General features: G+C 42.7%; 7 protein-coding genes and 1 long non-coding RNA gene across 18 annotated transcripts; 5 read left to right on the top strand and 3 right to left on the bottom strand.

Moving 5' to 3' along the window:
- The first annotated feature begins 2,767 nt into the window (after positions 1-2,767).
- Positions 2,768-16,774, top strand: LOC110507597 (coiled-coil domain-containing protein 9). Of its 5 annotated transcripts, none has more exons than XM_021587688.3 (16): positions 2,768-3,182; positions 3,487-3,547; positions 3,677-3,771; positions 4,138-4,242; positions 4,635-4,796; positions 5,954-6,343; positions 7,131-7,214; positions 7,336-7,503; positions 7,727-7,911; positions 8,906-8,964; positions 9,836-9,941; positions 10,033-10,144; positions 10,424-10,928; positions 11,111-11,266; positions 11,860-11,955; positions 15,129-16,774. In XM_021587688.3, exons 3-16 carry the CDS (start codon positions 3,769-3,771, stop codon positions 15,131-15,133), a joined length of 2,136 nt encoding a protein of 711 aa, XP_021443363.2. In that variant the 5' UTR covers positions 2,768-3,182; positions 3,487-3,547; positions 3,677-3,768; the 3' UTR covers positions 15,134-16,774. The 5 variants fall into 5 exon arrangements, with proteins under 5 accessions (XP_021443363.2, XP_021443364.2, XP_036820910.1 ...); XM_036965016.2 differs by having other exon boundaries at positions 3,076-3,182; positions 3,475-3,547; XM_021587689.3 differs by lacking the exon at positions 11,860-11,955.
- A 506-nt stretch (positions 16,775-17,280) lies between these two features.
- Positions 17,281-17,773, top strand: LOC149971237 (putative transmembrane protein INAFM2). Its single transcript, XM_090224516.1, has one exon. It carries the CDS (start codon positions 17,391-17,393, stop codon positions 17,673-17,675), a length of 285 nt encoding a protein of 94 aa, XP_090080642.1. The 5' UTR covers positions 17,281-17,390; the 3' UTR covers positions 17,676-17,773.
- A 10,692-nt stretch (positions 17,774-28,465) lies between these two features.
- LOC110507596 (serine/threonine-protein kinase PAK 4) lies at positions 28,466-64,871 on the top strand. 6 transcript variants are annotated; one of them, XM_090224513.1, is made up of 11 exons: positions 46,753-47,083; positions 47,827-47,923; positions 54,547-54,768; positions 55,226-55,446; positions 55,569-56,001; positions 56,144-56,587; positions 56,921-57,054; positions 57,679-57,805; positions 60,465-60,590; positions 60,680-60,814; positions 60,943-64,871. In XM_090224513.1, exons 3-11 carry the CDS (start codon positions 54,568-54,570, stop codon positions 61,096-61,098), a joined length of 1,977 nt encoding a protein of 658 aa, XP_090080639.1. In that variant the 5' UTR covers positions 46,753-47,083; positions 47,827-47,923; positions 54,547-54,567; the 3' UTR covers positions 61,099-64,871. The 6 variants fall into 6 exon arrangements, 4 of the variants coding, with proteins under 4 accessions (XP_021443357.2, XP_021443358.2, XP_090080639.1 ...); XM_090224514.1 differs by having other exon boundaries at positions 47,827-49,554; XM_021587682.3 differs by lacking the exons at positions 46,753-47,083; positions 47,827-47,923 and adding an exon at positions 28,466-28,627.
- Positions 64,872-67,170: 2,299 nt separating this feature from the next.
- Positions 67,171-74,475, top strand: LOC110507595 (sushi domain-containing protein 6). Of its 2 annotated transcripts, none has more exons than XM_021587681.3 (5): positions 67,171-67,888; positions 69,735-69,841; positions 70,454-70,660; positions 72,200-72,341; positions 72,827-74,475. In XM_021587681.3, the coding sequence occupies exons 2-5, from the start codon at positions 69,748-69,750 to the stop codon at positions 73,146-73,148; spliced, it is 765 nt and encodes a 254-aa protein (XP_021443356.2). In that variant the 5' UTR covers positions 67,171-67,888; positions 69,735-69,747; the 3' UTR covers positions 73,149-74,475. The 2 variants fall into 2 exon arrangements, with proteins under 2 accessions (XP_021443356.2, XP_021443355.2); XM_021587680.3 differs by having other exon boundaries at positions 72,824-74,475.
- A 2,053-nt stretch (positions 74,476-76,528) lies between these two features.
- On the bottom strand, positions 76,529-105,319 carry LOC110507593 (hypoxia-inducible factor 1-alpha). The gene is made up of 15 exons (XM_036964854.2): positions 105,143-105,319; positions 98,899-99,086; positions 97,362-97,516; positions 93,781-93,865; positions 93,520-93,635; positions 91,237-91,424; positions 84,823-84,929; positions 81,425-81,572; positions 81,089-81,294; positions 80,658-80,794; positions 80,465-80,557; positions 80,140-80,270; positions 78,258-78,369; positions 78,004-78,127; positions 76,529-77,821 (listed from the first exon to the last, which is right to left on the bottom strand). The coding sequence occupies exons 1-15, from the start codon at positions 105,172-105,174 to the stop codon at positions 77,760-77,762; spliced, it is 1,884 nt and encodes a 627-aa protein (XP_036820749.2). The 5' UTR covers positions 105,175-105,319; the 3' UTR covers positions 76,529-77,759.
- On the top strand, positions 104,589-111,049 carry LOC110507594 (uncharacterized). Its single transcript, XR_002471149.3, has 3 exons — positions 104,589-104,729; positions 109,601-109,640; positions 109,853-111,049. It is a non-coding gene; the product is annotated as an uncharacterized LOC110507594 (long non-coding RNA).
- Positions 111,050-116,565: 5,516 nt separating this feature from the next.
- LOC110507592 (WD repeat-containing protein 20) lies at positions 116,566-122,158 on the bottom strand. The gene is made up of 4 exons (XM_021587677.3): positions 121,498-122,158; positions 120,772-120,954; positions 118,284-119,660; positions 116,566-118,059 (listed from the first exon to the last, which is right to left on the bottom strand). The coding sequence occupies exons 1-4, from the start codon at positions 121,966-121,968 to the stop codon at positions 118,012-118,014; spliced, it is 2,079 nt and encodes a 692-aa protein (XP_021443352.1). The 5' UTR covers positions 121,969-122,158; the 3' UTR covers positions 116,566-118,011.
- Positions 122,159-122,521: 363 nt separating this feature from the next.
- Positions 122,522-141,549, bottom strand: LOC110507591 (mitogen-activated protein kinase kinase kinase kinase 5). Its single transcript, XM_021587673.3, has 31 exons — positions 141,163-141,549; positions 134,721-134,778; positions 133,342-133,432; positions 133,050-133,114; positions 132,202-132,257; positions 132,029-132,076; positions 131,689-131,731; positions 131,501-131,573; positions 131,263-131,394; positions 130,888-130,950; positions 130,665-130,746; positions 129,474-129,590; positions 129,208-129,289; positions 129,053-129,105; positions 128,846-128,907; positions 128,650-128,694; positions 128,515-128,535; positions 127,092-127,137; positions 126,791-126,950; positions 126,493-126,593; positions 126,303-126,344; positions 125,837-125,992; positions 125,489-125,549; positions 125,284-125,386; positions 124,966-125,024; positions 124,704-124,807; positions 124,280-124,457; positions 124,075-124,143; positions 123,840-123,932; positions 123,541-123,664; positions 122,522-123,450 (listed from the first exon to the last, which is right to left on the bottom strand). Exons 1-31 carry the CDS (start codon positions 141,301-141,303, stop codon positions 123,354-123,356), a joined length of 2,625 nt encoding a protein of 874 aa, XP_021443348.3. The 5' UTR covers positions 141,304-141,549; the 3' UTR covers positions 122,522-123,353.
- Between the last annotated feature and the right edge of the window lie 2,630 nt (positions 141,550-144,179).

Raw genomic sequence — 144,179 nt, 5'->3', positions numbered from 1 at the left:
TGGAAGCTGTCTGCAATTTAACATCAACCGACATCAAGGTTTCCATTTGTCTGCCCGCATATTCAGGGGATAGTGACACATGCACCTATTTTTTAATTGTTAAGGACCAAGTGTTTCAATTGTTCAAATTGTTTCCGTTCTTATAGACCTACACATTATTGTTATTTAAAAATCGTATATTCCCGTTTCACCACAATTACACATTTTGTTTCCATAATTAATATTTGGCAACATGTGGCCAGAAGATGATCTCATATGTTCATAGGATCTATTTGAAGGAATTGACATGTTAAGGGGGTGTTATGTTGCCCTGTCCCTGACCCAGTTAAGTAGCTTAATTATAATGCCACTGACTCTAATAAGCGAACATGTATAATAACCATAATAAACTGATGTAGACTACCAGACAACCCAGGAATAATTTATGTATTTTTTTATTTGGTAGACATTGTCGCCTCCTTGTGGATTTGGCAGATGTAGGCAAACTATCTGCATTTTCACTAATGTAAATCATTATCAAACATAAACTGCTATCCGTTCATTTATTTCCAAGATATATAGGCAATTTTTATCCGATAATATAGCCTACATTTCAGGTGTATAGATAAGTTATTTTCAAGATTATGGAGACAGATTTTAAACATTATGATATGCTTACTGTCTCTTTAAAAACTGTGAAAGTTTCACATTTTGCAGGAAGTTTATTCATTTATTGTTTTACATTTAACCTTTATTTAATTAGGCAAGTCAGTTAAGAACAAATTCTTATTCACAATGTTGGCCTATACCAGCCAAACCCGGACAATTGTGCGCCGCCCTATGAGACTCCCAATCACGTCCGGTTGTGATACAGCCTGGATTCAAACCAGGGTGTCTGTACTGATGCCTCTCGCTCTGAGACGCAGTGCCTTAGACTGCTGCGCCACTCAGGAGCCCTATTATTACAAGAAATGAATATACAACAGAGTGGGGGAGGAGGCAGTAGTTGTACAAATCCGGAAACCAGGGAAGGACCCAACGAGGCCAACATGCTATCGGCCAATAGCTTTAACATCACATGTATGTGAGATTATGGAACGCATGATTACGGAGAGGCTAATTTACTTCCTGGAGAGCAGGGGGCTAGTATCACCACATCAGAGTGGGTTCAGAACGGGTAGGGGAACTACAGACCCAGTGCTCTGCTTGGAAGCAGTGTTCAGGAAGGCTCAGGTGAACAAGGAGTTTGTTGTAGCTGTCTTTTTTGATGTGGAGAAGGCATATGATATGATGTGGAAGGAGGGGTTGATATTGATATATATCAGCATGATATTAGGGGGGTATACTTTGACTCTAGACTGATCTGGGCAGAACACATTGAGAGAGTGGTGGGACCGTGTATGTTGCATTGGTCCGATTTGCAATATACTATGGCAGTATAGCGTATGGTTCGGGAGCCCGCACCTCATTGGAAAGGCTAGTTGTCATACAGGGGCAAGGACTCAGAATACGTAGTGGGGCGTTTCGGACCTCCCCAGTTACTGCACTACAGGTGGAGATGGGGATTGGCCATTGCAGATTAGGAGACCGCCGCTGGCAATGAATTATTGGGTCAACCTACAGGGACATGGGGAGTCTTATCCTGGGAAAGGGATTTTACAGGCATGCTGGGAACATGAGCAAAGGCAGAACACAAGCTTTGGGTGGGTGGGTAATATCCAGGCGAAGGAGATGGGACCGTATGAAAGGGAGTTTAGTCCAACAGTAGCTATTCCTGTAAATCCACCATGGCTACTCCCGCCTCCAGTAGTTTATCTGGAAGTGTTGGATTGACTACAGGAAGATTAGGGAGGGTGTTGATCCATCTGGAGAGACTACAGGAAGATAGGGAGGGTGTTGATCCATCTGATTGGAGAGACTACAGAAAGATAGGGAGGGTGTTGATCCATCTGATTGGAGAGACTACAGGAAGATAGGTAGGGTGTTGATCCATCTGGAGAGACTACAGGAAGATAGGGGGGTGTTGATCCATCTGATAGGAGAGACTACAGAAAGATAGGGAGGGTGTTGATCCATCTGATTGGAGAGACTACAGAAAGATAGGGAGGGTGTTGATCCATCTGATTGGTTTAAGAGATGTCTAGATACAGTCTATCAGGATTTTGTGGCCGTTTACACAGATGGTTAAAAAGATCCAAGGACAGCACGTTAGCATTTGTAGTGATGGAATGGGGGTTGGCAGTCAGGAAATGTATTACAGATCATCTGGCTGTATACAGTATATAGCAGAGCTGATGGCTATACTGTTGGCCTTGCAGTGGGTGGAGGAAGTCAAGCCAGACAGAGTAGTTATTTGCTCTGATTCATGTGCAGTGTTGATGAGTCTCCAGTCCTTTAGCTCACGTAGCAGACAAGACCTGCTTTATGATGTACTACAAACCCATGGCAGGATTAGACAAATATCCAGATCAGATTTACTTGGTTCCCAGCCCATGTGGGGGTGAAGGGAAACTGACTAAACAAGCACTTAGTAGTGGGATGTTGATGTTGTAGTTATAATTAGCAAGGCAGAGGTAAACTCTGATATGGACAGTTATGGTGCAGAAATGGCAGGAGCAGTGGAATAGAGATACCAAGGGCAGGCATTTATTTTAAGTACAGAGGAAAGTCGGGAGGGGAGGACAAAAGGAAGGGACTGAAGAAAGGAAGACATTTTTTACAAGATTAAGGGTGGGACACAGCTGGTTGAATAAGACCTTAAATGTGATAGGAAAGCATCCAACAAGAAAGTGTGATTATTGCCAAGAAACAGAAACAGTGGAGCATGTACTGCTCCAGTGAGGGTGGCCAGTATCCGAGGGAAAGAGAGAGGCTGAGATCTAGTTTGAGGGAGAAGGGGATACAATAAATTAGTTTGAAGAGTATATTGAGTAGAACGTCATTAGATATATTCTGAAATATTTTGTTATTTTTTTAAGATCAACGGGGCTGCCAGGTAGGATTTAGTTTCCCCCTGTCACTAGCCCACACTCCAGTACAGTAGCCAGCGGTAATGCACCATAACGTTGGATGCCAACCGCTGATAAACCCCACCGAAGAAGAAGAAGACGAAGGAAATGAATATCGGGACACATTGTCGCGGAGCTGGAATTGATACATTGTATTGAGCACACTGTCTGTAACCACAACGCATTTTGATAAAGGTAATCTAGTTCGAATATATTGTGATACTTTGTAACTTTACCCCAACCTCGTAAACAATGTTGCATATTTTAATGCAGTTACTTCCAACAGGGGGCTACGACTCCTTACGGATAGCGTAGACATGGTCCGGTGTGGTGCGCTTCAAGTGTCTAAAGATAACTTTTAAAACCAATGTTATTTACTTATTTAATTTGTAAAGGTAGGCTAATGTGTAAGTCATTTGCTATAACGTGATTTGCGTGTCATACTAAACTACTTTCTAGGTTATGTGCTTACACTAATACCCTTAAGGCTTTCTCACAGAACGCAGCTGGACTCGTGAAGGAAGTTTGAATTAACTTAGGCTACAACACCTTCGCTTTAGGTAGGCTAATTAATTATCCATAGCCTGGCCAATTCCATGCTGGTACTCCGTTCATGCTGCAAATACGGCTTCACATTTGTGGATCTCTTTCTCCAGTGGTTATTGTGTAATGTGTGTACAACCTTCCAGGCTGAATTTCTCAAGACTATTTAAAAACCAACATCACCTGGAAGAAGCCGGATTTCAGTCCACCACCTGCGCATAAGGACAGGCTAGAGGCCATGGTGAGCTTCGGAAATGCAATTAAATATTATGTGTTGTAATTTTGCAGATCGACTGTAGTTTAGGCTGATATATTACTTTAGTCTTACTTCAGACATTGCCAAAAGCATACATACTAGCTTCTCTGAGAGTGTGATTATGCAAACCAAACCATAATGGGAATCAAGCGTGCTGATAGTTGGTTAACCGTGACATGCAATACTAAAGCAATTGTACACAAGAGGGTGTGTTAAATTACTTTTTTTACTTTTTTTTGCACGCTGTGCTGCAGTCATTGGTATGAGACGGAGCCGAGTACCGTAGATCAGTTTTGAACAACCCCGTTGTAGAATCTTATTCTAAATGCATGTACACCTTAAATTTCTCAGTCTACAGTGGTGGATCTCAAGACAAAGGAGGAGAAGGATGCAGAGCTTGACAGACGGATCGAGGCTCTGCGCAAGAAGAATGAAGCTCTGGTCCGGAGGTACCAGGTGAGCTCCCAAAGGACCCAATTTATAGTTCTGGTGTAGCAGCATCTGGGTGGCTCAGTTGGTAGAGCATGGCACTTGCAATGTCAGGACCGTGGGCCTGATTCCCCGTTGGGGCCACCCATACGAGTGTGTATGCATGTCCTATAAGTTGCTTTGGATAAAAGTGTCTGCTAAATAGTATAACCTATTGTATTATATTATTAGCTTATATCACACAGCTAAATTGCGTAGCCACGTTTTCAAATAGCTTCCTGACTGTCTGGATATTCAAATGATGGTCATCGGTCACTTTTCTGTTGACTCTCCCATAATGAATGCATGATTTATCAGGTTAGGGTGAGACACTGATGAGACTATCATCAGCCAACCTTTATTTTGTTATCTTTCTACAGGAAATAGAAGAGGACAAAAAGAAGGCGGAGCAGGAGGGTATTGCCGTGAAGACGCACCCACCCAGGAAGGGCCGCCCTCACGATGGCCCGCCAGAGGGAGACCAATGGAGGACAGAGAAAGAGAGCTTCACTGTCACCGTAGACCTCTCCAAACCTGCAGGGGTGAGATCAGGATGAGAGCTCTGTCTCAGCACATACTGTAGTACCAGGCTATATCAGACCAAGCTGACTAATGACCAAATCAGTCATGTTCATTAGGCACAAAAGTTAGATATGGACTAGTTACTACCTGAACTTGTCCAATAAGAACACACAATTTCCATTTGAAAACTATTTATTAAGTTTATGCCAACTGAACAAACATGATGTAAGAAGACCAAAAACATGAGTGTCCACACTTAAACACTTGGCCTCGAGATAACCTCCTGAGCTCTGAAACATGGCCTCTACCAGAACAAGTCTTATAGATGGGTGCCTGCAAAAGTCTATTTGCCCGCTCACATCCAATTTCCTGTCAGTCAAATCATACATTTCCCCCTGCTCTGGCAGCTTGATGAGATTAGGGATGCCTAATGGAGGACATTGACATGAGGTGGACCTGAGAGGGCCATATATCTTACCGCAGCTGGGTGAAGTTATGCTAGCTGAGTCTGGTACACCTGACACAGAACAGGGAAGTGATGACGTACACCATGAACAGAGATGTTTTGTAAATGCGTCATGTGTCTGCCCATATTCGGAAACCACTCATGGAAATCGTGTATCTGGTTCCAACTTTATAACCCTGCTTTGGCTTGATGATTATAAATCTATGTTCAGGTGGGTAAAAGTTATATAATTAAATTCTGCATAGGTGGAGGTGAATGCAAATCCCTGGCTATGGTTTTGTCCCAAATGGCACCCTATTCCCTTCATAGGCTCTGGTCAAAAGTAGTGCACTATGGGGGAATAGGGTGCCGTTTGGGTAGCGCCCTGTATTACTACCTTAAGAGGATGCTCTCAAGCCATTCCTGCTCTTGAAGGTAATTCCAGTACGTGCCACCTCCTATCAGACAGCATGTATTTTTAATCAGCCCCCGTGGAGAGACGGGCTGGAGTGCATTTTAATCAAAGCCTGTTGAGATCATGTCCGGTCCCAGATGGCCCCTACATCTGTGATCCACCCCACTCTTCACACAGTAAAGGTTACTCATTCAGACAAGAAGGGACTTGTTTAGGGTGCTGTGGTATTGCCCTAAATGTACGTATATATGCCATGGTTTTTCCGGTCTCTCAGTGGGATAAAGCGTACCTAATCAAAACGTATGTTCTCCCTGCAGGAGAAACGGGTGATCAATGACTGGAAACAAGGGCCACCGCGGGACTCTGAGGAGGGAGACGACCCCAGACCCCAAGGTGAAAGCCCCCCGCGGAGGGCTTTGCCCGGGCGGCTCAGCAGGGGTGGACAAAGACAGGGAGGATCACGGCAGGAGAGGAGAGAGCAACGCCCTGACAGATCCCTAGAAGACTCACGCCAGTCCCATGACAGACCACCAAGAGAGGGGAGACCACCAAGAGAGCAGAGACCACCAAGAGAGGACAGGGGTCCAAGCATGGAGGGGCCAGGAGAGGGCCCCGGCCGCAATGAACGTGCCCCACGTGGAGGAAGAAGAGGAAGAGGAGAAAGAGAAGGAGGAGGACCACCACACGGTAGTGACAGGAAGTCTAAGGTCTGAGCAAAACCATGTCAGCACTAACAAGCGAGGCAATGTTGCTGTAGATGTGCCAGGTTGAATAGTTTCAATAGCCTCCGAGGTTTTACCAGTGGTATAGTCTCCATAATGAAGGTTCAACCTTTTGGTTGTACAGCATATCTTTGTGATGATGATGTAGGTTACTTTGCAATGACATGAGTAACGGGGAAGATGAGTACATACTATAGTAATGGGAGAAAAATACCAGATTTAGCTAAAACATATGGGTGTGAAATGAAGAGAATTGGGATGGCGTATCACTTCTAGCTTTAAGCACCAACTGTCAGAGCAGCTCACAGATTACTGCACCTGTACATAGCCCACCTATAATTTAGCCCAAACAACTACCTCTTTCCCAACTGTATTTAATTTATTTATTTTGCTCCTTTGCACCCCATTATTTTTATTTCTACTTTGCACATTCTTCCATTGCAAAACTACCATTCCAGTGTCTTACTTGCTATATTGTATTTACCTTGCCACCATGGCCTTTTTTGCCTTTACCTCCCTTCTCACCTCATTTGCTCACATTGTATATAGACTTGTTTATACTGTATTATTGACTGTATGTTTGTTTTACTCCATGTGTAACTCTGTGTCGTTGTATCTGTTGAACTGCTTTGCTTTATCTTGGCCAGGTCGCAATTGTAAATGAGAACTTGTTCTCAACTTGCCTACCTGGTTAAATAAAGGTAAAATAAATAAATAAACTTCTCTCTTTATTCTTTCTAAAATAGTGTGCCTCTGTTGTGCCTCTCTGTAGGAGTGGGAGGAGAAAAGGAGGCAGAACATTGAGATGATGAACGAGGAGATGGAGAAGATTGCAGAGTATGAAAGAGGACAAAGGGTATGTACAGGATGCCATTTTGTAAAAATCCGATTACAATCGGATTAGTTGGTGACAGTTCAGCGTTGAAGACGTGAAATAGATGGAGTGTAAGGTTGCTGTCTTTGGAATCCTTCTGCAGCCTGCCGAGGGAGACAAGCACATCCGTAACTTCCTGGATGACCCGCGGCGCTCCGGCCCAGTCCCGGACATGGACCGCAAGGAGGGCAGCCGCCGACACGTTCGAAACTGGGGCGGCGTAGACTTTGACAACGTGAAGACGGGATCTGAGCTGGAGAAGGAGTGGACAGTGAGTGCTCTGTTCTGTTTTGTGGAAGGCATGATCGGTCAAATGTTCTGTATGGTTTGTCTTTTGGTTGAAACAATTCCTTTATTGAAAATTAGAACAAGGTTTGATTTATCGGTTTATCATGTCTTTCCTTTCTCTCGTCTGCATCGTTATTAATTCCCTTATCTCTTAAATCATGTTATCAATCGTGTTACTTTCCTTTCCCTTTCTCTCTCTCCAACAGAGTCGGAGACCAGGAGGCCCTAAGGGCTCCATGGATATGACCATGTCTATGACTGGCCGGGAGCGTGCCGAGTACCTCCGCTGGAAGAAGGAGCGTGAGGAGATTGACGAGGAGCGTCTGGCCAGGCACAGGAACGCCACGGGCCAGTGGAGACGGGAATGGGACTCCCAGAAGACTGACGGCTTGTGAGTGACTGACTGGAGGAGGACCACTGACACACTGATCACACCTCGCTCACAAATATCCTCGGAGACCGCCATGGCTTTATTCACAAAAATACCACAACAGCAGGCATTCAGTGAACCAAACCAGGCAGTGCCTACTGAATCCCCAAGATAACAAAACCGTTCCAAAATATGAATTTACCAGATGCCACACTTTATGTTTTAGATGTTGTGTTCAATTTACTAGAAGAAAAAGAAACGCACACCTATTTAGGCGAGGTGCTGGCTAGCGGAGTAGAAAACTTGAAAATAAAAGTGCCGCACACTCTAGGAGCTCAGATGCAAAAATGTAATTGCCAACGTTTCGACAGCCAAGCTGTCTTCATCAGGGTATTTACTGAACATCCTGAGAGGCGGCCAAGAAAGAGAACCACAAGAGAACATATCTAAATAATAGTGGATTAACATGAACCACATTCAACATCCTCTCTTTCGTTCGTTCTTTCGCTGGAAGAGCTTGGAGGCAGTGTGAGATTAGGAGGTTTATACAGGTGCATGTTGGGGAGGCTTGGCTGTGGGCAGGGTTTTGAGTTTATTTGTATTTTGACAGGGACCGTGCACATTTTAATCAACGTTTCAGTGCCGGGTTTTAGCCAGCTGGCTAATTTTCAAACTCAGTCCCTGGGCAGGTTATTAAAAACGATTTCAATAATAATAACAGATCAACAATGAGCTGTGAGCACATGTAGAGCAACACGTAGCAGACAGCGCAAATGTACAAAAAGCATAAAAGCAACAAACTGTTTCCACATCTCACAAGCTACAAACGGATAACATGGAAAGCGGCGATACACAGCTAGGGATTATGTTCACAAGTCGGATTGTCCTATAGCCATGTCTTTGTTTCTTGTGACTGTGCAATAGTCGTGGGGGTGGTGGCAGGGAGGGGTTGACAGGTCCTGTGGTGATGCAGTGTGACAGGGTGAGGAGGTCTGACCCTGTGGTGCTTTCACAGGTTCAAGGAGGACCCAGCTGTGGCTGTGGAGGGCATGCTGCCAGCCCAGGGATGCAGAGGCAAGTCACCCCCCCCCCCCCCAGACTCTGATGACAAGGCGTTGTTGGTTACCACTGTTACAGACAAGGACGGCAGACTTTACTCAACTCTTTCTCCCTCTCTATCCCAAACAATCGCATTCACCCATTTACAGCAGTGCTTACACTCAAACAGATCTTCTGCTAAGTATCATAGTCACTACAAACCTTTCCATTAGACACAGCACACTCTCATTGATGCTTTGGGAAGGGGATACCTAGTCAGCTGCATTTAACCCCTCAGGTGGCTGACTTAATCGACACCACATTATCGGCGCCCGGGAAACAGTAGGTTAACTACCTTGCTCAGGGACAGAACGCCAGATTTTTACCATGTCACCTCTGGGATTCGGTCCAGCAACCTTCTGGTTTTTGGTCCAACTCTCCTACCCGCCAGGCTACCTGCCGTCCCTGGAGCAACACTCTAATTTTAATTGTGAATGGTGATGTTGTGGTTGCCCTGTGTATAGTGATGTGAGTGACATCACTCTGTGTGTGTCCTCCCCACAGCCAGGAGGCGTGGCTCCCGCCCACAGCCTCACGGCGGGGCCTCAGGTTAGCCAATGGCATGGGACTGAATTTGTGTGTGTTCAGTGTGTCTCACCAGAGCCCTATGGGTCCTGGTCAAAAGCCCTATGGGTCCTGGTCAAAAGCCCTATGGGTCCTGGTCAAAAGCCCTATGGGTCCTGGTCAAAAGTAGTTAACTATAAAGGGATTAAGATGCCTTAAGAGCAGCACTGCTGTGTCAGTACTGGGGCTGACATTCATTCGTTTTCAAGGTCTTTAATCCTGTTCTTCCACCCCAACCCCTCTAATTTGAACTGTCCTCCTCCCTCATCCTTCACTTCCACAGACGATGTGAAGGGGCCTCCCAAGGCGCCCACGTTCGGAGACTTCCTGGGGCAGGGTAGAGGACCCAGGGAGGGGGGGAAGGGACGAGGACCGAGACAGAGCTACAGGTACAGCTCCTCTTCTAAGGCTTTAGAACAACATCTGTGTTGTTTTCTGCTTTCGTTCCTCACCCTTCCAATGACCGGATCTCTTTGACAGCATGCACGATAACCGCTGGGAAAAGGAGGAGAAAGAGAAGGAAGACAAACCCAAGAAGGAGGAGAAGACTCAGAAGGAGGAACGGAAGCCCAAATCTCCCTCATCACAAAAGGTATGTCGTCTCCCACCACCATGCACTGGGATCTGTGTTTTGGCACATTATATATAATCTAATAAATGCCATTTAGCAGACACTTATCCAAACCGGTTTAGTCATGCTTGTATACATTTTACGTATGGTTGGCCCCGGGCAATGAATCCATCACCTTGGCGGTACAAGAACCATGCTCTACCAGCCAGACAGGACAATGTATACCAGTGTTGTTTTTGAACATGATCTCTTTCCATGAACCACGTTAACAGGTGACTTGCCTGCTTCTTTCCCTCTTAGATGGAGAAGAGTGGTGATGCAGATGAGGATGAGTGGGAGGATGCCAGCGACGAAGAGGACGAAGATGACGACTCCGAGGGAGACGATGAGGGGGAGGAGGAAGGGAAAGACGGGCAGTCCACAAAGGCACCTCGCCCAGAAACCACTGCATTGAAACCCGCCGCCACCTCACCCCTTCCCTCCACTCCCCCCTCCGCAACCAGTCCCAAAGAGAAGCGCACCCCAAGGCCCAAAGTCTACATCCCCTCCCCACAGGAGGCTCAGAACTCCCCCGATGGCCTCAAGCCCCTCAGTCCCTTTTCTCCCCTGGACGGCCACCAGCCGGTCAGAGACTGGGGGGAGGAGATGGAGATGCAGTCACCCCGGAGCAGTATGGGGGAAAGCCCCCCAAAACCCCCCAGCACTGATGAGGGCCCTGCCCAGGTTAAGGTCCAAGAAGACAGCCGCAACTCCAGCCCCAGCTCAACCCCCAGTCCCAACGAGAAGGAGAGGGACAAACGAACAGGTACAGATATTTATATACTGGTTTGACCGTTGTATTATATTGCAAGATCATACCATACATTTGGCATACTGTTGAATGTGCTTCTATTTTATATCAGGATAAACCAGCAAAGTTGATCATAGGTTTCTTCATCCACACTCATATCTCCCCCCTCCCTCTATCGTTCTTTATATAATTCTCAGTTGTGGTCACTGCTGCACCACCAGAGGAGACTCTGATCCAGGAAAAAACTCCTGTATCATCATTAGATCCTGTCTCTACCCCCACTGACCCCACAGAGAAAGAGGAGACCACAGCCATTCCACCAGCCCAGGAGACACCTTCTACCCCCACACAGGGTAACTATCACACTGCAAAGCAGCCGTTTTTTAAAATCTCAATATCAAATCATTTCTAGGTAACAATTAAGTACCTTACTGTGATTGTTTTCAATTAAAATGGCCAGCTTCTTAGCAAAGAGCAATTTCTCAAACAAGAATTTAGCTAGGACTGTCTGGCAGTGGTCTGAGTGGGGAGGGGAAAACTAGCTGTTATTAGTAGAAAGGTTTGGAACTTTCTTGTTGGTCTACTAACAAATTTAGCGCCTGGTGAAAAATCCTTCCTACCAAACCAGGCTGAAATTTCAGGCGACCTTTTCAAACAGCTCTTGCACGAAAAGGGCAGTATCGGCATTTTCAACATTTCACAGCATTATTCCAACCTTATAGTGTGGAAATGTGTATATATAACACAAGAATTTCATGTTTTTGACTGCACTGTGCCTTTAATACTAGAAGATCCTGTGAGGCTGAATTACACACAGAATAAAAATTCAGGCAAAGCAGTATTGTTGCTTATGGTCATCTGACGTTTTATTTTTATGACTACCTGAAGGTTGTGGTAAAAATAGAATGTCTGACTCATTCTTCCTTCCCTGAACCATCTGACCCAGATGAGGAGGCCCCTGCCGCCGCTCCTATCCTGGAGGCTGACCAGGGCCTGTCTGAGCCGGCCACAGCCCCAGACACCTCAGAGCAGCCATCTTCAGGTGTGGTTCACATCAATGACTTTGAGACTGGGTTTCTCTATGAAGTCTCTGACTCCCACCAAGCACTAACCACAAACCAACCTACTTCCCTCTCTTAGCCTCCTTTTTTATATATGTTTCTTAATTCGCCGCTCACTGCTCTCCTGTGTGTCCTCTCCAGCTGTCTGTCTAAAGTTGGCTGGCATGACCCCACAACCAACGTCTATTGGGCACGGTCAAGGCTTGTCTGTCGCTCACTGCATCACTCTGCATTTTCTGGCCAATGGGATCCCTCTCTTTCCTCAATCGTCTGAAACTCCTCCGCCTTGCCATTTCCTCCTGGGGAACTGAATGTACTAACCTCCGCCCTCTTCACGATGGCTACAACACCTCCCTGTGTGAACCCCTGCCGTTTTACCCCTTGAACACTTTCCTTTGGGTTCTCCTTCTCATTTCCTTGTTTTACGGGTTAATGCATTTACTATACATGCTGCCCACCCTGTCCCCAACCTCAAATTAGCAAAATCGCATATATTTTCTGTTTTTCATGGGTTTGTTAATCGCATGACTGACATATGGATGATTAGTGGCTTGAGAAGATTAAGAATCAAATTAGCTCTTCCATTAATTTCTCCTCGTCATGCTGTCTGCTTCTTAAATTGATGCCTGTTTGGCTAAGACTTATCACTAGGCCTGAAATGGAATGATGCAAATTGTGCTAACCAGAACCAGACACTCATTGGATGATAACAGAACATGTTTAAACGGCGCATTACTCATTTGAAACCACCAAACAAACATGTGTGTTTTATTGCCCTGTGTTTATGTATTTTGTCTCAATGTCATCAAAATGCATAATTTAGCCTTTCCCGTAGTCTCCACTTTGACAGGAAGGTTGAATAGCACCTCTCTGTAAAGCTCTTCAACGACAAACACAAACGATTCCCATGTTTCTCACTTATTTGCTACATCCATTTTTTGGATGTCTAAATTAATGATGTACAGTATACTCATTTGATTCTCGAAGAATATAACTCAAATGCCTCATGAACTTAGTTAAACTGTCGTACTGAACCCCAAATATAAGCTTGTTAAAACTATCCTCTTGATATCATGGCTGGTCAGTCTTTGCATCCATAGCTCTGTGTATGAATTTGAGTGGTTCCATTTCTCCAGGCCCCTCCCTTAGCTTTATTCCCAAACAGAAGCGGGGTGACCACTTTGTTATTGTTTCAATTAAGGATTCTAGCTTTAATGTCTTCAGAAACCATTTTATTGCTTTCTCATGAGCTTAGTTTTAAAAATATATATATATGGAATAGTACATTATAAAATGTGGCTAATTAGCACAGTGTAAAATGCACTCTAAATACTTTTTTTACGATGTGTAGGATAATGTGCATTCATTGCACTCCCTTTGTCTCTGAGGGCAGAGTGCTAAGAATTAGCACTGACATGCCTTTTTAGAAGGGGATCATTTATTTATGACTCAAGCTTTTTACATCAGTCGAGTTTGTCTGTAACAGCCCAGATGGTATATTTTTGGGATGCACAGAACAAATTATTGAACATTTCTGTGGTTGCAGTACAATGCACTGCACTTTGACAAGGCAGCTTAAATGCCCATTAAATTAACATTATGAAGGTGGGATTGTATGACTAGATTTTTGTAGATGTTTAGTCGTATACCACTAAATGTAGAATCCTTCCCCCAACCCTTATGAGTGTTCTGTTGTAGACTGATTGCTTCAACGTGGATTTATGTTTTTTTTTTTGTGTGTGAATTTGACCCCTTTTTCTCACCAATTTCGTGGTATCCAATTGATTTGTCTCATCGCTACAACTCCCGTATGGGCTCGGGAGAGACGAAGGTTGAAAGTCATGCGTCCTCCGATACACAACCCAACCAAGCCGCACTGCTTCTTAACACAGCGCGCATCCAACCCGGAAGCCAGCCGTTTCAATGTGTCGGAGGAAACACTGTGCACCTGGCAACCTTGGTTAGCGCGCACTGCGCCCTGCCCGCCACAGGAGTCGCTGGTGCGCGATGAGACAAGGACATCCCTACCGGCCAAGCCCTCCCTAACCCAGACGACGCTAGGCCAATTGTGCGTCTACCCACGGACCTCCCGGTCGCGGCCGGTTACGACAGAGCCTGGGCGCGAACCCACAGTCTCTGATGGCACAGCTGGCGCTGCAGTACAGCGCCCTTCACCACTGTGCCACCCAGGAGGCCCGGATTTATGTTTTTGTAGGTTATTGCACCTTTCTGACGCCATGACTTCACAAATGACGTGATTGACAGCTGTATCTCGGTATCATAACATGATACCGTTACGACTGTTTTTCTTATTGAAGCCCTGGCAGTGAAAACTTCCATAGTCTGTAGAAGGCTCTTTTGAGTAGATAAATGTTTCCTTGTTGTCTGGTCCTTGTCATCATTATTAGGCGTCTCCTTACTACCTGGTAAGTGTGTTTCTCTGGTGGTAATTACCACAGCTAATGGCTGGGGTGCATCCCAAACGGCGTCCTTTTCCCTTGATGGTGCAATACTCTTTATAGGGCTCTGGTCACAAGTAGCGCACTATAAAGGGAATAGGGTGCCATTTGGGACTCGACCGGTGTGTCTATGCTTTGGCTGAATGAAGACGCTCACTACACCAAATCCGATTAGTCTAGTGAGAGTGGAGATCGGTGAAGTACGGGAAGAAGAGGCACAATTAATGTTGAAAGGCTTTTATGAGGAAATTAGCTGCGGTCTGACCGACATGATGGTGTGGATGTAATGGAAACCCTTTTGAACTCTGAGCCTGATTGAATAAAACCGCCTCTCTTCAAGTTCTTTGATGTTTATGAGACTAATATTTGTCCATGAGAGGACTGTTACCCAATCCCACATTGAATAGGCAATCAAATTATAATTTCAAAAAAGGCCTATTTGGCTGAGGACACATACTGTCAATGGTGAGTAGCTTGGGTTACGTTCATTTAAGCATATTCCATATATCGTAGTACTATAATATCATGTATGAGCATAATATAAATGTTTGGACAACCATTGGTACTTATTTTTCTTGCTGAGAGCTAACAACAGTCTGAGGCCATACCATGCTGTCCCATGCATGTGGTGCTGTGTTGGAGACAGAGGGCAGATTAATCCAGTTTAACCCCCCCTCTCTGTTCTCTATCAACAGGCTGAGATCTGCTCTAGAAAACTGACTTTTCAGTACTAGCGGTTCACAGATGAGGGGAGAAAAGAATGACAAGAGGAAAGATAACTGGGCCTCGCGCACCATGACTGGAGCAGCCATCACAGACAACCTGGAGGGATGTGGTCGGGCAGCAGGCCTCCAAACCGCTCCCTCTCCTTAACAATCAGACCACGTAAGTTCTGTTCTGTGTGACTAGAAGCAGCACCTTGCATAGAACAGTGATACACACTGCCGTTCATTTGAGCCACGATGGTAAATGGCTTGGGTTTTATAGCAGCCAATCAGGATGTAACTGTGACGTCAAGTCAACAAAGCCCTGACTTGTTTTTACCTTTTTTTTAATTTTTAATTTTTGTGTTATTGGTTTGTGTATGATTAACAAATCAAACTATTACATTTCGCAAAGACTGAAAAATATTAAATTCTCTTACCTCAATTTTTCAACCTTTAGCATTTTTTTAAACCACCTCTTTTGGAAGGTCAAAGAGACTTGGCCCCTTCAACATAGCTAAACTGGTAGTGTCCCAAATGTCATGATCTCTATATAGTGCACTTCTTTTGAGTCCTATGGGCCATGGTCAAAAGTAGTGCACTATAAAGGCGATAGGGTGCCATTTGCAACGCAAACCCTCTTTGTGAAGTGTGCATGGATAAGGATTGGCTTAAAATGTAATACTTTTCAGTTGTATTTTGTCATGAAACTGATAATGTGAACAAATATAAGCCATGGCATTGAAAAATGTACATTCGGTCTCCTGATAATGTAACAAAGTTGGTTTACATTTCGGACCCCAAGAGGAGAATAGTTAAATGTTATTTGTTTATTTTTAAGTGGGGTACACTGTACTTAAATACAGGCATCATGTGATCCTGGCAATTATGTTTGTTGATAACCATGACAATCCAAAGCTTTCCTTTAAGTTCTTATTTGCAATAGATCGCTAGTGGTGTTTCTAGTTTTAATCAAGGGGCATCAGAACATGTAGCTCAACAGACCAAGATTTTGGTTAGATTTGTAATATTGTTGGCTTTTTTAGCCTACGCTTAGTCATGAACTCAAACTCTGGCTCACCTATAATGAACAGGAGCACAGATATTGAGCTATGCTTTAATTTTATTTCTCAAAGTAATGAGGTGAGATGAGAAGTCAAGAACCCAAGAAAATGCAGTATGTAGCCTATAGTATTTTGAGAGCAACAAAACATTCCAATGTTTTGTGTGGGGGGAAAAGGCATCTATTTTTGTCATTTGCATTAGTATATCCTCATTTTCCGTTTCTGATGACTTAGTGATTGTATTATAAGCATCGAATTTACCTGCAATTTCTTCGTTTGAATATAAAACTGTGTTATTTGGGTTTGTTTTTGGAATGTAACTGGCCTATCTAAACTAGCTTGAACCGAAATCGAATTTATTTTTTTCTGTTCATCAGTTGATAAACATGATTTTTTTTTTTATTCCAAGATATTGACACTTCAATCAAGAAGGAGATTACAATTGATAGATTTTTGATTTGTCAGGAAACTCATTGTTTCATATGCAACTGTCAAATTTTCAACATGAAATGTATTGTTTAATTTTGCGTCTTAGTTTTCATATCAAATAAATGTATGGTGTTCCGGTCTCAATTATGTTTCTCGTGATTTACAATAAGTGCAACCTCAAACAGCAGACTGATATGTTTTACGTCTCTTGTGCCTATTTGTAGGGATTATGGTGTTTTTGCCAGTCGCACAAAGTGAATGGAGTGTCCAAGCTTTAGTTTGATTTTGCTCGAGAGAATATTTTTTGGTGATGCTTTTATAGCTATTTCACCTCACCATCCACGAGACCAGAATTATTAAATAAATATAACTAGATTTTTAAAATTCATTTTTTAGATCAACCCTCATGGACGTAATTTTGATAGACGTCTGTGCGTTAATCATAGGGACATGCACCGACCATATTTCTGGGACGTAGGCTAACTGTTAAACTATAATCCAATCTATGTGCTTTTACAGTATTTGACCCGCCCTATTTCATCCCATTAAATTGTAAACTGTTCTGTATAGCTGGTGCGCTCTAGACGCCCCGTCCTGTTCATAGAGAGGGTTAATTAAAGCATCGTCCCATCAGGAGCAGTGACAGCGTTTCCACAATGCCCACCTGACTTGAAGGGGAAAGATAGAATTTGAAGGCTTTGGACACTGACAAAGAAACAGACTACATTCGACGCCAGAAAAAGGATATAACAATTGCAGGATGAAAGCCAACAAACAAGTTACCACCGTGAAGCAGAACGGGAACATGAACAGAAGGCCGAGCTATCCGGGCGACCAGCGGGTGAAGCATGCCAACTTAACCACAAAGATTTGGGTTAAAGTGGCGATGGCAATTGCTTATTTTCTATGCGTGTCAATAGCTGCCTTTATTCTGGCAATCTACTATGTGTTCTTTTGGAGTCCAGATCCTGTCAATAGCCCGGCATCTGACAATGTCACCATCCCGTCAGTAACCAACAACACAACGTGCCAGCCGAGGTTATGACTGCGTGAGATCGATAGGCTATCCTCCGCGGTGATAGCCCGCGCAATGGTTGAGACTTTTTGGATCCGCTGTAGGACAGACACCTGGAGAAAACACCGGCACACGCAGCAATGGTGTACCGCGACAGAGGGGATAGCATGACATTATTTGAAGACGGATATTGGGATTTTTGCAGCAGTCCGCTGAACTATTCAGGTTAGCCTATCGAGGAATCAAATGATAGAGTTTGACAACCGAAACACTTGTGATTGCCTGTAGCTTTTCGGATGCAGAGGGAGGGACATTTAATCAGTTAACCCATCCACTCAGATTTTCTCTGTTACGATAGACCTGTAAAGACAGTTTAGCACGTAACTCCAGACAAATAGTTAATCTACAGTGAAACTGTTGTCACCTGAAACAAACCCCTATAGATTATCTGTTTTCTATTATGTGGCACTGTACACCCCCCCCCCCCCCCCCTCCCCCCCCGTGTACTATTTAAATAGGTGGAATAACAACGTGACAGTTTAGACTTTTTTATATTACAAACATTTAGTATGTAAGTACATAATAAACATTCACAATGAATGTTTGAATTTCATGATTCTCTGTGTGTAATATGATATTCTCAAACGACAGTCATTTAGAATCGGGCAGATCTCTAGTGGAACTGACTATCTTACCGATCCTCGACTTCGGCGATATCATCTACAAAATAGCTTCCAATTTATCTACTCACATCTACAAGTCCATGCTAGGTAAAGCTCCGCCTTATCTCAGTTCACTGGTCACGATGGCAACACCCACCCGTAGCACGCGCTCCAGCAGGTGTATCTCACTGATCAACCCTAAAGACAACACCTCATTTGGCCGCCTTTCCTTCCTGTTCTCTGCTGCCTGTGACTGGAACGAATTGCAAAACTCGCTGAAGTTGGAGACTTTTATCTCCCTCACCAACTTCAAACATCTGCTATCTGAGCAGCTAACCGATCGCTGCAGCTGTACATAGTCTATCGGTAAATAGCCCACCCAATTTACCTACCTCATCCCATACTGTTTTTATTTATTTACTTTTCTGCTCTTTTGCACACCAGTATCTCTACCTGCACATGACCATCTGATCATGTAGTGTTAATCTGCTAAATTGTAATTATTCGCCTACCTGCTCATGCCTTTTGCACACAATGTATATAGACTCTTTTTTTCCCTACTGTGTTATTGACTTATTGTTTACTCCATGTGTAACTCTGTCTGTTCACACTGCTATGCTTTATCTCGGCCAGGTCGCAGTTGTAAATGAGAACTTGTTCTCAACTAGCCTACCTGGTCAAATAAAGGTGGAGGGAAAAAGAAGATGCTTCCTTTTGTTACTGTTCCATGGAGAACAGGCACAGGAATTGGCACACTACATCTGCCCCTGTATTTTAATGAGGCAAGTGTCTCCTACGATCCTACATGTTTCATTGTTCACAATATTGATGAAAGAGTGAAATTTGTCCTCTAAGTGCCCCCGGTGTTTGTAAACTCATCTTGATGTCCAATTTTCCTCAATGTGTGTATATCTTTCTTTGTTTAATCAAACCTCAGTTGGTATATTGCCAAGAGAAGTAAACAATTAGCATACTACTATCCCACTGCTATCAAACATCACAACAGTAGCTATGATTGACAATTATTGTTACAATTGAACAGTCGCTGTACCGCGCTATACTCTCTCCCTATGTCTCAGGGGCATATGGGTGAAGCGGGAGAGAGCTGCAACACTCCATTCAATAATTAAATTGCAGAGGAAGTTGTCAGGACCCGTTCCTTCTCCCAAGCTGCCTTTGCTTCCATCTCCTCTCTCCGAGGCGAGACCCATGTATGACTCAGCATGTCACGCTTTTTCAGCAGCTGTGATGTGATTGCTCCTATAAAAACCTTTAAATTGACAACTTTATTTTACCAAACTTTTGAATAAGCAAGGTGGGAACTGGGAAGGTGCGGACAATCCTGAAAGAAGATGACAGAGGTAAGAAGGGAACTGAGGCACCTATCTGAGCTGGATCAGACTGGATCTGACTCCTACAAGGCTGTCTCCAGACAGCTCTATTGGAGTTCTGCCTTCTGGGTAGGGATATCAATATTAACCACACTGCTGTACTTGATATTAAACAGTACACTACAGTGCTGATTTGAAAATGACATTGGTGCTCTACAATGCCATGGTACCACTGTGCCCTAATGTTCTCTCATTACATCCACTGCAAACAAGATTGGACATGTTCCCTGTCTCCATAGCTGCTATTGTTTAATTTCCACAATAAATGGTATCATTTCCTTAAAGTTCTTAGTTTGGTTTTGGGGAATTCTCTTGATAACAATATCCACTCTGGATTCAAGACTGTTGGACCAATGGAAATTCAGTAAATTCAAGTCATTAGGAAGGTAGAATTGTCTTTATCTATCATTTTGTTATCAATTAATAGAAGAACGGCATCAAAATAATAATACACATAATTGCATTTGTTGTGCTCTAATAGAACACTGTAAATGATTAATATTTCATTACAGTTTAGAAAATGTGTAAAATGTGTGAAGTCATAATTTGCAACCATTTCCTGTTCAAAACAATATAAATGAGGGCGAAGATACCCATTTCACCACTAGGGGTCATTGTTATATAAAAAGTACGTGAACTATCATATGCCAGTCTTCTGTTCCTATCTATAACCACAGTATCTGTTGTCCTTGGTGACCTTCCCAAAATAATTATATACTAATACATCCAGTTGCAATTGGACATTAATATTGTATTTTGACGTAATGGAAGCACACAAGTAACATTGTATACAGTTGAATTCGGAAGTTTACATACCACAACAAATTTCTTGTTAACAAACTATAGTTTTAGCAAGTTGGTTAGGACATCTATGTTGTGCATGACAGAAGTAATTTTTCCAACAATTGTTTACAGACAGATTATTTCACTTATCATTCACTATTCCACAATTCCAAGCTTCTGATAGGCTAAATGACATCATTTGAGTCAATTGGAGGTGTACCTGTGGATGTATTTCAAGGCCTACCTTCAAACTCGGTGCCTCTCATGGGAAAATCAAAATAAATCAGCCAAGACTTCAGAAAAGAAATTGCAGACCTCCACAAGTCTGGTTCATAATTGGGAGCAATTTCTAAACGCCTGAAGGTACCACGTTCATCTGTACAAACAATAGTACGTAAGTATAAACACCATGGGACCACGCAGCCGTCATACCGCTCAGGAAGGAGGCGCATTCTGTCTCCTAGAGATTAAAGTACCTTGATGTGAAAAGTGTAAATCAATCCCAGAACAACAGCAAAGGACATTGTGAAGGTGCTGGAGGAAACAGGTACAAAAGTATCTATATCCACAGTAAAATGAGTCCTATATCAACATAACCTTAAAGGCCGCTCAGCAAGGAAGAAGCCACTGCTCCAAAACCGCTATAAAAAAGCCAGACTATGGTTTGCAACTGCACATGGGGACAAAGAACTTACTTTTTGGAGAAATGTCCTCTGGTCTGATGTAACAAAAATATAACTATTTGGCAATCGTTATGTTTGGAGGAAAAAGGGGGAGGCTTGCAAGCCGAAGTACACCATCCCAACCGTGAAGCATCATGTTTACATACACTTTGGTTGCGGCAGGAAACCTAGTGGTTAGAGCGTTGGACTAGTAACTGAAAGGTTGCAAGATCGAATCCCCGAGCTGACAAGGTAAAATCTGTCATTCTGCCCACAAACAAGGAAGTTAGCCCACTGTTCCTAGGCCGTCATTGAGAATAAGAATTTGTTTTTAACTGACTTGCCTAGTTAAAGGTTAAAAAAAGAAATATAATAATAATAATGTTGTGGGGGTGTTTTGCTGCAGGAGGGACTGGTGCACTTCTTGAAATAGATGGCATCATGAGGTGGGAAAATTGTGTGGATATATTGAAGACAACAGTCAGGAAGTTAATGCTTGGTTGCAAATGTGTCTTCCAAATGGACAATGACCCCAAGCCTACTTCCAAAGTTGTGGCAAAATGGCTTAAGGACAACAAAGTCAAGGTACTGGAGTGGCCATCACAAAGCCCTGACCTCAATCTTATGGAACATTTGTGGGCAGAACTGAAAAAGCATGTGCGAGCAAGGAGGCCAACAAACCTGACTCAGTAACACCAGCTCTGTCAGGAGGAATGGGCCAAAATTCACCCAACTTATTGTGGGAAGCTTGTGGAAGGCTACATGAAACGTTTACCCCAAGTTAAACCATTTAAAGGCAATGCTACCAAAAACGAATTGAGTGTATGTAAACTTCTGACCCACTGGGAATGTGATGAAAGAATTAAAAGCCTAAATAAATCATTATCTCTACTATTATTCTGACATTTCACATTCTTAAAATAAAGTGTTGATCCTAACTGACCTAAGACAGGGAATTTGTACTTGGATTAAATGTCAGGAATTGTGAAAAACTGAGTTTAAATGTATTTGGCTAAGGTGTATGTAAACTTCCGACCAACTGTATTTGCTCATTTTCAGCAATCAATATTTGCTTGCTAGTTTTAATAATTCTAACATTCTGTATAGTACAAAACTAGATATTATAGTAACACAACTCAAAAATTCAACATGGACAACTCACATTATTTTGTTGGCATTCCAAAATCTCTTAGAGTGAATTGTTGTCAGCCAGTCTGAAACTAAGTGTATTCCTCAGAAACCGTCTCTTCCAGATCAGTGTCAGACCCTTCCCTTTGGTAGTTCAACTCCGGGATATGTGGTATCGGAGTCCTCGGAACACATTACACCCAGACCTAGATCCTGAGTGATAGTAGCGGTGACGCTTTGCCTGCTGAGGGGGTCTGCTGTTTCTATCTCATTAGGCAGCCTGCATCGTTTGACCCTGTTAGGTCTCCCATATCCTGTTTGTAGAGAACCATCTGTCATCCTACTCCCAACATATCCCTCCTCTAGAAAGCACCAGTTTTGGAGCGCGGTGGCTGCAGATGTTTAAAAAATATATATTATTTCACCTTTATTTAACCAGGTAGGCTAGTTGAGAACAAGTTCTCATTTACAACTGAGACCTGGCCAAGATAAAGCAAAGCAGTGTGACACAAACAACAACACAGAGTTACACATGGAATAAACAAGCGTACAGTCAATAACACAATAGAAAAAAAGAACGTCTATATACAGTGTGTGCAAATGGCGCGAGGAGGTAAGGCAATAAATAGGCCATAGTAGTGAAGTAATTACAATTTAGCAAATTAACACTTGAGTGATAGATAAGCAGATGATGATGTGCAAGTAGAAATACTGATGTGCAAGTAGAAATACTGGTGTGCAAAAGAGCAGAAAAGTAAATCAAAACAATATGGGGATGAGGTAGGTAGATTGGATGGGCTATTTACAGATGGGTTATGTACAGCTGCAGTGATTGGTTAGCTGCTCTGATAGCTGATGTTTAAAATTAGTGAGGTAAATGTAAGTCTCCAGCTACAGCGATTTTTGCAATTCGGTCCAGTCACAGGCAGCAGAGAACTGGAAGGAAAGGCGGCAAAATAGATGTTGGCTTTGGGGATGACCAGTGAGATATACCTGCTGGAGTGCGTGCTAAGGGTGGGTGTTGTTATCGTGACCAGTGAGCTGAGATAAGGTGGAGATTAACCTAGCATAGACTTATAGATGACCTGGAGCCAGTTGGTCTGGCGACTAATATGTAGCGAGGGCCAGCCGACTAGAGCATACAGGTTGCAGTGGTGGGTGGTATATGGGGCTTTGGTGACAAAACGGATGGCACTGTGATAGACTGCATCCAGTTTGCTGAGTATAGTATTGGAAGCTATTTTGTAAATGACATCGCCGAAGTCGAGGATCGGTAGGATAGTCAGTTTTACTAGGGTAAGTTTGGCGGCGTGAGTGAAGGAGGCTTTGTTGCGTAATAGGAAGCCGATTCTAGATTTAATTTTGGATTGGAGATGTTTAATATGAGTCTGGAAGGAGAGTTTACAGTCTATCCAGACACCTAGGTATTTGGAGTTTTCCACATATTCTAGGTTAGAACCGTCCAGAGTAGTGATGCTGGTCGGGCGGGTGCGGGCAGCGATTGGTTGAAAAGCATGCATTTGGTTTTACTAGCATTTAAAAGCAGTTGGAGGCCACGGAAGGAGTGTTGTATGGCATTGAAGCTTGTTTGGAGATTAGTTAACACAGTGTCCAAAGAAGGGCCAGATGTATACAGAATGGTGTCTTCTGCGTAGAGGAGGATCAGGGAATCACCCGCAGCAAGAGCGACATCATGGACATATACAGAGAAAAGAGTCGGCCCGCGAATTGAACCGTGTGGTACCCCCATAGAGTATGCCAGAGGTCCGGACAACAGGCCCTCCGATTTGACACACTAAACTCTATCTGAGAAGTAGTTGGTGAACCAGGCGAGACAGTCATTTGAGAAACCAAGGCTGTTGAGTCTGCCGATTAGAATGAGGTGATTGACAGTCGAAAGCCTTGGCCAGGTTGATGAAGACAGCTGCACAGTACTGTCTTTTATCGATGGCAGTTATGATATCGTTTAGTACCTTGAGCGTGGCTGAGGTGCACCCGTGACCAGCTCAGAAACCGGATTGCACAGCTGAGAAGGTACGGTGGGATTCAAAATGGTCAGTGATCTGTTTATTAACTTGGCTTTCCAAGACTTTAGAAAGGCAGGGCAGGATGGATATAGGTCTATAACAGTTTGGGTCTAGAGTGTCCCACTCTTTGAAGAGGGGGATGACCGCGGCAGTTTTCCAATCTTTAGGGATCTCGGATGATTTGAAAGAGAGGTTGAACAGACTGGTAATAGGGGTTGCAACAATGGCAGTGGATCATTTTAGAAAGAGAGGGTCCAGATTGTCTAGCCCATCTGATTTGTACGGGTCCAGGTTTTGCAGCTCTTTCAGAACATCTGCTGTATGGATTTGGGTGAAGCTGAGGAGGCTTGGGCAAGTAGCTGTGGGGGGTGAGGAGCTGTTGGCCGGCGTTGGGGTAGCCAGGAGGAAAGCATGGCCAGTTGTAGAGAAATGCTTATTGGAATTCTCGATTATCGTGGATTTATTGGTCGTGACAGTGTTAGCATCAGTGCAGTGGGCAGCTGGGAGGAGGAGCTATTATTCTCCATAGACTTTACAGTGTCCCAAAACTTTTTGGAGTGAGAGCTACAGGATGCACATTTCTGTCTGAAAAAGCTAGCCTTTGCTTTCCTGACTGACTGCGTGTATTGGTTCCAGACTTCCCTGAAAAGTTACATATCGTGGGGACTATTCGATGCTAGTGCAGTCCGCCACAGGATTTCTTTGTGCTGGTCGAGGGCAGTCGGGTCTGGAGTGAACCAAGGGCTATATCTGTTCTTAGTTCTGCATTTTTTGAAAGGGGCATGCTTATTTAAGATGGTGAGGAAATTACTTTGAAAGAATGACCAGGCATCCTCGACTGATGGGATGAGGTCAATATCCTTCCAGGATACCTGGGCCAAGTCGATTAGAAAGGCATGCTCGCAGAAGTGTTTTAGGGAGCGTTTGACAGTGATGAGGGGTGGTTGTTTGACCACGGACCCATAGCGGATGCAGGCAATGAGGCAGTGATCGCTGAGATCCCGAAAACAACAGAGGTGTATTTGGACGGCAAGTTGGTCAGGATAATATCTATGAGGGTGCCCATGTTTATGGATTTAGGGTTGTACAAAAGTGGGTTCCTTGATAATTTGTGTGAGATTGAGGGCAACTATCTTAGATTTTAGGACTGCCAGGGTGTTAAGCATATCCCAGTTTAGGTCACCTAACAGAACGAACTCGGAAGATAGATGGGGGGGTCAGAGGGGGGTCTATAACAGGCCGCAACAGAGAGAGACTTATTTCTGGAGAGATTAATTTTTTTAATTAGAAGCTCGAACTGTTTGGGCATAGACCTGGAATTTATGGCAGAACTTTGCAGGCTATCTCCGGAGTAGATTGCAACTCCTCCCGCTTTGGCAGTTCTATCTTGACGGAAAATGTTGTAGTTGGTTATGGAAATCTCAGAATTTTTGGTGGCCTTCCCAAACCAGGATTCAGACATGGCAAGGACATCAGGGTTGGCGGAGTGTGCTAACAAACTTAGGTAGGAGGCTTCTGATGATAACATGCATGAAACCAAGGTTTTTCCGGTTACAGAAGTCATCAAATGAGAGTGCCTGGGGACACGCAGGGCCTGGGTTAACCTCCGAATCACCCGAGGAACAGAGGAGGAGTAGGATGAGGGTACGACTAAAGGCTATCAAAACTGGTCGTCTGGTGCGTTGGGGACAGAGAATAAAAGGAGCAGATTTCTGGGAGTGGTAGAATAGATTCAGGGCATAATGTACAGATGAGAGTGGCAGACATACTCCTCTCTGGCTCCTGACTGGCAGAGCATAGAGTTCTGGATGACCTGGTCAGTCAGTGGCTGGAGGAGGAGTGGGGACATAGCTGAACAAGTGGAGCAGTGGCCACGGCTCATTCCACTAACACACCTATCCCCAGGCTCCTCGCCCAGGGAATAGGGGTTGCAAATCACATTGTCAACCAGGAGCAGGTGACCCACAGTGTTCTGACAGAGAAGGTAACCCATGTCTTTTGGTGGAGCGCTCAGTCTGGACTAGAAAGAGCCACTACCTGACCCTTCAACATCTGCAGTCTCCATAAGGGGGCGGAGGTGGAACGGAGGTGGAACGTAGAGACAACAAACTTTCTCTGCCCACCCTGTGCTCCAACTGCTGAGGGTCCATCCTCTGAGGGTTCTCTTGGCTCTTCTGGACCCCTCTACCCCTCCATGGAGATCCTTCAGTGAGGGACCATCATATTCCTCTTCCTCTCCCAGCAGCCATGTCTCTTCCCCCATAGCCTTCTCCCCCATCCCCTCCTCCCCCTGCTCTTCAGATCTTTCACTAGGAACTTGACCACGGCACTGTGGCAACAGCGGGCAGCATAGGCAAGAGGCGTCCTCATCTGGTTGTCTGAGCTGCCTGGGTGTGCCCCATGCAGGACCAGGAGGCGGACAGCATCCAAATGACCGCATTCGCTGGCCAGGCTGAGGGCGGTGCGACCTTTGTTGTCTCTACGTTCCACCTCCGCCCCCTAGCAAGGAGCAGGCTCAGGAAATGGGTGTTATCTGCGGTCCGTGGGAGTTTTGCGGCACACATCATTGGGGCCTGTCGCCAACCCCTGCTGTTCCTCTATGGTGGCATTTACCGCAGCCTCACCCAGTGCAGCTAGGATGAAGTGGGCCATCTGGATCTTCCCTTCTTCCATGGCCTGGAGGAAGATTCCCACACCAGATCGCTGTTTGATCAGACCACCTGGTGCATCCATGGGCATCATGTCAGCAGGTGTGTGAAGGTGTGAAGGTGTGAAGAAGAGCTCAACACATTCACTCTCTTTCCATCAACACTCACTATAACATCCCATAATGTGGATTGAGTGTGCATGGTCAGTCTGTATTGCAATGTGCCCAATAACTGTAATTTTTATGAATAATGACCAAACAACATCTACATTTTAAATAGAACTATAACTAATGAAACTTATACTCTGTTTTATTATATCTGATTAATAATATTAATTCATAAGGGAGGGATTGTGGAGCATGAAACAGGGGGTAATTAAATAAAATAAATACCATTCTAGCCAGGTTAGAGAGGACTGGAATTGTGGGTTTTTAAGTAAGCAAAAAGGGTCGTTAACCTATGGTTGAAGCGACTCAACTTAGCTCTTGGATGTTTAGATAAGGCAGAGAGTGTTTTCCTGGGTTTTCCATGATCTGGAACTGTCTTCTAAATAGTGATGGATGAAGGTGAAGATTCCAGAAGTTAATCTAGATAAGTGTGTGTCTGGAGTGAGCGAGCTAGTGGGTTGGAATAAACTTTTGAACTGTTCTGTCCTGGTCGATAAGGGGAAGGACATTTTATAACCTATGACGTCATATTTTGTATATAAACTGTTGTTCGTGGTTTCATGGCAGCGCGCTCCGAGAATAAATACTATTATCTAATTTTGATAAGACTGGTCTCTGTCTATTTTATGCAAATAGGAATCTTGCAAATTCTTATAAAATAGACTGAGTGATTAAAATAATGTACAATTATAGGAACTATGAAATTCCAATGACAATATCACATTGATTAGATGGAAAGACCCCCCAGCTGTCAACACTCTCCATTACTGTTCCTCCCTCCCTCTCTCTCTCCGTCTCTCTCTTTGTTCTCTCAAATATTTGATGCCAATGAGCCTTTAACCTTTTTTTTAACCCATGTAGATATATTTTAATACCATCATCCTTTTGTGGTGCTGATGCTCTTTCAGTTTATTGGAGGTGGTATGTTGCTATGGTGACACTAAAAGCACATGACAGGTAGGCTCTTTGTATTTTGGTAAGGGGACCTTGAGGGGGAGTTAAAGGGCTCACCTTCCATTATGTTGAGATGTAACATACCCAGGGCATTATATTGAGGTTTGTATACCCTGGACAAAAAAGCATGTTCAGTGGTAATTCTCGATTGATCATGGTTTGCCCATAGAGTTGCATTTATGGGGTTACCCAGAGCAGTATATTTAGATACATAAATGGCTCTGGGGCAACCATGCTGAACTCCCTAGTCATTACCCTCCTTTTAGTGTTAAACCAACTGTGATTTTGGCAAAGTGAACGGTTAGTGAACGGTTCCTGATGTCATATCAGTCAAATCAAATATATCAATAAGTCAATCAATCAGCATGATTGTATTGGTTGCTACGGAGCTCGAGCTTGTAGTCGTAGCAGTTCCCCGGATGTAGTGTTACCACCAGCAGCCTCAACATGGCGACAAGAAAGTGAGACTTCGTCTAATGCTACTGAATTTTGGACAGCTTCTTTTATTAAGCGAATCAATAAACTATCGCAATTTAAGCGGTGCACGAAGGAAATTTAAGGTAATTATGACACTAATCATTTATTTCATTCATTCAGCTGCGCCTACTGTTAGCTAGCTATCCATCTTAGCCAGCCCAAACTAAGTTAAGCTAGCTAGCTGGTTGCTACCATTACTACTAGCTAACAAGTGGCTAGCTAAAGTGAAATTGTTTGGATAGTTTGGCTAGTGAACAAAAAACGGACTTTTCTAGAATAAGAGTACCTTTATGTAATAAAGTAATTGATGATGGATCGGGAAACCCAGCTAACCCAGTGAAATGAGTCACAAGAGCTAACGTTAGGCTACTCTTATTGTAAAAATATACAGCTACCATAACTAACGTTAGGCTACTCTTTTTATTGTAAAAATATAGCAGCTACTATAACGTTAGGTTACTCTTATTGTAAACATGTACAGCTACTATAACTAGCTAGCAGCCAATAACAACCTCTAAGCTAGTTTAGTGAGCTGACATATCCAACTGGTAAACTAACATTACCTTGGTTAAAGTTAGTTAGTAATCCACTGCTATAGCTAGAAACCTTGCACCTCAAAGTACTATAGCTGTAATGCTGAGAAACAATGATTTTGTTAGCTACCTCTAACGATTCAAACACGCCCTAAAGTCTAGGGGAGCTAAGGGATGTGCGTTGTCTCTGCTGTAACGTTAGTGTAGTAGGACTAGGAGGAGCAATTACTTTGTTTGGAAAGTCGAGATTTGAGGTTCTAACCTTTGTTAGATGCAGTCTATTCTAGCTATTTGCTCTACTGAAGAATTCAGGCCTTCTATTATGGCCTAATTTAATGTATTGTAAGAAGAACAGGTCTGCAGGTAGCCTAGGGGTTCAGAGCGTACGTAGGTCGCTGGTTCGAGTTCCCGAGCCGACTAGGTGAACAATCTGTCTGTGCCCTTGAGCAAGGCACTTAACCTTCATTGCTCCAGGGTCGCCATCAATAATGGCTGTTCCCTGGCCGTGACCCCATACCCAGACGGTGTCTCAGTGGGATATGCAAAACAAATGTCTAATTCACACACAATACACATTTGTACATGTGACATAGGACAAATGTAAGCACTCACCTAATTATTATTTATCTGATCTATGAAATCCTGAACTCTAGCCCTGTACCGATCCTGTGCAGGGGTTGTTATGTGGTCTGCCACTGCGAGGACGATCAGCTGTCCATCCTGTCTCCCTGTAGCGCTGTCTTAGGCGTTTCACAGTACGGACATTGCAATTTATTACCCTGGCCACATCTGCAGTCCTCATGCCTCCGTGCAGCATGCCTAAGGCATGTTCACACAGATGAGCAGGGAACCTGGGCATCTTTCTTTTGCTGTTTTTGAGTATGTAGAAAGGCCTCTTTAGTGTCCTAAGTTTTCATAACTGACCTTAATTGCCTACCGTCTGTAAGCTGTTAGTGTCATAACGACTGTTCCACAGGTGCATGTTCATTAATTGTTTATGGTTCATTGAACAAGCATGGGAAACAGTGTTTAAACCCTTTACAATGAAGATCTATCTAAGTTATTTGGATTTTTCTGAATTATCTTTGAAAGACAGGGTCCTGAAAAGGGGACTTTTCTTTTTTTGCTGAGTTTATATTCAAATGGCAGTATACATTCTACAAATGGTGGAATAGGCTAAATATGATAACATAACAACTGATGGCATTAGCTAACCTTTGTAGCTAGCTAGCAAGCAACGCTAAAGGGATTGCAAACCGGTTAGCATAACTCTTGCCAAACACCTTTTTTTCCCTTCTAAATAATAGCTTCCTGGGTAGCATTTATGATGCCAGCAGACACATTCCTCACATATTACAATGAAAAGGTGCCTCTCAGTCCCAAAACACGGGTTTTCTGGAGACTTGTGGGAGGAGTGCTGATGATGTTGCCCACAGTATGCGCTTTCGAGAAGCCTGATTTGCGTCTAGACTAAGGAGAAATCTGCACACAATGCATCCCTGACTACCTCCTGAAATGGTCAGCCGGATCTGAACACAATCAGACCACTTAGCGCCTTTTTGAGTCTATACCAGTCTTTTCAATGGGATCTTCGTATTCTGATAGCAGAAGTTGCATGTAAGTGCCAAGTGGAGACCCCCCCCCCCCCCCCTCTTTTTTTTCCATCCTTACTTTGAGACTTAGCAGCTGATAAGTGTATAGTGCTGATGTGACAGGGTGCAAGTAAGCAGGGTTGTGCAATCAGTGCTGGGCACTCCACACATTCCTGGCATGTCTGAGTACTGCTGAGGGTCACACAGACGGAACCCCTGCACTCTACCCACTCAAAGACCTACACTACATCCAGTCACCCCCAAGAACTCAATCTGTAGCACCAAGCCATCTCTGTTTGTTAGGGATGGGTGCTCGAGATCAACAGACAGTGAGTGATAAGCTGTAAGGGGTTTTGGAATAGTCATGACTAGTGTGCTCCACCACCTAGGCTATGTGTCAAATGATTAAGCTCTTCGGTTTTGTGCTGTTAGGACATTGACAGGGTATCTACACACTGCCCAGAAACAGACTGGCTGTTTTAGTTTGTTCACCGACAACCGCTGTGATAGGTGGCTATTTATCAGAACCAACACGTTTCTGATAAGCATTTTTGTGTGGCATAGGCTAATTTTGCCCCATAAATTCTGAGAGTTTGGCAAGGAAGCGAATAAAATAAGAAGCTAATTCTAGGACGCCTGGCCTATGCTTTCGCTGGTGGTCAGTAGAAAAGCTGTTTTATTACTGCTCTGTGCTCTCAGATGTATTTTTTTGGTGGTGGTTATTCAGAGAACTCCATGTCCAGACCATTCAGGTCACTGATAGTTAGGCTTATAATTGTAACTCTTAACAGGAGGCTTCAATTAGCCCCGTCTCTCATTTCCCTTTTTTCTGCCTGCATAAATCCCCTTTTAGTAGAGAGCGGAGTGGTGCAGCAGCGTGGGGTTGTAGTGGAGACACCCTAGATCAGAGGCTGCAGCCACACTGGTTTCACATGATCACGGGTGGCATGTTGTCGTTCTTTTGATCTGAGCCCTACGATTGCCTCTATAGGGGAGAAAAACACAGCTGAATAAATCAGACAGAGAAATAGGAGGCATGAGTTGCCTCTAGTGCTGATTTATAGAGGATGACTTATATGCTTTCATTGGTCACGTTTGTATACCACTTACGAACGTGTGGATAAGTTAAACCTGAACATGTAGGGCATAGACTAGGCCCAAAACCAGACTTCCAGTGTATGTTCAGATGTTAATGGCCATTGTGTGACATCTTCTCATCATTTTAGCTACCAAAGTAATGTAGGCTAGCTGATAATGTGGTGTTTTTTTTCTCCCCCTACTCGCTAATCCAGACCCTGTAGGCCTACTTACAGTGCATTCGAAAAGTATTCAGACCCCTTGACTTTTTTCATTTTCTTACGTTAGCCTTATTCTAAAAGTATTTTTTCCTCATCAATCTACACACAGTACCCCATAATGCCAAAGCAAAAACAGATTTTTTTACATTTTTTAAAATGTAACTGAAATATCATCATATTTACATAAGTATTCAGACCCTTTACTCAATATTTTGAAGCACCTTTGGCAGTGATTACAGCCTCTACTCTTCTTGGGTATGACTCTACAAGCTTGGCACACCTGTACTTGGGGAGTTACTCCCATTCTTCTCTGCAGATCCTCTCAAGCTCTGTAAGGCTGGCTGGGTAGTGTCGCTACACAGCTCTTTTGAGGTCTCTCCAGATATGTTCAATCAGGTTCAAGTCCAGGCTCTGGCTGGGCAACTCAAGGACATTGAGATTTGTCCTGAAGCCACTTTTGCATTGTCTTGGCTGTGTGCTTAGGGTCGTTGTCCTGTTGGAAGGGCAACCTTTGCCCCAGTCTGAGGACCTGAGCACTCTGGAGCAGGTTTTCATTAAGGATCTCTCTCTACATTGCTCTGTTCAACTTTCCCTCAAGCCTGATTAGTCTCCCAGTCACTGCTGCTGAAAAACATCCCCACAGCATGATGCTGCAACCCATGCTTCACTGTATGGATGGCGCAAGGGTTTCCTCCAGACGTGATGCTTGGCATTTAGGCCAAAGAGATCAATCTTGGTTTCATCAGACCAGAGAATCTTGTTTCTCATGGTCTGAGGGTCCTTTAGGTGCCTTTTGGCAAACTCAAAGCGGGCTGTCATTTGCTTTTTACTGAGGAGTAGCTTCCGCCTGGCCACTCTACCATAAAGGCCTGATTGGTGGAGTGCTGCAGAGATGGTTGTCCTTCTGGAAGGTTCTTCCATCTCCACAGTGGACCTCAAGAGCACTGTCAGGGACCACTCTGTTCTTGGTCACCTCCCTGACCAAGGCCCTTCTCCCCCGATTGCTCAGTTTGTCCGGGTGACCAGCTCTAGGAAGAGTCTTGGTGGTTCCAAACTTCTTCCATTTAAAAATAATTGACACTTTGTTCTTGATTCCAACAATACTGCAGAAATGTTTTGTTATCCTTCCCCAGATCTGTGCCTCGACCCAATCCTGTCTCGGAACTCTATGGACAATTCCTTCGAGCCCATGGCTTGGTTTTTGCTCTGACATGCACTGTCAACTGTGGGACCTTACATTGACATGATTTTGGAAGGCACACACCTGTCTATCAATTGAATTTACCACAGGTGGATTCCAATCAAGTTGTAGGAGGATCAATGGAAACAGGATGCATGTGAGCTCAATATCAAGTCTTGTAGCAAAGGGTCTGAATATTTATGTAAATAAGGTTTTTCAGGTTTTTGGGGAAAAAAGTTTTTTGCTTTGTCATTATGGGGTGTTGTGTGTAGATTGAGTGGGAAAATGTATTTAATAAATTTTAGAATAAGGCTTTAATGTAACAAAATGTGTAAATAGTCAAGGAGTCTGAATACCTTCTGAATGCACTATTTCATGTTTTTTTAGGGGCCCTCTCTCTCTGCCCCTGGTGAAAGGTGGAGTCAGCTTTTCATTTGAAGGGCTTTAGCACAGCTACTGCTATTTTCACAGCATGCCTCACTATTTGGCTATGAAAATGCTTTCATCTGCCCTTGACCCAGGGAGGTGCCTCACTTTCCAACTTTCAACTAGATGGAGTCTATCCCTCGTTCAGTCTTTAACTCACTTTCTCTCTCTGATTTATAATTTTATAAACACAGAATCTAATGGACTTTCTCATCAGTAGCGCTTCTCTCTCTCCCTCGCTTGCACATTCCTGTCTCGCTTTCTCTTTCACTGAGTCCTACCTCACTGTCTTCGGAGCAACTTAGTCTCACTGAGTGGAGAGTGACCAGAGGATATTATGCTGTAGTCCTGAATATGTGAAGTAGACTGGTCATCTCTTCAGCCCTGGCTTCACATTCTCATTCTCCTGCATTTCAGTTTTACATTGCCTTTAACCAGTGATTGCAGCTGGCTAGTGTTGTTTTCAGACAAGGCTGATGTCACTCTGTGGGTAACCGTGATGGCATCGTGAATCTCTTGTCATCTATGTCTCTTAAACAAAGCCCTCTCTGTGTAGGTCAGCCTGACTGTAATATAGGCTCAGTGTAGTAGACTTTAGGCTATACACAGTGCAGTGAATTGTTTGCAATGTGTAATCGTTTCAATCGGAGAGGTTCACAATCAAGCCAGGACCTGCTTCCCTGGCAATAGAAAGGTCTTGTGTACACAGCTTGGCAGGGGATTGTGGGTAATGGGCTGGCTGCATTTCACCTCTGCTTTAACTGTTGCACAATGAAAGAATAGAATAATGAATTGTGGGTGCAAAACCAGAAGAAAAGGTGTTGTTGCATTATGCAGGCAGAACCCTGGAATATTCTAAGTGAATGAGGCAGTGTTTTTGTTCCTGCCGGTGAATAGGCCCTGCCACTGTATGCATGAAAAGAAGAGCACTGAATGTGCAGACTGAGCAAAGACTTAGCTTTGACTGCCATTTTTATATTAATATCATACATTTATTTTTGTATTTCACACCAACATTTCCAAGCTGCTCTGCACAAGCTAGATATTAGCCCAGGGGGCCAACTTTGACTTTGTTTACATGTGGTCATACAAGTGCTTGACAGTATGACTTCATTTTTGTTTTGATGATGGTAACATATCATAGGCTAATTACAGGGCTATGCACTGGGACATTAACTTGCCAATTACAGTGTGTAAGCTGTAGCTATGTGATTCGTACATCCATGTTCTCCCCCAAACGGAGCTTCTTTGAAATTGGAGACTGTGGGTTGACGAGTACAGTTTATTTTTTCATCTGTACTGTTTGCTGTGATTTCTCCCAGGTCTTTTGTGATGTGTGGCCCTACTATGTTGAGGTGCAGCCCTCCATGGGCTGCTAGGCTTTGTGTGGTTTGCTGTTTGCACTGGAGAGATGGAGAGAGCTCTAGAGCAGGGATGGGTCTCTCCAGTCCTCAGGGGCCGGAGTGGCGTCACACTTTCCCCCCATCCCTAGCAAACACAGCTGATTACGCTAATTGCATTCTAAACTGAAGGTCCTGATTAGTTGATTATTGTAGTCAGGTGTGTTAGCTGGGGCTGGTGCGAAAGTGACATAAATCAGGCCCCCAAGGACTGAATTTTCCCATCCCTGCTCTAGAGGCTGACCAAGACCACGAGTTCTTGGGCCCAGCAGCACAATAGCATACTGTGACATAAGCTGTGTTTGAATACCCATACTGTATACTACATACTTAATGAGTATATACTATTAGGTCATTTTAGTATACTGTAAACGAATGGTATCGTTTCAGTTGAGGGTACTAGCGCTTTGCCTGTCTCCCGGAAGTTGATGCTGTTGCTATGCAACTTTTTGCTAGCTTGTTAGCATAACAAATTACTAGCTAAACATGTTACGATTTCGGGTGTGTTCGTAAATTCAATCTGGAGTGCCAGAGTTCTCCTTGGGCGTTCGTCAATTCAGAGTGTTTTCGCTCTCGGGAGTGGTCAGAGAGCACACTGCATGCTCTGGCAGAGAAGTAGGGTTTTTCCAAGTGTTCAACGGCAGTCAAGCACCCAAGCTAACTGGCTAACGTTGGCTAGCTACTTCCAGATTCAAATGAGAAAACAACCCAATCTGACCATTTTACTCACCCTAGCAGAGCTGTATAGGCTGTTTTTATGTTATCCAGAGAGTTGGTGACTAACTGTGCTGCTACCAACAATTTAATAATTTTTTTTGCCAACGTTTACTGACACCGGCCATATTCAACGGGTGTTGAGCGTTCGTAAATTCATGAGTTATTCTACGCGAGACTGCTCTGAAATCGGAGGAGAGATCCATTGAATCGCACGACTATACTACTTAGCTCAGAGTTATGTAAATAATCATGTCAATAAATGTTGGGTAGTTAGTATATTAACTATCTGCTGTCTGGCAAGTTTGATGTATTAGTAGCCAACTAACGTTAGGTAACTAGCTAACATACCGATACATACTGCTGTAATGCTATGCAGTTTGTAAGGATAGCGTAGCTTACAAATTGTCAGCCAATGTGTAACAACTTATTTGAAAAGGCATTACTTTATTACTTATCATTTGTCATAATTAGTTCAATTAAATCAATGAATTTGTATCCAATCTCGTCCGACTTCGGCTGCATGTTTTCCACCATTTTTCTTCAAATCTGAAAGGTTAAAAAGCCACGCCCATTTTCGGAAGAATTGCATTATGGAAATAGTGTCCACTGCATGTATACTTCGTATTTTGGTGAATTTAGTACGTCATCTGGGAACTTTTGGCATACAACTATATCCATACTATGACCAATAAGCATACTATGTACTCAAGTCACAAATAGTGCAGTTAGTAAGAGTATTCGAACACAGCTATGGATTACCTGCGTATGGGTATGCATCACTAAGCTACAACGTGATAGCAGCCAGACAAAAACAGCAGAGAAGTTTAGCCTCACTGCCTAGTTACATAAAAAAATATATACAAATCTTGTTGCTCTTAGTTGTTGCAGAGGTCAGCCTGATATGGCTGTTTACTTCGTGAATTGCTGACTCTACCTTTTTAACTGAATCGGTCAATCAAGTTTACATGAACTCTCCTAATTTGAAATGTAATTGTTTTGTTTCTCAACTGAAACAGCATTTGATATCTCTAACATGCTTGTTAGCTTAGTTTGACAAGATGTTGGAATAGCCCCAGAGTCGTTATGCAATTTCCTGGCTTGTAAACCCCTGCAGGCTCAACTAAGGAGAACCATTATTACGACTATTGAGTTGCAAGCTGGAAGTTAATCTCATGGGGGGCAGGTAGCCTAGTGGTAGGAGCGTTGGACTAGTGACCGGAAGGTTGCAAGATCGAATCCCCAAGCTGACAAGGTAAAAATCTGTCATTCTGCCTCTGAACAAGGCAGTTAGCCCACTGTTCCTAGGCCATCATTGAAAATAAGAATTTGTGACATTATATATAGTTCTCTCTTTTTCTTGGCCTATGTAACGGCTTGTATTTTTGACAACAATTTTAGGGAGGCCCTTCTCGTTGACTGTAATGAAGTCCAGACAGATTATTTCAGATGTAGTGTTGGCTATCAAAGCACTGACTCCTGTATCCCAGTTAAAGCTCACATTCCATCCTTTATCATTGACCTTTCCACATTCCTCGGCCAGACCTGGAAGTCTGCATGGATTGGCCAAGGCAGCAAGGGCTTTGTTTGAACCCAGCTTCTGGATTGGTTAGTATCTGACATGTCAAGCCCCATTCACATTCACACTGTATTGTTAGGGTGTTTTCACATATAGAAAACTGTTCTTTGTATCTATGCTACCCTTGCCTTTGAATGAGGACTCAACTCTTTTGACAGTTCACTTAAAATATTTTGTGGTCTGAGTCATCTTTGCTTTCACATTGCACAAGACATTCCATCAGAATGTGTTATTGGACAGTTAGATATCTACTTACATTTTGGAATCTAATAGATTGCATTTAGTTAAATTATGAGACATATTTGTAATCAGAAGATACTATTAATATATAAATGTTATTGGTAACAGAATAAATGTCAGAAGAATAACTGCAGATTAAATAATGTTGTAATTGAAAATGTAGGCTCCTTCCCCTTTCATAGTGTTAGGGGTCAAAATCAAACGTTGTTTCTGGTATTATCTTGTATTCCATGGTATAGATTAGCGTATCAGGACACAGAACACTTTAGTTTGAGGTTAGGATTTACCATTGCTGATATTATTTTCACATGAACAGAAAAGGTCAAAAAGGTAATGGACAGGTCAATGATAATCCCTGAAAAAAGGCAGCAAATCATCTTGTCTGAATTCTTAATTTCAACACGTTTAAGTCCAATGTTTTATATAGTGGTCAAAATATTATGACATTTTCAGGGTTGATGTAGAACATAGGGATGATTCATATAAGAGAATGCTGTTCATTGACTACAGCTCGGCATTCAACACCATAGTACCCTCCAAGCTCGTCATCAAGCTCGAGACCCTGGGTCTCGACCCCGCCCTGTGCAACTGGGTACTGGACTTCCTGACGGGCCGCCCCCAGGTGGTGAGGGTAGGCAACAACATCTCCTCCCCGCTGATCCTCAACACTGGGGCCCCACAAGGGTGCGTTCTGAGCCCTCTCCTGTACTCCCTGTTCACCCACGACTGCGTGGCCACGCACGCCTCCAACTCAATCATCAAGTTTGCGGACGACACAACAGTGGTAGGCTTGATTACCAACAACGACGAGACGGCCTACAGGGAGGAGGTGAGGGCCCTCGGAGTGTGGTGTCAGGAAAATAACCTCACACTCAACGTCAACAAAACTAAGGAGATGATTGTGGACTTCAGGAAACAGCAGAGGGAACACCCCCCTATCCACATCGATGGAACAGTAGTGGAGAGGGTAGTAAGTTTTAAGTTCCTCGGCATACACATCACAGACAAACTGAATTGGTCCACTCACACAGACAGCATCGTGAAGAAGGCGCAGCAGCGCCTCTTCAACCTCAGGAGGCTGAAGAAATTTGGCTTGTCACCAAAAGCACTCACAAACTTCTACAGATGCACAATCGAGAGCATCCTGTCGGGCTGTATCACCGTCTGGTACGGCAACAGCTCTGCCCACAACCGTAAGGCTCTCCAGAGGGTAGTGAGGTCTGCACAACGCATCACCGGGGGCAAACTACCTGCCCTCCAGGACACCTACACCACCCGATGTCACAGGAAGGCCATAAAGATCATCAAGGACAACAACCACCCGAGCCACTGCCTGTTCACCCCGCTATCATCCAGAAGGCGAGGTCAGTACAGGTGCATCAAAGCTGGGACCGAGAGACTGAAAAACAGCTTCTATCTCAAGGCCATGAGACTGTTAAACAGCCACCACTAACATTGAGTGGCTGCTGCCAACACACTGACTCAACTCCAGCCACTTTAATAATGGGAATTGATGGGAAATGATGTAAAATATATCACTAGCCACTTTAAACAATGCTACCTAATATAATGTTTACATACCCTACATTATTAATCTCATATGTATACGTATATACACTGTACTCTATATCATCTACTGCATCTTTATGTAATACATGTATCACTAGCCACTTTAACTATGCCACTTTGTTTACATACTCATCTCATATGTATATACTGTACTCGATACCATCTACTGTATCTTGCCTATGCTGCTCTGTACCATCACTCATTCATATATCCTTATGTACATATTCTTTATCCCCTTACACTGTGTACAAGACAGTAGTTTTGGAATTGTTAGTTAGATTACTTGTTGGTTATTACTGCATTGTCGGAACTAGAAGCACAAGCATTTCGCTACACTCGCATTAACATCTGCTAACCATGTGTATGTGACAAATAAAATTTGATTTGATATAAAATCTTTATGAAATTATGTAAATTAGCCACTTAATATGCATGAACTTAAGCCCGATCATTTAAGGTAGGGTGGTCATATTAACACATTGTCATGCTTTATGCAAAACAACAGAGTTTGTAACAATTTGAAACAAGTTATGAAATTAGAAAACGTTTAATACTACTTTATGCAAATGAGATGTGTAATAATATGATAATTGCTTCATTGGAATTATAAAATACAGCATGTTAACCACCTGAATTTAAATGGGTTTATGTTAACATATATTGCTGTTTTATGCAGAACTGGGAGTCTACACTGAGGGGCAAAGTGCACACACCAGGTGTGGTAACAGAGTAACTGGGATTACAAGTTCATGAACAAAAAGCAGGGTTACTACACTGCTCAAAAAAATAAAGGGAACACTTAAACAACACAATGTAACTCCAAGTCAATCACACTTCTGTGAAATCAAACTGTCCAGTTAGGAAGCAACACTGATTGACAATACATTTCACATGCTGTTGTGCAAATGGAATAGACAACAGGTGGAAATTATAGGCAATTAGCAAGACACCCCCAATAAAGGAGTGGTTCTGCAGGTGGTGACCACAGACCACTTCTCAGTTCCTATGCTTCCTGGCTGATGTTTTGGTCACTTTTGAATGCTGGCGGTGCTTTCACTCTAGTGGTAGCATGAGACGGAGTCTACAACCCACACAAGTGGCTCAGGTAGTGCAGCTCATCCAGGATGGCACATCAATGCGAGCTGTGGCAAGAAGGTTTGCTGTGTCTGTCAGCGTAGTGTCCAGAGCATGGAGGCGCTACCAGGAGACAGGCCAGTCACATCAGGAGACGTGGAGGGGGCCGTAGGAGGGCAACAACCCAGCAGCAGGATCGCTACCTCCGCCTTTGTGCAAGGGGGAGCAGGCGGAGCACCGCCAGAGTCCTGCAAAATGACCTCAAGCAGGCCACAAATGTGCATGTGTCTGCTCAATCGGTCAGAAACAGACTCCATGAGGGTGGTATGAGGGCCCAATGTCCATAGGTGGGGGTTGTGCTTACAGCCCAACACCGTGCAGGACGTTTGGCATTTGCCAGAGAACACCAAGATTGGCAAATTTGCCACTGGCGCCCTGTGCTCTTCACAGATGAAAGCAGGTTCACACTGAGCACGTGACAGAGTCTGGAGACGCCGTGGATAACGTTCTGCTGCCTGCAACATCCTCCAGCATGACCGGTTTGGTGGTGGGTCAGTCATGGTGTGGGGTGGCATTTCTTTGGGGGGCCGCACAGCCCTCGTGCTCGCCAGAGGTAGCCTGACTGCCATTAGGTACCGAGATGAGATCCTCAGACCCCTTGTGAGACCATATGCTGGTGCGGTTGGCCCTGGGTTCCTCCTAATGCAAGACAATGCTAGACCTCATGTAGGTGACGCTATGGACTGGCCCGCCCGTTCCCCAGACCTGAATCCAATTGAGCACATCCGGGATATCATGTCTCGCTCCATCCACCAATGCCACGTTGCACCACAGACTGTCCAGGAGTTGGTCTCCGCCTGATGAGGTGGCAGAGACCATCCGCCACCTCTTCCACATTTTGTTTCAGCCTGAATTAAAAATGGATTACATTTTTTTCTCTCATCCGTCTACACACAATACCAAAAAAATGACAAAGTGAAAACCATGTTTTTTTTAAAAATGTTTGCAAATGTATTAAATGAAATAACTAATATTCATAAGTATTCACACCCCTGAGTCAATGCATGTCAGAATCACCTTCGGCAGCGATTACAGCTTTGAGCCTTTATGAGTCTGAGATTTGCACACCTGGATTGAACAATATTTGCACATTAATATTTTTTTAATTCTTCAAGCTGATTGATCATTGCTAGACACCCATTTGCAAGTGTTGCAATAGATTGTAAAGCTGATTTTTAAGACAAAATTAACTAGGCCACTCAGGAACATTGAATGTTGTCTTGGTAAGCAACTTGTGTATATTTGGCCAGTGTCTGTTGGAAAGCAGACTAACCCAGGTTTTCCTGTAGGATTTTGCTTGTGCTTAGACCTATTCAGTTTCTTTATCAAAAACTCCCTTGCCCATAACAAGCATACCCATAACATGATGCAGCCACCACCATGCTTGAAAATATGAAATGGTACTCAGTGATCTGTTAAATTGGATTCGGACCAAATGCAATTATTTGTTTTCAGTACTTAGTTAATTTCTTTCCCCAATTTTTTGCAGTTTTACTTTGGTGCCTTTTTGCAAACAGGATGCGTGTTTTGGAATATTTGTATTCGGTACAGGCTTCCTTCTTTTCACTCTGTCATTTAGGTTAGTATTGTGGAGTAACTGCAATGTTGTTGATCCATCCTCAGTTTTCTCCTATCACAGCCATTAAACTCTGTTTTAAAGTCTCCATTGGACGCATGGCACAATCCCTGAGCGGATTCCTTCCTCTCCGGCAACTGAGTTAGGAAGGACGCCTGTATCTTTGCAGTGACTGGGTGTATTGATAACACCATCCAAAGTGTAAACTTCACCATGCTCAAAGGTGTATTAAATGTCTACTCTTTTTTTTCAAATTTGTACCCATCTACCAATAGGTGCCCTTCTTTGCGAGGCATTTGAAAATCTTCCTGATCTTTGGTTGAATCTACGTTTGAAATTCACTGCTCGACTGAGGGACTTTACAGATAATTGTGTGTGTGGGGTACAGAGATGAGGTAGTCATTCAAAAATCATGTTAAACACTGTTATTGAATAGAGTGAGTCCATGCAACTTGTGACTTCTTAAGCATATTTTTACTCCTGAACTTATTTAGGCTTGCCATAACAAAGCTGTTGAATACATATTGACTCAAGACATTTCAGCTTTTCATTTGTGAAAACATAATTCTACTTTGACATTTTGGGGTATTGTGTTTAATTCATTTTAATTTCAGACTGTAACCCAACAAAATGTGGAAAAAGTAAATGGCTGTGAATACTTTCTCAAGGCAATGTACTTAGGTAGGCCTACACCTGAGTTTGGTTACATTATAATGTTGTTTTTGGTGTTGAGTTACTCTAGTGTTGGGAAACAATTAGCCTAGGCTCAGATGAGACGGTCAGTGAGCTGCCAGCTGCACAGCAAGATGGGAAACATTTTCAATTAGCTGGTATTTAGCTATGTTTTTGTCATTTTTAAGGGGCTGTAGCCACATAATTCTGGTAGTTTTCAATTAAAGGATAAAACCATTAATCACAAAATTCTCCACTGGCACAATACAGCCAATTCCGCTCAGCGCTGCCTCGCACCACTGTTGCCTCAGCGAACAGCGTCAACCACTCCTACACAGCTAGCAAGCTAGCACTCATTATCAATGGGGTTGGCGGAATGTGAATTTGGCCCAGTCCCTGACAACCCATACATCAAAACATAGCTGCAAAGCTCTACTTTGTAACTTTTTTTTCTTTTTTTGTCTCTGAATTTTTTTACATTTAAATGAGCCCCCCAAAAAGTTTTACCTCGCATTTCAGTCCAAGGACCTCTAATGACTGTGAAACACCCTCAGGACTTTGCTATACAATGTCACATCGATCTTACTCTAGTAGGTTGAGGAATACCTTCTGCCAAGAGAATATATATACACACCGATTTCAGTTTTCACAAATTTGGCTGTCGCAGTGTTGAAAGTTCTTAGCATGGCAGTTGCGTTACATTTGGGCTCATGTCGTGTAAATTTTAATAACTTACAGTATTGGGATTTTTAGACATTGGTTACAACTGCCATATTCATGTTTTCAAATTATTTATTATATAATTTCAGTGGTGGGAATAGTACTCAATTGTCATACTTGAGTAAAATATACCTTAATAGAAAATGACTCAAGTGAAAGTCACCCAGTAAAATACTACTTGAGTCAGTCTAAAAGTATTTGGTTTTAAATATACTTAAGTCAAAGGTAAATGTAATTGGTAAAATATACTTAAGTATCAAAAGTAAAAGTATAGATTGTTTCTTATTCCTTATATAACCAGACGGCACAATTCTCTTGTATCTATTTATGGATAGCCAGGGGCACACTCCAACACTCAGACATAATTTACAAATTAAGCATTTGTGTTTTGTGAGTCCACAAGGTTAGAGGCAATATGACCAGGGACGTTCTCTTGATAAGGGTGTGAATTGGACCATTTCCCTGTGCTGCTAGGCATTCAAAATGTAATGAGTACTTTTGGGGATCAGAGAAAATGTAAAAGTACATTGTTTCTTTAGGAATGTAGTGATGTAAAATGTGTCAAATATAAATAGTAATGTGCAGATAAGTAAAAATACTTTGAAGTACTAGTTTGATTTACACCACTGCATATTTTGACGACCACATTGACATTTAGTGAAAATGGATTTGTTTCCTGCTGCTTTTTGTAGAATTATCGCAGAGCGTCCATCATTTGTTGCGTCAACTAACACCCTACCTTTAGGATAGAAAATCTATTCTAGCTCTTATGTTGTGATTCTAACCAAGTATGTTGTCTTCTCACACTTCAAACCCCACAGTTGAATAAACAGATTATGAAGTTTTCTTAGCATATTTTGAACTAAAAACTCAATTTTGGAATTTCTGTGCATCCTTGGAAATCGCTATTTAATATCCCAAAAACAACATGTTTTTTCTGCAAACCATATTCTCTCTTCTGTGGTACTAATATGAGGGTTTATGGCAGGGGAAACGGTGTTGCACTAGTAGTCTAGTGGGTGGTGCATGTTGGCCTTAAAAAAGGAACCGGATCACAAAATTCAAGCAAACCTAACTCAAATCTCTCAATGGTCTCAGTTCGGTTTGCTATTTTCAGTTCGGTTGGTCATTTTTGAGGGATCTGAGTTTGAGTGTTCACCCAACAAAAAAATTGTCTGAAAGGGACCAAGTGAGAACATCCTTACACTCCTGGTGTTACTATGTTATAGTCAGGGGTTGGACCCAGTACGGGGAACAGAACAGAAAACGGTAAAAAAAAATTTTTAGAGGAACAGAATCGGAGCTAAGAAAGAAAAGTGATCAATACTGTTCCAGAACATAACCTTTATTTTTAACGGATAGAAGTCGGTTAATAAAGTTTTTTTTTTTACATTACGGAGAGAAAAAAATTCAGTCCCACAACGCAATAATATGCAAAGCCCTCACTCTGTCACTAGAAACGTATTCCAGTGTCTGTCTGCCGGCTAAAAATCTTTGTGTGTAAACTACCTGCTCCTCCCCCTCCGAAGCATACTGTAACCTACTGACATTTCAGCGGGATTTCAGAAATTAATACAGATTTTTAATGTAGAAGAATGGATTACATTTTTCAATGCTAGTTACGGATACAATAGTTATGTTTCACATTGGATTTGTTAACTACAAAAAGGTATTCTGTTTTGAATTCTGGTGGCTTTTGCCCACACACGCTTGTTAGCTAGGTAGCATTGGTCCAACGTTAAGCCAACTCTTGGAAGTTCAGAGATAATCAAAGTTCCTCCATAGAAGCTGCTCCTCCATAGGTATAATTATGTGGGCCTAATTCAGATAGCTAATGCATGCAATAAAATGCCAGCGCTTCAAGCCTAGCCGCCTCCACCTTCTCTCAACCTGCAAAATTTGTCACATCTTGCGCCCTATACTTTTTTGTTTTTGTTTTGAATTTTACCCCTTTTTCTCCCCAATTTCGTGGTATCCAATTGTTTAGTAGCTACTATCTTGTCTCATCGCTACAACTCCCGTACGGGCTCGGGAGAGACGAAGGTTGAAAGTCATGCGTCCTCCGATACCCAACCAAGCCGCACTGCTTCTTAACACAGCGCGCATCCAACCCGGAAGCCAGCCGCACCAGTGTGTCGGAGGAAACATTGTGCACCTGGCAACCTTGGTTAGCGTGCACTGCGCCCAGCCCGCCACAGGAGTCGCTGGTGCGCGATGAGATAAGGATATCCCTACAGGCCAAGCCCTCCCTAACCCGGACGACACTAGGCCAATTGTGCGTTGCGCCACGGACCTCCTGGTCGCGGCCGGTTGCGACAGAGCCTGGGCGCGAACCCAAAGTCTCTGGTGGCACAGCGCCCTTGACCACTGCACCACCCGGGAGGCCACCGCCCTATACTTTTCTAACCATCGCGCATGTAAACAATAGTGCTGAGCTATTAACCAACATTTAATATTTTCATTATTTAAACAACTAATTGATTAACTTTGGTCAATTTATTTGGGATTACATTTTTTTTCCTTCTGTGAGTGTTGTGTGTAGTGTATGTAGAGATAAATTAGATGAAGCCTGAACTGTGCGATGTAGTAGGGAGTTGTAGTTTCCAACAGGCCAATATTCTACATAGTGTAGTGCAGAATACTTGGTAATTAATTACAATGACCATAATCCATTGGGCACCCGCTTAAACTTGTCCGGTCTGTGTGGAGCAGACACCGAGACAGAGAGAAGAGAGAACGCACAAGATGGAGAGGAATCGAAGCAGTTGCTTCGCGAGCCTGAAAATACATGATATAAGTGATTGATGGTCGGTATTCAGCAGTCATAAAAGTAAATAAGGCATTATTTTAAGAACTACTGACAGTGATTTTGTCAGAGAGCATAGGCAGCAGCTCTATATTGATAATTTGACTTGGAATTAAATAATAGTAATCAAGTAAAACCAATATTTTATCAAAGTACAGTGGAACGGAACAAAATAAATAGGGGTTCTGTTCAGAACGAAACGATTGGAAAACTACTTCTGTTCCAACCCTTATTTATAGCATACTGTATTCCCTTGCACATTAGCAGCAACTCATTATGATGGATGTCAAAGGGGATCATTACAAATCTCCTTGGTGACATTTGCTTCATCAGCATTATTTGTTTACGTTTGCTTACACTATGAACAGTTTTGATTGAGGAAGCTACTATGCATGTTTTTGTTCCCTGAGAGGCATTTCTCTTTACTGTTTGCTTGTGTTCATCCGTTTACAATCCTGTTCAAATTAGCAGTCGCTGGGTATTTCACAAGACGCCATTTAAAGCCTTCATAAAACAGTGCTATAATAAATAAGCGAGTACATTAGTATTTACCAGTAGTTGAACATTCCAGTTTCCCACTACTGTGGCAAAGTGAGTCAAGTTTTCAGTTTGGTCGTGTCATATAATAGATAATAATATCGAGAATGATTTGTCTTGCTTTTCAACCACAATGAATAGTTCGAAGTTATGATCATTGAACAGACACACCACAGCTAAAGGCAGTAGGCGTTCCTGGATTTGAAAGAGTCTGACGTGACTCTTTTTACCCCCTTTTCCCGGTGACGTCATGATACTGGCCAGCATTTGTGAAACCATCGGAATGCGACAAAATTGATCTTCTAAGAGATTTACAGTTCTGTTTCGGATTAAGTTATTTATAACTCGTTCTGTCATAAATGTGCCTTTGGCTAAATACGGCGTGTGCACTAACCGCAGCTCTTTATCGATTTGAAACGCTGCGGAAATGAACTTCTTTATCTCACTCCTGGGGAGTCTTCTCACAGAGCGAGGCTGCCAGGATAATTTTTTTCCACGTTTGTTCTCATGCGTGACCGTGAAATGATATCAATTGGATTGTATCGCGTTGGATAGACATTCTGGTGAGTAGATCGTAACCAACATGTTGCTTTACTGTAGTTATTCATTGTTTTCATACTTATTCTTACGTCAAAATAGCGAATAGAAGCTAACCTAAAATGCTTCTCCACCGTGAGAAATGTAATCTCCGTTGAAAAATGCATCTTTACTTCTGAGGTCTAAACACATAAGATTAGCCAGCACGTTATTCAAACAAGTTATTGTAGCGGTCAAATCCAACAAATTCGCTATTTACAGCCATTACATTAGTAATAAACGCAGTGATTTCTCGCTACACAATCTTTACCACCAGCATGTGGTATTCCATGCGTAACATCTGGTATCTATCTATTCACTCCTCCCACCAGACGTTTGCTTCGTAAACCTGCTGACGTCTGTTATTTTTCAATTAATGTAGTTGTATTTTGCCAAACAATCATGAAACACTGCTTCTCCAGTGTTTCTTCACATGTAAACAACTGTCAAAGTCATCAGAAACAACGGGATTGCACTCAGGAAATTGAGGGAGGTAGGCTACACCCTGAAGTAACAATATTTTTCAGGCTAGCTTTCATCTCTTTGGTAGTGTGTTTGCAAGCTATAGCCTAACGCATATGTTTGATGTTTGCTTTTTTTTCTCGAAAGCAATGGTGTAGTAGTAGTAATTTAGTTGGATCTGACACACAGTATGGGAAGCTGGTATTCTTATCTTAATTCCTACATTTACTGTAATTGCTCACAGACCTACTCCTCGTTTGTTTTACAGCAAATTGCAGCCCAACACCAGGCTTGGTAAACAACAGCTAGGCAAGACTGATGCCTAGCTAGAAGCAATCTGGCTGGAATTGGGGGCCGGTTCCAAGGTCACACTGTTTGCATTGCACTTTGTAAATCTGCGAATCTCAGAGGAAGAATTCAGTTAGTTTGCACTTCTGACTCAACACTGGGCAGTAACCTCAAATGAAAGAGGGTAACAGTAGAGCACACCCACAAACATCTAGACTAGGCTACATCCTGATAAGTTGACAGAATTATTGATGCTACAGGCAGAGTAACGCGGGGCAAGGTGAGACAATTCCCTGAAGATGTGTGACCTCATCACCTCTGAACCCAGGTGCAACTCGGCTGCATAGTGTCCGAGATGACCCAGCCTACTGCTTTTGCATTCAGGAGAGAGCGCAACACACTGAACATTGCAGAGAGAAATGCAATGAATATAGTTGGCATGACATGATTCATGTCAAAGGCATGTGTGTGTTGTACTATACAATATAGGCATATTCCTGTATGATCACAAGGTTTTGCAATGTTGAACAATAGTGAGACCATTAAGCCAGGTGTGTACTCTTAGACTCTGACATAAACATGTGCTTTTGTGATTAGCTATGTCTGTCTCAAACAGTTTCATACAATCTCTTAAGTCTCCCTGGAAATGAGTCATCACCTGAATCTATCTTTGTTTTTGAAATGTGTTTACATGTCCTTTACCCTCCCAAGTGTTGTAGTTCAAAAATTGTATGTGAGGTATGCCTACATGGGAAAGAGGAAAACCATTTTGAGTTGGCAGAATAAGGCAGTTGACGAGTAGACGTGCCGTTGTCCGGGTCTGTGTGGTGACAGTGGAGTCTGAATGATGAGGCGTTTTCCTGTTAATGGCTGCAGCGTCACTCATGCCTGACTGTTTATCATCCAGAGTGGGTCTGCCCTAAGCACAATTGTTTTGATGTTAACTGGTTTGACCGAGAGCCCATCTTTAACCGATCAAAGAGCTCAAATTGGGTGTTTTTGCTTTGCTACATTACATACTTGACACACGTGGCTGTGCCTAGAGTCTGGTGGAACACCCCTTGTGCTTGGACAGACAGTAGCTCTCTGGCCATGACCCATCTGGGTCTCCACTGCCACAGAAGTGTCTTTCTTGCTGCTCACCAGTGCATAATAGAATGCTAATGTATTGTGAGGGACTCCATAACCGGGGAGAGCATGTTTTGAACTTTTAAGTTTTTTGTTCACTTTGTGGGAGGTTGCAGCTCTACTCTCTACATACACAGAGGGAAATTATTCATGAATGATAGTGATATATAAGCTAGGCTTTATGACTGCTTTACTGACCGACAGGAAGAAGAAAATGGAGTTAATACATTTGAAAATGTGACCATCCTTTGTTTTCTCTGGGCCTCTTATTTTCTGTCCTGTATCTGTCTAGTCTGAGTGCGTGGACACCTGTCTCTCGCTCCCCCTGCTACCTTCTCCGTAGGGGGAAGTGTAGAACACGGAAGAGAGAGGTCTGTGTCCTAGGGCCTTCTGGGGGAGGTGCTACTACACCTGCTGCGACTCTCAGCTGAGCCTCACCTGTTCAAACCTGTCTCACCGGTGCACTGCCTGCAGACTGCTGCCTGAGCTCCATCATGCGATCTGTGCTGCTCTCCACTTTCATTCAGTCACTTATCCTGGGGGAAGGCACTGTTTTGTTGCTGTTTTCGTCATCTCTAAAGTAATTTCTGATGGTATTTGTCCTTCTGGCATTGAATAATCATTTTTCCTTGGCTGTGTTGAACTATTTCCCCCATTGTTGCTTGGCTCCATTAAGACAGGGCTTCAGAGGAGCAATTGAATACTTCAGCAAACCACTTTACACTTTTTGTGGTTGCTGCTCAGTATGTTTCCCATTCAATCTGTTTTTGTAGACCGATAACTCATCTCGCAGTTTTTGTAAACAACTAAATGATCTAGCAGTACTGTCAGTAGCCGCTGCCTTATTTGATATAGTCATCATGCTGACTTGTGCGTTCAACTCTGACCAGCAGTAGTGGCTTTTAAATAGTTAATGGAAGGCCCATGTTGACCTCTCATCTGTGGCCCTTTTTGTACAGTTTAGTGCAGATGGGTGGATGATCCCATTACACTTCAAACATGTGTTGAGTCAGTTCTGCTTTCTGGGCCAGTCAGGCAGTATTCCTCAGCCCCTCGCCAAGCACCCCTTCCCTGCAGCTTGGGTGGATCTAGGACCGTGGTCAGGAACAGGCAGTATATCGCAGGCAGGCAGCCCAGCATTTGGTTTCAGGGATAGAGAAGGAGGAAGAGAAGGAATCCGGAATGTAAAAGGTGTGTGTGTGTGTGTGTTTGAGTATAGAGAAATACGCTAGAGGAAAAATGTGCTAGTGAAGGAAAGGTGGAAGTCATTTTTCTCTGCAGCTTGGGGCCTGTGTCCCGGGGCCTCAGACAGAGTATTACCTGACTAATACAATTCTTGTCTCTGAAGAAAATTGCTGCGACTTGTATAAGCTATTTGTCTTTAAGGGAGGTCTCCCTACAAATTATATTGTCATTTTCTAATGTCAACTTGTGTAGGTTGTGTACTCTGATTGTTTCTCTCTCTGTGCATTTGCCAAAGGACATTCACTCAGTGTGATTGTGTCAGTCTACATTAAATGGTTTTCAGAGATGCTCTCTAGTAGACGTCGACCGATTTTATGATTTTTCAACACCGATACCAATTATTGGAGGACCAAAAAAGGCTGATGCCGATAAAAAAAATATATATATGTATATATATGTGTATGTATGTATATATTATTTAAAAAATTGTTTTATTTTTTTTAACTTTAAAATATATAAATGTGTAATAATGACAAATACAACAATACTGAATGAACACTTAACTTAATATAATACATAAATGAAATCAATTTAGTCTCAAATAAATAATGAAACATGTTCAATTTGGTTTAAATAATGCAAAAACAAAGTGTTGGAGAAGAAAAAGTAAAAGTATAATATGTGCCATGTAAGAAAGCTAACATTTAAGTTCTTTGCTCAGAACATGAGAACATATGAAAGCTGGTGGTTCCTTTTAACATGAGTCTTCAATACTCCCAGGTAAGAAGTTTTAGATTGAGGTTATTATAGGAATTATAGGACTATTTCTCTCTATACCATTTGTATTTCATTAACCTATTGGATGTTCTAACAAGTACTTTAGTATTGCCAGCCTAATCACTGGAGTTGATAGGCTTGAAGTCATAAACGGCGCAATGCTTGAAGCACAGCGAAGAGCTGCTGGCAAATGCAGGAAAGTGTTGTTTGAATGAGTGCTTACGAGCCTGCTGCTGCCTACCACCGCTCAGTCAGACTGCTCTATCAAATCATAGACTTAATTATAATATAATAACACACAGAAATACGAGCCTTAGGTCATTAATATGGTAAAATCCGGAAACTATCATTTTGAAAACAAAACGTCTATTCTTTCAGTGAAATACGGAACCATTCCGTATTTTATCTAACGGGTGGCATCCATAAGTCTAAATATTGCTGTTACATTTGTCGTTTTGTTATCTATGCCAGATTAAGTGATATGACCTGCTATTCTAAAAAATAATTTCTCTGTAAATTAATAATACCTGATTTAAGCTAATCAGTTAGATAATTAACTAGAAAGTGGAGGCACCATAAAATAATGTTTATAGAGCAGTTATCTTCCGAATAAACTCTTAAAGACCTGGTAACCTTATTCAGTCTCATCTGAAAGTGGTACATTCTTGGTTATCTTCACAAACCCTAGCTAACACGTTAAATCAGCAATACAAATTGGGTTGAATTATTTATTTACTAAATACCTAACTAATCACACAGAATTACATAAATCGACTAGATAATACATTGATTACAAATTGTCATAAAGAAAAAGTCCCCGGCGGACGGAGCCGACATGGCAGCTCGCTACACAAAGAAAGGGGTTTGAGTTTGATTGAAAGAGCGAGAAGACTGAGGAACAAAGGGAGAAGCTATGCTATCGTAAATACAGGATCCCTTGCATTCTAAATTACCGCCTATTTGGAAAATGCAATGAATATTTAGTCTGAGCTGCGCTTCAATAGGTTGGTGGTAGATGGAAGGCCGAGTTGCCCATCTTTTGAATAGCGTCTCTGATGGTAAACTGTACCCGTTTTAGTAACGTCGTTGTGTGGTAGACGGTATACTCTGTCATTTCCCAGTCCACGCTTGGCGGCTGGAGTGAATCAGAGTTCAAAGTTCATACCCCGTTGCCATGCTTATATGCTCATGCTATATTCTGGCTGGTATTGTCAAAATTCGACGTGTCGATCGTCCTCTTCACGTGGGAATTCAATGCTAATTTCGTTAGGTAGCTGAGATTGGCTTTGCTCTGTAGGTGTCACCTGTCCTTCTAACGTCAAGGCCGTCGCCTTAATGTCCCCGGAACAGGAAGTTATATTGTCGTCAGGGCTTTATATAGGAAGGGAGAGGAGGGCGTGTTTCATAGTTTATAACCAATGTCTCTTCACGTGGGCAGGCCACTGAGTCGTTCCATAATTCACTCATGAAAACCCAAATCTCACATTTTAGAAGAGAAAATCACATTTCATCCCATCACAAATAATTTCATATTCAAACATTTAAATTGCACAACAATTCCATGTGAATCGGATAACTAGACTTTCCACTGTACAGTTTGTCATCCTATCATTGATGAGAATGTCTCAGATGACGACCGAACTGACATCATATTCATTAAGTACCAACGCATATGTTCAACTGGTTGGATTACCAAAATATGGTTCATTTCCCTCCACCTTCTGATATTCCCAGAATCTCTTATGTTAACCAAGGGATTTTCAATAGTCACATCAGTAGGGTAGAGAGAAGAAAAAAGGGGGTAGAGGTATTTATGACTGTTATAAACCTACCCCCAGGCCAGTGTCATGACACATTGCAAAACCTTCGATGTTATGTAATAATTCTGTAAAATTCAGGCGGCCCAAACTGTTGCATATACCCTGACTCTGCGTGCAATGAACGCAAAAGAAGTGACACAATTTCCCTAGTTAATATTGCCTGCTAACATGAATTTCTTTTAACTAAATATGCAGCTTTCAAAAAATATACTTATTTATGGTTAGGTACATTCGTGCAACGATTGTGCTTTTTTCGCAAATGCGTTTTTGTTAAATCATCCCCCATTTGGAGAAGTTGGCTGTCTTTGTTAGGAAGAAATGGTCTACACACAGTTCGCAACGAGCTAGGCGGCCCAAACTGCTGCATATACCCTGACTCTGTTGTAGAGGTCGACCGATTAATCGGAATGGTCGATTTTAATAGGACCGATTTTCAAGTTTTCTTAACAATCGGAAATCTGTATTTTTGGACACCGATTTGGCCGATTTATAAAAATAATTTAAAATAATTTAAAAAATCTTACCTGGGAATATTGAAGACTCATGTTAAAAGGAACCACCAGCTTTCAGATGTCCTCATGTTCTGAGCAAGGAACTTAAACGTTAGCTTTCTTACATGGCACATATTGCACTTTTACTTTATTTTCCAACACTTTGTTTTTTGCATTATTTAAACCAAATTGAACATGTTTCATAATTTATTTGCGGCTAAATTGATTTTATTGATGTATTATATTAAGTTAAAATAAGTGTTCATTCAGTATTGTTGTAATTGTCATTATTACAAATACATTTAAAAAAATGGCCGATCAATCGGTATCGGCTTTTTTTTGGTCCTCCAATAATCGGTATCGGCAATAATCGGTATCGGCGTCAAAATCATAATCGGTCAACCTCTACTCTGTTGCACAGAGCGCAACAGAAGTGACACAATATTCATAATTAAAATAAATTCATGTTAGCAGGCAATATTAACTAAATATGCAGGTTTAAAAATATATACTTGTGTATTGATTTTAAGAAAGGTGTTGATGTTTATGGATAAGTAGACATTGGTGCAACGACAGTGATTTTTTTCAAATGCGCTTGTTAAATCACCCGTTTGGCGAAGTAGGCTGTGATTCAATGAGAAATTAACAGGCACCGCATCGATTATATGCAACGTAAGACAAGCTAGATAAACTAGTAATATCATCAACCATGTGTAATTAACTAGTGATTATGTTAAGATTGATTGTTTTTTATAAGATAAGTTTAATGCTAGCTAGCATCTTACCGTGGCTCCTTGCTGCACTCGCATAGCAGGTAGTCAGTCTGCAACGCAGCCTCCTCGTGGAGTGCAATGTAATCGGCCATAATCGGTGTCCAAAAATGCCAATTACCGATTGTTATGAAAACATGAAATCGGCCTTAATTAATCGTCCATTCTGATTAATCGGTCGACCTCTACTCTCTAGTCTGAGGTGTGTCAATGGCCGATTGGCAGATCAAGTTTTCATGTGTTAGCCTCTCAGCGCTATTGAAAAGAAGCAGGACATCCTTGATGTTATCACTTATCATCATGGACTGCTGATGTGTTTAACACTGTTCCACTGCAACCCCCAAAGTCATTCCTGGGGTGTATTCAAAAACGGAAGCAAACAGACCGAAACGGGTAGGGAGCAACCTGAAATTGTGAAATAAGATTTTTCTTTTTTGTTGCAAACTGTTTTTCCTTCCAAAATGTTTTGCTACGGTTTACTACGGTGTGCACTAATGAATACACCCCTGTTCTCCTCTCTGTGTTCCAGGTCTGATGCCCGGCTGCTGCCATGTTCACCAAGAAGAAGAAGCCCCGCGTCCAGATTTCGGCACCTTCCAACTTCGAGCACCGCGTGCACACAGACTTTGACGAGCAAGAACAGAAGTTTGTGGGGCTGCCGCGGCAATGGCAGTCTCTGATCGAGGACACAGCCAAGAGGCCCAAGCCCTTCATCGACGTCACCGTCATCACCACTGTGGAGCCCCGCAAGGTCAGGGTTCGTCACAAAGGGACATGGGAGGAAAGGCGTGTGTCATAAACAGGAAGTGATGTTTTCACTGTAGGGTCATTCTCTGTTGACAAATTTGGATACGTTTTTATTTGTATTATTCTCTTCACTGCATCAGGGATAGCGTACACAGACGTTTTGCCTTTACAGCCTTCTTCAGTGTGTAGGTCATGGGGAAAGGGCACCAAACTATTACTGTCTCAGATTACTGTACGTCAGATTCGGATCACAGTCTGAATGCACAGAACCTAAACAGTAAACATGATTGTCTTCTTTCCGAAACAATAAACACAGCAAATGCAAAATACATCACTGAAAATAGAATCTACCTGTCATCATATCTATTTTTAGAATGAAGCTGTGACAGTCCAGGAAGTCTCTCTTGTCCTGACTGGTCTGATCTCAACCCCTCCTTACTTGGTGTCTCTCCCTCCTGTAGACCATAGTGCGGGGTAGTAAGATCGCTGTGGACGGCTCGCTGACATGGCTGCTGGATGAGTTTGACACCATGTCGGTGACCCGCTCCAACTCCCTGAGGCGAGGCAGCCCCCCGATCCAGCCCCGCAGAGACTCCAGATCCTCGGGGGGAGGAGGCCATGAGAACGGGGACCTGGCCCATCGGACACACCACCACCCAGATCACTATGGAGACAGAGATAGGTACAGTGTCGGTAGAAAGCGGGCCAGGAGGTTTTCAGAACTGTTGTAAAATGGCTCTTGTCGGAAAAGTTTCCACCACTCCAGAGAAATGTAACCTATTTACCGTGTCTCTGATGCACTAGGGAGCGGCCCAGGCCGGACCAGTTAGCTGGTGGAGACCCACGGCAGCCCCAGCGGGTATCCCGCTCTCAGAGAGAGGATGGCCGGCCACAGCAGCAGCCCCGGGGCCAGGAGCCAGGCAGCAGGCACCGTGAGAGGGAGCGGCCCTGCCCACCCCCTCCCCCGCCAAAGCCCAGAGACATGGACCCACGGGACCACCACGACCAGGTAGTCCGCAGGGACGGGCCCAGCGACAAGAGGCCCAAGTCCAGCTACACAGGCAGGGACGGCAGCCCCCAATCGCCCCGGGATAAGAGGCCTCTCTCGGGGCCCAACATCCGTATGCCTAACCTCCCTGTCACAGAGGGGGTGATAAAGACAGCACAGCAGAGCAGTAGGCCGTTCAACACCTACCCCCGCGCTGACAGTGAAGGAGGAAGAAGCCCCACCAGCCAGGTACTGACATGCTGTTAGGAGAACACCAGAACGTTGGGTGATATGGAGAAAATGGAAACCATTGTAGCTAATGTTTTATCGACAGACTTCTCAGACATAAAGATGTTGTTCTTACAGTGTCATCATTTTATCTCCGTTCTAGGAGCTGAAGCCAGCCCGACCACACGAAACACCGCACCACAACGGTCCCTCTAGTGGCCGCAGCGGGGGCAAAGCCCCACAGCAGGGCCAGCTACGAGGGGACCCCCACCACTCCTCCCACCCTGTCTTGGGCCCTGAGCCCCCCCACGGCTACCAGCAGCTGAAGGCTCCTGTTCCCCGCCCTCCGGCCCCTGCCCTACCACCACAGCAGGCCCTCTCACCCCAGAGGGAGCCCCAGCGGGTGTCCCATGAGCAGTTCCGCGCCGCACTACAGATGGTGGTGGACCCGGGTGACCCGCGCACCTACCTGGACCACTACATCAAGATCGGAGAGGGCTCCACCGGCATTGTGTGCATTGCCACCGTCAAGAGCACCGGAAAACTGGTCGCTGTCAAGAAGATGGACCTGCGTAAGCAGCAGCGCCGGGAGCTGCTATTCAATGAGGTGGGGACACTGGTCACTGTAATGGACTTGGATGGGGGTCTTGTTTTTGACCCTGTCATTGACTTACACAGAATGCGATTGAGATGATACAGGTTTTAAGATTGTAGATATTTAGGGAACACAGGCCATGAATTTATAAGCTATTAGTTGTGTGATCCAAAACCTTTTATAGTGGAATTGGCTATTACAGAGCTGATTTGCTGACATTTGTAAAAAGTGTCCTTCATGGAGGGTGAAGTTGATGCATATCTTTGCAGGGGTGTAATGAGTGATGTCATATGCCGTGTAATTTCCCACGGTCTCCTCAGTAACTCTGGTTGCTGTGATCTCCAGGTGGTGATAATGCGGGACTATCACCATGACAACGTGGTGGAGATGTACAACAGCTACCTGGTGGGAGATGAACTCTGGGTCGTCATGGAATTCCTGGAGGGAGGGGCTTTGACTGACATCGTCACACACACCAGGTGCGTGTCTGTTGATCGGTGGTTTGTGCTATCCGGAATCCTTGGGATGTCCCTACCCTAAACTCTAACCTTTTTTATATTTCGACTTCAATGGGGTGATGTCGGAGTTGGACGTACCAAGAATACCGGATAGCAATGACCGTTGATCTGCTTCTCTGACAAACGACCAGCAGGACAGAAGACTATGGTAGGGCTGTCCAACCCTCTTTCTGGAGATATACCATCCTGTAGGTTTTCAGGCCAACCCTAACATACCTGATTCAGCTAGTAAAAGGTATTGGTGAGTGGTTAATAAGTAGAATCAGGTGTTTTCAATAGATTTGGAGTGAGCCTACTGGACGGTAGATCTCCAGGAAGAGGCATGGGCCACCCTGGGCTGTGGTGATTTAAGATTGTCTGTGTTTCATACTAGTCATATAATATTCAACTGCTCAAATCATAGTTGTTTTTACAATACAAGAAATGATAACCACTCAAAATGTTTTTTGTTTAGTTATGTTTCACCACTAGGTGGTAGTGTCGCATAGCTACACCATCACGTCACTGCAATGCGACCTGTACTGTGTGTGTGATGTTATTTTTCTGTCAACTCGGGGGGCTAATGACCGGTGTGTGTGTGTCCAGGATGAATGAGGAGCAGATAGCCACAGTGTGCCTGTCTGTGCTGAAGGCTCTGTCAGTGCTGCACACCCAGGGCGTCATCCACAGGGACATCAAGAGTGACTCCATCCTTCTCACCCACGATGGCAGAGTAAGTACTCTGAACTCCAGGGGTTAAAGTTCTCCATCAATGCGACGGATTTCTGTCACGTTGGGGAGTTTGGAAATGACACAGCCTAATACAGACAGAAGCATGTCTCTCCTACAAAATATATTCCAAAATAAATCTATTCCCAATTATTTTATTTTCCTCTGTTACACTATGTGCACTGAACTGACATGTACTGTATGATTGTTGATGACACGCCAATGTTCAGATGAAGGGAATGAAATGGTCTTTAATGCGAACCACAGCAGCGCTCAGCTCAGACGGCGCTGTCTAGCCTTCTGTAGCTACTGGCAGTCATTCAAAGCCTCTACTTTATCATTCAGGATGGAGCTTTCCAGTGACACAATTTTTGCCATGTAATGTTATTAAAACATAATCAGACAACCTGATTATTAGGATAGTTTACCTAGTTGGCTTGTTGCGTGTTCTATGTGAGATAAACATTCCTCTCGAGGCACATTCAAGTTGCTAGAGCCATAGGAGGGGAAACGTATTCTGACAAGCAGTCAATGCACAACTATTCTTCATGCAATCACGGGAAAACACTTTTGAAAGCTGGGGGATCGCAGTTTTACGTTGCTACCACGTTTATTTCTGTACTCTTTCAAATTCGCGTGGCATCGTTTTACAAATGCAGTTGTACAATTGGAGTTTCAAGCATGGTTTGCACAACAGACCAATTTAAAGGAGCGTTGTCGTCTTAAAAGGGCAATGATATACTTTGTAATAAAAACAAAAAAATGTCATTTTTTTAGAGTTAATAATTTATATATTAATATTTATAATAAAATTATTAATAATGACGGTCAGGATGTTGTGTCCAGTGGGGTAAATGGAGGTGGACAAGCCCCATGCTTAAGCCTATTTAAATTGTATAGCCTCTATGCTCATCAGTTGGGCTACAGGTGATAATGCTAATTAGTAATAGCACATCTGATAATATAGACCATGCAGGTTATATGCACATGCTCCAATATGTTAAAATAATTTATACCAATATGTTATTGGGCCCATTTCTGGAGGTAGAAATGAAATTTTAGATGGCATCATGTGATTTCCATTCATTTTGGAATAGAATGTCCTTCCAAAATATTTACCGAAACTGACCACTTCAGTCCTTGATGATCCCGGGGTCCTAAGCAAGGGGACTGGAATTGGTCAAACATGACTTTCTTACTTGAAAGGGAGATGAACTTGATCCGAGATCGACTTCAAGTGTCAATCATTTGAATTATTTTGTTGCTTTAACCCCTGCCTAACTCTGACCCCAGCTCTGCATCACTACCTATCCATCAGACAATTATAAGACACCAAACTCTGACCCCAACTCTACATCACTACTTCCTTCATAGACACAAATATTATAATTTTCCATGGCAAAAAAAGAAAACACGAGACAGACTAAACTCTATGGACCTTGAAAAACCTGCTGTTTGATATGAAATATTTTGTGATATAGGCCTAGCTTTGGGAAATAACTGAATCTGAGTGAATAATAAGGCTGTGTGTGAAATGTCTGATTCATGTTTTGTTTATTTGATATGATATTCTTCAGAGTATTGTGACAACCCTCCCCATACCACCCAGTCATAACAGGCTTTCATTTTCATATTGAAACGAAAGTCTGCTTTAAAACCATCTGTCAAAATGAAGATATGGGAAAAGAGGAACTTGTTTGAGTCATGTTTGTTCCCAAAGTATTGTAATGCAGTACCAGTCAAAAGTTTGGACACACCTACTGATTCAAGGATTTTTCTTTATTTTTACTAATCTGTCATCAAGGCAAAGTGTGGCTACTTTGAAGAATTTCAAATATATAATTTATTTTGATTTGATTAACACTTTTTTGGTTACTACATGGTTCCATATGTGTTATTTCATAGTTTTGATGTCTTCTATTCTACAATGTAGAAAAATAGGACAAATATAGAACTTTGGACTGGTACTGTATATGAGAGGTAATGGAGGGCTTGAAGCTCAAGCTGTTAATTTAGTTTTTAATTTACCCGACAACAGTTTGCAGATGATACAACAGTTTCATTGAGCCCAGGTGTCAACCTCAAGCCCCACTTGTCACTTGTAGCTGTCATGATTAGCATGCTACGGGCTGCGCTTAGCTCTTATTGTGGTTGACCCAAGGGGAAGTGTAGTCAGTCACCCTCAGCTGTTTCTCGGCAGATGAGTGTGGGTGGGTGTGTGCGCGAGCTTGTTCACTTGCGTGTTTCATTTCCCCTTACCAATTCAAAGCATGCTTTAGTCAGTGAGCCCTGTTCTTCAGAGGTCACAATTGGCAGACAGGATATTTATCCACCCAGGCATTGCAAAGGTTTTCTCAGAAAACTGTGGGAGTTGTTCTGCTGTGATGTGTAGTACTGTAACGCAGCATATTGCTAGATAGAGGATTGTTCTTTGTACACAAAGGGTTGAGCCTGTCAATCTATAACACAACTTCCATGTCAGCTGAAAAAGTCTGTCATTTTCAAAGATACATTCTAAAAAATACTGCTATGATTTTAGGTAGATTTTAAAAGCATTTGATCAACAGTTACTCAGGTTTCTTAATCTCAGCGGTGACATTATTTTGAAAATGTCCTGTGTGTGAATTGTAGTGTGGCTCTGACCCTCTCCTCTGCCCCCTCAGGTGAAGCTGTCAGACTTTGGCTTCTGCGCCCAGGTGTCTAAAGAGGTCCAGCGGCGCAAGTCCCTGGTAGGCACACCCTACTGGATGGCCCCAGAGCTCATCTCACGACTACCCTATGGGCCTGAGGTAAGGTACCGTTAGTTTTGTTTTTTTGTGCATTATAATTCTAAACTATCGTTGATCACTGTGTGTATATACAATATTCTAACCTGTAGGTGGACATCTGGTCCTTGGGGGTGATGGTGATCGAGATGGTGGACGGAGAACCCCCCTATTTCAATGAGCCCCCCCTCAAAGCTATGAAGATGATCCGTGACAACCTACCACCCAAACTCAAGAACTTACACAAGGTACTAGGCACACCAGAAAGAGCCCATCTCTTACAAGGCCCCAACATGGTTAACTATGTCCCTGCTATTCAACATTTTGAAGTCGATACTCATTCTTTGATGTTGTTTTTCCTTCTCTCCATTCCCAGGTTTCTCCTCTCCTCAAGGGCTTCCTGGACAAATTGCTGGTGCGAGACCCTACCCAGAGGGCCTCAGCCAATGAGCTGCTCAAGCACCCCTTCCTGAGCAAGGCTGGCCCGCCCTCCTGCATCGTGCCTCTCATGAGGCAGAACCGCATGAGATGAGAGTGAGCAGAGGCCTCTTCCCCACTAAGTGGTAGTAGTCACATGGACCCTGAAACCCAAGCTCACACCTCGGACTCACACTGATCTGGAGCGGGGGGGGGAACAGCGGAGAAGCACTGCCCAGTTTGTATTAGCATTTTTGTTGGTCAAGCATTGTTTTAATGCACCTTTTGAAATTAAAAGGGACTCTGTCTGTCCCTTTCCTGTGGGGGAAAAACATTTGGACACTACAAGGATTTATAGCTTGAGCGGTTTGGTGCAGAATGAGACTTGGAAAGTGTTGTGGGATCATTAGAACCTAAGCTACCTGCTGGGGAGACTGTTAGCATCCTAGCTGAATGGTCTGAAAAGCATGCTTCCACACTAAAGGACTTCCTCACTACATGGCCCAGTCTCAACTCTATTGCAATAGACAGGACATCATAAACTACTACTGAAGGAGGACCATGCTTTTCTCTTACCACACGATGAGTACAAGTCTGAAAAACACTTGGTCCCTGTTACAAACACTAAGAAAAGGTCAACACTGGAGTTGTGTTTTTTTAGATATTTCTTTCTTTATATTTCTTGTGTAAGTATGATGAACATAGAGATATATCTGCTTTGTTTTCTCTATTTTATGATTTTTGTTTAGGTTACAGTGAGATGATTTTAATGCACTCTTCTCCGATAGAAGCTGCACTCCTGGTTGATTCCAATATAGCGTCTAGTTCTTTAAATCGTTTAGTTTTTTAATTTACCTGTGTTTAATAGAATATCATGGTGAAGTGAACATCAAGGCAGTTTTAGCTGTTATTTTTACTTTAGGGATTTAGCCGTGTAGATTGTGCTCTCTGTAACCTCTCGATCCGCTGCTGTAGACCTCAACTGTTAGTCTATAGTAGTGACTACTAGGTCAATGCAAGGACAGCCCTTATGAAGCACCCCTTCCACCATACACGTGTTTGTGTGTATATACAGGAATTCTCCAGATCGGTTAAATATTTCTTTTTTTCCCCCTAAAGATGCATTTCTTTATTGCCTGACCTGGACAATGGGTCTGGACTATATGAATGTAGTGCTGAGTCACAAACAAGCTCTGCATTTAAAGATGGAATCTGCAGTAGGGTGAAACGGCGCCACCGACCGCCCCCACCACTGTTGTCATTTGTTTGTCTTGCCGAGCTAAGGAGCGTCGCGCAGCATAAAAAAAAAAAAATATATATATATATACACACACACACACAAAAAAAAAATAGCAGTACATATTGTGCTCTTCTGTCGCGCGTGAAAAGATGTCCGAGTGGCGAAAAACTGTTTGCAGTTACTTTGTTGAAGGTAATATCGCAAACGGACGTGGCTGTTTCACCATTAAGGATTCCAGATTTAAGGGCTTATTACAACAAGAAATTGACACACAAGGTGAAAATCCGTGTTTAGCTTAATGAAGTGTGCAACAGCTGCTAGAACTGAACTATTGTGTCCACAATGTAGCAACGACAGGAACTGTATGGCAGAAAACACAGATGCAAACAGGGGCGGCAGGGTAACCTAGTGGTTAGAGCGTTGGACTAGTAACCGGAAGGTTGCAAGTTCAAATTCCCGAGCTGACAAGGTACAAATCTGTCGTTCTGCCCCTGAACGGGCAGTTAACCCACTGCCATTTTCAATGGCCGTCATTGAAAATAAGAATTTGTTCTTAACTGACTTGCCTAGTTAAATAAAGGTAAAAAAAAACACAAGTAGTAAACTCACCGCAATTACCCACACACACTTCATGCAGGGCCCAACAAAAGTCTGCGATGCGGGTGGAATCACGAATTCAGCCCTTAAAACGGAATTCAAAAATAGGAAATCAACTAAATGTATTACAAAATGTATTTTGCCAAGATTATCATAAGACATAAAATTGCATTAGTGATTTATATTTTCCTTTAACTCCCTGAATCAAAGGCATGGGAATTCCCCTATCCGTGTGCAAGGTTGTTTGCCGCTTTGTGTAGCTTTTAGCAATGATGCTAATGATAACCGTCTTCTGGTAGATGGAGATACTTAAAATAAAAATGTTTTAAGTTAGGCAAACTGCATTCACATGTGCGCCACAGACACACAGATAACCAAACAAGTCTCTTGGCTGGTGCACGCTTGAATTAAAGGGTATCTACACCCAGAAATGTCTTAGATTTTCCCAAGACCTCAAAAGTGCTCACCTGGTATGTTTTAACCATTGTTGTGAAACAAGATTTAATGTTCTATTTAAAAAGTGTGATCCTGGAAAAACAAAACCGATATTATAGGGCCCTATTCATTGTTACTCCCCATTTTTTTTTCTCTGAGCTTCCCCCCCCAATTCTAGAGTAGCAAGACCAAGTCGCACATGTACCATAGAGAGCATCCAAAGACCACGAGGCCTTAGTGCACAGCAAAGAGTAGCCAATGTGTCTGTTCTGAATTTCAGTGGGGAAATCGGAACAGACTGTCCATAAGTAGACACTAACACTACATTGTGAAGTATTGTATTTAGATACAGAATTGAAGTGTCATAGCAGAGGTTAGTGTACTGTTTTAACATTCTGTCTCAAATGTACTTGCTTGTAGCAAATTGGAGTATTTAATCTAGATTTAACCAATTGTTTTACAATAATATTTTATTCACCGCTCACTTAATCCATTTCAGTACTTTTTACGGATGCTCAAAAGGTAGTCTGGTTGAATTTAAATGTGAGACAATGTTCCATATTTACAAAAGACAAGTGGAAGTCTGTTTAAAGTGACACGATGGTTGGCATGCCTGAATAAGATGTGATCTGTCTGTTCCCTGTGTAAAAAAAAGAATGTTCTTCCAGTTTAGTAAAACTGAGTGAAAAGATGGGCTGAAAGAATGACAATCAAAGTTAGTAGGAGTAAATAACTGCTTTTGCAACAATATTCTAAACTGATCACTTTTCATTGCTCACAAAGTTTTGTAACTATAATTGTGTAGCATTTTGACAACACAAACACATTTTCTAAACAAATCCTATTTTGATACTCAGTAAATCCATCTTTACGTATGTATATTTTTAAATCACTTAATTAATAAGGTCCATGAAGTGATGGCACACACTTGGTATTTTGTGTTTTTTATTAAATACTGTATAATGATGAATGCAAAAAAAATCTATAGACTTATCATTCCTCAAACTACAGAATTGAAGCATCTCATTAACCCCCACATGTTACATAGGAGTTCAATCGCCATTGGTTTCAGTCACTTCTACCACAGTTTTCAGTGGCTGGTATGAAACCAATCACGTACATTTCTCAGTTGGTATTTGACATTCCTGTAGCTTCTACTTAAATGAATGGCTGTCAAGGTTAGAATGGCTTAACATAGTTTTATCGTTTTTTGTGTGTATTAATGCCTTAACGTTCAGAAGAGTAACATGATTTAATATGATTCCCTTTCTTTACAATTACTGTTAGTTGCAAATGTACATTATTATATTACTCATCTCAAGGAGTCTAGTGCCTCTGTGTAAACTTATTGTTGTTCTCGCTGGTTTGTGTTGAGGATGCTCAAATTCCAATTAGGAGCTGTGACGACTACTGACTGGCCTACTTGGTAATATATTTATGTGTGAATTTCTCCAACTTGTCTGTATGATCATTTTTCACACTTGTACGCTAAATCATTTATGCATCAGTATTGTCAAGTTTGTCATAGTTGACCATTTTTCTGAAGAGTCCAAACCCCCCTGGATTTTTGAATTTCCACTGGTTATTAAAAAAATAAACGTTGCAGATTTTCGATATTTTTTGCAAATACAGTTTTTCTAAAATGTAAGTTTTTTTTTTTGTTGTCATGCCCTGTCATTGTGTATTGTGACCATTGATGTCAACCATTTCAAACGTTGTTACAGCAATAGCCTTTGTCTCCTCAGATGGTACTAATTTGCTCATTGCTAAAACACTAAAGAGCCAGTGTCAGCCAGTCTGCTATATCCAGAAACATCCTGCAATACTGTATTAGTAAATAGAGGGGTGTGGCTTTATCAGTGACTGCAAATAGGAAAATAAGGAAGGGAAAGGGGATACCTAGTTAGTTGCACAACTGAATGCATTCAACCCAAATGTGTCTTCTGCATTTAACCCAACCCCCTATGAGGTCTGCACTCAGTATTCACACTGAAAAAATAACATATTCCATCTTTAATGAGGGATGTTTTGCCCAACAGGGCTTCAACCTACAGATCGGGTTACAACATAATACAGGCGTAGCCCTAACAGGTGGTGAGAAAGGATAAAATGAGGAACATAGTCACTGATATTTTATACTGTGTAGAGTTTGGACTATGGCTTGTACATGCCACTCCCAGTGAGGTACCAGGAATGAACTTGTTTTGAAGTTGTGCTGACAGGTTAACTTGATGACGTTACAGTTAGTTAATAATGGTCTTAGTGACATTAATAGTTGCATCCCAGTTATTTTCAGTGTAGCACATATGATGAATGCTGTTAGACTTGACCTTTGGCTATGTGAGGAATTTTTAAATATTTTTTTTATTTCACCTTCATTTAACCAGGTAGGCTAGTTGAGAACAAGTTCTCATTTGCAACTGCGACCTGGCCAAGATAAAGCATAGCAGTGTGAACAGACAACACAGAGTTACACATGGAGTAAACAATTAACAAGTCATTAACACAGTAGAAAAAAAAGAGTCTATATACATTGTGTGCAAAAGGCATGAGGAGGTAGGCGAATAATTACAATTTTGCAAATTAACACGAGTGATAAATGATCAGATGGTCATGTACAGGTAGAGAAATTGGTGTGCAAAAGAGCAGAAAAGTAAATAAATATAAACAGTGGGGATGAGGTAGGTAAAATTGGGTGGGCTATTTACCGATAGACTATGTACAGCTGCAGCGATCGGTTAGCTGCTCAGATAGCAGATGTTTGAAGTTGGTGAGGGAGATAAATGTCTCCCAACTTCAGCGATTTTTGCAATTCGTTCCAGTCACAGGCAGTAGAGAACTGGAACGAAAGGCGGCCAAATGAGGTGTTAGCTTTAGGGATGATCAGTGAGATACACCTGCTGGAGCACGTGCTACGGGTGGGTGTTGCCATCGTGACCAGTGAACTGAGATAAGGCGGAGCTTTACCTAGCATGGACTTGTAGATGACCTGGAGCCAGTGGGTCTGGCGACGAATATGTAGCGAGGGCCAGCCGACTAGAGCATACAGGTCGCAGTGGTGGGTGGTATAAGGTGCTTTAGTAACAAAACGGATGGCACTGTGATAAACTGCATCCAGTTTGCTGAGTAGAGTATTGGAAGCTATTTTGTAGATGACATCGCCGAAGTCGAGGATCGGTAGGATAGTCAGTTTTACTAGGGTAAGTTTGGCGGCGTGAGTGAAGGAGGCTTTGTTGCGGAATAGAAAGTCGACTCTAGATTTGATTTTAGATTGGAGATGTTTGATATGAGTCTGGAAGGAGAGTTTACAGTTTAGCCAGACACCTAGGTACTTATAGATGTCCACATATTCTAGGTCGGAACCATCCAGGGTGGTGATGCTAGTCGGGCGTGCGGGTGCAGGCAGCGAACGGTTGAAAAGCATGCATTTGGTTTTACTAGCGTTTAAGAGCAGTTGGAGGCCACGGAAGGAGTGTTGTGTGGCATTGAAGCTCGTTTGGAGGTTAGATAGCACAGTGTCCAAGGACGGGCCGGAAGCATACAGAATGGTGTCGTCTGCGTAGAGGTGGATCAGGGAATCGCCCGAAGCAAGAGCAACGTCATTGATATATACAGAGAAAAGAGTCGGCCCGAGAATTGAACCCTGTGGCACTCCCATAGAGACTGCTGATGGTGTTGATGAATGATAACATTTGGCTGTGATTATGGTTTTAAATCGTCATCTATTTGAAAGTATGGGCTGGAGCCCATGTACTATATAGGTGGTTGACTGCTAAGAAGTCAGTTATATTGTGTCTTAGGTAGAACCAAACGTTTGTCTTTTCATATTTATCAACCTGATACATTGGGGAAATATGATGAGATCAAATATGACATCATACAATAATGTATCTCCGGGAGGAACTAAATTCTGTTGCATTAGCACACTCGGCACTATTTTTAGCACTTCCGTCTAGTCATTCTATCAGATATGATTCTGTATCGGGCCTGGCACTGTATACTTTTGTTTGTTCACTTCACTAATTTTAGCAGGCGACCATGGTGGGGACAGTTTTGTTTTTAACAGGATTTGTAAAAAGTGTGGTCGAAAACACTGACCGCTCATTACACTGCGGTGAACTGAAAGTTACATTTTCACAGCTCTGCGAAATTGAGCTTGAATTTCCAGAATGTGAAGGTCCAGCGGACGTTTGCTCCAGGGCGGGGTTTTTGTGTGAAGACTCAATGGTTACTGTGGTGGAGTTCGTGTAGCATGGCCCGGTACCCCGGGGGATGACGAATATTTTAAGGACCCATGGAATTGTCTAAAATAAGGCAGCTCCGCCCACCCGTGGCACCAGGCCATGTAAAACGAATCAACAAATGTCAGCAGCGCGCGTAGTCGGGACGGCAGCCTATGATAAGTCTCTCAGTTCCTGTCAGAAACACAGCTGAGCAATGATTAAATTGTCAGCGGCTGTGAAATAGATCCACTTGTTGCTATATGCCACATTCATCTGGAGGAGATTTGTCGAATAAAAAAAATGAAATATTAATCTCGAGCGGATCGTACATCAAACAGACGGAGAAGTATTGCTTTATTCCATTTTGGACTAAACCTTAGACAGAATATTCCTATATCTAGATTCTACAGGTGAGTAGCTTTATCGGTGAGATGTTATTTTTAGGCAACTCATTTTTTTTCAAAATGTAATCAGTTTAACCCCAATAATATAACGTATGTAAGATATGGCTAGCTTGTAGGCTGTAGGAATCATTTTTGAATTATTGGGAGTTGAGTTTATTCGGCTAGAGAAATTGTGATTTTCAATTAGTGGTTTGATATAATAGCATTCTGGATATGGTATAAATGCGTCAGCTTTGGCATTTGTTATTTATTTTGGGGTATCTGGTGATTTCTGGGTTTGCACCTGTGCATTCAGCTCCCTTGCGCATTTATGTTCAGCGAGCGCTGATAGGCTATTTAGTTGGTTTCTCATGAACGTTCCACAAACACTAGCCTTATTTCTATGAGCCTACCTGCTTTTGACGAACACAATAGCTTTAGCTTACCATATTCTGCCGTAGTCTACAAGGTCCTTATCATTTGTGTCTTGATAGGACACACTAAAAACACTATTGATTGCATGTCCTAATTTCCATGACAACACAAAGACATAAGTAGCGTGAGTCATATTATAATGGTTCACTTATATGGGATGTGGGTGTAGTCACAGAAGGCGCACCTATTCCTCTTGGATCAGTGGGATGGCAGGAAAAGTGTCACTGTGTGTCAGTCCTCCATGTATTACACTAACAGGAACATCTCGAAGGGATGCAGCTGAGTAGTTTGAAAGTCAGAGCAGAAAGTGCAAAGTACTGCATAGCAAAAGTCATGAAACCAATAGGTTAGTTAGTCAGTAATAACCCATCAAACATGGGAATCCTTGTTGGCACGCAGAAGATGAAACATTTACCAAATCCACACAGGAGAAATACATCAATGTTTTACTGGACATGTCCAAATGAGTGCGTTTTATTGATACATACTTATTACATTTCATTTTATGGTGTCGCATTTTAAAGTAATGCTTTATAATGGAGCTGGAGAAATGTATAATGGCATACTTCACAGCTTGTGCAGAACAGAAGTTTTAATATGATGGTGAGTAATATGCCACCCCCCCTACATTGTGGTCACAGCTCACTGCCTGATAGATACAGGTGTAGGATCTTCATTTGATCACCCTGTTGCAGGAGAACCTTCCAGCAATGCAGGAAAGGTAACATTCGTAGTGTATTTGAGGTTTAATAGATGGGCTTTCATAGATAGGCTTCGGAAGTTTGTAATTTCCATTTAAAAATGTCAGACTTGGTTTTCCCTTACGAAAATGTTATCAACACCTACAAAAATGTCCATTCATTAAAATCCACATAATTCACATTCCCTATTGCTGCAGGATTATTTTCCTGCTGTAGCAAACTGCCTCAAATGAAGATCCTACACCTGTAGGTTGTGTGAGAACAGCACACATGGTGTTGGCAGGGACCTCCCCCGCTGCTCCAGAGATGACTGGCACTCCAAAACCCACCACACCATGGCATTTGTGTTTGTGCCGTACCTATGTGCCAAGTCGATTGCTAACACAGGAAATATGGACCCGGTGAAAAAAAACACTACCAGTCATATAAGTAATGTTGGTAAATGTCAGGTGTTAAACAATAACCCAAGTTTAGTTTTCAGTTTTGGGAAATGAAAGGGCATTGATTCGCTCATTCAGGGTCAGGCTGTCTGTGTTCATGGTAGCTGCAGTTGTGAACTGCTGTCCCCTGCCTTTGTCACAGCAAAAGGGTATGATTTCCATGTGCATGATTAGATATTTGTTGGTATTTAACAACTGTGTGTGTGTGTGTGTGTGTACATGCATGCTTGTGTGTGTGCATAAGTGTGTGCATGACTATCTGCAGGGCACTGAGTCCTCTGTTTGTTGTGTCTGCAGGTAGACTGTTTTGATGTCTGCGCGGTGGGGGTCTTTATGGCTGCGTGGACATGTCATTCTGGGCTACGGGCTCTTTCTCCTGGTCGCCCTTCCAGACCTCACCACAGGTATCCATCTCCCTCCCCGACCACCCACGCTAACCACCCACAACTGCCCACCCACAGTGATTACCTCTGCTAGGGATCCATGTTGCACCACCATGCACTAGTTGAAATAGTCACCACTGCACCCGAAAGCTGTAATCCATGGAATTAGTGAACTATCTGGACATACACCCGACATCACAGTGCATTGACTCTCAGCCCTCTCCCCTGACCTGCAAGACTCTTCCTCCCAGACACCCCCCTGTCTTACTCCATCCAAACTACTGTCTCTAATAATAAACTCTCTTAACGAAAGCTTTTTCCCCTCTTCAAAGCAACACCTCACGACACAGCGCCTCTCCCCTATTTGACCTAGATAGTTTGTATGTATTCTACGTGTGCCATTTTTAAATTGATGCAGTTCTGTCCACAAGCTGATCTTGTATATTAATGTTCTGTATTATATCATGTTTTGTGTGGACCCCAAGATGAGTAGCTGCTGCTTTCACAACAGCTAATGGGGATCCTAATAAAATAGCAAATATCAAACCTGAATCACAGAGCTTTGAGATGCAATAACTGCAGGTTAGATTCAACAGTAAAGTCAAACAACTGAACTGTATGCCTCATCTGCAGGCAGGCAAGGGAACTGCACCTACCCGCTGGTGCCAGAACACGGAGGCTTCCGGTGCGAGCCCTCCCCCTGCCGAGGCTTCCCCCAGAAGAGCTTGATCTACTTCTTCTGTGAGCCCGGCTATGCCATCCCAAAAGAGATGGTGCGCAGCTTGCGCTGCCTCCAAGGCAAATGGATCCCCAGCGTGCCCACCTGTCTCGCCATGCGAGGTGAGTGTCGTGTACTGAGTCACCACGGCCAAGGGGGAGGAGCGGGAAACCTTTGCCCATAGTGTAATGGACTAGAGCAGGGATGGGCAACTTTGATGGGGGTGGGGGTGGGGGCCATAGAATCGGAACTCATCATTGGGGGCTGCAGTGGCTTGTGGATCTGCATACCCACATCCTTACCCACATCCATACCCATGAATGCAGTCAGAGCCAGACGTAGCCCATCTTGTGAGCAAAATATTTTAGTGGCCACCCTCTTGACAGCAAAATTGAAGTTTTAGAGTTAATTTCCTGCAATTCTACATGTTTTGCCATGGGGCGTAGAGAATATTTTGATATCTGAGTGAGAGTGACTAACAAAATCAATGGGGGCCCCCCAGTCAGAAATTCTACCATGATTATAAGTTTAGATAGCTGGCTGTTAGACTAATTTACCAATCTAAAACATTTTAGGTGACATGGGGTAATTGAGTGACTATCAGTGACTGAAATAACAAGAGAAAAACTGCTGATGCACACAAACAAATTTCGAAATTGGACCTTGTGTTTATTGTTATTTTTGGAAATGGATCCGCGGGCCTACAAAAGCATGTCTGTGTGGAGTATGTCCATGAGTGACTGATATGAGGTGAGTGTTAGGTAAACTACAGTCAGGTCAAAGGTTGCAGTGTGATTTAAGGTAGGCCCTGTACTCAGACTCACTGACTTGGTAAATGCATGAACTCGGACACCTAACACTTATTACTTTGCCTGGTTCCTGGTTGTCTTTATGCACAGAGGTTATGGGTGGATGATGTAAATGTTACATAGTCATCTCATAAGCTGAGGAATAGCAATGCTATGAACACCCCCCTTCATTCGTCCTCTTATTGGATGTGGAAGAGGCAGGTGGAAGCATGCACTCTATCCACTCTGTACCAGTAGATTTAAAAGCTATAATCCTTATGTAAGCATGACTCTTTTTTTTTCAATGGCCGTGAGTATAGCCTACATAGACATTGCATGACACTAGAGAGGAGCTGAGCAGTGTTTTAGGGTGCTTAACAGTATGGTGTGTGTCCTGCTAAGTGCTGACATTAGACTGTTGGGACTTCCACACAACATACACCAAGTAGATCACTGACCTATGTTAGATGCAAAAGCCGACAGAGCAGATTCTAAACATCTTACTCTCAAGTCATAGAGCCGAGCCTCGTGCTTCCTCTTTCAGGCCTGTGCTGCATCGAGGCAGGAAACCAGCATCAAGAAACAGGAAGTGAGCAAAGTCACCAAACTAACCAGTCTCTTTCCTCTGCCCTATTAAACCTCACGGAAATGTACTGCATCATGGATATAAGAAACCACACCTACAGATGCATGACTCCCTTTGAAAGACCCTGTATCATACTGTCCATATGAGTGTCAGTAGTGTGTTTCATCAAAATTATGTGTTTGTCGAGTGTGTTGTAGCTCTGGTCCAGGGCGTTCGTAACGCCTTGGACCAGAGCTAAGTGTGTTGTAGGTGTGTGTGTTGATTGTTTGTGTTGTGTTTTCTCTCAGACAGACATGTTAACTATGAGGACAAGGTGGCCCACTCACTCCCCAGCGTTGCCACGACGGCGGTGGGCGTGTCCATATTCCTCCTCACCACCACGGCCTGCTTGGTGATCAAGTCTCGCCTTTTCCCCTGTCACTCACACAGGTAGGCAGATATGATTGGCTCTTATCCCTGCCACTCACACAACTATATTCATATGACTGGAGCCTCTATAGCAGTGTGGTCACTACTAACCCTGGTCCTGGTGCGTTATAGTGTATGTAGATTTTGTTCCAGCCCAGGACTAACACACCTGATTCAGCTAATCAAGGTCTTGATGTTAGGTTGAATCAGGTGTGTTGTTCTGTAGGGATGGTTACAGCACTGTAGTGGCTTTGAAAAGTAGAGGCTTGGAAAGGCATCACATCCTGTAATGAAAGCCCCTTTAATAATCTGATGAGTGAAAGCTGAAAGACCTTTTAAGAGACGGAAGAATTTAATTCAGTTGTTTGATAGTCATCTTGTTATCATCAATGGTGGGTGTTTCAAAGCTGTAGTGTCTATTAGATTGTAGATAACTCCATCCACTGTGTGAGTGCTGTGTCCTGTCTCTGAAGTCATCTGATCATCTCTCAACTGTTGTTCAGCAGGCGCTCCTCTGACCAGATGGATCTGATGGTGCATGGCCTGCCTGTGTCTCTGCCCAGCTATGAGGAGGCTGTCTATGGGAGCTGGGGGCAACGCCTGCCACCCTGCAGAGGGCCCACCCAACTCTTACTTTCCCAGGCGGCTCCAGGTCCATCATTAGCGCACAACCTATCAGATTCCAGTCACCGTATCCATCCATCCAGTCAAAGCCCCGATATCCTTCCGCCCCCTTACGAAGAGATGGAATCCCATCCCAGAGAGGGTCAGAGTGAGGGTGATGTGCAGGCCATACAAGTTGCACTTTCCGATGACAAGAACATTTGAGCGACTGGTGTATTTGTATTACCCACCAATGATGTACTGATTTTTTAAAATGTGCTCAGGCACTTATATAGATTCAAGCCTACCAGCTTTATCGGGTTTCAACCTTATACATAGAACACCAGTTCTGATTGGCTGTTTGTGATGTTATGAGGTGTATCCTGCCATGGAGACATGGTTTATATCCCATCAGTGATGGGACCTGAGCCTCGTTTGTTGAGGTGACTTTGATAATGCCATTACTGTTCCATCACAGGGACCTGTGTGTCTCTATTGTGCACTGTGGGTCAACCCAGCTGGTGAGAGTAGAAATGGAGGTTACTCACTCTCCTTTCCTTGTTGAATTATGATTTGCGATGATGGCTGAGTTGTAGCGTCGATTATGGAAACCAGCAGGTGACTGGACAGTGTACACAGAGATCAGGTGATGTCAGTTTAGGAGTCAAATCTGTGTTCTCCCTCCCCTGAAACATTTTGAGCTCTAGCTACAACCCCAGTCCAATTTTGACTGCTGTTTTTGGGAGTGGTGACTGACTGACCACATGGAAGTGTTTTCACCACAGTGGTGGGAAAAGTACACAATTGTCATACTTGAGTAAAAGTAAAGATACCTTTTAATAGAAAATGACTCAAGTAAAAGTGAAAGTCACCCAGTAAAATACTACTTGAGTCAAAGTCTAAAAATATTTGGTTTTAAATATACTTAAGTATCAAAAGTACAAGTAAAAGTATAGATTGTTTCTTATATAATAGGACGGCACAATTCTCTTGTTTTTACCTATTTATGGATAGCCAGGGGCACACTCAACACTCAAATGCTCAATTTGTAAATTGTGTTTAGTGAGTCCACAATAGGGAGGACCAGTGATGTTTTCTTGATAAGGGTGTGAATTTTCCTGTGCTGCTAGGCATTGAAAGTGTAAAGATTACTGTTGGGTGTCAGAGAAAATGTAAAAAGTACATTTTCTTTAGGAATGTAGTGAAGTAAAAGTTGTCAAATATAAATAGTACAGATACTCAAGACAAGTAGCACTTCAAATTATTTTTACTTAAATACTTTACACCACTGCACTTTCTACACCCACCAGGCACGCACATGAAACCCTCCACCATGCCAAGTGTACCCCACGCTGAGTATGCACCAACCACCTCTCCTATCTGCTTCAAATGATTGACCAGAGTATGGGGAGGGTCGGGGGCAGAAACCCCCAGGATGTACTTATTGAATGTAGTTTTTCTTTTCAATAGAAAAAAATGAAATGATGTAATGTAACATTTTATATTGTATTGCACAGAAGATTAAAAGTCAACATTGTTTCTAATTGTTAAACCTCTTGACCTTACTCGGTTATGGTGCTCTCTGGGACGAATTAGTCAAAGGAAAATGGATCACATGGTTGGGGTGCAGACTCTGTCTTATATACACTGCAATTACACATCCTAGATCTGAATGAATTAAATATTCTTATTAAATACTTTTTTCTTTACATAGTTGAATGTGCTGACAAATCACACACAAATTATCAATGGAAATCCAATTTATCAACCCATGGAGGTCTGGATTTGGAGTCACACTCAAAATTAAAGTGGAAAACCACACTACAGGCTGATCCAACTTTGATGTAATGTCCTTAAAACAAGTCAAAATGAGGCTCAGTAGTGTGTGGCCTCCACGTGCCTGTATGACCTCCCTACAACGCCCGGGCATGCTCCTGATGAGGTGGCGGATGGTCTCCTGAGGGATCTCCTCGCAGACCTGGACTACAGCATCCGCCAACTCCTGGACAGTCTGTGGTGCAACGTGGCATTGGTAGATGGAGCGAGACATGATGTCCCAGATGTGCTCAATTGGATTCAGGTCTGGGGAACGGGCAGGTCTGTCCATAGCATCAATGCCTTCCTCTATCAGGAACTGCTGACACACTCCAGCCACATGAGGTCTAGCATAGTCTTGCATTAGGAGGAACCCAGAGCCAACCGCACGAGCATATGGTCTCACAAGGGGTCTGAGTATCTCATCTCGGTACCTAATGGCAGTCAGGCTACCTCTGGCGAGCACATGAGGGCTGTGCGGCCCCCCAAAGAAATGCCACCCCACACCATGACTGACCCACCGCCAAACCGGTCATGCTGGAGGATGTTGCAGGCAGCAGAACATTCTCCACTGTGTTTCCAGACTCTTGTCACGTCTGTCACATGTGCTCAGTGTGAACCTGCTTTCATCTGTGAAGAGCACCGGGCGCCAGTGGCGAATTTGCCAATCTTGGTGTTCTCTGGCAAATGCCAAACATCCTGCACGGTGTTGGGCTGTAAGCACAACCCCCACCTGTGGATGTCGGGCCCTCATACCACCCTCATGGAGTCTTTTTCTGACCGTTTGAGCAGACACATGCACATTTGTGGCCTGCTGGAGGTCATTTTGCAGGGCTCTGGTAGTGCTCCTCCTTGCACAAAAGAGGTAGCGGTTCTGCTGCTGGGTTGTTGCCCTCCTACGGCCTCCTCCACGTCTCCTGGTAGCGCCTCCATGCTCTGGACACTACGCTGACAGACACAGCAAACCTTCTTGCCACAGCTCGCATTGATGTGTCATCCTGGATGAGCTGCACTACCTGAGCCACTTGTGTGGGTTGTAGACTCCGTCTCATGCTACCACTAGAGTGAAAGCACCGCCAGCATTCAAAAGTGACCAAAACATCAGCCAGGAAGCATAGGAACTGAGAAGTGGTCTGTGGTCACCACCTGCAGAATCACTCCTTTATTGGGGGTGTCTTGCTAATTGCCTATAATTTCCACCTGTTGTCTATTCCATTTGCACAACAGCATGTGAAATTTATTGTCAATCAGTGTTGCTTCCTAAGTGGACAGTTTGATTTCACAGAAGTGTGAGTGATTGAGTTACATTGTGTTGTTTAAGTGTTCCCTTTATTTTTTTGAGCAGTGTATATACACAAACACATATGTACGTGTGTGTGATATATATATATACATACATACACACACACACACACACACACACACACATATATACATACACACACACGGCTGGATTGGACCCCTCGGGCAGGACAATCCTGCTCTAAAGTGCCAGTTACTTTGTAGCTATGGTGAAGTATTATGGGTGTTATGGTCATGGCACACACTTGGAAAATGTTCAACTTCCCCTGAATAAAACAAGGTCAGAAGTGCCCTAATCTCTAGACAGACAAATGTAACATAACAGATTTTACTTCTGGGTTTCCGATATCAGTTTGCCCTGATAAAGGAGCATTATTGAATATCAAGTAAAGCAACAAGATGCAATCCGAAGTCAGGCAGCAAACTAAATATAAATCTACCATTAACACCACAAGATGGCAGTATTTCTTAACATAATAAAACGTGAATTTGTCTTATCAGTTTATTCAGTCAATAACACTAGTCTGAAAATGAAAGTTATGATAAAAGGCAAATGTCTAAATGGAACTAAAACATTAAGATGAATCTAAATGCAATAATCTTATAAACAAGCAACTAAAATAAATCCTGGGTGTGCTTCAAACCAATGATCTTTTCTCCTAAACGATAGATTCATAATAAAAGACAACAACGGGGGAGTAATTGACAAGGTGTTAAGTAGTCATTTCTACTTGGTGTGAAATGAATACGCAAAAGGCGTATATCAGATATTTATCCACTGGATTTGCAAAATAGCAACCATATTTCGAAAAGAAATAATGACTCATTAAATGACAAGGTGATCATCTGGCGCCACCTAGAAAAATACATGATAAAAACAACGAAAACATTGCGGTTCATACAATAGTAGTCTTATAAGCGAGCATACAAAACATTTTAATACATCAAATTGTTCTAAAGTCTAGCATGTAAAGTATATAAAAAAAGCTGAGGTAAAAAGATGCCTCAAATAATTTGTCAGTTTGGTTGGAAAGAGATTGCAGTCAAAGAGCCCTTTTATGACAGTCGAGTTTGATCTACAGATTATTTGTTGAGGTAACAACTGCCCGAGTACTGCATCCAACTGGTCAATAGCAATGGCTTGTGTTGGTAGTAATTCATTTGATCTTTTCTTATAAAAATGACCCATATATGCCACTGACGATCGTTCTGAGGTATTATTGGGAGATATAACCGTTGTGTGTTTGTTACAAAATAATAATATAATAATTAACCTAAAATGTCCTGTACAGACTGTCAGGTCCACATACCGTACTAAACAACAATAGACCAACTGAAGGGTCATCACTGTGTCCTAAAACACCACTTTGTCAGACTTACTGTACGTATGGGTTCTTCTTCTGTTCTGAACTCGGAAGCACCATGGGGTCAAGTGTAGTGTTTAGACTAAAGTCTACAAGTGTTCACAAGAATAGAGGAGAACACTTATCAACCCTGAATGAGAAGGGGGTGGGGTGAACCTAGTACTGCCACCTACTCTGAGACATGAAAGAGTATTTCAGAGAGAAAAGAAGGAAAACCATAACAGGCTGTTGTTGTGAACAGTGAGGAAGTCTGAGTAGGAGGTGCTGGTGTCTGGTTGGGGAGTGTGTGAATCCTGTTGAGGCTCTGTGATCTCTGCACTCCCCAGCTGGCAGGGGAAGATTGGCAGCTGCTTCCTCAAGTCAGAGAGGAGGTCAGGGGGTCAGGTGGGCGGGACAAGAAGAGGTCCCTCATCAAGGCTGGGGGAGAACATGAGAGAGAAGGGGAAGAGGTGGAGAACTGAGGTGGATTGGTCATCACCTATTTCAGTAGATATTAGCTAAGTTGAATTTGGTAGGTACAGTATGACAGGCTTCATGTCTGGCATTTGTGTACTAAATATTTGCCCAAGATACAGTAGTACCATGACGTTTGTTTGTACCTGCAGTGTCACATAGTCCCTGGGCTTCACCGAGGATGGGGTCTCTGTCCGTCAGCAGTTGGCTCCGCCTGTGGGGGATTGACCCCAGCTCCAACTCTGGGTTGTCTACATCCTCCAGGCAGTCCTGAAACAAACAAACCATTTCAACTTAAATAACACATCATTGTGCATGAAGTCATTTTAATGATACCTTGAACAAATGTTATCCACTGTTCCCAACCCCCTCCTCCCACAACCTTAAAGGCCCTCCTCACCAGCAGGGCGTAGCTGAGAAGCAGTTTGTGCTGGATGGGGGACACCAAGTGTCTCGGTCTCTTGTCCTGACTCATCAGCTGGGAGGGCATGTCTTCATCCTGCTCATGACTTCTGTGGAAGTTACAGTTTGGAACGTTCAGCAACACTGTCCCTCCAAAAACATCCAAACACCACCGTCTGCCACTCCAAAACACCCACCGTCTGCCACTCCAAAACACCCACCGTCTGCCACTCCAAAACACCCACCGTCTGCCACTCCAAAACACCCACCGTCTGCCACTCCAAAACACCCACCGTCTGCCACTCCAAAACACCCACCGTCTGCCACTCCAAAACACCCACCGTCTGTCACTCCAAAACATCCAAACACCCACCGTCTGTCACTCCAAAACATCCAAACACCCACCGTCTGCCACTCCAAAACAACCAAACACCACCGTCTGCCACTCCAAAACAACCAAACACCACCGTCTGCCACTCCAAAACAACCAAACACCACCGTCTGCCACTCCAAAACACCCACCGTCTGCCACTCCAAAACACCCACCGTCTGCCACTCCAAAACACCCACCGTCTGCCACTCCAAAACACCCACCGTCTGCCACTCCAAAACACCCACCGTCTGCCACTCCAAAACACCCACCGTCTGCCACTCCAAAACACCCACCGTCTGCCACTCCAAAACACCCACCGTCTGCCACTCCAAAACACCCACCGTCTGCCACTCCAAAACACCCACCGTCTGCCACTCCAAAACACCCACCGTCTGCCACTCCAAAACATCCAAACACCCACCGTCTGTCACTCCAAAACATCCAAACACCCACCGTCTGCCACTCCAAAACATCCAAACACCACCGTCTGCCACTCCAAAACAACCGCCGTCTGCCACTCCAAAACAACCGCCGTCTGCCACTCCAAAACACCCGCCGTCTGCCACTCCAAAACACCCGCCGTCAGCCACTCCAAAACACCCGCCGTCAGCCACTCCAAAACACCCGCCGTCAGCCACTCCAAAACACCCGCCGTCAGCCACTCCAAAACACCCGCCGTCAGCCACTCCAAAACACCCGCCGTCAGCCACTCCAAAACACCCGCCGTCAGCCACTCCAAAACACCCGCCGTCAGCCACTCCAAAACACCCGCCGTCAGCCACTCCAAAACACCCGCCGTCAGCCACTCCAAAACACCCGCCGTCAGCCACTCCAAAACACCCGCCGTCAGCCACTCCAAAACACCCGCCGTCAGCCACTCCAAAACACCCGCCGTCAGCCACTCCAAAACACCCGCCGTCAGCCACTCCAAAACACCCGCCGTCAGCCACGCCAAAACACCCGCCGTCTGCCACTCCAAAACACCCGCCGTCTGCCACTCCAAAACACCCGCCGTCTGCCACTCCAAAACACCCGCCGTCTGCCACTCCAAAACATCCAAACACCACCGTCTGCCACTCCAAAACACCCAAACACCACCGTCTGTCACTCCAAAACATCCAAACACCACCGTCTGTCACTCCAAAACACCACCGTCTGTCACTCCAAAACATCCAAACACCACCGTCTGTCACTCCAAAACATCCAAACACCACTGTCACTCCAAAACATCCAAACACCACTGTCACTCCAAAACAGCCAACACCACTGTCACTCCAAAACAGCCAACACCACTGTCACTCCAAAACAGCCAACACCACTGTCACTCCAAAACAGCCAACACCACTGTCACTCCAAAACAGCCAACACCACTAACACCACTGTCACTTCAAAACATCACTGTCACTCCAAAACATCCAAACACCACTGTCACTAAATCCAACCGGTCGGCTTGTCTCTCTCACTGGTGTGACCCAGACAGCAGTGGGTCAGTAGAGTAGATGGTTACCGTTTCCTGGTAGCAGTGGGGGGCTCTGGGGAGGGGCTGTCAGGGGTCTCAGGGAGCTGGACGCTGAGCAGGAAATCATCATCCATGGAGATATACGGAGCCAGCATGTCCAGATCAACCACTTCCATGTCCTACCAGCACAGGAGACAGACTGCTCAATCCCAGGTATAGGCTCCCTCTTACTAATGTCCCTCTCTCAAAATAGTTTGAGGTATTGAAGAAATAGGAAAGCACTAGAAATCCAGCTCTGTTGTGTGTGGTCTAGCTAGGTAATTGTGTGGCGACCATGCACATCATTATGTGTTCAGCTGTATACTGCATGTACCTCAGGCTGGTTTCTCTTCTGCACGCTCTCATCTGGACAGACCGCAAACAACTTCGCCACCTCGTCCTCTATTGGCAGCTCCTCAATGGGGATCTGAAGAGGACAGATATATAGTGGACTCCTCATCAGTGAGAACACTAGACTCTAGATACTGTATCTTTACTGACATTTAAGAATCAACTAAAGTTCTTACCAGCGCTGGTGCTGATGAGGTGAGCTTGCTGAATATGGGTGAGAGGAGCTTCCACAGCTCAGGGGTGCACAGTTCCTGAGGGAAATCTGGGGCGGAGTCAGAGCTTGATGGAAGACTGAACGACGGCTCCGCAAAGTCTGCAGAAACACATGTCAAGGCACAAACATAAAAAGCCCTGTGAGCACTAATGACAGTGAATTAATTTGTAGTAAGTAAGCCTCGTCTGAGCCAGAATGGCCCATAGGGCAGGAGGCTGCTTCTGTAGCATGAGGCAGCTTGATCTACTAGTACACGAGTCTGTCGTAGGACCTCAGGCCACAGAATCTTTTGGTATTCCACCGGGGAACAAACTCCCAAACTTTCAATCTCAGGGGAGACACTAACCACACGTTAGTATAGTACTAAGGTGTGAATTCAAGTTTGAGGATGACCTGTGAGGGGTACGATGGGGTCTCCTGAGACAGGGGCCAGTTGGAGGAGGTCCTCTTGGTTCTCCTTCAGCTGGAGGGAGAGCTCTGCACTGCTGCTGTTGTCACGGTCACACACGGTCTCCTCGGAGGCCTCAGAGACAGGATCACTCTTCAGCCCACAGCCAGTCTGCTCTACTGAGAACACCACATCCGCCTGCTCCACCACACTGAGAGAAAGACACAAAGACAGACAGACAGTGACAGATGATAAGTATGGAGAAGATGTACAGTAGGGAGAATGGAAAGGGATTAACATGTGTGTCATGAAAAAGGAGATGAGAGGAGGTGGGGCATTACCTGAGGATAAAGTTAAGACAGACCACAGCCTCTGGTTGAGAGGTCTTGTTGTTGTAGATGACTGTAGCCTGGGTCTCTGCCCACACGAAGCCCCCACTCTTAGCCAGGAAACGGTATAGACTGGTGCACACCTGGCCTTTGGACAGAACTGGGATGGGGGAGGGGCAGTGGGTAGGACAGGTCAGTGGATGACAATTAGAAATGTACACATATAAATGTACACAGATAAAACATGTGTATACACCCACCGGCACACACGCACACTTCAAGTTGACCACTTCACTGTAGCACTCCTAAAAGCTAGTAAAGCGCATGCCCCGCCCACCTCAGGATTCCCCTTTCCAGCCATTACTTCCCTGTTTTTTTGTGTGGTGTAAAATGAATGTCAAATAATTGTTGTTGGGTCGATTTGTTTAAAAAGAAAATCAATGCCCATTCCTTGCTTGTACAATGCAAATTTTCCTGTAGATTTTATGTTTGCGCTAATGTCTGTCATAACCGCTCAAACACATGCTGGTTCCCTTCAAAATGTCAACAGCGATATGAAGATTTTGATCGGCATCTTTTACAACGCCGACACGTGGATGGGGATTAAAATGCACAAAGACGATATTTATACCACAAGACAGAGGAGAAAGCGATCTTTGTACAGGTGAGTGTTCCTTTATGGGCCATTAAAAAAAGTCATGATTAAATAATTTGAAATGTTCACAAAGTAACTCACCAAATCTCCTAAATACGGGTTTCGATCTTCCACACAATGTAAACTATTTGAGCGTTGGTCAATTATAGAGCACAGCATTTGTATTATAAAACTGGGGGTTATAATTTTCTTAAAAAGATCGTCACCACTTAATATTGAATATACAAGAGGATTTGACAAAAAAAACAACCATGAATATGAGTGGAATCTACGGTGAAAGCTTTAGGTTGTCACAAAAGAACATTATATGTCAAAGATGAAACCTGAATTCCCACCAAAACTGATGGATTACATACGTGTCTGTTATTATACAATTGTTTCTGATATAATTTCAGTCAATATTTGATGGATATATTTTTTTTTTAAATAGAAAAGCGTTGAGTATCTCGCTCCATTACGCAGCTGTTACATTTATCAGAACTCTGATGATTGTTGCTACTCAAAGCCTCAGTGGTCTGATGATAGACTATGGATGTTTCTCTAAATGCATACTACCATGCCGGTCTAAATCAAAGTATGCGAAACGGAGTACAGAGGGCACTTCTCGAATGCGTACTCCAGTTTGAATGTATTTTGAAGCATACGTCGATACAAGCTTCAACGGAAAGTATGCACAGATATATGAAGCAACCACGTAAAAGAAATACGCACATTTCTTGAAAATCAATGGCAGCCATTCTTTGAGCTGAAGCGAGAGAAAAATAAACTCAGACTTTGGAATTAAATGTTGCCCATTCACATCTCATATGTTGTCAGAATACAATATTCTATCTTGATGCATTAATAAATACATGCTGTGTTAATTTTGAGATGTTACCCTGCCTACAATACCCACAGTATTGTGCGTAGATTGCGAGCCCAGAGTAACAACAGCGTTATTGCATTTTGGTACACCAGAAGTTCAATTAATTTCCAATGGAATGCTACGTTTGCCTTGCAGCGTTGCGTTGCAGAGGAAGTTGCAGTGCGTTCTGTGTGGTGCATCCATTGTATTTATCGAACGTAAGCGTCAAACTGTCTGGTAGACGGCTTGGCAGAAATGGTAGCAGAAGGCGAATGTTGAACTTTTGTTGGACACATATCCAGATGATGCTGCTTACTATTTCGCGTAATAAAACTATCGGTTTGATCAAAGCGTAAGTCAGTAGGTCTAACTGGCTAGCTAACAATTATTTGTGGCCAACTACCCACGAAGAATTGACCTTGCAAAACAGTTTTAGGTCATTTTCGCCTGTTTAACTAGCTGGCTAGTTAGATTATAATGATTCACATTTATTAAACCTTTATTTACTAGGCAAGTCAGTATAGCTAGCTGATAATTATGAAGTACAATGTTTGCTTTGTGTATATATCTTGTTTGGTCTCCATTGTTGCCATTACCCTGGCTGGAAGAAGGTTCAGGGAATGGGGAGGTATAGTGTGAGGTAATACAGTAAGGGGGAGTGCGAGTGCTTCTTAAATGTAATGTTTGTGTTCTCCACACTCTCATCCTCACAAGAACATGCTCAAGAGAACGTCCTGAGAGAATGCACTCAGAGCATGAGATTGTGGAGCATGGTAGTATGCATATTGAGAAACACCCCTATGCATTCGAGCAGAGCCTAGCAGTAGCTCTGATGTCTTTGTCCATGGCTCTGTTCACACTGACCAGTCTGCTTCCCACATGCACCCAGGAGGAAAGGCTGAACAGTAGCATATCAAGTCTGCCCGACAACAGCTGTCACAACAACACTTCGTCCCCAGTACTCACAGTGTCAAGTTACTTACGCATCACTCACAGGCATAACACGTTACAGTGTTACAGATACTCTCATAGTACTGTCATTTGTCACATGATAAAGTTACAAAGGAGACTAGGGCTGCAGTCCAAACACGTTATTTTGACCCCCCTCAGCCCTCGTGCTAGTCACTTTCCCTTGGAGGAAATCCCAGTCTAAACTGGATGCAGTTTGATTGACAGCGTCATGGCATTTTGGTACACCAGAAGTATATTCATTTCCTTGCAGCACTGCGTTGCAGAGACAGTTGCATTACGTTCTGTGTGGTGCAGATGTTGGATTTATTGAACGTAAGCGTCAAACTGTCTGGTAGACGGCTTGGCAGAAATGGTAGCAGAAGGTGAATGTTGAACATTTGTTGCACACATATCCAGATGATGCTGCTTACTATTTCGCACAATAACACTATCGGTGTGATCAAGATGTAACATTGCCCCCTCAGCACTTGATTTTGCTCAAGGGAGCGAGTGAAGAACTAATCACTTGTGGTGTTTGATATGAACCACAATTCAATGCAAACTGTAGTCACGTCATACTTCGGTGGCCGTAAAGTGTCACATTTAATCAAAACTGCTGCATTTTTCGGCATGTCAGACAAAATTATGAAGCTAGCTTGCATTAAAAAATATTATATATGTATATATACAGATTACAATGATTTTATCATTGGCAAATTGCTTAGTGTCATAATGAGGACCCTATAAAAAGTAGCTAGCTTCATAAACATGTTTGGGAATTCTGAAATGTATTGGAATAAATGACCAAACTATAAAACTAGCTAGCCATGTAAATGTGACACTTTACGTTTAGGGCCGAGGGCTGTCTACTTTGAATTTGGACTGCGGTCTAGTTCAGTGAAACCAATGTTTTAGCATGGGCCCTTCCATCTACAATCCACACTGCTCTCAGAGACTCACGGATGTGCAGGCTCTTGGTCACATGATCTGAGTCCAGGGCATGATGGAATTTGTAGGCAGATTTGCCAATCAGATCTTCTGGCTCGTATCCTACTAGCTCTGACACCCTGGCAAGACAGTGGAGACAGAAGGAGGTGTCAGGAGTGAGAGGTCAGCTTGGAGTCAACAACCAGAGATGATGTAGTATGGTAGTATTGCAAGAGGGAATGGTATAACATGGTATCTTAATCTGCTGGGGTAAATTAGTTATGAGTTATTGTAATTCTATGAGCCCCGCTGAGAGCGGGCAACAATGGTTATAAACTTTCCCGCGGTATGGGGATGACCATCTCCAGCTGTCTGTGTGTAGTGGGAAATTATTTTATTAAATGATTTCCTGTATTTTATTTGTTAATGATATGTTATAAATATAATTGTATATGTGGAGAGACCCCGAGGGATACATTCCCCTAGGAGGTGAAACTGGAATTAGCCATGCTAATATAATGTTTATTTTATTTTAAATTTCACCTTTATTTATTAACCAGGTAGGCTAGTTGAGAACAAGTTCTCATTTGCAACTGCGACCTGGCCAAGATAAAGCATAGCAATTTGACACATACAACAACACAGCGTTACCCATGGAATAAACAGTCAATAATGCAGTAGAACAAAAGAAAACAAAAAGTCTATATACAGTGAGTGCAAATAAGGTAAGATAAGGGAGTTAAGGCAATACATAGGCCATGGTGGTGAAGTAATTACAATATAGCAATTACACACTGGAATGGTAGATGTGCAGAAGATGAATGTGCAAGTAGAGATACTGGGATGCAAAGGAGCAAGATAAATAAATAAATAAATAAATAAATAAATAAATAAATAAATAAATACTGTATGCGGATGAGGTAGGTAGATAGATGGGCTGTTTACAGATGGGCTATGTAACAGGTGCAGTGATCCGTGAGCTGCTCTGACAGCTGGTGCTTAAAGCTAGTGAGGGAGATACGAGTCTCCAGCTTCAGAGATTTTTGCAGTTCGTTCCAGTCATTGGCAGCAGAGAACTGGAAGGAAAGATGACCAAAGGAGGAATTGGCTTTGGGGTGACCAGTGAGATATACCTGCTGGAGCACGTGCTACGAGTGGGTGCTGCTATGTTAATGACATGTTTGGTTAAGTAGTTTTCTGTTAGTCTATAATTATCCGTTTTAACTGACTACTGATATCTTTTAACTTCTTAAAAACAGACCTTTGACCTGTTTAAGTGCCGATGGTATACTTTCTGGTAATCTGTGCCGACGGTGGCTAAGGCCACTGATTTAGCTGCAGTCTGAGAATATTTAATGACCTTGTTGACAGAACAGTTGTCTGCTGATAGTGGATGAAGGGCCTTATCCGAGGAGTCCAGGCAGACTTTTTCTATGTTGGAGGTTGTCTCCCTGTTGCAACATATGAAATATAATTGATTTATGATTGATATATCGGCAACTGCTCCTCTTTTATTCAGGGGTTGGGAACCAAAATCATTTCCCAATCATTCTGTTCTGAACTCCTATAATATAATAAAGTTCTGAACCGGGTCAAATCCACCCAAAAGTAATGGTTTATTTAGTTCCTTTTCGTAATTTTTTTAACTTGTGAAATCAACATTATTTTACATTCAGCTCATTCATTTACTCCACCAATTAGCGTAGATAGAGAAGCTTGCTACGGAACAGGTGAGCAAGTAGTTTACATGTGGTTTGATTGGGCATACAAGTGCAGGTGCGACTGAAATTTCATGAGTGGTGAGAGAGCGAGAAAAAGGGGTGAACTTTTAGGGGGCTTGAAGTTCTGAACATCATGGCATGACTTGGAATGTGTTTAGGCTATTACTAGCATCAGCACTTCACTGAATTACATCATTATATACTAGATATTATGCATATATTTTAAACAAAAAATATTATTAAACGGTTCTCAAGATTTGAAAATAACGGTTCTGTTCCGGAACACTGGAGATTGAACACTTTCGTTGCCGGTTCTGTTTCCGTTCCTCTTTTACGTTTTTTGGTGCGGTTCCCTGAACCGGTTCCAACCCCAGCTTTTATTCACTTGACAATCCCCTTTACATTGCGTGTGTGTGTGTGTGTGTATCAGGGTTTCTGTTCGGAAAATGTGACAGAGGACATTTGACCGGCAACATTTTAATTGACCAGATATTTGAGAAATGTACCGGACCAATATGCACTAAGTGCGTAACCTGATTAGGGAGTCTACCCACGGTGCTCAGAGTGACAGAAACCACTTTTAGAATATGGTAACTCGTATTAACAGAACATGCAAGTCGAGGATGCAACGACGTGCGGTCCTTCTTACTGAATTCTGAATGCAATTAACGGGAAAACTTTTGTTGTGAAATTTGTTTTGAACAGTCATCCAACTCGGAATTCCAACACGGGCCTCTTGCTATAGCTCCGACTTTCAAACCTGAAGATCACAGATGTCATGATTTGACCTCGTATTTTCAGAGTTCCCAGGTGCAGCAGCACCTCTTGTGAGGTCTGACAGATTTTCCACTCAAAGGCTCTGTATCTGTATGCGGGTGATAAATAAGATACAACGAATATACTGTACCCCTACATAACAAATATACTGTACCCCTACATAACAAATATACTGTACACCTACATAAATACTGTACACCTACATAACGAATATACTGTACACCTACATAAATACTGTACACCTACATAACGAATATACTGTACACCTACATAAATACTGTACACCTACATAACAAATATACTGTACACCTACATAAATACTGTACACCTACATAACAAATATACTGTACCCCTAAATAACAAATATACTGTACACCTACATAACAAATATACTGTACCCCTAAATAACAAATATACTGTACACCTACATAACAAATATACTGTACACCTACATAAATACTGTACACCTACATAAATACTGTACACCTACATAAATACTGTACACCTACATAAATACTGTACACCTACATAAATACTGTACACCTACATAAATACTGTACACCTACATAAATACTGTACACCTACATAACAAATATACTGTACACCTACATAACAAATATACTGTACACCTACATAACAAATATACTGTACACCTACATAAATACTGTACACCTACATAACAAATATACTGTACCCCTAAATAACAAATATACTGTACACCTACATAACAAATATACTGTACACCTACATAAATACTGTACACCTACATAACAAATATACTGTACCCCTAAATAACAAATATACTGTACACCTACATAACAAATATACTGTACACCTACATAAATACTGTACACCTACATAACAAATATACTGTACCCCTAAATAACAAATATACTGTACACCTACATAACAAATATACTGTACACCTACATAAATACTGTACACCTACATAACAAATATACTGTACCCCTAAATAACAAATATACTGTACACCTACATAACAAATATACTGTACCCCTACATAACAAATATACTGTACCCCTACATAACAAATATACTGTACCCCTACATAACAAATATACTGTACCCCTACATAACAAATATACTGTACCCCTACATAACAAATATACTGTACACCTACATAAATACTGTACACCTACATAACAAATATACTGTACCCCTAAATAACAAATATACTGTACACCTACATAACAAATATACTGTACACCTACATAAATACTGTACACCTACATAACAAATATACTGTACCCCTAAATAACAAATATACTGTACACCTACATAACAAATATACTGTACACCTACATAAATACTGTACACCTACATAACAAATATACTGTACCCCTAAATAACAAATATACTGTACACCTACATAACAAATATACTGTACACCTACATAAATACTGTACACCTACATAACAAATATACTGTACCCCTAAATAACAAATATACTGTACACCTACATAACAAATATACTGTACACCTACATAAATACTGTACACCTACATAAATACTGTACACCTACATAAATACTGTACACCTACATAAATACTGTACACCTACATAAATACTGTACACCTACATAACAAATATACTGTACACCTACATAACAAATATACTGTACACCTACATAAATACTGTACACCTACATAACAAATATACTGTACACCTACATAACAAATATACTGTACACCTACATAAATACTGTACACCTACATAACAAATATACTGTACACCTACATAAATACTGTACCCCTACATAACAAATATACTGTACCCCTACATAACAAATATACTGTACCCCTACATAACAAATATACTGTACACCTACATAACAAATATACTGTACCCCTACATAAATACTGTACCCCTACATAACAAATATACTGTACCCCTACATAACAAATATACTGTACCCCTACATAACAAATATACTGTACCCCTACATAACAAATATACTGTACCCCTACATAACAAATATACTGTACCCCTACATAACAAATATACTGTACCCCTACATAACAAATATACTGTACCCCTACATAACAAATATACTGTACCCCTACATAACAAATATACTGTACCCCTACATAACAAATATACTGTACCCCTACATAACAAATATACTGTACACCTACATAACAAATATACTGTACACCTACATTACAAATATACTGTACACCTACATAAATACTGTACACCTACATAACAAATATACTGTACCCCTAAATAACAAATATACTGTACACCTAAATAACAAATATACTGTACACCTACATAACAAATATACTGTACACCTACATAAATACTGTACACCTACATAAATACTGTACACCTACATAAATACTGTACACCTACATAAATACTGTACACCTACATAAATACTGTACACCTACATAAATACTGTACACCTACATAACAAATATACTGTACACCTACATAACAAATATACTGTACACCTACATAAATACTGTACACCTACATAACAAATATACTGTACCCCTAAATAACAAATATACTGTACACCTACATAACAAATATACTGTACACCTACATAAATACTGTACACCTACATAAATACTGTACACCTACATAAATACTGTACACCTACATAAATACTGTACACCTACATAAATACTGTACACCTACATAACAAATATACTGTACACCTACATAACAAATATACTGTACACCTACATAAATACTGTACACCTACATAACAAATATACTGTACCCCTAAATAACAAATATACTGTACACCTACATAACAAATATACTGTACACCTACATAACAAATATACTGTACACCTACATAAATACTGTACACCTACATAACAAATATACTGTACACCTACATAACAAATATACTGTACACCTACATAAATACTGTGCACCTACATAACAAATATACTGTACACCTACATAAATACTGTACCCCTACATAACAAATATACTGTACCCCTACATAACAAATATACTGTACCCCTACATAACAAATATACTGTACACCTACATAACAAATATACTGTACCCCTACATAAATACTGTACCCCTACATAACAAATATACTGTACCCCTACATAACAAATATACTGTACCCCTACATAACAAATATACTGTACCCCTACATAACAAATATACTGTACCCCTACATAACAAATATACTGTACCCCTACATAACAAATATACTGTACCCCTACATAACAAATATACTGTACCCCTACATAACAAATATACTGTACACCTACATAACAAATATACTGTACACCTACATAACAAATATACTGTACACCTACATAACAAATATACTGTACACCTACATAACAAATATACTGTACACACGCACCAATTAAATTTCACTAGATTATGCAAATTAACCTATAGACTGATATGCCCAGTCAAACGTATTTCCATCTGCAAAAAAATAAAATTAACTTGTTCGAACAAAAGCCTGCTATTACCGGCTAACGGGAACCCTAGGGTGTATGTGTGTGAGGTTTCTGTTGCCGTGGGTGGGTGTGTGTGTGTGTGTGTGTGTGTGTGTGTGTACTAGCCTAAAAGTGAGCGTTCGGTCTGGTTTAATCATGGGTGTATTCTGTGATTCTGTTGCAAAAACGTTTTGCAAACGGAAATTGCAGTTCAGTCGTGTCGCTCTTAAAAAAGAAAAATTGCGTCTGGAAGAAGTTGGAAGCGACCCCAGGACTTCCCTCCACTATCAAGCAGGGTTTCCCAAACTCGGTCCTGCCCCCCCATTCATTTGTAGAAGGGCAGCTGGAGCCAAACACTTTTCGGATTGGAATGGCAACGCGTGGAAATCATAACATTTAAATCAACTACAACTTCCGTTTAAGAACCCAACATATTTTACATCACGTTGAAGAAATGTTTTGCAACAGAACCGGCACAAAAGTGTGTGTTCGCTCAGCCTCACCTGCCATCGCAGTGTGTGAAGCACAGGTCCATGCTGTGTCGAGTGAGGAACGTGCTCCGGTCCAAGGGGAACTCCACACTAGACGGATGGGGGATGGGCTCACACAGCACTGTCATGAAGCTGCCTGCAGGAGGTGATGAATCCTCGCCACTGCAGCACACACGCATGTGGCCTGTACAGTGCAGCACCTGGGGGCCACAGACTGCAGTAAGATAACAATGGCTATCCATATATACTTACAGGGCACATGAATGGGCATCAGGACCCATGTGAATGTTGTAGAGCAGGGATGGGGGACACAAACAAATCTGAACTCATCATAAGGGGCTGCAGTTGCTCGTTTTATTTTGTGTGGGAATTGATACTTTAAACTAAAAAGGGGGCCACGTGTAGCCCATCTCTGTTGTAGCGTCAACTCAGGGCAGACGGACTATGTTAAGCAACATTCACAGTGGGACTTGAAGCTAGACATGCCCTGTTAGAAGAAAGTGAAAACATTTAAAGGATTCTTCAATAGAAGAGTAAGGCTCCCATCCCGAATGGCACCCTATTCCCTATAAAGTGCACTACTTTAGACCAGAGCTCTGGCGCAGACCAACTAACTGAAAGATGGAGAGGTACTGGATTGACAGTGTTAAATTGGGATGTGGCACCCTTGTAACATGGCCAAGAGTGAGAACACAGACTCACCCCAATAACACACCTCTACTGGAGTCCAGAGCGTAACTGGGTCAAGGCTTTTTGACCGTCATGGTCTCTGATGGACCCCTGCCCTGTGTGTCGGTGCACGTGTGTGTGTGTGTGTGTGTGTGTGTGTGTACACTTGTTTTCCTATCTTATCAGTACCCCAACGTCCTAACAACTCACCCATATGTCCTGACAAGGTAGGAAAACAACTTTTTTGAAAAGTCAGGACTTCTTTCATGTCCTGAATTTGTTCACATGCGATTTTAAGCTTAAGGGTTAGGTTTAGAGTTTGGGGGTTAAGGTTAGGTTTAGGGGTTAATGTTGGAAGCCAGAAATGTTAAGAAAATAAAGCTGTGTGTTATCCCCTGGATCAACCTCTCAGCCTTGGGTGAATTTTGACTCGTTCTATTGTCCAGCCTAACAGCAAGAATCTTGATCAAGGAGGGGACTCATCTCTGCTGTAAATCTTGCAAGCTAGCAACTTAGCAAACCAAATGTATAGCTGGAGAAAATTTAGCTAGCAAACAGTTGTGAGTTTCAAGTGTAACTTGATCACCTCTCTGTGAATGGATCGGCACGTCACAACGCTTCCATTTGCTCTGTGTGCTCTTTGCAAACCAATATACCACGTGACTGACTCAATAAGCTGCTTGGGGAACGACTTCATAATGAAACAGGCAAAATGAAGAACGCCATCTGCTTCATATATTAACCTAGTGCACAAGTTGACAGCAGGTACAGTGCATTCGGAAAGTATTAAGACCCCTTGACTTTGTTATGTTACAGCCTTATTTTAAAATGGATTAAATAAAAATCGTCATCAATCTATACCCCATGACAAAGCGAAAACTGATTTTTAGAAATGTTTACATAAATATTCAAACCCTTTGCATTGAGACTCAAAATTGAGCTCAGGTTCATCCTGTTTCCATTGATCATCCTTGAGATGTGTCTACAACTTGGAGTCCACCGGTGGTAAATACATTTGATTGGACATGTTTTGGAAAGGCACACACCTGTCTATATAAAGGTCAAACAGTTGACAGTGCATGTCAGAAAAACTCAAGCCATAAAGTCGAAGGAATTGTCCGTAGTTCTCCGAGACAGGATTATGTAGAGGCACAGATCTGGGGAAGGGTACCAAAAAATTACTGCAGCATTGAAGGTCCCCAAGAAAACAGTGGCCTCCATAATTCTGAAATCTAAGAAGTTTGGAACCACCAAGAATACCTAGAGCTGACCGCCCAGCCAAAACTGAGATATCGGGGGCGAAGGACCTTGGTCAGGGAGGTGACCAAGAACCTGATGGTCACTCTGACAGAGCTCCAGAGTTCCTGTGTGGAGATGGGAGAACCTCCCATAAGGACAACCATCTCTGCAGCACTCTACCAATCAGGCCTTTATGGTACCGTGGCCAGAGGGAAGCCACTCCTCAGTAAAAGGCACATGACAGCCCGCTTGGAGTTTGCCAAAAGGAACCTAAAGGACTCTCAGACCATGAGAAAAAAAGATTCTCTGGTCTGATGAAACCAAAATTGAACTCTTTGGCCTGAATGCCAAGCGTCACATCTGGAGGATTCTTGGGGACAGACGTACCTTCCAGGTGGCAGACTTTATGTTGACAGTACGCCCTCTACTAGTCAGAGTGCTCTTCATCCTAAGGAAGAAGTTAATCTCTGTGTGTTGCTGCACTGGTTTCTTCTTGGACACACCTGGGTTGGAGAGATGGTAGAGTTGGCACCTATGTGAGCATGCATGATGAACATAGACACACACACACACACATATGCATGCAGTCACTCACACACACTAGTACGTATGAATGCACACAAACATACAAAGGGTGGTTTGTCTCACCTGGCCTAGGCGCCAGGAGTTCCCGTAGCTCCTCTTGGTCACATGGGTGGACAAAGTCATACACACTCTGACCCAGCAACTCCAGCTAAACAACATAATAACAATACAACCATGTCAATACAATACCACACAGGCCCCTTCCCATGAATTACAGATTCTGAAATGCTGCAGTGCAGGTTCTCTCAAAATACTAAGTCAGAGAATATCACACCAGGTGCTTTGTAGCTTGTATTTGCTAACTTCTACAAACAGGATGATGTCTGCATTTTCTTGGCAATCCAACCAGACTCTTAGATTTGTCCTGCGGGGTAATCTATGGGACCGTTAACTTTTAGCTTCCACGTCACTATTGTGGGATGATTATTTGTAATGACTGTTGATTGTATTATTGCATGGCTACACGTCAATTTCTGATAAAAAAAAAAAAAATACAATTATAATATATAAAGTTAAGAAAAAAAATATATATTTCTGTAGAATGAGGGTTCTCAGAGACGACAACCTATTCTGAAAGAAGAAAAGGAAGCACATATGGAGCACATACACATACAGTGCCTTGCGAAAGTATTCGGCCCCCTTGAACTTTGCGACCTTTTGCCACATTTCAGGCTTCAAACATAAAGATATAAAACTGTATTTTTTTGTGAAGAATCAACAACAAGTGGGACACAATCATGAAGTGGAACGACATTTATTGGATATTTCAAACTTTTTTAACAAATCAAAAACTGAAAAATTGGGCGTGCAAAATGATTCAGCCCCCTTAAGTAAATACTTTGTAGCGCCACCTTTTGCTGCGATTACAGCTGTAAGTCGCTTGGGGTATGTCTCTATCAGTTTTGCACATCGAGAGACTGACATTTTTTCCCATTCCTCCTTGCAAAACAGCTCGAGCTCAGTGAGGTTGGATGGAATTTGTGAACAGCAGTTTTCAGTTCTTTCCACAGATTCTCGATTGGATTCAGGTCTGGACTTTGACTTGGCCATTCTAACACCTGGATATGTTTATTTTTGAACCCTTCCATTGTAGATTTTGCTTTATGTTTTGGATCATTGTCTTGTTGGAAGACAAATCTCCGTCCCAGTCTCAGGTCTTTTACAGACTCCATCAGGTTCTTCCAGAATGGTCCTGTATTTGGCTCCATCCATCTTCCCATCAATTTTAACCATCTTCCCTGTCCCTGCTGAAGAAAAGCAGGCCCAAACCATGATGCTGCCACCACCATGTTTGACAGTGGGCATGGTGTGTTCATTGTGATGAGCTGTGTTGCTTTTACGCCAAACATAACGTTTTGCATTGTTGCCAAAAAGTTCAATTTTGGTTTCATCTGACCAGAGCACCTTCTTCCACATGTTTGGTGTGTCTCCCAGGTGGCTTGTGGCAAACTTTAAACAACACTTTTTATGGATATCTTTAAGAAATGGCTTTCTTGCCACTCTTCCATAAAGGCCAGATTTGTGCAATATACGACTGATTGTTGTCCTATGGACAGAATCTCCCACCTCAGCTGTAGATCTCTGCAGTTCATCCAGAGTGATCATGGGCCTCTTGGCTGCATCTCTGATCAGTCTTCTCCTTGTATGAGCTGAAAGTTTAGAGGGACGGCAAGGTCTTGGTAGATTTGCAGTGGTCTGATACTCCTTCCATTTCAATATTATCGCTTGCACAGTGCTCCTTGGGATGTTTAAAGCTTGGGAAATATTTTTGTATCCAAATCCGGCTTTAAACTTCTTCACAACAGTATCTCGGACTTGCCTGGTGCGTTCCTTGTTCTTCATGATGCTCTCTGTGCTTTTGACGGACCTCTGAGACTATCACAGTGCAGGTGCATTTATACGGAGACTTGATTACACACATGTGGATTGCATTTACCATCATTAGTCATTTAGGTCAACATTGGATCATTCAGAGATCCTCACTGAACTTCTGGAGAGAGTTTGCTGCACTGAAAGTAAAGGGGCTGAATAATTTTGCACGCCCAATTTTTCAGTTTTTGATGTTAAAAAAGTTTGAAATATCCGATAAATGTCGTTCCACTTCATGATTGTGTCCCACTTGTTGTTGATTCTTCACAAAAAAATACAGTTTTATATCTTTATGTTTGAAGCCTGAAATGTGGCAAAAGGTCGCAAAGTTCAAGGGGGCCGAATACTTTCGCAAGGCACTGTATATACAAAAGTACGTGGGCAACCCTTCAAATGAGTGGATTCGGCTATTTCAGCTACCCCCATTGCTGACAGGTGTATAAAATTGAGCACACAGCCATGCAATCTCCATAGACAAACATTGACAGTAGATTGAAAGTCACTGAGATTTTCAGTAAGGCCAAAGTGGCACCGTCATAGGATACCACCTTTCCAACAAGTCAGTTGACCAGGGCAGACATTTGACAAACTAAGTGCTGTTAATGTGAAGTGGAAACGTCTAGGAGCAACAACGGCTCAGCCATGAAGTGGTAGGCCACACACGCTCACAGAACGGGACCGTCGGGTGCTGAAGGTCGCAAAGTGTGAAAATCGTCTGTCCTTGTTTGCAACACTCACTACCAAGTTCCAAACTGCCTCTGCAGTTTGCAACGTCAGTACAAGAACTGTTCATCAGGAGATTCATGAAATGGGTTTCCTTGGCCAAGCAGCCACACACAAGCCTAAGATCACTATGCACAATGTCAAGCGTTGGCTGGAGTGGTGTAAAGCGTTCTCTGGAGTGATGAATCACGCTTCATCTGGCAGTCCCATGGACGAATCTGGGTTTGGCGGATGCTAGGAGAACGCTACCTGCCCGAAATGCAAAGTGCCAATTGTAAAGTTTGGTGGAGGAGGAATAATGGTCTGGGGCCGTTTTTCATGGTTCGGGCTTGGCCCCTTAGTTCCAGTGAAGGGACATTAACGCTACAGCATACAATGACATTCTAGATGATTCTGTGCTTCCAATTTTATGGCAACAGTTTGGGGATTTCCTGTTTCAGCATGAAAATGCCCTCGTGCACAAAGCGAGGTCCATACAGAAATGGTTTGCCGAGATTGGTCTGGAATAACTTAACTGGCCTACACAGAGCCCTGACCTCAACCCCATCAAACACCTTTGGGATGAATTGGAACGCTGATTGCGAGCCAGGCTTAATTGCCCAACATCAGTGCCCGACCTCACTAATGCTCTTGTGGCTGAGTGGAAGCAAGTCCTCGCAGCAATGTTCCAACATCTAGTGGAAAGTCTTCCCAGAAGAGTAGAGGCTGTTATAGCAAAGGGGCGACCAACTCCATATTAATGCCCTTGATTTTAGAATGAGATGTTCGACGAGCAGGAAGTGTATCATGTCTGCATTCTACTAAGTCTTTAACTGATTCATTCTACCTGAATCTCAATAGAACTTTGTGGATACAGCCTGATTGTAAACACATGGGAACACACAACAGCAGTGGAATTGTAAACGGCTATAGTACTACTATATGCCATTAGGTAGATGCTTTTTATTCAAAAGAGATTTACAACAGTGAGTGCATTAATTTTCATATGGATCGTCCCAGTGGGAATCGAACCCATGACCCAGACGTTGCCAAGAACATAGGGCTGTATGTACCTGTGGGATGCCCAGGTGTTTGCTGACGCTGTCACCCAGGTAAATCATATCCCCCTCCTCGGTCATCACCAGGATGAAGCCTGCCAGCGCCCGGGGGTAGAACGCATCCACCGTGTCCTCGTCCCCATCTGTGACGCGGTCCTCACTCGTGTCCCCTGCAATGACATAAAACACACATTAGAAAACACACCCCATGTCATGTCAGAACCTGCTTGGCCTGGACTACCACCATCTTGGGAGTTGGTTACTACTTGGAAAGTAATAACGAAAGTAGGCCTGGCTCTCTCAACCAGTCACAGTACAGGACATGGACACACAGTGGGGCAAAAAAGTATTTAGTCAGCCACCAATTGCAAGTTCTCCCACTTAAAAAGATGAGAGAGGCCTGTAATTTATATCATAGGTACACTTCAAATGACAGACAAAATAAATTTAAAAAATCCAGAAAATCACATTGTAGGATTTTTAATGAATTTGCAAATTATGGTGGAAAATAAGTATTTGGGTCAATAACAAAAGTTTATCTCAATACTTTGTTGGCAATGACAGAGGTCAAATGTTTTCTGTAAGTCTTCACAAGGTTTTCACACACCGTTGCTGGTATTTTGGCCCATTCCTCCATGCAGATCTCCTCTAGAGCAGTGATGTTTTGGGGCTGTTGCTGGGCAACACGGACTTTCAACTCCCTCCAAAGATGTTCTATGGGGTTGATATCTGGAGACTGGCTAGGCCACTCCAGGATCTTGAAATGCTTCTTACGAAGCCACTCCTTCGTTGCCCAGGCGGTGTGTTTGGAATCATTGTCATGCGGAAAGACACAGCCACTTTTCATCTTCAATGCCCTTGCTGATGGTAGGCTTTGTTACTTTCGTCCCAGCTCTCTGCAGGTCATTCACTAGGTCCCCCCCATGTGGTTCTGGGATTTATGCTCACCGTTCTTGTGATCATTTTAACCCCACGGGGTGAGATCTTGCATGGAGCCCCAGATCGAGGGAGATTATCAGTGGTCTTGTATGTCTTCCATTTCCTAATAATTGCTCCCACAGTTGATTTCTTCAAACCAAGCTGCTTACCTATTGCAGATTCAGTCTTCCCAGCCTGGTGCAGGTCTACAATTTTGTTTCTGGTGTCCTTTGACAGCTCTTTGGTCTTGGCCATAGTGGAGTTTGGAGTGTGACTGTTTGAGGTTGTGGACAGGTGTCTTTTATACTGATAAAAAGTTCAAACAGGTACCATTAATACAGGTAACGAGTGGAGGACAGAGGAGCCTCAAAGAAGAAGTTACAGGTCTGTGAGAGCCAGAAATGTTGCTTGTTTGTAGGTGATCAAATACTTATTTTCCACCATAATTTGCAAATAAATTCATAAAAAATCCTACAGTGTGATTTTCAGGATTTTTTTTCTCATTTTGTCTGTCATAGTTGAAGTGTACCTATGATGAAAATTACAGGCCTCATCTTTTTAAGTGGGAGAACTTGCACAATTGGTGGCTGACTAAATACTTTTTTGCCCCACTAACTGGCCAATGGGAGCCCACCTGAGCGGAGGTGGTGCATGCGAAGGAAGCTGAGCGTCACCCTCATGATGGCGGCCTTGTCCAGGTCGGCGGAGACTCTGCGGGGGAGGGGCAGGGTGTGGGCCAACTTGTAGAACAGCTCCGTCTCCAGACTCCGCCTGCAGCGCGCCGCATCCCGGGAACGCACCTTCCGCTGATCCGTACTCGACCTGGATAGAGGGAAGAGGGAGAAGGAAAAAAATGGTGAGGAAGTGATAAGATAGGAAGAGAAGTAGAAGAACAGACTAAGGCATACTGAGGAGGTGTTCATTCAGGAAGATAAATCCTTTGAGATTTCTTGACATCCCTGCGCTCACAAATGTAATCAAATTTTCCGATGTGTGAAATTCTAACCAATCAAACGACTAAAACCCTTTAAAACAGATATCAATATATTTTTTCTGTGAAGTCAGTCATTGGGTCCACAATGCCAAACTAGATATTTAACATCCACTTCGTATCTACAGTGTAATATCCACTTCCTTCTCAGACACCAAACAAAATTCTAATTTCAAACATTGGTTTAATACTCTTCATTATCAAACTTCTGACCTTTTTACTCTCGCTATCACACCCCCATAACCCAATATGGAAATATTCAAACTCACACATACAGATGGAACAAAATGTATTTCCTAAATTGTTTCTGCTTTGATTCAGCATGTAGGGGCCACCATTTGTAGTTTATGTGTTCACCAAGTCACACTATGTCTGGGAGGGAGAAGGGAAACAATCCTACCTAAACCATAGCCCTCAAATCTCCTCTTACCTCCCTCCCCTGATTTCCTCCCTCGCTCCACAGGGACACAGGCAGGCTCTGTTAACCTGTTTATGGCATCTGACCCCAATCAACAGTCGGACCCCCACTTCCGCTTCTCCCTCATGTCCTCCATTGTCATTGCCCCCCCCCCTCCCTGAACATTTTACAAAAACAAAAAAAAACATTACTGGAAGAACTGTGCAGATGCAAAGTTTGGTACCAGAGGTTTGGTAAAATCTCCCTTTTTATGTGACCACGTTTTTCAAAATAATTTGCTCCGAATTAAGATTCAAAAGGTGCAGAACTACAGTAAGTAAAGTGGATTTATACCCGGTAACAAATGCGGTAACGGAATTCCATCATGGGTCCCTGATCTGTACCACACAGAAATGCATAATTATGGATGCCATTCTCTTCATGGTGATGCATTCTAAATATGTACACAAAAAGGTAGAAATTTGCAATATCCTCCTTCGCATATTTGGGTATTATTCTACACACTGGCTATTATTTTAATGCCATCCGCTACCAAACAAATATGGTTGGTCCAGACCGGACAAAATCTTAACCAATCATAGAAGTCTCTGTTTCACAAGTTTGGACATCAAAGTACAGCTCAGTAGAATACAGTACAGTGTGGGACTGATTTCTTCATTCCGCTCCCGCTGCTTTTCCTTCCACGCCCGCCCACTCCCACTGATGTCTTGTCCGACTCCCACCTCCTCCCCAAGAACTGGTCCTGAACCCGACCACAGTCCCACAAAGTTATTTTAGGTGTATGAGGCAGCTTGATTAGCAGTCCTGGTCTTTAGTTTTGAACAGTTTGGGCTACAGATGAGCGGTTTTCTGCATTGTTGACGTGCAACCAGGGACACAAACCATGCTCCGTTTGTTTCTATAGCAGAGGCTATGCCCAAAGCCATACATAAAGAAATAAATTACTTCGGCTAAGCCTAATCAGACTTTCCTGTGCTAATTGTTTTCAAAGACAAAGTAAAATAATCCAAATGACTCGTGATGTGTGTGCCCCTCAAATGATACATTTGTAACAACCTGATCGCACTGGACCTGAAACAAGGGTACAGATGCAACCATGTGCCATTTAATGTATCTGACCGACACTAGTGCTCCCAAGTCAAAATTCCATGTGCATTCCACGTCTACAAATGAGTTTCTTTAAAAAAAAGGTTAATCAAGATTAGGAAAAGTTTCATGGCACACTTAAGAGTTACTCAAGGCACACCAGCGGGCAGTGGAAAACCGGTTAGGAACCACCGGCCCATCATACTTAGGAAGTTAATTTCCATGGAAAAACAACCATGTGATTCTCCGCCCATGCATATAGCCTACAGCAGGGCTTTCCAACCCCGTTCCTGGAGACCTACTGGAAGATAGGTTTTAGCTCCAACCCTAATCTAGCGCACCTGATCCTAATCAATAGCTGGTTGATAAACTGAATCAGGTTAGTTCCAACTGGGGTTAAATCCTACAGGAAGGTAGCTCTCCAGGAACAGGGTTGGAGAGGCCTGGCCTAGTTATTTAACTAAGAACATGCATGGGCACATTTGATCTTACACACCCAACACAAAAAAAGATGATGTAAGCAACTGAACATGAAGAATAATTATCCTATGAGAGTTTGTGAATAGTGCGACAGGTGCTTTAATACAATCGATTACACACAAAAAATGAAACAGAAAGACCAACCGTTCAAAATAATCTGCAGGACTAAAAAAATCTGATCATGCCAAAGTTGTCCGTCTGACCACCCGCTCCCAGCATGAAAGAAATGCTACCGAATGGCAATGCTCTCTGTAGGGACCCGCAGGTCCCGTGGGATTCAACGCTCTACAGTACAGCAGGGAACAGAACAGTAGAGGTCAGTTCAGTCAAGTAGAGTATAGTTCAGTAAAGTACATTAAAGTTCAGTACATTCGTGTACACAACTCTAGTGCACTCGTGTGCTGTACTGAACTCTACTATTCTTCCTTACTGTACAGTACTAAACTATACTTTTCTTGAATGTACTGTACCACACTGTGCACTACTGTACTGTCCAAACTTGTGAAACATAGACATATATGATTGGTTCAGATTTGGTCAGGTCCAAATTTTAACCAATCACGGACTTCTAGATTTGGGGCAAATTAAAACCAGCCTTAATTTATCAACCGTGCGTAAATGTCTTACTAGGTTCTGGCGTACGTGAAGATTCTAAGATTTTCGTGTGCCACAAATTGGGATTTATCAAACTGTCATATGCAACATACACACGTTTTCATTGATAAATCAGAACCATATTATATTTGCGCTCTTGTGAACGAGCGTTACAACTCCCCCTGAAAAATACAACCCCCCCCCCTGAATAATGCACCCCCCCATTCACCTTTTATGGTAAAGAAAATGCCCTCATTTGTTGTATGATTTGGAAATGTTTGAACTAGGCCATGTTACTTTCTAAAATAAAGCACAATGGCAAATTTGATTACATTTCTGTAGAGGTGTGGCCAGAATGTTTTAATATTTTAGTCACCTTTCCCAAACACACTGGCCACGCATTTTGCACGATTGATTGTTATTCAATTATTCAAACAATTTAAAAGTAAATGCTACAGCCCACACTATGCAAAATAACATTTTGTTTGTCAATAGATGATTTTGTTTCCATCTTCTGCCTTGGTATAGGCTATGTCACACTCGTATCTCACAGCAATACTGCAGCCGGCCCATACTGTCCCATAATGTACTTGTTGCTGTTGAAGTAACAGTTGTTGTGTTGAAGGGGTCAGAGTGCATTGCCTGCAAGGCCCCGACTGCTGATTGGTCAGTTCATTGGAGCCAGATCCTTTTAACCCCTGGGATCTTTATAGGTCAGTGGCTGGTATGCTGGGGTGGGGGAGGGGTATTTGAGTGAGATGGAGCCTTTCAGCCAGCCTGTTCGTCAGCTTTTTTTTACATGATTAAAGAGTGCAAGATATTTTGTGAATCTGTCTTAAAACATAATTGTATTTGTAGGGGTTGAAAAAACATGAAGGAAAAAAAAAGGTCTATCAAAGAATGTCATTTTGGCCATAAAAATACTGTCTTAAGTTACAGGAATGAAAAGGTTTTATACAATTTGATATGAGAGATTTTTGACACCTAAAGAACACTTGGGCCTTGTTACAGTTACATTTAACAGTTACATTTATACAGACAGATTGTTATGAGATATCTGCTCCCTTTTCTGTGCACATGTTGACAAGATGTTGGGGAATCACTGAAGTGGAATATTGACCCACTGAGCTAGCCTTATGACTCAAACTGAATTTTTCCACTGCTCTATGTTCGCTGCATACTTCAATTTGAGACTACCATCATTGAAGTAATTTGTGGTGATGTCAAAAGGAGGGGTATTGTACAAAACAAAGTAATCAGCGATTGGATCATCTCTAACCAGAGTATCAAAGCCAATGACAATTTTTCAAAATGACGCTTTATCCACGTGTGTTCTTGCTCTGGCCCAACCAATCGGTTTCTGGGACCAATCAGAATGGTTTGAATATTTTTGTGTTCTAGAAATCGCCAGGGAGGTACTCAAATCCAGACTCATTGCGGAGAAGAAACTAATGTCCATGGGTGTGGCGTAGCATTTGGCCGGAGCAAGGAGTTTGGGTAGCCAGGCAACCACTTAGCATTTCTGAATAGTCTCTTCATGTACAGCTCAATAAAGAAACAAGGCATTTTGTTATATTTCAATGTAATATTGGGATGTAAACTCCAACTTAAATACATTTAAATTTGTATTTGACATAGTATATGTGTCTTCAATTGAAGCCCATACTGTGTGAGATGTATACTTTTGAAAAGGTAAAGATTTGTTTAAGACCAAACACTGTGAACCTGTCTAAGCCCTCCGCAGAAACATGATAGAGTCCTATAAAAGGTGTTTAGTTCAGGGATAGTTCAGTCAAAATGTATATTTGGGTCTAATTATCCTGACATTGAGTTGTGTCTGAAGGCCCATGGTGACTCTACAATCATCTATTTATTACTTCTGCCACAGCCAGCATGGCCAAATTTCATGAATGTAAACAGCCAAACCGATGTTAACAATGCTGCACTGCAAGCTGAAAATTCCCCCCAAAAATATTGTTGTGGATTCTCATCACCATGGGCTTTCAGTTCAGACAACTCAAGGTAAATCTACCCAAATATAGATTTTGACTGAACTAAGGCCTCTCTCTTTAACCTTTTGATTTTTGAAAAAGATTTCTCTTCAATATATATAAAAAAAGTTAGCTTCCAAACGGTTCCAAAACCGTAGATCGCAAGCGAGGGGGATCAACATTTAGATAGAGCATTTGGGCAGCATCAGACCATTTCCCACACCCGGCATATAAGTAGCCTACATGGAATGACCCAATGCAATGCAACCAGAGTCATGATAAGGGCAAGATTGATGATATTGAGGTGTGTGAATTGGGTAGACTCAACCCTATCCTGAATTATAGTTAATCCCTCAACCAAAACTATGTATCAAAAATAAATACTTAAATATGCTCAACATGTTCTACAACAAATAAAATAAGGTTGTCTAGTAGTTGTTGGACTATTTACAAAGCCAATATCTAAATGCAGTGACAAATAGGTGTCATGGCCATTGGGGGGGGCACAAGCCCCCACACAGTTGTCATGTGTAAAAATATATATATTATATATAAAGGATAATAACATTTGTCTGTAATACTACTAGCCATAGTTTTTATCAAGTTGGCTTTAGCTAGCCCAGATAGGTTCCTAATCTCCCAACTTCATAACTAGCTACCAAGAAGCCATTTCAGGCTATCAATCAAGTTAGAGTAGGTAGCTTGGCTGACTTATCTTAGCTGGCATGTGTAAGGGACATCACGCTGCTTGCTTACCGAGTACCACTTCGGACCATACCTGGAGCGAGCTCAGATCCTCTGCCTTGCTAGCTAGCACAAGTAACCACTCTCCTGAAGAGTCTTACCAGTCAACGCCACATGAAAAGATAGCTGAAGCCTGAAGTGGGGATCCTTCAGGCTGAGGAGTAAGTTTCACACATCCCCATCAGCTACACATGCCTGTGCGGCAAGGTTGGTAGACTTCAGAAATGCAAGCAATAACTAAATGTACTGAATAAGACTTACATTCCTTACCCAGATGTTTGTCCCTAAATAGCAGGAAAAAGCAGTTCCTCCTCATGGACTTTGTGCCCTCTCAAATTTTGGGGGTACATGACGCCCCTGGGAGACAATACTTGAAAAATGGAATAAGTGAATTGTACTTAAAAAAAAAAAAAATTAAGTGTTAAACATTTTGATATTTCGGATGTGTACATGGGTGCGCATGTCCAAGTTATTTTGGAGTCGGCAGACAATAGGCTACGAGAACACTTGGAATACGTCGTCGACAATGTCTAACTGAAAACATACATGTAGAACTCGTTTAAAAATGTCTTACCGTTTTCCAACAGGCTCTTCTTTCGTATCCATATTCAAATCATAAACGTTAAATCTAACACTTCAGGTATTGTTTTATTCTATACTGACTGTTCTGTTCAACGCGAGAAAGATCTAACCACAACGCCTCGTACCGCCTGCCTTCCTCCTTTGCAGACATTATAGCCAATGAGAGGACAGATTCCCATATGAACAACAGGGCTGCGTTCAGTGCGAAAAAAAAGTACGGCAACGTTCAATTAAAGGGAAATGGTGCTGTTCTAAACGACCATTTGAAAAACTGAGAGGGTTTGGGGTTAGAGAACGCTCCGCTTTCCTTTAAATACGTACGTTATTGCTTCAAGCAACGGAGCAAACGTACCTCAAAGTCTGTTTAAGAACGTTTTGAGCTAACGTACCGTTCGGTACAAACGGTCACGCAACGTAGCAAACGTTCAATCGACCTGAAGGCACCCAAGCACAATTTTGATCTATTGGGCTCGTTTGATATTGTAAGGCTGAAGCAACCGACTAGAATAAATTCGAGTGAAGTCGGGTGAGGTGCATTTGCGACAGCCTAAGTCGGACACTAATGTGGTTTTCCAACAGCAAGGCTCAGATCAGCATGGCAGGGTCATTATTAATGAAAGTTTGTCTTTATAATGTCGAAATGAATACGCCTCCAACCCCCATAGCACACACTCACAAACTTAAATCAAATGTGTGCACATTGTACATTCAATTAGTGACGGTCTCAAATATCACATTCATTTGTATACATCTACTGTGTACATGAACGGCAGGGCAGCTAAATTGGTTCCTGTTTTAGTAACGTCTTTGATCACGTTCGTGTAGGTCAGACAAAAACATCCTAATGATTGGTTGAACTTGTTAAAGAGCAACTGCAGAAACTAACAGTTGACTGTAGTCAAAACGTCATGAAATCGGATCACATGATTTATGTAAAGTGCATGCAGTCGACATGTAGTTGCAAGTCAGGCAATGTGTGTCCCCATAATGCAACACACATTGGAAGCCGGCGACTGACAAAGGTGATCAGTTTGAGCACGCCCATGATCCTTCCTATGGATGCGTTTCGCAAAATAAATGTCAGTGTGTTGCGTTATAGGAAGAAAACAAATCTGACTTGCATCTACATGTACACTACGTGAACTTTGCAAAAACATGTGATCAAAGGTCATGCATTTTTTTTATGTAGTCACCTTCAAGTCACTGCAGTTGCTTGTCACCGACTGCACCATGCAGTTAGCCTACCAAGTGGGAGGCACTATTCATTATGTTTTTTTTGTTTGACCCACGCAAATGGGACCAAAGACCTGACTGAAACAGGGACCACCTTTACCACGACTCATATGTAGGCTATACAGTGGATATGTACAATTTAATGTGAAATTTCAAGGCTCTCAGTCTCACTAATTGATAGTACAATGTACACATATATATGTAAAGTTTGTGAGTGTGTGATATGGGCGTGGGATATTGTCACGAGAATTTTCAATCCCAATGATAATAACTGACAATCAATAGCTCTGACCAATCCCCGAGACCTGTAAAACCATGGGTTTAATAATAATTAGTCAGACTCATCTTATGCAAAAAGATAGTACAGTTTATTCACGAGAACGTTCTGAAGTCCATTATATATACAAAGACATTCATTTTATAGCTGCGTACATACTTCCACACAAACAGTAGATATCCCACGCACATACATACAAGTTCAAATCTTAAACTACGCCTTGCTCAGACAGTCTGTGTTTTTCCAATTATACAGATACATTGTTTAATCTGCAACATGTTTCATAATTTTCTGCAAGCCTAACAGTGTCTCCCCTCCAGGGGTGGAGACAGAATGTCCTGTAAGGAACACAGTAGTCCAGCTTGTCTGTTGATAGCTCCTCTTATCATTTGTTTCCCACTTGCACCCTGCTTACATACTAAAAAGGAACAAAAGGTCCTTGTTCTCATTCTGACTAAAACTACACACATCATCAGATTATAGTTTTATGATTCTAATAAATTTCATACAATTATACGGTTTCAGGGTGGAATATTCTAATCATTACCTTTAAAGCATATAATTCCCTTATCAGATATATGTTTATTTCGACATTACAAATAACCTGTATAGACAATGGCAACACTGTCATGCTGCCTAGGAGCCTTGCTGTAGGGAAATGGCTATAGGACACTCCTGACCTGCAAACCGATATTTAATTTCAGAATTTGTCAAAATTAGGTTAGGGTCTAAGTCCCAACCTGGCCCTAATTTGAAAGCTTTTGGAAGCGCGATCCAAGTAGGAAGATAAACACACTAGTACAGCCTTTCTTAAAGTATGGGTCGCGACGTGTCAGAGTATAATTATTTCATTCATTACTGGAACTGATTTGGCCAGGTTCAGCTGCGTTCTCTTTTCAATGCACTCTCTGCCTAGCAGCCGTGTCTCTGCTCAGTTCCGCAGCTGCGCGAGTGGGAGGGTGTGAAAGCCCGTTTTTTTCTGTAGTTTTATTGAAGATCACTCCGCGACCCACATGCTGCAGCTTTGTCAGACACTGAGTTGTCATTCTCACTCGCCATCATCAAATGGACTCAAACTAGCCTCATACAGTGATGAGTTCTTGGTTTCATACAAACTTTGAGAAATATCGAGGGGCGCCCACAATGTGTTTTGTGCGGGGAAGTGCTTAGTAATGAGTCTCTCAAAACGGACATATTAAAACGACACGCACTGACCAAACATCCACAGCATGACTGCAAACCCAGGGAGTTATTTCAGAACACCTGCAAAAGTGGTTATGAACAACATCAATTGCCCAAAGTGTAATTCGTTTATCCTGACTTAAATGATCATCAGAGGGCACCCGTGCTTTACTCCCATCATTCTCCTGATCCTTAAACCAGAGCTCATATGAGGCTGATGTTTCTGTAGATTTATTTTTATTCTATTAGATATAGGAAATATAGTTTAACCAAAACATTAGATTGTGATTCTAAAGACAGGGCAGGTTGGAGTCCTCTTATCCACCGAGAGAAGTATGTTCTGTGAAATACTGTTTCCTCAATCGGATCCCTCGTTTCTTTAGTTGCTGCAATTATGTTCCTATTTATCATTTGAGAAGCCTTTGCTGCCAAACGGGAGGTCGCATCAATTGAACTGACTTCAACAAACGTAGAGTGGCTGCACGGGAAGGTGCAAGGTGATAAGTAGGTGTTCACGGGTTCACGGGTGTGGGTGGGTTCAGAAACTAAAAAAATGAGGGGTTCATCAGGAGTTCTAATTCCATAACGTTAGCTAGCTACTTTAGTTCAGAATAATTAATGTAAACGTTAGAAAGCCGGGGTTGACCGTTGTATGACCTACAGTAGCTAGTAGTAACGTTATGTCCTAACTAGGCAGAACTAGGTTTGTATTATTTACTGAACGACATTCTGCCCCATACATTTTATATATCGTTTCCATAAAGCCAACATGGCTTTACTGTCATGAACCCAAGTTTCCAATCTAGAGAAGTTCTCACTTTTGTGAGAATGAACTAGTTAGCTTCGTTGACGTTAGTTAGCTAACTAACTACTGTAATTAAGGATGGTGAGCTGTCACGACGAACTGAATCTGGCTTCATTGTTAATTTGTTAATCTTTCATGGAAGATTCGTTATCCATAAAATGAAGTGGCCAGAGAACAAACCCATTTTCACATTTAATTTAAATATTATTTTGAAATTATCAGTAAATGTAAAAACAAAAAAGAAATAGGAAACATAAAAGTATTTAACAAATTGAAAATTAATATTGATATGTAATACCTTTGTCTGTTAGGTTTATGTACTCTTGTTTGTGTATTTCAGTTTTTTTGTATTTGTGTGTTCATAAACATTTTTAAAATCATTTAAAAAAAACGAACTGAATCTGGCAATGGAGGGCTTCCTATATAGCCTGCTGGAGCATGAAATGCCATGAACTCACAAGGGGGCATAACATTACATGTACAATACTATCCCATTTTGGAAACGTTACATGTATGCTCCCTTGTGGAGGGAAATTAATAGCTTAGATGGTAGTTATGCATGGGATTCAAATGCATAATGTTATTAAGGAAATTAATAGCTTAGATGGTAGTTATACATGGGATTCAAATGCATAATGTTATTAATACAGTGACTAAACTACCTCTTGTACGGCATGCCCTTCAGAATCCAAACACAGTATTGCCATGCAGCAAAGTGTTGCCTATAATCTTTCAAGTCTGCCTGATAAAATATTGAATAAAAGATAGCTTGAAATGTGATATTAGGCTTGTATGGCAGTACTTTGACTGTATGGCTAGTGCTTTCTCCAATATGTTATTCTATTTTGCATTGAATTGTACGTCAATGCCATTTATCTCTCAATATTTATTTAATAGAAATGCTTGTAAGACTATTCTTTGACACATTTTCCCTTCCTTTGAAATTGTTATAGGACAGAACATGGACCCAATGCAATTGCGATCAAGGAGAAGGTAAGGATTTTCTAGGACAGCTGCATTTTGAAGTGTGAATTTAACCTACATAACAGTCAATACAAACTGAAATCGATTCAAATGGTACACCAAAGTGTCTTTGGTGAGTTGGTTTTGGTAATTTCATGGGTATTCCTGGTAGGGACATGTGGTACCTTTGCTTAGCCTAACTGGACTCTGGCATGAAACCTGATTCTGTTGTTTGTTTTCAGAAATGCCGAAGTATCTGGATGGTCAGTGGAGGATGTCTGCCAGTGGCTTCAGCAAAATCAGTTGGCGGACTACACCTCTCCGTTCCAAAGTTTTACATTTAAATACATCAATTGCATGCAAGGTCCAACCAAAACCTGATTTCCGCTTTTAACCCAACTACCGTGTAGCTCTTGTTATGGGGGTGTTTTAACTGCCTTACTCAAGGACAGAACAACAGATTTTTTCACCTTGTCGGCTGGACAATTTGAATGCTTTAAATCCTAGGCTACCTGCCAGTCAAAATGCCTGCTTTGTATAACTGCCTAATATGGAACAAGCATTTTGTTTTTGCTCATAAAACAGATTTGCCACATTGGTCTGTATCACCAGAGTGAGCCAGGGTTCCTGTTAACATGTGGACTTGGAGGTTGCATGAAAACATGTAAATGCTTTGCGTCATATAGGACACATATATACAGAAAACACAATAATTTGCTGACATAGAGGCCTTATGGTTCTGTAATCCCTGTGCCTGACTACATTAAGGAAAATATGAACGACGATGACTCTGATATCGTGTGGGCACCTGCAACTAATGTTATTGTGTCCATGGACTTCAAAACTGAAGACTTGGTTAGATGCCTTAAGAGAAACCTCTTCCTTTTTATGTTGGAGATCAGAGAGAAGCATTGTGTTCCTGGGACTGTGCAGAGCAGTATAGTGGAGGATCTTCATTCTCTATTTGATTAATGAATGTCCCACTACAGCGATGCCTTGAAATTCCATCTTCAAAACATTCACATCAATATAGATGAGGACAATAACTTGTGTGAGCTTTTAAACCAGATAAAGGTTTTTGAAGAGTGATGCATGAGAAGTATCAACACAGAGTGGATACTGGAGCAATAATGCTGTAAAGAAATGGGAATGGTTAGACTGAGTGAGATACATCTGAGTGGTGAAGAACAGGACAGAGGCAGTTTTCAATACATCCCACTACCTTACCTTTTGAAGAAGGTGGCACAAAATGAAGATGTTTGGGCGAGCTTAAATAGAGAAGAAGAACATGCCAATGATAAAATCTTGAGTGATTTCACAGATGAGGGATTTTTCAAGAGCAATCCCTTGCTCACGCAAAAACAAACAATGTGGCCTCATTTTTATATAGATGAATTTGAGGTTGTCAATCCACTTAAATCAATAAAAGGAAAACAATATTTCAGCTGTGTACAGTTGAAGTCGGAAGTTTACATACACCTTAGTTTTCAACAATTCCTGACATTTAATCCTAGTAAAAATACCCTGTTTTAGGTCAGTTACGATCACCAATTTATTTTCAGAATGTGAAATGTTAGAATAATAGTTGAGAGAATGATTTATTTCAACTATTTCATCACATTCTCAGTGGGTCCGAAGTTTACATACACTCAATTAGTATTTGGTAGCATTGCTTTTAAATTGTTTAACTTGGGTCAAACGTTTCGGGTAGCCAACCACAAGCTTGCCACAATAAGTTGGGTGGATTTTGGCCCATTCCTCCTGACAGAGCTGGTGTAACTGAGTCAGGTTTGTAGGCCTCCTTGCTCGCATGCTCTTTTTAAGTTCTGCCCACACATTTTCTATGTGATTGAGGTCAGGGCTTTGTAATGGCCACTCCAATACCTTGACTTTGTTGTCCTTAAGCCATTTTGCCACAACTTTGGAAGTATGCTTGGAGTCATTGTCCATTTGGAAGACCCATATGCGACCAAGCTTTAACTTCCTGACTGATGTCTTGAGATGTTGCTTCAATATATCCACATAATTTTCCTACCTCATGATGCCATCTATTTTGTGAAGTGCACCAGTCCCTCCTGCAGCAAAGCACCCCCACAACATGATGCTGCCACCCCTGTGCTTCACGGTTGGGATGGTGTTCTTCGGCTTGCAAGCTCCCCCCTTTTTCCTCCAAACATAACGATGGTCATTATGGCCAAACAGTTCTATTTTTGTTTCGTCAGACCAGAGGATATTTCTCCAAAAAGTACGATCTTTGTCACCATGTGCAGTTGCAAACCGTAGTCTGGCTTCTTTATGGTAGTTTTAGAGCAGTGGCTTCTTTCTTGCTGAGCAGCCTTTTCAGGATATGTCGATATAGGACTCGTTTTACTGTTTATAGATACTTTTGTACCTGTTTCCTCCAGCATTTTCACAAGGTTCTTTGCTGTTGTTCTGGGATTGATTTGCACTTTTTGTACCAAAGTACGTTGTCTCCTTCCTGAGCGGTATGACGGCTGCGTGGTCCCATAGTTTTAATACTTGCGCACTATTGTTTGTACAGATGAATGTGGTACTTCAGGCGTCTGGAAATTGCTCCCAAGGATGAACCAGACTTGTGAAGGTCTACAATTTTTTGATGAGGTCTAGGCTGATATATTTTGACTTTCCCATGATGTCAAGCAAAGAGGCACTGAGTTTGATGGTAGGCCTTAAAATACATGCACAGGTTCACCTCCAATTGACTCAAATTATGTCAATTAGCCTATCAGAAGCTTCTAAAGCCATGGCATCATTTTCTGAAATTTTCCAAGCTGTTTAAATGCACAGTCAACGTAGTGTATGTAAACTTCTGACCCACAGGAATTGTGATACAGTGAATTATAAGTGAAATAATCTGTCTGTAAACAATTGTTGGAAAAATGACTTGTGTCATGCACAAAGTAGATGTCCTAACCGACTTGCCAAAACTATAGTTTGTTAACAAGAAATGTGTGGAGTGGTTGAAAAATGAGTTTTAATGACTCCAACCTAAGTGTTTCAAAGAGAGCCTTAATGAGTTTCCTGCACTGCTTCACTGCAGCATTGTGAGTTAGCTCACACATTTGCTATTTATTAAGTATGTGAATTAAGTTAAACCTCCAGAAATACAATGTGTAAAAATTATGTTTTCAGATCTTCTCAGAAATTAAGCAAGAACATGGAAATAGGCAAAAGGATAATTCAAGGACTAGTGGCAAAATGATAGCAGAGGTAGAGAGGCGAGGCAGGGGTGAGGACATCATCCTGCTATTTCGACAGTCCCTGAAGGACAATACAGAAGAGGCACACAGGTATTTGCTCTTATTCCTTCCCTTTCTGTAATGTAGCCTATACATAGTACATTAAAAATGTGTGTTTTGTTATATAATTAGCAAGTGTAGTAAGACCATTGCTTTACTTTACTAGGACTCGACACCATAGCAGCAATCCTGCTCTTGCCCTACCTTTTTAATGAGGACCCGAGTGGCCTTTACAGTATATCCGTGACAAGGTATGCCTATAAACAAATAATCTTTCTTCATAAACATAAGTGTGCATGCTTATATGAAACTACAGCTGAACATTTGTTATGTTCTTTGTTAATTGTATGTGTATTAATCTTTTCTTACTTTTGTTGACAAAGGCGGAAATCCATTTCACCATAAGAGTGAAATCCCGCTGGCCTTTGATGGGGACAACATGCACGCCCTACAGGACATCCCCATGGGACTTGGGGACTTTTTTTTCAGTTAAATTTCCCTAAAATGTCAGAAAAACACTTATGTTTTAAGTTACTATGTTCTGGGGATAAGAGAAGTTGGGGTGAAGTTACCAGGGCGGTCATGAAGATGGCAAACTTCCTAACATAACTAAGAAGTTGTTGGGCAAGTGATTTTTGGACACACACACTAAAGCAAAACATTTACAATCTGTACTTGGTGTCAAGTCCACAAAAAGTTTAAGAAACCCTGCACTAGTACACTACAGAGTACATGTAATATCTGCAGAATTATAATGTAATTACTAGGTGTTACACTTCATTTTAACTAGCTAAATCATGTGTATCTTGAGGGGTACATAATTGTTATTCAATACTCCAGAAAATATGAGGGCAGAGCAAGCAGAGGAAAGTATGAATTTCAGCTTTTTCTCTGTGAGAATCTCTGGGACCAAAGTAGTTAAGGATTTAGTTAAGGTTAGAGTTAAGGGTCAGTTTTAGATTTAGATTTCGGTTAGTCATGTTGCAGGTCAGCAGTATCCTTATAGTCTCTCTGTTGGTGTAGGTAAACCGTGCCCCTCCCCGACTTCACTCGTCGACTTTCGTCTACAATCGGTTGCGTTAAAGCCTTACTTACACCCGATGTGTTTATTGATCACTCTTTGGAAATCATCCTCAAGAGTTTCGTCAGCAACACGTGACCACGTAGGGCCCTGCGAGTTGGCAGGGGGTGAGGGGCTGGTTCGTGATTCACAATACAAAAACACCCTAATGATTGGTTGACAAATAGTGCCTCCCACTTGCCAGGCGATGGCTGCATGATCATTTGTCAATTTATTGTGCCGTGGAATCTACGTGAAAAGTATACTGGATTTGAAAAAAGTAATCAACTGTTGTTTTGGGGGTTACATTTCAGTCACATGATGATGTCATCATGGTAACCAATGTTCAATATAGACACATTTTGTATAACATATGTTGAATTTGTATCTTTGAAACAATGTCAGATCTTCAATGTAATATCAACAATAAGAAAAAAAACTATAGGCTGGGCAGCACCTACTATAGTTATTTCTTCAGTCGCCCATACAGGGTTTTAACCAAGCTTTGGTATTTGTCATTGACTATTACCAATGTGCTATCGTGAGAATGATTGTTGAAAAATCTCCACTTAATAGATTCACTGTTGCTATCGAAGTCATTCCAAAGGGTAGGATCAACATAGCAAATGAAATGTAACCATCCTTTATCAATCATGTATAATCAATGATACTATTTATACCTATATAGCATTTGGAAAGTCATCAAAAGCTATTGTTTAAAATTAGCCCAGGATTCAACTAAAAATAGACGATACATATAAGCCTAGAGTTTCAAGCTTTGGTTGATTTCAAATGGAATCTACAAGTTATGTTGGATTCACATCTACATCTCAACCAAAAATAAAAGTTAAAAAATATGATTAAATCAAATCAAACTGTATTTAAATGCATTTTAAGTTTGAAATGATTTAGTCCTATTCCTCAACTTAGATTTTTGGTTGAAATGGAGACGTGAATCCAACGTATAATTAAAGCCAGACTCAGTGGCACAGGTGTCGCTATCCAAGCAGAAGATTAATCTTCTTCAAATGTTTATATTTGGTTTCGTTGACAACCAAACACAAGTTAATAACTTTTGAGATAATGTAAATAGCCTATTAACTTGTCGACAAGTTTAAAAATTATATGTTGGATACAAGTCTCCATCTCAACCAAAAATAAAAGTTAAAGAATAGGAATAAGCCAGTGCTTCAGATGGAACTCTCCTTTAAATGTTGATTTGTTTTGTCAACCAAACACAATTCTATATGACTTTTGTAAGACAGTAAATAGCCTAATGTTAAGGCTTTCTTACAAACAAATAAAACTTTATTTATTCAAACTTAAAATAAGGAACCCATCCATGGACACATTGAGGTTACTGTAACAATACATTTATTTTATTTAAATCATAGAAAGCGTGCATGTTCAGGGTCGCAGGTCTGTAGAAATCTTCACAATTGCTATAATAATCTGCACAGAATCTCAAACGGCATTGATCACTAGCACCATGTACTTTAATGTCATCTCAACTAATTGCAATCCAGGTTATTTGGTTGTGCTATTAGATCAAGAACAGTGATTAAACAGTCAGTTGTACTTAAATAAACATTTTAGACATTGACTTTCCATTAGTTGTGCTTTTAGATGGTTGAAAGCAGAGTGATAACGCATTGGGAATTCAACAAACTTTTTGCTGTCTTTTTGAGTGGGTGAAAATAGGTTGGAATATGATCGATCAACGTTTCTACCAAATATTACCCAATTCAGTGTTGTGTGTTCTTTAAGTTATTACCCAATTCTCCACATTGAAATGTGTGCCCAGTGCGAATGTTTTCATCTGATTAGGCTACTTCAGAAGTCTCCTGTAGGCTACTTGCACACGTTCGCCCACTCCAATATAATTCCAGCTTTCAAACTGATGAATGGAAAGAGATATCCGCTACAAAACACCTAAAGGTTTAATAACATTCGGATATTGTCAAGCCAAGCCTTCGATACTTGGTACAAGGTAGGGAAGGATGTATTTTGTCTTTGTCGAGATTGACATACAGTAGTCTATTTGATTGTGGTGTTGTAAACGCAAACCATGATTTTGAAGCGCCCAAAGTCGGTAATCGGTATGCAGGACTATACTTTGCATATTGATTGTTTGGTGCACTGGCGCAGAAACCTGTTGGCGAAAAATGTGTTCGTTATAGCCCAGTGAAATAAAACTCTCAGTGCCGTCTACACTTACAAGAAAACTCAAACATATATGTTACATTATTGCTCTTTCTTTAAATGTAATATTTCCCTACCAGATACCATTCTCCGGCATGTTTTTAACTCAATTTGTCATGAAAACCAGTCTCTCATGCAAGATTTAGCAAATACATTGAGTAGCTGGCCAGCACAAGTGAAATGTTCTGGGTGCCGGAGATGATGAAAATCACAACAGGGTTTCAATGTTCAAGAAACATAAATCTTCACATTTATCAAAGTCATGGAAAATAAAACTTTAAACTTTGGTAACAAGTGAATAGATCTTGGATGACAAGATAAACCTCTTTTGTGATAATTTACCTGGAGTATTTATAACAACAAACTGAATTAGATTCAGATAATCCTATTGCAAATCAATACGATGGAGATAGCCTGAGAATAACAGGTAGCATTTGGGTTTAGAATTTTATTAACAGAACTCCATATACAAACTTGATACTGTGATATCATTTGCCACTAACTTCATCACCTCAGGCATATGTATAATGCACACTGAATTAAACATTACATGCTATGGTTTGCTGTAAACGGTCAAAAAGAGAAACAAATGGAATGGATTTTCTTCCCTTGGCATAAAATGGTTAGTTCCCATTGTCTTGCAGTATTGAACAAGGCATTCAGTCAGTTGGTAGTCTTCAGTGTACATTAAATGATTTGAGTCTTGGTTTTAGTGTCACCTTTTGCTATTTCACAATTGTTATTAGGACATACACTAATAAGATGGTAGGCCCTTGAACTTGCCAGGGTAAACATTTCTGTTACCAAGTGTTCTTAACTGGCTAGATCTTAAAAACACAGTCACTTCTTCTCCACACATTTTTGTTGTTGTTGGTCCACCACCATTTCTAGTCTGGTGTTATCACACTAGTAGGTTTGACTCATTTGTTGTCGCATGCCTTTCAGCATACCGAACCTCAAAACCCACACAAAATAATTTCTAGGTAAAACAATGGTTTGATGCAAGGCCCACAGGTTGGTAGAATATCATGGATATCACATACAGAGAATCCACAAATAATACAGTCCAGTTAGAATCAGTAGCTTGAAATAACTTGAAATAAATTAACATAACACAAAAGAGAAATCCTTCTGTGGGCTAAAATTCTGACTGTCGAATGTGCAAAATCTTGCAAGAGGCATTGCAGGTGTGAGTGGAATGGAGCCTATTTGAAGCTACACTGATTGAAAGCATACTTGTGTACAGTGTGTCACTCTGTGCTGTCATGTTAGGAACAAGAATACCTGGGAGCAGACAGTCTCAGCTGAAGAGTGCAGTAGCAGCCATAGGAAGATTGCTCTCTGTACTGCACAAGGGTCAAGTCTTTGATGCCGAAGACCCTAAATGCGCCCATCTTTATTGACAAACCAAACCAGTTTGCGTCAAGGGACACGACAAATCAAGGACCTCTATCACACAAAAACACTACATCTTCAGGTCCCTAACTGCAGACATTCAATGTTAACTGTGTCGCTATGTACAATATAGGATCTACATATTGTGATATTATTTTATTGTTTTCACTCGCTTGAGTCATTATTTCAATACTCTTTATCCTCTGAATTTATAGAGTATTTGTATAATTATTTACAATATAAATTACTTAAGTCTTGTGATAAGGTAAAATAAATAAATAAAATGACTGACTTTTGTAGTGTTAGCAGGGTGAAGAGGAGTCTGCCTTCTCTATGCTTCTGGGAAAAGAGGGACGGTCCACATTTTGCTTTGTAGTCTTTCTAAAGAGAAGTGGTGAAAGGCAAGGGGGTACATCAGGGGTGCAATACTGTGATGATCGGGTGCAGATGGGGGGGAGGAGGGAGTGCAAAGTTCCACTTCCAGCTATACTACCGTGCCACTGGGAGAGTTCCCGTTCTGTGCTGTCAAGTTCTGGAGGAGGGGACAGGCAGCGTCAAGGAGGGGAAAGAGAGAGAGAAAGGAAGAAAGTTTAGACTCATGGCAAGTAATCCATAAATACTCAAGAGCAGAAGTCCTTTCAAATAACTTGGAGTGTAAACTGCTACACTAAAAGCTGATAGGACAGCCTACAGAGCATTATTCATTGATAGATGTTTCGCTGCCATAACGTCACGCACGCTGGGCGCAGGACTCACCACTTTACCAGGCCGTGCCCAGGTGCAGATGAGGCCCTCCTGGCACGCGGTGATGATGCAGTCGTCCATGAATACCAGCACGGTCAGTCTCTCGTGGGCGATCTTCTTACACACCAGGGGCTCCAGCAGGGGCACCTCGTGCATCCGCGGACACAGGGTGGTGCCCAGGACCTTGGCGGCGTCTAGGCGACTGCTGCGTGGCGCTACGTTGATCTTGTCGTTGCTCTTGCTGATGTTTCCCAGGCTATGGTAGCGCTTGTGCTCCTTCTCCCCGCCCACCCCACTCCCTCCAGACTTGTCTGACTTCCGCTCCTGCAGAGAGAGCGTGGCGAAGCGGCCGATACTGAAGGGGGTGGCGTTGCCCCCTCCGCTCCCTCCCCCGCCCTCTGTTGTGCTCTGGCCCTTAGAGACATTGGCCACGGCGGGGTGCGGGAGGGAGTTGGAGCGCGACAGGGAGCGGGGGAGTGGCAGGGGCATGGTGGGGGGCTGGTGGGGGTTAGTGGTGGGGTGGTGGTGGCCCTCTACCCCGCCTACGACCCCTCCACTCCCTCCGCCTGTAGTGTTGTTGATGGTGCCGCTGACAGAGGAGGGGATGGTGGGACCGAAGGTGTTGGTGAGGGCACGGGACAAAGGCAGCCGCGGGTACAGCACGTCATCCGTCAGATCCCACAGGCAGAACTGGGTGTCCTGGCCCACCGAGCCGAAGCGGTAGGTGACGGAGGGCGAGCCGCCCTTGGAGCTGTGGCGGGAGAGGCGTGACAGCGTGCTGCTGGTGCGCACGCGGCCAAAGTGCAGTGGCCCCTGCTGTAGGTCCTCCTCGCTGCCACTCAGCTCCATGGGCTCCTCGTCCCCCAGGCTGGTGGTGAAGGGGTCAAAGGCCACCACATTCACCCAGGACTTATGGCCGTGTCCCCGGGCCACCACACGGCTCTCCGTAAACGACCACACCGTCACCAGGTCGTCCTCTCCGCCCGTGGCCAGGTATTTGCCATCGGGGCTCCAGGAGACGCACAGCAGGCCACCGAAGTAGCTCTTCATCACGCCCTGCAGCTCCATGGAGTCAAAGTGGAAGACACGCAGGCAGCCGTCCTGGCCCACGCACGCCACATGCACGCCGTCCGGCGAGAAGGCAAACTCATTAAGGCCTCCGTTTCCTACGGCCCAGCGCAGCAGCGGGTTTCGGGGCGTCTTCGTCTTGCAGGCGTAGACGGCAAAGCCTTCGCCCTGGCGGAGCAGGGAATACTGCGGGGCGGCGGTGCCACACGGGTGCTCCACATTGTAGAGGTAGAGGTGACCACTGGCGTATGAGGCCAGGAACAGATTCTCTGACTTGGGCAGCCATTTCAGACAGGTTACCTTGGACTTGTCTATCATCCTCTGAAAGGTGACATGGGGTGTGAGGAGAATAAGATTTTTATGTTAGCAACACGGGAACATGAGACACGCTTATATGCTATTTTCAGCGACAATGGTAGGAGATGTATCTGAAAGAGAATGGCAACTGTCACAACAACTAACTAATATTTGAACTGTTAGTGGTTCTATGTCCTCCTAAAGTGCTTTTAGTCCAGGACTAGGTTTAATATGTGTCTGAAAAACCAGACCTACAGTGCACTCAGTATTTGGACAGTGAAGCTTTAAGCTCTACACTCCAAAAGTTGGATTTGATATGAAAATGTTGGTATATCTGCTGGTATATCTGAGCTCTGTGACAGAGGTAGAACAGCAGAGGGAGTGGATTTAGATCCAGTGCTCCGGAGGAGGTTCATTGACTTAGAGGAGAAACCAAGCAAAGGCAAAGAAAAGTACACTTGATCATTATCACACTCCAGCTTCTGAATTTAATTAAAGGCCCAGTGCAGCCAAAAATCAGTTTTTCATGTGTTTAATATCATATTTTACAACAGCTGATAAAACATTTTATCAATGTAAAAAATCCTGATAGTTGCTAGTTTAAAATACAATCTACAGACCTTCTAATCAGCAGGTTTGCATGTGCGGTAGTTTCAGTTTTCCATGGTGACATCAGCATTCACTAAATTGGTTAGTAGGCCAATAACAGAGAGTTCCAAACCTCTCTGTCAATAACTACTGGTTTTCAAATTTACCCTCTCCACTCAGTCCCCTCCCAGACAGTCCTAGCAAAATTCTTGCTTGAGAATTTGTTGTTGTTTCTACCCATTTTAATGGAAAGCTATTACAGTAAGGTACTTAATTGTTACTCAGAAATGTTATATTCATATAAAAATGGCTACATTGGACCTTTAAGAACATTATTCTCCAAAAAGGCAGGCAATACTTCAAAAGAGCTCTTAAAAAAGTATTTTCAGTATTCCAAATATTCCTATGAAATAAAGCAAATGGCAACACAGACATAGGCTATAGCTCAACCCCCCCCCCCCAACACAGACATAGGCTATAGCTCGCTCCCCCCCAGACAAGAAGACAGAGACAGGCGGACGAACAGACAAACCCACAACGCACACACCTCCTCATTGAAGAGCTTGCTTGTCTCCTTCTTAATGGGGTCCAGGTATTGAACCTGGCCTGCTGAAAAGCCCACAATGAGGGCCACACTGTCTGCTGTGGCAGAGTACTGGTTGAAGTCATGGCAGGTGGGCTGGGTGCCCTTGTAGATACGCTTGTCTATGGGTTTACTGAGGTCCACAGCCTACACAGAGGGGAAGAGAGTTAGGAGCAAGCAGCTTTTAGAAAGAACAAGTGACAGTAAAGGTCATTCAAAAGAGCCTTTGCAAAAATGTTTCCGTGTTTATGTTCTATTTCAGTGATTGTCCCCTTTGTGGAAGTTCAATTTGGTGCATGTTAAAAATACATTTGAATATGGCAGAATAGAGGAAATACGTGTTTTATATTGAGATTCTTCCCCATTCAGTCATTTTTGGAATTCAAAACCACGATTGAGTGGTGTAAAACCGGATGCAAACGTTTGCTGTCACAAAAATGACACGCTACTTGTAACATCACTGCAGCTACATTCTTGAAACTGTATTTCTGAAATGTTGCAACAGTGTTGCATTCCAGCCACACCGTCTACACGCCTTTACTCGCATGCAACATTTTCTGTGGTCTACTGATGCTTAGCAAGACAATAATGAATGCACGATGATTCGATTTCCTCAAACGAATGTGGCTAACGTTAGCTAATAATCAATCTCAGTCGTCAATTAATTGCAAGCTCCGTTATTCAACTTACTTTCTTTATATTTGTGTAGGTGTAGAAATAAAGCTCTCTTCCGATGTTAAAACACACTCTCTCGGATTCTTCGCTCGGGTCCTCCGGCTGAAGCTTCACCATGGAGACCCTGACAGGAGGGAGGAATCCCGCCGGAGAGGAGTTGGCTGCGGCATTGCTGGAGGCAGCTCCGGGCCCCTGCACCACACCTACACCACCACCGGGTATCGAACCCGGTCCACCCCCGGGGCCCACCGTGGTACCTGCGGACAAACCCCGAGGTAGTCCGCCTCGTTGTTGTGAATCCGAGAGGGTCAGTAGTTTGTAAAAACCCTCTCTAGTCCTGAACTGGGATTTAATCTCATTGATATCCTTCAGAGCGCCTCCATCACCGGCCATTTTTAGAAGCCTACAAACAAGCCACACAGGAAACTGAAATTTTGACCTGGAAATAATACTCGAAACTACAATGAAAATGGGAGCGACTGGCATAGTTAGTGAGCCTGTAGATCCAATAAATTAATGGGTCATCAAGCACATTTCTTTTAAAGACTACTATTCAGTGAGCAAGCCGAGAGACCCTCTTCAAATGTCAGAAATCATTGGTCATGGTAGCCTAGTTATTACAGCCAACGAAGCACAGGTAGCGCGCACCCCCTCGAATAGTGCGAGTGGTGCTGCCATACATCTGTAATGAGGAGCTGCAGCTAGACTACTGATGTTTAGAATGAGGTGATTTAAAGTTTTGCTATTCATCCCTCTGGCTGACCATCATGAACTAGCAAATCATATTCGACTTGTGTTAAAACCACATCAGTTTGCAGCAACCTCCTGATATGATTAAAACAGCCCTCCTTTCCTGTTATCAGGACAATTCACTAATTGAAGGCTTCATTGCAGTCTGTGCAGACCTCAGAGAAGTGGGAGCTCCATTCAGAATAGTGTCTATGGGCAATTCAACTTTGTCACTCCAAAAACACTTTCATGCACTGTGAAATTAGTTGGCCACTTGTTGACATTCCAGTGTTATGAAAAATAAGTCAGATTTGGAAGATCTTTATTGGGTAACGTTCCCCATTTATTTGAATTGAATGTAATGGGAAATGTAGGCCCCTATGTGTGTGAGCCTGTGGATGAAAAAAAGACAGCCTGGTCTCAAAGACTGGACGTAACATAGTAAACGTAATTCCGGAACACTGAAATTAGTATGATAGTTAGCAATTTTTCAATAATTTACTACCTTCTAGCTACTTTACAACTATTTAGCACGTTAGCTAACCCTTCCAATAACCCTAACCTTAACTATTTTAGCTAACCCTTCCCCTAACCCTTTAACCTAACTCTTAAACTTAACCCTAACCCCTGGTCTAGCTAACATTAGCCACCTAGCTAGAATTCGTAACATATCGTACTTTTGCAAATTTGTTACATATTGTACATTTTGCAAATTCAAAACATAATAGGAATTGTAATTTTTAACATATCATACGAAATTAGTGATGGACATTCACAAATGAATACATACCATACGAAACATAGCATATCATACTAAATGGAGTGCCGTGCCTCTGATTTACATACAGAATAATATGAAATGCTCTGAGACCAGGTTGCAGCAGAGGGCAAGTACTGTGGTACTGTTACAGGATAAATAGGTATTTGTGGAGGAATGAATGCACATGTGTGTCTGGGCACAGTCTGCCTGTATGGGCTGGCAGTGGAAGCTGCTCACATATTATGAGGGATGAATTCAGGCTGTGCTCCTTTAAACCAGCAGCAAAGCAGTATTGTTTGGCATGGACAACACAGTGCCATGGCTGCTGCTTGGAGTGTTCGCAGGGGTGCTACTTTGAGCTCGGTTCCATGTTCTAGAGTTCTCAAGGTACTGGGACATAGTTCTCGGCAATCTCCAGGATGTACAGGTTACAGAGCCCCGAATGGTCCTCACACTGCCGCGTCTCCATGACAACTATCCTGCGGGGTTATTAATGAGTCAATCAAAACTATATTTGATTTTGTGTGTGTGAGAGTGTGTATCCCATGAAAGTATACAGGCACACATACCGGTCTGATCCCACTAGACGGTAGGTCTTCTTGGGGTCTGTGATCTCCTGCAGTATGTCTGGGCCCTCTCCTCTCCTCTGCCAGCCATGACGCCACATGGCCAGCAGAGTGTTCTCAAAATACACTGAACCAGACAGACAGAGGGTGAGAATGTAAATTAGGCCATCAGACAGACAGAGAGACAGACAGAGGGTGAGAATGTGCAGTAGGCCCTCCATATCCCAATATTCCCCCCACCCCTCAAACCTCACAATGATTGTATCATGATGACCATACTCCTCTACTCCTCCCCTTCTTACCTACAGCTTCCACATCAAAAGTGAAAGTGGTCTCAGCTTGAAGCGTCCAGTGGCTCCTCTGCGCCCCCTCCAGGCCCACTATGTGTACTGAATCTATTCAGAGGGCAGAGAGGCACACACACATTAGCCCTTCCTACACATTTAATTTTGCTCTTATAGACTGATAGAGACACCGTCATTGGTCTGTAACTAGCCTACTCTTCCTGAGGATGGTGATGATAACAACATGACTTACTCTCAAAGAGCACCAGCAGAGTGTTACAGTCCAGCTGGTTCACCTGCACTGTGCCAGGACACCGGCTCTCTGGAACACAAACACACAGTTACAACAAATCTGTTAGATTGGTCCAAACTAAGAAGAAAGCTCACTACTTCATTGAACTGTATGTTCATAGAAACAAGCCCGCGATGTGTCCAGTTGAGTATTCAGTTCATAGTACCTAAGCCAGTGTTGGTGAACCAAGAGGTGTTGGAGTTGAGGTTCATGTTGTCCAGTTGAATGGGCTGCTCAGGACTGGGGCCCCTGTGTACCCCGAAACACACTAGAGGGTACTCTTGCTGCGGAGCCACCATCATCTCAAACACACGCAGGGGACTGGGCAGGGGGAAGTCAAAGTGCTGCAGGGGACAAATACACAGTCAGGGAAGTAGTCAGAGACTGTCAGCTGTGACAGTAGACGTCAATACAGGGTTGTGTCTAGTAGGGAGAAAACAATTTGAAACGGCGCGAAACAGGGAAGAACTACCTGAACTTAGGTCTTTTGCTAACTGTTTTGCTACGATGTGCCTACTGAATAGGACCCAGGAAGACAGTGGGCAGCAGGATGATGAGAAGGGATGCTGTGAGATCCTGTGTGTACTCACCTTGATGAGCATGAACTTATGCATGGGCTCGTACCACTGCAGGAGCACCACACTGGTCTCCAGGGCACAGCACAGGAACACACAGCCTCGCTGCACGTTGCTGGCTGGAGGGAGCGTTAACAGTCATTTAGCAGACACTTGAAGTCAAATCAACTTTGACTTCAAACCCACCACTCATGTTACAACTGAAGTTCAGTGACTGATCGCCTGGACCCTTTTTTTTAATCAAGTTAAACAGAATTCTCAACTCCTCTTTTCTCACCCACTGAGCAGGTCTTGCAGCCTTTGGTGTCCGGTATTTTACATGAGACAGCAAACTTCCTGCAAACAAGAAATAAGATGTATGTTGATGAATAATACTAATTACAGGGGGAGAAAATGTTATAATCAACAACAAACACCAGGGTCGTATTCACTAGGAACCAAGCGGAAGGAAATGGGCCTAAACGGGGAGGGACTACTACTGAACTTATCCAATAAGAAATGCTTGTTTTGCTCTTCTGTTGGGAAAGGCTTTGCTACGGTGTTCACTAATGAATAAGACCCGGCACTAGCGTGTGGCAATGGATTATAGGGTTACCTAGGCAATAGTCTGTGGGTTGGCAAGGCCACCATTCGCTGCTCCTTTCGGGCCTGCTCATACAACTCCTTCAGTAAGTGAGAATGGAGCTGGGACGACTTACCTGTGGAGGAAAACACACACACACAGATAATTTCAGTTTATTTTATCAATTTATTTTACAGATGTTAGTATTGTAGAATGACTATGGCTTGCTGAATCTCACCTGATATTGACATGAGGACATTACTAATGGTGTAAACCCAGCTGCACTTTCCTGGATAGAGCTGCAGGAGAGGGGGAAGAGAACAGCGGATGAGTGAGGCACATGTAGAGTTAAACAGAGATTACAAGCAATATGAAAGCAAAATGCAATAATGTATCTACAACATCCATCTTCCTGAATTGTGCTGTCATACTGTAGCATGAGCTTAATCTCGAAGACCATAAATTCAGCCTGACTATAGCTCTGGTCCAGGGCTTTGGAACGCGTTCATCTCGCTATTGTCAGCACGCAATGCGACCAGATCTAGCCTCGCTGCAGACATGGAAAGACATTCGAGCAGATTCTCACCAGCTCCATGGTGGCCTCTGAGCTGTTCAGGTTGAGGGTGTAGATCCCCTCGTCTGCTCCCAGGATCAGGTGGTGGTCTTTGGTTGTCGGATGGTCCCACATCGTTGAACTATTCACTTTCAATGGACAACCATGGAATACTTTCTTAAAGTACACCTAGACACGAGGTGGAGAACAGGACCCATATTCATAAACCATCTCAGTGTAGGAGTGCTGATCTAGGATCATTTCCCTCATGTCTATATAATCAACTTCATTAGGATCTAAAAAAAACTCAACTGATCCTAGATCAGTACTCCTACTCTGAGACGCTTTATGAACGGGCCCAGGAGTCACTCTCATTGTTCATAGTGTGTGTAGTGTTCCAGATAAAGGTGTGAGTACGTCTCAGTGCATCGATACACAGTTACAGTAATTGTCGTAAACTGTAGATCGCCGTACTCGTGAGATTGGTGGACAAACTTACTGGTGGTTTCTTCAGCACAGGGCTGGGACATTCAACTGGATCCTAAAATAGAAATCAGACACCTATTCTAAACATGCATTTTGGAATCAGTTCATCCACATTTCTGTGAGCCAACAAGTGATGCGTTTTCCTGGTCCACCACTCAGAAGGAAAAATTAAGTGCTGTTTTAATTTCTGGTCCCATCCATACCTGGGGGGGCTGTCTCCTTCTCCTGTCTTTCTTGGGGGGCAGCTCAGGTGGTTGGAGGCCCGCTGATCTGTCTGTTATGTGTAATGGGAAGGAAACAGGGTCTACAGGGGACACAATCATGTTGTTACTGTACATCAGAGAGCATGGAGAAGATGCGCTTCAGGGTAAATGTCACAGGTCAAAGGTCATTCACTGTACATGGTACGCAATTCAGAAGGGACAACCGGGTGATCAAATGAAGATCCTATATCTGTAACTGTAGGTAACAAATAGGGATAAGAGTGGAGTTGACACTCACCGGAGTTGACGTTTCGCTGGGACCGTGGACGAGGGACAGGGCGTGTGTGGGTGCCACTAGATGTCCGCAGGAGCGGTGAGGGGGCGTAGAGGGTGCGCAGTATCCGGCCACGTTCGTCCTCCCCTGTCACAAACTCCTCTGAACTGGTATAAACTTTGGGCTGCGTGGGAAAACATAAAGTCAGGCACTGGAAATGTGGCCTTTATCAACTGTATGTCAACACCATATTTATAGACACATGGGATTTGTAGAGGTAACAAATTGACATACTGTAGTTTAGAAAAATGTAGTTGTTGTATACCTTAGGAGGGAGTGGGGGTGGGATGTCATCTAGTGGGATTGTTTCGCTGTTCAGGGAGAAACAGAAATAGTTCAGTGTTTCAGATGGTTGTTTTTAGCCAAATCTTTTAATCGAATTTCCCATAAAGCTCTGTTATATAGACGGGTTGGCTGACAACGTCCCAAAATATTATGTGCGCATCGATGTGGCCGGAAGGTGGGTGTTGTTATCATTCTGAACGGTCAGATAGTTAGCAACAATAACAAGAGGCTGCCATGTGGGGAATAGTAGGTGTCTCGTTTCAGCTCGTTGTATCTTCTTATTGATACCATGTCTTGTTTTGAGGTGTTTTAACACATGTCATAATATGGAAAAACATTTGCTAGCTTGCTACCAACAAATGTAACGATGTATTTGAGAGACAACAAGTGCTCATTGTGCAAATGTATTTATATTTTCAATAAACATTTGGAGACAAATATAGTTTACATGTTGTCAACAGTCTAAGCCAACCCTCTCTATTTTGTCCCATCTGTATTTAAGGATCCTCATTAGCTGCTGCCAAGGCAACAGCTACTCTACCTGGGGTCCAGCAACATTAATAAGATAGTTATATACAATTTAAAATATTGCATTTCAAAACACTTAATGCAATAAATGTAGCCACTACTCCACTATCACATATTTACATTACAACATCAATCTGTACGTGTGTGTAGAGTGTGTGTCTTATAATGTGTATGTGTGTCTGGGCCTGTGTGTGTGTGTGTGTGTGTGTGTGTGTGTGTGTGTGTGTGTGTCTCTTCACAGTCCCTGCTGTTCCATAAGGTGTATTTTTATCTGTTTTTTAAAATCTGATTGTACTGCTTGCATCAGTTACTTGATGTGGAATAGAGTTCCATGTAGTCATGGCTCTATGTAGTACTGTACACCTCCAATAGTCCTTTCTTGACTTGGGGATTGTGAAGAGACCTCTGGTGGCATGTCTTGTGGGGTATGGATAGGTGTCTGAGCTGTGTGCTAGTAGTTTAAACAGACACCTCGTGCATTCAGCATGTCCCATAGTTACGCATGCTTCAGTTCTGTTACTAGACAACCAACCCGTCTATGCTACAAGCATGGTAAAGACAATGATGTTGAGAGCAGTCCATTGACTCCATCCCATCCGAGAAATACAGTACACACTCAGGGAAAAAAAAAGTATTCTTCATCATAGGAAAACCCTATTGGAATTCTTCTTTCTAAGAATGTACATCCAGACCTGTGTTCACTAAGTGTATCAGAGTGGGAGTGCTCATCTAGGAAGAGTTTTACCACAATGGATAAGAGAGGGGGTGCCGATCAATCAGCACTCCTACTCTGGGACGCCTTATGAATGCGGGCCCAGAAACATAGGTCAGAGGGAATGGGTGAAGTACGTATATGTCTCAGTAGGATTGCTTACCTCCTGGTGCAGATGGTGGGACTGTGGAGAGAGTGTGGAGAGGAGGAAGAGAGGGTTGTCAAAGGAATCAGACAAATGTACAACTGAAGAAATGTCAAGCTGATGAATGAATAATCAAGTGTGCGTTAGGATTACATGTCCACGTCATCGTAGTCATCATCCGAGTCCAGGCATTGGTCCCTACGGGAACGAGATCAACACAGTGCTGGTTAAGATCGGTAGTCAACAGTGGTCTCCTCATTACTCATTGGATCATTTGCCCTGTAAGACTTGGAGATGATGGAGCCGTCAGTCAGTGTGTGATTGGCTTGCTAAGCAGTAATCCACTTACCTGATTAGACTCTTGTCGCTGCCAGTGGATCCCAGTGTGGAACACTGTACTGTAGGTCGTACCTGAAGCACAGAAAGACAATGACAGACGACTCTGATCAATAAGACACGCAGGCCTACGTTTGTACTGGGAAGCACAGGCATGGATAGCACCATAGGTACGCACATGGACACACTCACACACACACGCTTATGCACAGACACGTACCATTGCTTCTGGTGGGGCTGTCTTTACTGGTCTCTTGGTGTAGAGCTGCTCCACTATAACACATATACCAATCCAATGATTAGTTGCACATGTATACAACCGATAACATTTCCTGGACAGGTTCACAAAGAAAAAACAAACTGAATATATCTCACAGCTGATGTCAGAGTTGGTTCTCTCTGCCTGGTTGTGTCTGTTAATGGAGTGAATCCTTCTCAAGGAGCCAGGTACCACAACCTATAGGAGATATCACCATATAGCCATGAGTACTGCATTTACATGTCTTTTACAATGTGTGATCATGTATATTGATGTGTATTATTCATATTTATTGTATATACAATGTTTATTACTATAGGATTTTATGGTGTTTGTTTGTGTGTGTGTTTGATTGTGGAAGGCAAGTGTGTGATGCTCTGACCTCCACGTCCTCCTCCTCAGACGGCAGGCAGGGCTTCAGTTTCTCAGGGTGACGCAGCTTCTCTAGCAGATCCAAGATCAGATCCTGTCTCAGACACGGCTGGGTCAGAAACAGATGCTGCAGGACAGAGAGAGAGAGAGACAGAGAGAGAGAGAGAGAGACAGAGAGAGAGACACATAGACAGAGAGACAGGGAGAGACAGAGAGACAGGGAGAGAGAGAGAGAGAGACAGAGAGAGCGAGAGAGAAATTAGGAAGTGAAAAAGGATTACAGGTACTACAAGACATGAATAGAGGAGCTCAAGCCTTTGATCTGGGTTTGTTAGTGGGTGCCAGGTGCACTGGTTTGTATCAAGAACTGCAACGCTGCTGGGTTTTTCATGCTCAACAGTTTCCCCTGTGAATCATGAATGGTCCACCACCCAAAGGACATCCAGCCAACTTGGCACAACTGTGGGAAGCATTGGAGTCAATATGGGCCAGCAACCCTGTGGAACGCTTTCGACACCTTGTAGAGTTCATGTCCCAGAGAATTGAGGCTGTTCTGAGAGCAAAAGGGGGTGCAACTCAACATTAGGAAGGTGTTCTTAATGTTTGGTATACTCAGTGTACACAGTAGGCCTACTAGTGATCGACGTTAGCAGCACCACAAAAGTATAGCAAGCCAAAGTTGCCTAATAAGTAAAGTGCTCAGTGCATTCTTAGATCATCTCATCAACAACATATCAACAATGTGCTGACAAAAAAAACAAAAAAAACAAACGTCAACACCACCATCATCAACAACATATTACCGTCATCATCCTCAAAATCATCGTTCCTAGCCTACCTCCTTCTCTTCCATGTATTGAAAAGGGCAATGGCCATAGGGGATGAAGGAGTGCTTGTACATGTAGTCTGTACATAGTTGTACATAGTCTTAACAGTGGGGAATCTACACTGGGAGCCAGAGGATAGCACCTGGAACTCATGGTGTAGGGGGTGGGTACAGTCAGACAGGATGGATTCTGCCTTCCTCACCACTTGTCTGTTGTACAGGTCAGACAGACTACTCTGCTGGACTCTTGAGATTTTGCACCATTCTAGCTAGTGCATTTTTAGGAAAGGTGAGGCAAGGAGAAAGAGGAGAGGTGGGTGAGTAAGATCGAGCAGAGAAGAGAGACATTATCTGTGTTTCTTGAGGTTTACTCACTGTCAGCATCTTTGAGGCACTGGGTCTCTTCTTAGTGTTCCTGATCAGCATCGTCTTGACAAAGTTATAGAAAATCGAGGACCTAACATGAAAGTGGTAGAAGAAAATACTGTTGTTTTAACCAACTGCATATTACAGACAGTAGATGAATTGACTGAATGAATGAAGGAATACAGGTATCATTTCCACAGCTCAAGTGGATAGTAATGGTCTTACTGCATACCATTTGGACTTTTCCTTTAGTTTAGGAGGCTGGTAGCCACTTTTGGACATGAGGAACAGCACCCTGAGAAAAGACAAGATTTTAATATGAGGTTTGTGTCTGTCTGTCTGTCTGTCTGTGTGTGTGTGTGTGTGTGTCGTCACAAGTCAGTATTGTAAATAAGAATTAGTTCTTAATTGACTTATAAAGTATATAAAAAATAAAAAGTGGGGTAGGCATGTGCGTAATTGGTTAAAAGCATGAATGTATATCCAACTGGAACATGAGGGGGTGTGGAAGGAGGAAAGTCTAGATTCTTTCTGCGGGGAGCGTGAATGTAAGAAAGAATGTTGTGTGTGTGGGTTAAAGGAATGATTTGAGTGTGTTTGTGATTACCGTAGTGGGTGCACATCGAATAGGGGAGGCTGCAGCTCAGCCAGCTCGATGGCAGTGATTCCCACAGACCACACGTCACACAGCTCATTGTAACCCCCCTTTATCTCTACGGCAGCCACCTCTGGCGCCATCCTGGAAGACACGGGCCACCGCTACCATCAACATCAAGACCATCTGACATCACATACAACCTCGAGAAGAGCCACATGGAGGGGACTCATTTGACCTTCAACCTCACCAGTAAGGAGTCCCGATGAAGGACATCCGCCGTGCCAAAGTAGCCGTGATCTGTGCCGAAATCCCAAAGTCCGCTAAACAGCCAGACAATAAATATGTCACTTATTTAATATGTGAGGACAAAAATCTATGATTTAAGTGTCATGATTTACCGCCTGTTGAGTGTTTTAGGGCTTCACAGTCACACACCTAGCTTCACCTCTCCTTGGTCATTCAGGAGGATGTTGGCCCCCTGGACAACAGGAAGAGGAGACACAAGCGATCACGACAGAGCAATGTGTACAGTATATTCTGTCTGGACAGCATGAAAACACAACAAACATTGCATCCTAACTTAAAGCAAGCGTTGTCTGAGCCAGAACGGCCCTTAGTGACAGACTAGCGTCCTGTCTAGGAGGTGTTCTAGTACATCTAGTTGACTCATGCTACTGAAACAGGAGATAGGCTCCTGCCCCTATGGGCCATTCATAACCGTTATAGAGGCCTAACTCATCCCAGCAGATTAGGGAGTCAACCCTGGTCATCTCACCTTTATGTCTCTGTGAATCTTCTTCTGGCCATGTAAGTAATCCAGACCCTGCAGGTAGACAGTTAGTACACTGTTACGTGTTGATATCAAAGCAACTATTATCTATAACAACCAAAGTGACATGTTATACACTCTCACTCTATACTCTATACGTGTGATATGAGTGATCTTACCTGAAACATCTCCCTGCAGATAAATGCAATCTGAAGCTCAGAGAGAGGCCCGGTCACTAGAGGGAGAAAAGAGGGGGTGAAGTAGGACACTCTGTTACAGTAGTAGAGAGTAATCTGCTCCAGTTCACCCACACACATACTCTCACTCACACACACACACCTGTATTCAACACACACTCTCTAGGGGACGAAGTGATAAAATGTCTTAAGAAGTACATCAGTCGCTAATGATGAGGAACTCACTCAAATCTATAAAAATAGGCAAATGCAAAATATGTTTTGGGCAGAGGGGTTTTGCAGTAGAAAAAAAGGGTTCCAAAAGGGTTCTTCGGCTGTCCCTATAGGATAACCCTTTTTGGTTCCAGGTAGTACTATTTTGGGTTCCACATAAAATTCTCTGTGGAAAGGATTTTATATGGAACCCAAAAGAGTTCTACCTGGAACCAAAAAGGGTTCTTCAAAGGGTTCTCATATAGGGACAGCCAAATAACCTTTTAAGGTTCTAGATAGCACCTTTTTGTGCTATCTAGTGTAGTTGTGTAGTTGACCTTTAAGAGTGTCCCTGTGTTTGAACTTTGGGCACATCATAACATGACATGACTTCCTGCCAGATGTTCGTCACAAAGTAAACCCGGCTGGTTGTGAGACTGATCTGTATTCAAAGCCTGATCAAACCACTTATTTGTCTCTCATTCACACATACTGTAGATCACCTCTCGCTTTTTGTTTGTCTGATATGTTCACCTTCCTTCTCAGAGTTTTCTCAGTTGAAGAGATAAATCCTAAATCAACCTAAGCTGGCACACACACACACACACAGACACACACACACAAACACACAAACACACCATGGTAAACATCCTGAAGAGAGCCTCCTCCACAGAACTCCATGCAGATCGACAGCTTGTTGGCCCTGGAAACACACACGCATGTCACACACACACACACACACACACACACACACACACACACACATACACACACACACACACACTTTATCTGTCATATGAAAGGGTTATACTCCCAGTAACTTTATCATGATCACAACTGATAATATTTCCAATTAGTCCGTATCATCCTATTCCAACTAGTGTATGAGATGTGGCTGTGTGTGGCAGGGCCTGCTCAGTGCCCACTCACTGTATATAGCTGCCATAGTAGGCCACAATGTTGCGGTGCTTGCAGCTCTTCACTATGACGATCTCCTGCTGGATTACTGAGAAGTCCTCCTCTGTGTGGGAAAAGGTCATAACATCTCATATCATTTTATACCATGTACCACACTGCAGTGCATATGGATGCCAGATGATGTCACAATATAGCACCACAACATCATCTTGGTTTGTTACCAACTACTTTTTTGGAACGGTAACATTTGACACCTGCATTACTGCAGAAATATGATACCAATGTGAATTGAAAGGTTTGTTTCTTTCAGACCTGGGTTGAAATACTACTTGAAATCATTTCAAATACTATTTTTGTGCTCGATTGAGCTTGCCTGTTGTAATGGAACCAATATAAATGTCTAGAATGACCAAAACCCTGCCCACCTGGCACTCCAGACAGGTTAAAGTAAACGCTCCAAGTATTTGAAAGATATCAAATAGTATTTGAACCGATGATGTACAGTATATAAACGTTGGATTGCTGATGCTATGTATTGGCCATTGAGAGGCCTTGAAGCCACCATGTTGGCCATATTGGCACTCGCCAGTAGGAGCAGTCCTCCATAGGAATGGATGCAATTCTACAGTATTTCAATTAACTGTTTCAAGGACAAAATAACATTTAAGTATTTTTTGTTGTACACCCAATATGTCCCCCCTGTTGATGATGCTTATTATGCATTATAGTTGAACCAAAAGTTTACATGTAACAAAAAATGAAATAGGAAACAAGAAAATATATATGTGAAATTGAATTAATCAATAATATATGTTGATGCTAATATTATGTACAATATTTAGTTATGTTTCCATATGATAACAATAGCCTAATAAATGTAATATGCCATAAACTATTGTTTTTTAACAGTTTCATTCAATTCATTCTAATTAACTTAATAATTATGACACACCCCTCACTATTGTCATTGGTTGCACTAATTGCACTGGTTGTCTACATAACCTGGTTCAAGTATTCATGACATTACCCTGAAGAAGGCAAAGTGATCATGAAACATTGGTGATTTACCCAGTAAATTACTGGGAGTTTATATGGAGAGTGTGCAACTCTTTATTTTTTATAGTTTATAGTTTATTTGCCGTTAGTCAGCACCTCTACATAGAATCATTTTCTTTGGGTGTGCTCCAGCTCATGTTTTTTATTAAAAAAACGAATGGAGACATTAATAAATGCATTTCTATATCTTCCAAAATACTTTTACAACGGTGTGGGAGTGCCAAGATGGAGGCACGGTGGCTTCAACAAAGCACCCCCTATCAGTCATCTAGTGTATATATAAATTATTGATGTGTGGTCTCTAGTATCTGTAGTAACAGAGGGGACTTCTTTACCTGGCTCCATCTTGATGACCTTGATAGCTGCCAGCTCCCCGTTCTGCTTGTTCCGAGCCTGAGTAAAAGACAGCTGCATCAGTCAGTGGGCTTGTTATGGAAGGGGGAGTATAACCTGATTCACGGAGTGATAGATGTGCAGAAGATGAATGTAGAGTAGTAGAGATACTGGGGTGCAAAGGAGCAAAAAATAATACAAAGAAATAAAAAACAGTATGGGGATGAGGTAGTTGGATGGGCTATTTACAGATGGGCTATGCACAGGTGCAGTGATCTGTGAGCTGCTCTGACAGCTGGTGCTTAAAGTTAGTGAGGGAGATATGAGTCTACAGCTTCAGTGATTTTTACAATTCGTTCCAGTCAATGGCAGCAGAGAACTGGAAGGAAAGGCAGTCAAAGTAGTAATTGGCTTTGGGGGTGACCGGTGAAATATACCTGCTGGAGCGCGTGTTACAAGTAGGTGCTTCTATGGTGACCATTGAGCTGAGATAAGGCGGGGCTTTACCTAGCAAAGACTTATAGATGACCTGGAGCCAGTGGGTTTGGCAACGGATATGAAGCGTGGGCCAGCCAACGAGAACATACAGGTCGCAGTGGTGGGTAGTATATGGGGCTTTGGTGACAAAACGGATGGCACTGTGATAGACTGCATTCAATTTGCTGAGTAGAGTGTTGGAGGCTGTTTTGTAAATGACATTGCCGAAGTCAAGGATCGGCAGGATAGTCAGTTTTACGAGGGTATGTTTGGCAGCATGAGTGAAGGATGCTTTGTCGCGAAATAGGAAGCCGATTCTGGATTTAATTTTGGATTGGAGATGCTTAATTTGAGTCTGGAAGGAGAGTTTACAGTCTAACTAGACACCTAGATATTTGTAGTTGTCCACAAATTCTAAGTCAGAACCATCCAGAGAAGTGATGGTGGACGGGCGGGCAGGTGCGGGCAGCAATTGGTTGAAGAGTGCATTTAGTTTTACTTGCATTTAAGAGCAGTTGGAGGCCACGGAAGGAAAATTGTATGGCATTGAAGCTCATCTGGAGGTTAGTTAACACAGTGTCCAAAGAAGGGCCAGAAGTATACAGAATGGTGTCGTCTGCGTAGAGGTGGAACAGAGAATCACCAGCAGCAAGAGCGACATCATTGAGTCGGCCGGAGAATTGAACCCTGTGACAGCCCCATAGAGACTGCCAGAGGTCTGGACAACAGGCCCTCCGATTTGACACACTAAACTCTTTCTGAGAAGTAGTTGGTGAACCAGGCGAGGCAGTCATTTGAGAAACCAAGGCTGTTCAGTCTGCCGATAAGAATGTGGTGATTGACAGTCGAAAGCCTTGGCCAGGTCGATGAATACAGCTGCACAGTATTGTCTCTTATCGATGGCGGTTATGATATCGTTTAGGACCTTGAGCGTGGCTAAGGTGCACCCATGACCAGCTCGGAAACCAGATTGCCTACCGGAGAAGGTACGGTGGGATTCGAAATTGTCGGTGATCTGTTTGTTAACTTGGCTTTCGAAGACCTTAGAAAGTTAGGGTAGGATATATATAGGTCTGTAGCAGTTTGGGTGTAGAGTGTCTCCCCCTTTGAAGAGGGGGATAACCGTGGCAGCTTTCCAATCTTTGGGGATCTCAGACGATACGAAAGAGAGGTTGAACAGGCTAGTAATAGGGGTTGCAACAATTTTGTGTGATCATTTTAGAAAGAGAGGGTCCAGATTGTCTAGCCTAGCTGATTTGTATGGGTCTAGATTTTGCAGCTTTTCAGAACATCAGCTATCTGGATTTGGGTGAAGGAGAAATGGGGGAGGCTTGGGCAAGTTGCTGTGGGGGGGTAGGGGTAGCCAGGTGGAGTGCATGGCCAGCCATATAAAAATGCTCAATTAAATTCTCAATTATCGTAGATTTATCGGTGGTGACAGTGTTTCCTAGCCTCAGCGCAGTGGGCAGCTGGGAGGAGGTGCTCTTATTCTCCATGGACTTTACAGCGTCCCAGAACTTTTTGGAGTTTGTGCTACAGGATGCAAATTTCTGTTTGAAAAAGCTGACCTTTGCTTTCCTGACTGACTGTGTATATTGGTTCCTGACTTCCCTGAAAAGTTACATATCGCGGGGGCTATTCGATGCTAATGCAGAACGCCACAGGATGTTTTTGTACTGGTCAAGGGCAGTCAGGTTTGGAGTGAACCAAGGGCTATATCGGTTCCTGGTTCTACATTTTTTGAATGGGGCATGCTTATTTAGGATGGTGAGGAAAGCCCTTTTAAAGAATAACCAGGCATCCTCTACTGACGAAATGAGGTCAATATCCTTCCAGGATACCCGGGTCAGGTCGATTAGAAAGGCCTGCTCAATGAAGTGTTTTAGGGAGCGTTTGACAGTGATGAGGGGTGGTCGTTTGACTGCAGACCCTTTACGGATGCAGGCAATGAGGCAGTGATCGCTGCGATCCTGGTTGAAGACATCAGAGTTGTATTTGGAGGGCAGGTTGGTTAGGATAACATATATGAGGGTGCCCGTGTTTACCGATTTGGGGTTGTACCTGGTAGGTTCATTGATAATTTGCGTGAGATTGGCCGGGGTGTTAAGCATGTCCCAGTTTAGGATCATGTTGGGTCTATGAGTTTATGCTACAATTACTTTCCATTGAAGATGTGTGTTCATTATCGGATGAGAGTTGAGTTGGCGTAGCTTTACTGTGGCGTTCACTGTTTTGTTTACTGGTTCACCAACTACTTCTCAGGAAAGAGTTTAGTGTGTCAAAACACCTACCAAGACTGCCCAGACTCTGTTAATTACTTCTGCATTGCCAAATCACAAAGCCTACACACACTAGAGCACACCAATGAGAGACCCTGTTTGTTGGTTGACACAACAACACTAAACATAGCCCATGAATGTGCACAGTGGAAAGTAGACAGATAATAGGATGGGGTTGGCTGGCAGGGGGCTGGGTTGAGTGGAGAGAGATGGCCACTGAAGAAAAGCCACAAAACAAACAGTGCTCATCTCGCAGACCACTGGAAACGTTGTGATCGAAGCCAGGCAGTTTCCATGGTGACGTCAATGACCTTGTTGACAGACTGACACCACATAGATACACATGCAGACACTCACAAGCTCTTACACTCAGAGGACGAAGTGACAAATGTATTTTAAGAAGCACGGCAGTCGATAATGATGAGTAACTTATGATCACTCAAATTAAATGTCTAAAAATAGGCGAATGCAGAACATGTTTTGGATGAAGGATGGGTTTAACAGTGCAATGGTAAATGGTGATAGGTGACCTTTAAGAGTGTCACTGTGTGTGAACCTTAGGAACATCACAACTTAACTTCCTCCCAGTGGTACTTCACAAAGTAGAACTGTAGATCACCTCTCACCTTTGTTTGGAAGGATTTTTCTCCCTTCCTCTTTCTTAGAGTTTCCCCAGTTAAAGTGATGAAGTTACCCCCCCCCCCCCCCCCCCACACACACACACACACACGCACAGTCTTGTACAGCTAACCTTGTGGGGTCACGAAATTTAAACCCCTTAGAATATGCATTTGACCCTTGTTTGTCTACGGTTCTTGTGGGTACTTCTGGTCCCCACAAGTATAGTTAAACACGCCCCCCCCCCCCCCACACACACACACACACACACACACACACACACACACACATACACATTAATTGTGAAGTGTAGATTCTGTAAATACCAATGACTCTCTCACTTCTTTATATTCCACTTTCTGTCAAAGATTGCACCCGGCACAAAATGTCATCGCATTTTATTGGCAGAGACACATCACAATAACCCACTGTTTTCAGTATTATAAGTATTGTGGCTTGGCTGAAACTCAACCTTATCCTGTCCTTTATGGAGTCAATGCCTATGAGCCTGTGGGATCAATTCTATTGCATCGAAAACTTGAGAATTGTGTAAGTAGTTCTTCTGAATGTCACATCAGTAGGATCCCTGCCTACAGATGTAACAAGTCTACTTGCATAGGAGGGTAAATCCATTTGAATTCAATCACTTTTTGAAAGTATCCATAAATGTTTGCCCATGGTCAGAAAGTGACTTTTTGGACCTGAATTCCAAAACATTCAGGAGACAGAGGTGCCCAAATTTGACCCATTTTGCATACCCCACCATACTATGAGACATCCATGTCTTCATCACTGGAAAATACCAATGGTTGAATTTGGTTTAATTTAAAAGCAAAATAGGTCAACTTTGAGCACCTTTATTTCTTGAATGTTTTGACATTCAGGTCCAAAATAGTCCCTTTCTGACCACTTCTACAATGGGCAAATACTGTATGTATGGAAGGTTTAGTTAAAATCAAAAGGGGGTGCTATCAAAAAATGATTGAATTCAAATGAATTTACACTAGATAGAAGATAGGAGTTTAAGTTGAAAAAAAAGGATTATTAGTTCAATGTGTACCAACAAATATTTTGCTTTTATGGAAGTGTGCCGAAGCAGAAGTGTTTACAGGAGGCCTAGGGACAGTTGGGAGGCCTGATAACAAGGTAGTTCAACAGAGATGTACCCACAGTGGTGTTGTGGATACATAGAGTTCAGAATTACCAACCTATAAAAACCCACAGCTCTTTGAATGACTGAGAAGCATCATAAAGTTGCCCAACAAGAAAAACTAAAAACTAACATATTGACAAATATTGGCAGAAGTCCAGGTATTTTTCTGGTGTTTATTTTTGTTTCCTTGACCCCCCACCCCCCTCCAGACACTGTTGACACAGACAGCATGCTAACCGAACCTATTCTCCCTCTCCCACACATGCTCACTCAAGGCTGGCCTGTTTCCCTGACACTGTGGGTAAGCAAAGTGCTGCATCTGCAGGTCTCCATCAGTGTTCAGTCTGCTTGTTGAATCAACACATAGGCCGGCTTCGAGGGTGGATGAGTGTGTGTGTGTGTGTGTGTGTGTGTGTGTGTGCCTGTATGTGTCAGCTTGTGTGTATGCCCCTGTGGGTGAGTGTATGTATGTGAAAGCCCCTGTGGCTTCAGTGCTTTGAATGTGTATTTATTCACATTCAACTGTCTGTTCGCAGGCATTGCTACCATAAGTTGTTGAATAAATGCAAACCACTGTGAAAATAGAGCAGAATCTATCGGTGGCCTCCGTTTCTCTTGGGAGAGGAAGTACGCTTCATATCCCCCCTACTTTGCATCAGTCACATGTACAGTGGACAAGCTCCTGAACACAGCAGCTGGCAAACTCTGCCAAAGCTTGTCCAGTAAGACCATTTATGACATTATAAAATCTTTGTCCTTCTTCTACAATACCATTATTGACATTGTAGAGTATACCAAGATTCTGGAAAGGGCATAAATTCCACATAAGATACACATTTTACACAAAATGTTCCTTATGCAATAAAAGTGAAAATGGTGTGCTCCACATTGAATTCATGCTATACGTAGCAACTGAATGAAATGATCATGGCTGGTGCGGAATAGCACACTCATCATGTGGTGTTCAAACAGGTGCAAAACACACTGCATTTCTGCAAAGTTCTGTGACAGGATGCAATATGACTTCTTCAGAGATCGAAAATGTGTCCTTGCAACTTGTCTGTAACAAGTGTTACTGAAAGATACAGTTGGATATTGCCTCCCAACATCCATGCATATCAATGACAAGCTTCTGTATTTGTTTGAATGGATGTGATGTTCCAACTCACCTATTGGTCACATCCTTAGGCCCTATCCTGATTCGAGGTAAACACATTGTGTACCTAATGTGGTCACAATAAATGTGTCTTTAGGACAGTGAATTGACAGGTGACAGGTTGTCTTGTTCCAACACAGTTACTGACTTAGAACACATTCTGCCCATTAACAAAATTGCTGTATACCAAGTCACAGTGTAACTGACTGGGGTTGAGCTGTGAGGGGTAAACACAACTGACCTCATGGTAAGAGTATAGGACTCAGTTACCTGAAGAAGGACAACAGATCAACCTCTATTCCCTGGTGAGCTATTTGGGGAAACATATTCCACAGAATTGAGATAATACACTTTCATGTAATATACAAAGGGCCATGTTCACTAACCAAAAGTGAAAGATGAAGAGAAAGGAAACCCGTGTATGAAAAAAATCAAAAATATCTGATCATATATGCTTTTTCGAAAACCACTTCCTTTTTTGAAACAGGAATTACAAAAAACTGAAGTCTAAACTTCCTGAGAATGTGAATAAACTAATCCAACAAGGTTCATTTACTTGCGACATGATTTAGGCCTACATGAAATCAAACCATAGCTTGCAGCCACAAATAAAATTGAATATTTTATTGTAAATCAGACTATTGACATTCGAAACACAGGCCACCATGAGAAACATCACAAAAAAAAGTAAAAAGCACAGCAACAAGGTAACATAAAACTCTCTGAAAATGTCCTGGCTGTGAGTTGTTTTTATCTCTGACCTTGTAAACCTCGCCATAGGTGCCTCCACCGACCCGGAGCAGAATCTCAAAGTCCTCCTGGGGGTTCCGGGTGGAGATGTCCAGTGCAGCCCGGTTCTGGGAGTCCATTACTCCTGGGGCATGGCGCAAACTCACACACATACACAAACTCCCTCCACTGACTCCTGTTCCTGCTGCAGGCGCACAAACACCACTTTCTCTCACCTTCCTTCTTCACTCACCAGTTAGACCCCCCTCCTTCTCTCGTCTCTTTTTTCACTCTGTTGCCTGAACTAAATGATCTCTGATTTTCAGTGAAGCTCATTTACATTTTCTCTGGTTTTATTTCCTGTTGGGTGTCAGTCTCTGAAGGTGTGAGTGTATGAGAGAGAGAGAGGGGTGGGGAGGAGAGACTTAGTTTCACCATTGTCTTTTTGACATTCTTTGTAGTGTGTGTGTGTGTGTGTAGCTGCGTTACTCTTGTTCTCTGTGTGGGTTTTCTCTTGTCACTTGGGCATGCCTGCAGAAGTGTGAGCTACAAATATGCAATGCTGCTCTCGTTTGAAACCATTTATAATGGCCTGACTTCCTGTAGAGCAACAGTAGCATGTCGATACACATGAAAAATTGCCATGCTTCAGAGTGGTAGAGATCATTAGCTAAAATGTTATTGTCAATGAGGAAGTAAAAAAAATAAATAATAATATATATATATATATATATATATATATATATATACATTGAACTCTGACTACAAAAGGACATAAGTCAAAGGCATCACATTGCTCCAGTATTGGTGAAAAGAAATTAAAACCAAAATAAAAGAGAGGACACATTTGCTGGACCTGCTGACAGCACTAAAAGTGTTGTACTGTAATATGCATCTACTGTTAGAATGACAGCAGGTTATATAGCATGATATTGTCAAATCAAATATTGTCACATGCGCCGAATACAAGACTTGACTGTGAAATGCTTGCTCATGAGCCTTCCCCAACTACGTCAAATTAATAATAATAATTAACACAAGAGGAATAAAATACACAAGAATGGAGGTATATACAGGGAGTACCAAGACCAGATCTATGTGGAGCTATATACAGGGAGTACCAAGACCAGATCAATGTGCAGGGGTACGAGGTATTTGAGGTAGATATGTACATGAAGGCAGGGTAAAGTGACGAGGCATCAGGATAGATAATAATAAGAGTAAGAATAGTCTAGCAGCAGCTTATGATGAATGTGAAAGTGTGCGTGTGGTATCGTTATTCCTGTGTGTTGTGTGTGTATTTAGAGCATGTGAATGTGTGTGGGTTTGTGTGAGTGTCAGTGTAGTGTGTGTATACAGTGCATTTGGAAAGTACTCAGACCCCTTAACATTTTCCACATTTTGTTTTGTTACAGCCTTATTCTAAAATTGACCAAATAAAAACATTTCCTCATCAATCTACACACAATACTCCATAATAACAAAGCAAAGAGGTTTTTAGAAAATTCTGCTAATGTATTAAAAATGAAAAGTAAATAAGGTATTTCAGTTTAAGTATTCAGACCCTTTACTATGAGACGCGAAATTGAGCTCAGGTGCATCGTTTCCATTGATCATCCTCAAGATGTTTATACAACTTGATTGGAGTCCACCTGTGGTAAATTCAATTGATTGGCCATGATTTGGAAAGGCACGCATCTGCCTATATAAGGTCCCACAGTTGACAGTGCATTTCAGAGGGAAAACCAGGGTATGAGGTCTAAGGAAGTATTTGTAGCACTCCGAGCCAGGATTGCGTCGAGGCACAGATCTGGGAAGGATACCAAAACATTTCTGCAGCATTGAAGGTCCCCAAGAACAGTGGCCTCAATCATTCTTAAATGGAAGAAGTTTGGAACCGCAAAGACTCAATCTAGAGCTGGCCGCCTGGCCAAACTGAGAAATCGGGGGAGAAGAGGCTTGGTCAAGGAGGTGACCAAGAAACACACTCTGACAGAGGTCTAGAGTTCCTCTGTGGAGATGGGAGAACCTTCCAGAAGAACAACCATCTCTACAGCACTCCACCAATCAGGCCTATATGACAGTGGCCAGACGGAAGCCACTCAGTAAAAAGGCACATGACAGCCAGCTTGGAGTTTGCCACAAGGCACCTGAAGGACTCTCAGACCATGAGAAACAAGATTCTCTGGTCTGATGAAACCAAGATTGATATCTTTGGCCTAAATGCCAAGCGTCACACCTGGAGGAAACCTGCCATCATCCCTACGTTGAAGCATGATGGTGGCAGTATCATGCTGTGGAGAACGTATTTCAGTGGCAGGGACTGGGAATGTAGTTAGGATCGAGGGAAAGAAGAACGGAGCAAAGTACAGAGATCCTTGATGAACGCTCAGGACACCAGACTGGGGTGAAGGTTCACCTTCTAACAGGACAACGACCCTAAGCACACGGCCAAGACAACGCAGGAGTGGCTTCGGGACAAGTCTCTCAATGTCCTTGAGTGGCCCAGCCAGAGCCTGGACATTCTGCAGAATATTTTTGGTACCCTTTTTTAGCTCTGTGTCTCAGAGCTCTACGGACAATTCCTTCGACCTCATGGCTTGGTTATTGCTCTGACGTGCACTGTCAACTGTGGAACCTTATATAGACAGATGTGTGCCTTTCAAAATCATGTCCAATCAATTGAATTTACAGGTGTTCTCCAATCAAGTTGTAGAAACATCTCAAGGATGATCAATGGAAACAGGATGCACCTGAGCTCAATTTTGAATCTCATAGCAAAGGGTCTGAATACTTATGTGAATAAGATATGTTTTTTTTATATACATTTGCAAAAATGTCAACCTGTTTTTGCTTTGTCACTATGGGGTATTGTGTGTAGATTGAAGATGTTATTTTTATTTAATCAATTTTAGAATAAGGCTGTAATGTAACAATGTAGAAAAAGAGAAGGGTTCTGTTGTTGATGAGTGAGTGCACACATTTTGCATTAGTTGTCACATATTATAAATATAGAAAAGTATGACATTTAACACCCCGCCCCCTGCCT

The sequence above is a fragment of the Oncorhynchus mykiss genome, chromosome 27, assembly GCF_057628025.1.
Source record: "Oncorhynchus mykiss isolate SJ-2025 chromosome 27, ASM5762802v1, whole genome shotgun sequence".
Taxonomy (NCBI): Eukaryota; Metazoa; Chordata; class Actinopteri; order Salmoniformes; family Salmonidae; genus Oncorhynchus; species Oncorhynchus mykiss.
Note: the sequence above shows the minus strand (reverse complement) of the source record. Positions and strands in the feature narration are given on the sequence as shown.

Bases quoted from the DNA above. Each gene is read 5' to 3' on its own strand.
- LOC110507597 (XM_021587688.3), top strand. The intron at 7,912-8,905 runs GTGAGTGACTGA...GTGCTTTCACAG, and splicing joins TCCCAGAAGACTGACGGCTT to GTTCAAGGAGGACCCAGCTG. The intron at 10,145-10,423 runs GTATGTCGTCTC...TTTCCCTCTTAG, and splicing joins AATCTCCCTCATCACAAAAG to ATGGAGAAGAGTGGTGATGC.
- LOC149971237 (XM_090224516.1), top strand. From the start codon at position 17,391: ATGAAAGCCAACAAACAAGTTACCACCGTGAAGCAGAACGGGAACATG.
- LOC110507596 (XM_021587682.3), top strand. From the start codon at position 54,568: ATGTTCACCAAGAAGAAGAAGCCCCGCGTCCAGATTTCGGCACCTTCC. The intron at 56,002-56,143 runs GTACTGACATGC...TCTCCGTTCTAG, and splicing joins GAAGAAGCCCCACCAGCCAG to GAGCTGAAGCCAGCCCGACC. The intron at 60,815-60,942 runs GTACTAGGCACA...CTCCATTCCCAG, and splicing joins AACTCAAGAACTTACACAAG to GTTTCTCCTCTCCTCAAGGG.
- LOC110507595 (XM_021587680.3), top strand. From the start codon at position 69,748: ATGTCTGCGCGGTGGGGGTCTTTATGGCTGCGTGGACATGTCATTCTG. The intron at 69,842-70,453 runs GTATCCATCTCC...CCTCATCTGCAG, and splicing joins CCTTCCAGACCTCACCACAG to GCAGGCAAGGGAACTGCACC. The intron at 72,342-72,823 runs GTAGGCAGATAT...ACTGTTGTTCAG, and splicing joins TTCCCCTGTCACTCACACAG to CAGGCGCTCCTCTGACCAGA.
- LOC110507593 (XM_036964854.2), bottom strand. From the start codon at position 105,174: ATGGATACGAAAGAAGAGCCTGTTGGAAAACG. The intron at 93,866-97,361 runs GTACATACAGCC...TATGTTGTTTAG, and splicing joins AACACCTGGGCATCCCACAG to CTGGAGTTGCTGGGTCAGAG. The intron at 80,271-80,464 runs GTACATGCAGTA...CTGTGCTGGTAG, and splicing joins AGAAGAGAAACCAGCCTGAG to GACATGGAAGTGGTTGATCT.
- LOC110507592 (XM_021587677.3), bottom strand. From the start codon at position 121,968: ATGCCAGTCGCTCCCATTTTCATTGTAGTTTCGAGTATTATTTCCAGG. The intron at 120,955-121,497 runs GTAAGTTGAATA...CCCTCTGTGTAG, and splicing joins CCTACACAAATATAAAGAAA to GCTGTGGACCTCAGTAAACC. The intron at 119,661-120,771 runs GTGTGTGCGTTG...GTCACCTTTCAG, and splicing joins GCAAGCTCTTCAATGAGGAG to AGGATGATAGACAAGTCCAA.
- LOC110507591 (XM_021587673.3), bottom strand. From the start codon at position 141,303: ATGTGTGTGAGTTTGCGCCATGCCCCAGGAGTAATGGACTCCCAGAAC. The intron at 126,345-126,492 runs GTATGGATGGGA...TTTCTATTTTAG, and splicing joins GAAGGAGACAGCCCCCCCAG to GATCCAGTTGAATGTCCCAG. The intron at 123,665-123,839 runs GTAAGAAGGGGA...TGTCTGGTTCAG, and splicing joins TTTTGATGTGGAAGCTGTAG to TGTATTTTGAGAACACTCTG.